Raw genomic sequence first — 144,179 nt, 5'->3', positions numbered from 1 at the left:
ACGCATCACTATGAACAAAGCTAGTGGAGGTGATGGAATTCCAGTTGAGCTGTTTCAAATCCTGAAAGATGATGCTGTGAAAGTGCTGCACTCAATATGCCAGCACATTTGGAAAACTCAGCAGTGGCCACAGGATTGGAAAAGGTCAGTTTTCATTCCGACCCCAAAGAAAGGCAATGCCAAAGAATGCTCAAACTACCGCACAATTGCACTCATCTCACACGCTAGTAAAGTAATGCTCAAAATTCTCCAAGCCAGGCTTCAGCAATATGTGAACCATGAACTTTCTGATGTTCAAGCTGGATTTAGAAAAGGCAGAGGAACCAGAGATCAAATTGCCAACATCCACTGGATCATGGAAAAAGCAAGAGAGTTCCAGAAAACATCTATTTCTGCTTTATTGACCATGCCAAAGCCTTTGACTGTGTGGATCATAATAAACTGTGGGAAATTCTGAAAGAGATGGGAATACCAGACCACCTGACCTGCCCCTTGAGAAATCTGTATGCAGGTCAGGAGGCAACAGTTAGAACTGGACATGGAACAATAGACTGGTTCCAAATAGGAAAAGGAGTACGTCAAGTCTTTATATTGTCACCCTGTTTATTTAACTTCTATGCAGAGTACATCATGAGAAACGCTGGCCTGGAAGAAACACAAGCTGGAATCAAGATTGCCGGGAGAAACATCAATAACCTCAGATATGCAGATGACACCACCCTTATGGCAGAAAGTGAAGAGGAACTAAAAAGTCTCTTTATGAAAGTGAAAGAGGAGAGTGAAAAAGTTGGCTTAAAGCTCAACATTCAGAAAATGAAGATCATGGCATCCAGTCCCATCACTTCATGGGAAATAGATGAGGAAACAGTGGAAACGGTGTCAGACTTTATTTTTTGGGGCTCCAAAATCACTGCAGATGGTGACTGCAGCCATGAAAAGACACTTACTCCTTGGAAGGAAAATTATGACCAACCTAAATAGCATATTCAAAAGCAGAGACATTACTTTGCTGACTTAGGTCCATCTAGTCAAGGCTATGGTTTTTCCTGTGGTCATGTATGGATGTGAGAGTGGGACTGTGAAGAAAGCTGAGCACCGAAGAATTGATGCTTTTGAGCTGTGGTGTTGGAAAAGACTCTTGAGAGTCCCTTGGACTGCAAGGAGATCCAACCAATCCATTCTGAAGGAGATCAGCCGTGGGATTTCTTTGGAAAGACTGATGCTAAAGCTGAAACTCCAGTACTTTGGCCACCTCATGCGAAGAGTTGACTCATTGGAAAAGACTCTGATGGTGGGAGGGATTGGGGGCAGGAGGAAAAGGGGACAACAGAGGATGAGATGGCTGGATGGCATCACTGACTTGATGGATGTGAGTCTGAGTGAACTCCGGGAGTTGGTGTTGAACAGGGAGGCCTGGCATGCTGCGATTCATGGGGTCACAAAGAGTCGGACATGACTGAGTGACTGAACTGAACTGTGGTCCATGTGGTGTTTGATTAGTTTTCTGTGATTGTGGTTTTCATTCTGTAGGCCCTCTGAGGGATAAGGATAAGAGGCTTATGGAAGTTTCCTGATGGGGGAGACTGACTGTGGGGAAAACTGGGTCTTGTTCTGATGGGCGGGTCCATGCTCAGTAAGTCTTTAATCCAATTTTCTGTTAATTGGTGGGGCTGTGATCCCCCTCTGTTGTTTGACCTGAGACCAAACTATGGTGGAGGTAATGAAGATAATGGAGACCTCCTTCAAAAGGTCCCATGCATGCACTGCCACACTCAGTGCCCCTGACCCTGCAGCAGGCCATCGCCAACCCATGCCTCCGCTGGAGACTCCTGGACGCTCACAGACAAGTCTGGGTCAGTGTCTTGTGGGGTCACTGCTCCTTTCTTCTGGGTCAAAAGGTTTCGTCTGTGCCCTCCAAGAGTGTGTTTTCCTAGTCCTGTGTAAATTCTGGAGGCTCTATGGTGGGGTTAATGGTGACCTCCTCGAAAAGGGCTTATGCCACACCTAGGTCTGCTACACCCAGAGCCCCTGCCCCTGCGCCAGGCCACTGCTGACCAGAACCTCTGCAGGAGACACTCACAAAGGCAGGCTGGTTCAGTCTCTGTGGGGGTCTCCTGGTGGTCTCCCTACCTCATGCCTGGATTTTTTTCCTCTGCCTCATGGAGAAGATATCCCTTCTTTCTGTATCCCAGCGAATTGCCCTAGCTTAGGGAATTCTCTTGCCTTCCAGTGGTTAGGACTCTTACCTACCAGAGCAGGGGTACTAGTAAAAGAGGCTTTCTAAACAGAAAGGTTCCACCGAGACTCGAACTCGGATCGCTGGATTCAAAGTCCAGAGTGCTCACCATTACACCATGGAACCAATTACTTGGCTCACTCTTCCACTGCTGAGCCAGGTGGCGCTCACCGCGTCGGGCCCAGGACTCGCCTCCCGCCTGGCGCTCTAGTCACCCCGTGTCCAGTCGCTTCCTCCGCGACGCCAGGGGGCGCCTGCCTCGCCGGCCCGCGGCCGTCTCAGGTTTGGATGATGTGGAAAGAGTTGAAATCCATTTGGGGTGGATTAGTAACTCTTTCCTGTTACTAAGAAAGTTATTAGGAAAAGGTTACTAGGCTTCCCCCAAATGCACCTGTTCTACCGGCATTTCTAGAGTTTTCTGCCCTGAGGTAAAATTCCCCCCAGGGAAAAAAGTTCCTTTCCTGTTTGCAATTGTCCTTTTCCCGCTGCCCTCGGAGCTCTGAACATCCTCAGAAGAGCCCTTAAGACTTCTTGGAATGTCCCTGGGACCTCAGGTCCAAGGGTTTAATCGTGCGGCTCTGCCGGCTTCATTGGAGGGGGTGGGGGGCGGGCAGAGCGTTCTCTGCGTTGGGAATGCGATCGGAACCAAAGCGACCGCGGCCTCCGCGCTGCTGACGCCCCGCGGGGCGTGGTTGGGTGTGAGCAGCTGACGGTGTTTCTTCTGGGCTGTTTCTTCCCTCACCTTCCTTCTCTCTTCTTCCTTTCAGGTTCATCCACTCCCCACCCATCCGCGTCCCCAAGACGGCGGCTGTCGCTCGGACCTGAGAGGGAAGCTCAGCGCGGCCCATGGGCTGCTCTCTAGATGTTTTCACTCTCCAGGCTTTTATATGGTTCAAGGGCCAGTTTTAAAGATTTGAAAATCGGCCACTTTGGAAAGCCTTTCACACCCTCTCATTCCAAAGAAGAGAATGCGCAAGAAAGCAGGGCACGTGTCCAACTCCAGCCCAAGAGGCTGTGTCGTCACCTGTCACCTAGGCGGGGGCTCCTGAGGCGGCGAGGAGCAGGCGGCCAGGGCCGTGCGCCCTACGTTGGGGTGTGGAGGGCCACTCGCTGGTGTCAGTGCCCAGACGTCCGCATGTTAAGACTCAGCGCTCTGTTTGTGTTTTCAGCACAGGAGGCAGCTACACTATTCTGTAGCTCTCATATCGTGTCCATACTCTCTTTTGCTCTGTGCGCACAGGTGGGGCAGCTGCAGAATCTCATTCCTCCTGGATCTTCACAGAGTTCTGTCCTGCGATGATTTCTCCCAGCCTTCACCACATGTTAGTCCTCTCTGCACCATCTGGAGCACTGGGGCCACCCTGATCTACATGATTTCACATCCAGATTCCAGAGGAACTGCTAGGCTGGCAAAAGTTGAAGGCCCAGGCATGGAAATCACCAACTGGTCAGACTCAGATTGGTGCCCCTCAACACTCAGTAATAATTAGCAGTTACAGAATGCCATCAAAACTATGATTTGAAGGTGTTACATCCTTTAAAAACATTAATACACGTCACTTCTTAGAACAGCTTTAGGTTTACGTATAAACTGAGCAGCTAGTACAGAGTTCTCTCACTTATGGTCTATTCTCCCTCACACAATTTCCCCTTTTATTAGTATTTTGTATTAGTAAATACAGGACAGCGGAAGTAGCATGAGCAGGCAGGTGGTATTCCCAGTGTGAGGCTTAGCCATTGCACTCTGTAGTGCTGACCTGATTTCTACAATGTGGGAAATATGACTGCATAATTTGTGGTAGTAGGGAACTGCATTCTCACTCTCCCCTGACAATTAATGGTTAATAACAGGACAATTCAGTATATTCAGGAGTTTCAGTAATTTCTTGGAGGGCATTTCTGGGGTGTGTTTCTCTGGAAGATAAAGCTTTCGGCTCCCCTTCTAAATCGTTTGGGAGAAAAGACTGCTGCATTCCTTTCAAATGGCAGGCTGCGAATTGAGGACCAGCAAGATTTAATAAGGATTAAGGCCCTAATCAACCAACTGGGTATATTTCCTTTTGGATCTCATTCCAAAGGACTAGAATGGATCAGGTTGCTCCTTCACTGCAGAAATGCTAGAGATTTTGAACTCGGGCAAGACCTGTGTGGCCAAGTGATTACCTCTCCCAGCTGAGGAAGAACAAATGTTTCTGATATATCACCTGGCTTTCCCTCTTTATTTTTTGTAATACACCACAAGAGGTTGAAATCTGGCTAAGAACCAGGGTTACTGAGCCAGGAAAGACCATACAGCTTTGGGGGGAAAAAAAAAAGGAAAACCAGGACCCTTCTTTAGTAATCCCTAGGCATCATTGTCACTTCTTCCAGTGAACCCATCACCACTACATTTTTCGTGACTTCCTGGTTACTGGACTGAAGTGAAATTTGCTCAGTTGTGTCCAACACTTTGCGACCCCATGGACTATACAGTCCATGGAATTCTCCAGGCCAGAATACTGGAGTGCGTAGCCTTTCCCTTCTCAAAGGGATCTTTTCAACCCAGGTCTCCTGCATTGTGGGCAGATTCCTTCCCAACTGAGCTATTAGGAAAGAAGTTGAGACAATACTTTACTCATCTCTGTTCATGATTCCTGGTGCTGAGTCAAGTACTGAGGAGGTTCTCAGCAATTATCAGTCACAGTTTGAATAAAAGTGTTTGCAAATTTCCAACCATCTCAACTACATTCCAATTGTACTGTCAGGGATGCTCTGCTTTCTCCCACTATGTAACAAAGCCCCTTCCTTAGAGAGGAGTCTGCCCTACACTATCCTTGCCATATAACACTCACCAGTGTAACTCTGAGGAAGATACAATTGTTCTCAGGATTCCTCAATGGTTCACACTGTCATTAGGAAGAGATGTCCTTGATCTACCCTCCCAACCTCTTGGCTGCTACAACACCCCACCTGAGGAGAGCAAGCACATTTTGTTGAAAATATCCACCTGTACTCTTTCTCTCATGGCTTTGATTTTCTCAGGGAAATACAGCATTAAAAAAAAGCACTCAACAAATATTTAAGAGATATTGTGTGTAAAGCCTTTCAAACTCTAAATGCAAAAGAATATTATTAATATCTCTGCTTCAGATATGAATCTTCCCTCCTTACCTTGGCCCCTTCTGGCAATAGGGCAGAACTATTTAAAGTAAAAATGGACATCTCCAATTCTTCTCTAAATATCATTTATCCATCTTGGCCCACACTTACTTGGAAGGCTTCCACTGCGAGGGCAGCTCCAAGGTCTAGACAGGGCAGGTCTAGGGCAGAGCCTCAAGGTCCCATCCTCCTCCTTCTGGAATTTGTGCTCCCAGCAGTATAAACCAACCCTGATCCAGCATGTGGATCACCTCGGCAGGTGCACAAGTTCCCTGTGGATTAAGTTACTCTCCCAGTTCTTCCTGCTCAACTCAGACTGCTTCATAAAGCGTTGGATGATGCTGTATGTAGTCCTCTGTTTCCCTTGATTTTTCTGAACTCAACTTGTCACTTCCTTTGGTTAGCACCTTTTCCTTAGCATTATTTGGGTTATTCTTATCTTCCAAACTTGCTGATTTTCTTTAATTTTAGTGTGTGGGCTCAGCTGAGGCTCCTGCAGGAAACACAGAAAGGACCAAGGCCAGATCTTGGCTGCAGTTCCCAGGGCACACTTAACATGCATCTCAGCCCCTCATGCAACTCTAAGAAAACTGAACAGGATGGAATTCAGAGAATTTGAATAACAAGTTTATTTAGTGATGAAACTGAGGCCCAGATAGATTAGGGGATTTTCCCAAGCTCCAACCATGCAAATCTCCAACCCCTTGGTGGCAAGAAAGCCACAACAAAGCCGTGGACATAAGCTTCTCTGTCCAAAGCACATGATACACCCTTTAGGAATGCACAGCTGAATTTCAACGGACATTGTATCAAATATCAGTATTTCCACTGTTAAAACAAAAATATCTGAAACACCTTTTCTGAGACAATTCTTTTACTACAGTCCCTTAGTCCTATTATTTATACTCAGTCATTTTTCAGTCCTGGCCAACAATGGGACAAAGGAACACATGAATACAAATAAAATTTATCAAAGCCATAATTAAATAATATTTATGTGTGTCTCTGTAAAATGTCTGGCTCTTGTGTTAAAAGATCATCTTCCTGAGAGCAGGCGCTCTGCCTGCCTTGTTCACCCAATCCCCCTCAAGAGCCTGCCCAAAAAAAAAAAAAAAATCCTGCCAGATGGAATATTCAGTAAATACCAAGTGGATAAGTAAGAGTTACCAGGAATAACTAATTTTTACTGGTGTTCTAGTTCCTATTATATTCCCAGTCAGATCCTGTCCCAGGTCTGTGCAGAAGCAATAAAAGCACAACCATAAGTAAAGCAGTACAAGATGCAAATACCAACACACCATGTACCAAGTCTGCTTTACATGGTGCTTTCATTACCCTCTTTGAGCAGATTGATCTTATATACAGCAGAGAAGAACACATATGTAATAGAGAAGACAGCATGAACTTTGCATGAGTAAATGTAATCATGCAGCAGACAGGCTCCAATTACTGAGCATTAGCTACACAGCTAAAAAATATCTATGTCATAGTCACTGTGGTGCTTCTTAAAATTCTCTGGAGTTAAGGTTCAAGAAACTGAATTTCAGACAAAATTTCCAAGGAGATTGTCATGTAAGGAAAAGGTTTGACCACTAAACAGTCTAGAATGGAAATCCCCAAAGCCCTAGTGGCAACAAGAATGACTCAGATTAAGCAAAGCAAGACCTTTGTCAAGGTGGCCTCTTAAGGGAAAATGTCTCCTTTTCCAGGAAGGGTACCTGCCTGAGGTGGGACACAAAGAGGACCCTGCTTCCCCAGTCTGAGCTTTTAGTGCCTCCATTGTCTTTTAGGTTTTCTACCCTGCTCTAATTGGTGGGGTATCTCAGCCCTCATATGGGTATTTCTTTATGAAGATCTCTGTGGCTCCCAAATATGGCTGCAGCTACTGTCTGTGTTCCTAGGGTGAGCTGCAGCACCTCTACCACTCCAAGAGACCCTCCAAGACCAGCAGGAAAGCAAATGGGAACAGGTGGGTTAAGTGGTCTGCAGTGCCTAGGGCTGCAAGCTGTGGAGAGAAGAACAGGAAAGAACAGGAAGGCCACTGCTCTGAAGAGACATAAGAGGACTTCCCTGGTGGTCTAGTGGTTAAGAATCCACCTGCCAATGCAGGGGGACACAGTTTGATCCCTGGTCCTAGAAGATTCCACATGCCTCTGAGCAACTAAGCCTATGTACCATGACTACTGAAGCTCCCGTGCCTAGAGCCCATGCCCCACATCAAGAGAAGTCAGCACAATGAGAAGCACATGCGCTGCAACTAGGGCGTAGCCCCCAATTACTACAGCTAGAGAGAGACCGGCACAGAACAAACCCAGTGCAGCCAAAAGTAAATAAAATCTTAAAATACAGAAACAAAATAAAGAAACACAAGGAAAAAGAGACCTCAGTTATTTTATTCTCCTCTTGGAGAAAGAGATGGCAGAGGTCAGTTCTGGGGCTCCACAATTCTAGGCTTTCTCTTCAGTGACCTTTCTTCAGATGACTTGAAAGAAATCGTGACTGACAGAATTCGGGTCAATAGAGCGTCCCAGAGGAGCATGAGACCATGAGGGCAGCCCCTCATTAGAGATGGTCAGAACCATGACATGGTCAATATCAGCCCTATTAAGGTAGGGAGGACATGCTGAACAACTGTGTAAGCAGAGAACCCCAAAATGATCAAAGAATCACAGTAAAAATCTTGTGCTCACCTTGATGTGACTGTTTTCAAGCCCTTGCAATGTTAAGGACACCAGGAAGGGTATGTTGGATGAATGTCTCTTTAATGTTATGAACCAAACCTCTAAAGAATACAGAGAATACAATACCTAATTCCACATAACATTATCCAAGAATTCATCATCTATTTCTATTTCCAATGGCAGACTTTTTTTTTTTTTTTAGCTTCTTGTTCTGAGCCCAACAAGCAAGGTTTTAATATCAAGAACCAGTTATTAGCACAGGGTGAACAAAGACAGCAAAGGAACAGCTACTGTTACTAAGTTCTCCCAAAGTACTCTGAATGCAATCTTTCCCTTATTTTAACTGAAATAAATAAAAGATCTATTTTTAGAATGAAAATTAAAATTAAATGCCTCTGTTCTCCAATTTTTATTCTGCTCAAGCCTGGTCATGGAGACCAGAGTAACTGAGTTCCCAATTTGGCACAGTCTGGGCTCTTTGTCAAAAGAAGTCAAGTCAATCCAACCTCAAATCTCTTCTGTGAATCAGCTCCTTACCCTCAAAATTCAGAACAAGGAGTGAACAAAACAGGCCGCAACACCCACCATGCAAGTGATATATCAGCAACTGCACCTGCTGAGATTACATGAGAAAACAGAGTAGTCAAAAAATAGAAGAGAACAGAGAAAAATATGATTTAAGCTTTTCCAGGACATCGCTTTAGTCAACGAGGGTGAACTCGAAGAAATCTCTCAGTAAGGGGTTGCTGCTGCTAAGTTGCTTCAGTCATGTCCAACTCTATGCGACCCCATAGATGGCAGCCCACCAGGCTCCACTGTCCCTGGGATTCTCCAGGTAACAATACTGGAGTGGGTTGCCATTTCCTTCTCCAATGCATGAAAGTGAAAAGTCAAAGTGAAGTCGCTCAGTCGTGTCCGACTCTTAGCGACCCAATGGTCTGCAACCTACCAGGCTCCTCCGTCCGTGGGATTTTGCAGGCAAGAGTATTGTAGTGAGGTGCCATTGCCTTCTCTGCAGTAAGGGGTTAGCTGTTGGCAAAGATAAATGATGGGTTCACAAGCTATTCAGTGTGGCAAGAGAGTGGAGAAAAAGAGTATTCTTATAAATGATTGGAAATATGAGCTGGTAAAGCATCTTTTCAAGGAAATAGGGCAGGCATTAGCAAAATTAAATAGGCATCTACAAATGTACTTCTAAACTGAGCAATTCCCTTTACAGGAATATATACTAGAGAAATACTTACACAGACAAAGAGGGAGAAATATTTGGCCCTCTGTATCTGTTAGGGGAACTATTGACTGGAACTACTCCCCCTCCCCAGGCACCATAGTAGCCACTTGCATGAGTTCTCTTAAACAGGAGGTCCTGGTAAGCAATGTGGAACTATTGATAGCAAGATACTGAAACGGAGCAGGACCATATGGTCCTTGCCCCCCAACCATGTCCTCTGCCTGCCTTTTGCCTGTGGACAACTTCAGTCAAAGAATAAGTTTAATTAGAGAAGTGAGAAATGCTGAAACAAAGGAAAACAGTCTAAGGAGGTTAAATAATAATGTAGTCATTAAACACAGGCAAGGACCTTTAGCTCTTTCTCAAGTGCTCAATAGATAATATTATCTCAATAGATGATATCCTGAGCCATATCCTGTGAGCTGTCTTATAGATACCAAGACACCAGGTGAAGTTAACTGCATGATGAGCAGACTATACCCAGGACTTAAGCTGCCACAATTTTGAGAAATGACTGCAAAGAAATGGGAACAAGTGTACCCTGGAACTAAAGATTAACTTACCTAAAAAACCAAGATGATGCTGGTCAGACCACTGATGACCAATTGAAGATGACTGTCAGAGATGACTGTGCTGTTTCTGCATGTTACCTCCCCCGCCACTGTCTATAAAGTCTCTCACCCGCTGCTTGTCGGCGGGGGCTGGGGCGGGGGGGGGGGCAGTTAGCCTTTGAACAGATGTCCTCCACCCGCACCCCACCCCCAGTTGCTGGCGTCTGAAGTAAAACAAACTTTCCTTTCCACCAACCTGGCCTGCTTATTAGCTCTCGAGTGGCGAGCAGCTGGACCCCCCATGCATACCTTTTTGGTGACAGATTTTGGCGCCCAATGCGGGGCTGGCTACAACTGGCTATGGCTGGCTGCTTACTGCTGGCAGCTGTGTGCTCATGACACCTGACTCTCCTGGGCCTTCCAGGAGACCCAGCGGCTATGACAGTGTATTAGCCTGCTGCTTGTAGCTAGCTAGCCCCAGGTAGGGGATTTGGGGGACATTCCTAGCAGCTGCCAAAACCATTTGTGTTGAGGATCCTCCATTTTTCCCCTGCTAGGCATTGGCTGCCAACTTACACTTTTCTTGGTGGAATGGAAACTTGCATTTGGGATGAGCTGACAAGCTCCAAGACCAGGTAAGTCCACCGATGTGCACACAGGCAACCTTCCCATTTGTGAGTACTACTGAAGGAAATGGCAACCCATTCCAGTATTCTTGCCTGGAGAATCCCATGGATGGAGGAGCCTCGTGGGCTACAGTCCACAGGGTCACAAAGAGTTGAACACGACTGAGTGACTTCACTTTCACTTTCACTGCTATTTGGGTATTCTTGCCAGTTGGTTCTGATGTGTGTCATGTTGAGAACTGTTTGGCACATGAGGTGCTATTTGGGCTTTTTGCCAATTGGTTCTGACATGAATGATGTTGAGTGCCGAGGTCCAGCCTCAGCAGAGTCCAGGGATATCCTCAGGATGCACGACGTCGGCGAATGAAGAAAGATAGATAAAGAGATAAAGAAAGAGACACGGGGTGACCAAGCTTCTTCGAGCGAGACCCCTTTACTTTATTCTTCTCTGGGCTTTTATACCCTGAGTTATACATACAGCAAGGTGAAAAATGCAGAGTCAACTCAACATTCCATCAGTAATAACTTTTATCGATATCAGGTTCCTTCCTGCAAAAGTCTCATTTTCTGTACATCATCTTCTATTCTGGAGGCCTGTTGATATTCCATGACCTCCTTTTGATAAAGGTTGGTCAGCCAGAACACCAGAACAATGATTTTCCCTTAAAGTGTTTCTTAAATTCTTAGCCTGTGTCACCCTTAAAGTACAGAGTTACATTTTTATGGAGCAAAGATTCAGCGGGTTACAGCAAAGAAAGAACATATTAACTCAAAGTCTAATGTTGCTAATGCTAAGGCTATTACTTGCTTCTTCTACATCCTGACTATATGCACTCCCAGGAACACAATGGATAAGGGATGTGAGAATTTGGCAGCAAGCATTGCATAGGCTCAACAATGTTGCAAGAGTCTAGATAAAGCCGCCAAGTAAGCTAGAATGCTAACAGGGGGTTTGAAACACTCCTTTCATGCCCAGGAGATTTATTAACTAGAGCCCTAAGTTAACTCTTTTGGTCAGAGACAGCTCCTTGCTAATGTCAGAAGAGCTGGTGAAAGACATAAAATAATAAGACAGACAGATTCTGGTTCGGGGGTAGATGCCTGAGCAAGTTCAGGGGGTCCCTTGAATCCTGATCTCGCCTTTGCCCATCAGGCCTCTTCCTCATGACCTTTGCCATGGGTGGGATTCTCCATGCTGGCTCCCAGCAGTTGAGGATCATTTATGAGCACTGATTGCTATTTGGGCATTTTTACCAACTGGTTCTGATGTCAGTCTGCTGTTGAAGACCATTTGTGAACTGAAGTGCTTTTTCGCATTCTTGCAAAATTGATTCTGACATCTGACCACTGTTGAGGACCATTTGCGAGCACCAGTGTCATTTGGCTATTTAGCCAATTGGTTCTGATCTTTGACTACCACTGCGGACCATTTGTGTTGGGATTCTGACATTTGACTACCACCACGGACCATTTGTACCCACTCCAGTGTTCTTGCCTGGAGAATCCCAGGGATGGGGGAGCCTGGTGGGCTGCTGTCTATGGGGTCACACAGAGTCAGACACAACTGAAGCGACTTAGCAGCAGCAGTGGACCATTTGTGTTGGGGAAGTGTTTGTTTGGGACTCCGTACTGGTCACCCTTGGAGAGGGTTTATGATAGATCTGTCGTGTGGTATGTGACCTTATGTTCCATTTGTATAACTGGTATTCTTGTTACCTTGTGTAAAATGGGAAATTCAGGTTCAGTTCATTAAGAAAAAATCTAGCTGTGAATTTAAGAATAAAAAAGAATTTTTTTGGACAATGTATGGCTACAGTATTCTTCAGACTCCGGAGAAGATTGGTTAAGATGAAAGTCTTGAAATTAAAAAAACTGGTTCTTTTTGCATATGCAGTAGGGAAAGCTAACTTGATAAAACATTTTTTTCAGACCCTGAGAAACAAAAAACATGCCTAGGAGAAAACTTGAAGTTAACACTTATCATGTCCTTGAAATAAACTGTCCACAGTGCCTGGAACTCCAGTCTTTGGTTAACTGTAAAACTTCAAGTTAAGGGGGGGAAAAAAAGGAAAACCTTTTTAAATTGAATGTGTAATTTGGCTATTCTGATTATTATCCATAAACTGATAAGTTTAATTGCAATGCTCAATTCATGAAATGTAAAAAGATGAAAGAATTAGGTCTCTGGATGTTTGTAGGTCTCAGTATGTCTTTTTGTCTTTGGATAATATCTCTGAGGTTAATTTGTAAAAGAACTCTAACTGGCCTTAAAAATATAAGTACTTACAAATCAAACAAATCTAAATTTACCTACTTTTGTCTCCTTGTAAGATCAAGAGGGAAACTAAAGATGTTTGGGTTTATTAAACATATATGTTGTACCACTTAAGAAAAATTATGCTATAAAAATTGTATGTTTTTTGAGGTTATAAAATATGTTTATATTTTATGTTTATAGTTTGCCAATCAGAAAATGCTGGTGTAACATTTCAATGACTTGTTTCTTGGTTTTGTAAAAACTTTCAATGGTTAAAAACTGTAAAATTTGTAAATATGATAAGTAAAAAATATGTAAATATGATAAGTAAAAAATATGTAAAAATGATAAGTGAAGCATTTTGGTATGTAAAGGAAGTAGGATATATGTTGTCGACAAAGAAAACATATACAGAATAGAGATACTTTTGTTGAGGAAAAATGATGGTAATAATTTTGCCCTACAGTTGTTTGTTTCTGGATGAAGAAATACAGGACAAATTTGTTAGAAAGTGACAAAAGGTCTGTGAAAAAGGAATTTTGAAAAAAATCATATGTTGTCAGGATTAAAATTAGACTCATTTTAATTAGGTAAATGAGTTTTGTTACTAACAGTAAACTGGTGCAAGCCTGAAGTTAGGTTTTCTCTCTGTTAAGAAAGCAAAGTTCCCCTGGAATATTGAACTGATTTTGGTAACAGAGACTTCTCAGTTCAGTTCAGTCGCTCAGTCATGTCCGACTCTATGCGACCCCATGAATCGCAGCACGCCAGGCCTCCCAGCCCATCATCAACTCCCGGAGTTCACTCAGACTCACGTCCATCGAGTCAGTGATGCCATCCAGCCATCTCATCCTCTGTCGTCCCCTTCTCCTCCTGCCCCCAATCCCTCCCAGCATCAGAGTCTTTTCCAATGAGTCAACTCTTCGCATGAGGTGGCCAAAGTACTGGAGTCTCAGCTTTAGCATCATTCCTTCCAAAGAAATCCCACGGCTGATCTCCTTCAGGATGGACTGGTTGGATCTCCTTGCAGTCCAAGGGACTCTCAAGAGTCTTCTCCAACACCACAGCTCAAAAGCATCAATTCTTTGGCGCTCAGCCTTCTTCACAGTCCAACTCTCACATTCATACATGACTACTGGAAAAACCATAGCCTTGACTAGACGGACCTTAGTTGGCAACGTAATGTCTCTGCTTTTGAATATGCTATCTAGGTTGGTCATAATTTTCCTTCCAAGGAGTAAGCGTCTTTTAATTTCATGGCTGCAATCACCATCTGCAGTGATTTTGGAGCCCCCCAAAATAAAGTCTGACAGTTTCCACTGTTTCCCCATCTATTTGCCATGAAGTGATGGGACCAGATGCCATGATCTTCATTTTCTGAATGCTGAGCTTTAAGCCAACTTTTTCACTCTCCTCTTTCACTTTCGTCAAGAGGCTTTTTAGTTCCTCTTCACTTTCTGCCATAAGGGTGGTGTCATCTGCATATCTGAGGTTATTGATGTTTCTCCCGGCAATCTTGATTCCAGCTTGTGTTTCTTCCAGTCCAGTGTTTCTCATGATGTACTCTGCATAGAAGTTAATAAGCAGGGTGACAATATACAGACTTGACGTACTCCTTTTCCTATTTGGAACCAGTCTGCTGTTCCATGTCCAGTTCTAACTGTTGCATCCTGACCTGCATACAGATTTCTCAAGAGGCAGGTCAGGTGGTCTGGTATTCCCATCTCTTTCAGAATTTTCCACAGTTTATTATGATCCACACAGTCAAAGGCTTTGGCATAGTCAATGAAGCAGAAATAGATGTTTTTCTGGAACTCTCTTGCTTTTCCATGATCCAGCAGATGTGAAGTTAAGTGGGCCTTAGAAAGCATCACTATGAACAAAGCTAGTGGAGGTGATGGAATTCCAGTTGAGTTATTTCAAATCCTGAAAGATGATGCTGTGAAAGTGCTGCACTCAATATGCCAGCACATTGGGAAAACTCAGCAGTGGCCACAGGACTGGAAAAGGTAGTTTTCATTCCAATCCCAAAGAAAGGCAATGCCAAAGAATGCTGAAACTACCACACAATTGCACTCATCTCACATGCTAGTAAAGTAATGCTCAAAATTCTCCAAGCCAGGCTTCAGCAATACGTGAACAGAGACTTCTAATGGAAAGTAATTGTTTGTTTTATAATCATACTTTTGACCCCAATGTTCAGGATGGAAAAATTGTTCAGTAAAGTTGTCACTGAGTATAGCTGCTCATGATGTGCAGCACTGCTGATTTTAAGGGTACTACTTAAAGCACATGTACCATGTTTGTGTGACAGTTGGGTATGAATGATAAAATGTATGGCCTGTAGAGCATTTCCCTATTAACCTCTGAGCCTGTTTATGATATCGGATTAGTTTTACCCCAGTGTGGACAACTAGGCAAATATATAAATATAAAGAGTTGCAACTTAAAAGTGAAAAATGATGGAAAAAATATTCACATATTGAGGTATGGGGAAGTCATTCTGGACTATACATGATTTAATTTGAACTTTAGGCTAACCAAAACAGCCTGTTTGTGGCCTATTAAACATATACTGTACATCTGCTTTAATCATTAAGATAAAAAATAGTACAAAGGTACATTTTTATTACTATCCTCATTGTAATATGTCTAGTAATTTTCAAGTGTTTGTCCAGGAACTAGGAGAGTTTATTGGCTTTCTTGCTCTGTGCCTGTCCCTCCTCAAGACTGAGGAGTATCAAAGAAAAGGGGGGTCTGAAACAGAGCAGGACCATATGATCCTTGCCCTCCAACCATGTCCTCTGCCTGCCTTTTGCCTGTGGAAAACTTCAGTCAAAGAATAAATTTAATCAGAGGCATGCTGAAACAAAGGAGAACACTCTAAGGAGACTAAATAATAGTAGGAGCTTTAGTTCTTTCTCATGTGCTCAATAGACAGTATTATCTCAATAGATGATAGAAATTCTGAGCCATATCCAGGGAGCTGTCTTATGGATACCAAAACACCAGGTGGAGAAGTTAACTGTATTGATGACCAGACTATACCCAGGACTTAAGCTGCCATAATTTCAAGAATTGACTGCAAAGAAATGAGAACAAGTGTACCATGGAACTGAAGATTTTTTAAATATAAATTTATTTATTTTAATTGGAGGTTAATTACTTTAAAATATTGTATTGATTTTGCCATACATCAACATGAATCCACCACGGGTGTACACATGTTCCACATCCTGAACCCCCCTTCCACCTCCCTCCCCGTACCATCCCTCTGGGTGATCCCAGTGCACCAGCCCCAAGCATCCTGTATCATGCATTGAACCTGGACTGGTGATTCGTTTCATATATGATATTATACATGTTTCAGTGCCATTCTCCCAAATCATCCCACCCTCTCCCTCTCCTACAGAGTCTGAAAGACTGTTCTATACATCTGTGTCTCTTTTGCTGTCTCGCATACAGGGTTATCGTTACCATCTTTCTAAATTCCATATATATGTGTTAGTATACTGTATTGGTGTTTTTCTTTCTGGCTTACTTCACTCTGTTTCATTCACCTCACTAGAACTGATTCAAATGTATTCTTTTTAATGGCTGAGTAATACTCCAGTACTTTGGCCACCTCATGCGAAGAGTTGACTCATTGGAAAAGACTCTGATGCTGGGAGGGACTAGGGGCAGGAGGAAAAGGGGACGACCGAGGATGAGATGGCTGGATGGCATCACTGACTCGATGGACGTGAGTCTGAGTGAACTCCGGGAGTTGGTGATGGACAGGGAGGCCTGGTGTGCTTCAATTCATGGGGTCACAAAAAGTCGGACACTACTGAGCGACTGAACTGAACTGAACTGAATACTCCATTGTGTATATGCACCACAGCTTTCTTATCCATTCATCTGCTGATGGACATCTAGGTTGCTTCCATGTCCTGGCTATTAGAAACAGTGCTGTGATGAACATTGGGGTACACATGTCTCTTTCAATTCTGGTTTCCTCAGTGTTTATGCCCAGCTGTGGGATTGCTGGGTCATAAAGCAGTTCTATTTCCAGTTTTTCAAGGAATCTCCACACTGTTCTCCATAGTGGCTGTACTAGTTTGCATTCCCACCAACAGTGTAAGAGGGGAACTGAAGATAAACTGTACCTAAAACAACCAAGATGATGCTGGTCACGCCACTGACGACCAACTGAAGTCGACTGTGAGATGACTGTGCTGTTTCTGCATGTTACCACCTCCAACCCCATCTATAAAAGCTCTCACCCACTACTTGTGTGTGGGGGATGACCTTTGGACAGATGTCTGCCACCCTTTCCCCCAGCTGCTGGCATCTGAAGAAAAACAAACTTTCCTTTCCACCAACCTGGCCTGCTTATTGGCTTTTGAGCAGTGAGTAGCTGGACCCCTCATGCATACATTTCAGTAACGATATCACCAGCCAGAGTTTGGGAAAGGTCAAAAGGAGAAAAGAGACTCCCGGCCGTATGCCCTACCAACCTCCAAGAATCCTTCTGGCTGGATCCATCTTGGTTGAGTGATGTGCATGCCACCAGTAAGGACCCTAAGAGTTATTGGCCAGAGACAACCTGGAAACTAACCCCATCACCATAGAATCCGAGACTGCGAGTCACATGGCACAGCAATTTTCCTGGCTTCCCAGACCCTGCTGCTCTCTGCCCAGGGGCCACTTCCTAGTAAAGTCTCTTGCTTTCTGTGTCTCCTCAGACAATTCATTTCTAAGTGTTAGACAAGAGCCCACTCCTGGGCCCTGGAAGAGGTCCCCCTTCCTGCAACATACCCATGGGTTAGGCATCCAAAAATTCAACTGCAGATTGAAATATTCAGAAAAAATGTCCCAGAAAGTTCCAAAAGCAAAACTTTAATCTGTTGGGCATATTTGCATAGAATTTACATTGTATTAGGTGTTTAAGTAACCTGAGATGATTTAAAGTGTACAGGAGGATAGGTTATATGCAAATGTTATACCACTTTATATAGTGAACTTGAGCATCTGCAGATTTTACTATTAGTGGGGGGTGCTCAAACCAATCCCAGGAGTATACTGAGATATGACTGGATTATATATAGATATCCTCTGAAGTATTAGCTATATAAATAAACACTAGAGCCAATTTCATGTCTATTAATTGGAGACCATTTATAATAATCCATTCATAGTCTGAAAGGGTCTGCAGTTGTTTAAAAGAACAAAACAGATGATAAAAATGCTGACAGTGAAGGACTGATACAAGCTACCAGGTATCAAGTGTTTACTACATGCTAGGCACTGGACTAAACGCTTTACCTGCACAACTTATTTAAAACCTTGGGCAACCCATGTAGGAAGAACTCCTATTTGTCCCATTTTTAAGTGAAAAATTGAGCCACAGAATATTCCAGAAACTTAGTCAAAGTCACAATGTAACTCAGTCAAGTTTGAACCTACAGCTTGAGATATCAGAGTGCTCTGATTTCTTGTTGTAGAGATCTCCAATGAGAAAGAAAAATACCAGCCTCTGATGTCCTGAGATGGCCTGACACTTACAGTCTGACTGATTTCTTCTCTTGTTGGAAATAAACAATCTCAGATACAGAATATCAACTTAAGACAAGGTTTTATTGAGACCTTGATAAAATCAGTAAAAGAAGGCACCCTCATAATTTTGCCCAGAGAAAAATAAGGTCACTGGGCAACCTACAAAATCTCAAACATCTTCCTCTTTTCATAAGGAAATAACTGCTACTTCTTACTCCAATCATAGAATTGCCCACACTAACAGTATTCAACATGGAGCAAACCGTGTTTTTTCCAATCTTTCCCCAAATCACAAATTACCCAACCAAGCCCAAATCCTATAATAGGATTACACCCAACCACACCTTGAAACCAAGTATCCTGAAGGCCAAGTTCCTCTGGGAGTTTATTTTAAAATTATCTATCAAAAAATATTATTCCTTTTCTTGTCCAACACCTGATCCTCTCAAGACTGAGTATCAAAGAAAAGCAGGCCACTGAAACGGAACAGGACCCTGTGGGGCTCTCCTATTTACAAAAGCCTTTCCATGTCCCTCATTTCATATTTGTTGGGTAAAAGTTTCAGCTTCCTAGACCTTCACTGGATTTCAAAGGCCAGATTCAAACTAATTAGAGTGAGGGAATGCAGAGACAAAGATGGTCAAGAAATAATAATACATGTTCTGAGTTAAAGTTACCCAAAAGGGGAATATGGCCAACATTTAGACATGGAGGTGGAGCAGCTGTTGTTCTCTGAAGGTCGTTCACAGTATCGAGCAGATACCAGATCACCACAGTCCCAAGCCCTACAAACACTTAGCAGCAGGTGCCAAGAGGTGACAGCTACACTGTGACACATGTTTCCCAAGACCTCCCTAAGCTTCACTTTGGTAGCTGGAAGTCCTTGCACTGTTGGATTGACAGGTTTGTTGACTCTTCAACTTCTCTCCTGAGTGGACAGGACTGAGCTACTCAACAACTTCCCTCCTGAGCTTTCACTTCCCCAATTCTTCCCACAACTGGAAAGAAAGAAACAATAATGCAGCCATGGGGCAGGGTCCACGTTCCAACTCAAGGAACCTACATAACTATCTGATACCTATCTCTTAATTTCTCCAGGAACTAGGGCCTCACCCACGTGGGAAGGATGGTGGGAGGATGGTAAATTCAGGCAGAGCACAGGAACCCCAGGTTAGTTAGAACCGAAGACTGACTCAGATTCCTGGAACAGGACCCTGTTACCTCACCACCAACCAGTCCAGGATCACATACCCTGCAGCTCTCCCCCTAAATACTGCCTATAAAAACTCTTCCCCAAAACTCATCAGGGAGTCTGAGCCTTTGAACAGGCAGGAGACCCCTTTCTCCTTGCCCGGCCCTGCAATAAGCCTTTCTCTGCTTCAGACTCCTCTATTTCCTTTTGTTCGGCCTTACTGTACCTCCAGCACACAAACTCCTGATACACAATCCAGCAGAGCCTGAAGGGCACGGGTGCACATAGTGTGGAGTGGGGCACGGTGGTCGCCTCGCTTTCCACCCCCCAACGAAGCCGGCAGCGCCTTCCCCCCATTCTACCCTGGGCTCCCAGGGAGAGGACATCCCACGAAGTCCCAAGGGCTCTTCTGGGGACGTTCAGAGTTCCCAGGGCAGCGGGAAGAGGACGATTGCAAAGAGGAAAAGGACTTTTTTTTTCCCTGGCGGGAATTTTACCTCAGGGCAGAGAACTCTCCAAATGCAGGGGGAGCGGGTGCATTTAGGGGAGGCCTAAAAGTCCCTCCCTGTCGCTCACCCCGAATGGATTTCAACTCTCTCCACGACGTCCAAACCTGAAGAGACGGCCGCGGGCCGGCGCCCCCTGGCGTCACGGAGGAAGCGGCTCGGATCCGGGTGACGAGAGGCGGGCGGGAGGCGAGTCCTGGACCCTCCCAGCTGAGTACGGCCTGGATCAGCGGTGGGATAACGTACTTAGTCGCGGTTCCATCGTGTAGTGGCGAGCGCTCTGGACTCTAAATCCAGCGATCCAGGTTCAGATCTCGGTGGAACATTTCTGTTTAACTAGAAGAAGGCTTTTTACTCCCCTAATAGAACCTGTTTTCCGGCTCCCGCATCCGCGAGCAGCACGTTGCGCATGGATTTGGCAGGCATGTGTGAGATCATCCCGGGCGTCCGGGTCTCCGCTGGCCCCGGGCGGCTCTGCCCGTCACTGGCCGTCCGAGGCCCGGGCCTGCCGCCAGGGGGCGCAGCGACCGAGCCATTGCCATCGCCCTGTCGGGTCCCGTGAGTCTCGCGGGTAAAAGGCAGAGACAGAGACCACAGAGTCCTGCCTCCCCAGGGGGCTTCGCACCGCACGTCGTGTAACTGCACGGCTGTCCTTGTGATTTTGAAATAATGTTTTGCACCAAGAGAAACCAGAAATTCTTAGAGAAATGACTGACTCCAAGTCAGAAAGTAGTCAAGATGAGACAGAAGCACCTTGTCATACTGATATCAAGAAAGGTCTCAAAGAGAATTAGAATCTTATCCAAAGGATGAAGAAGCCAACTTAAAGTCACTTTCACTACTGAAAGAGAAGGTAATTGGAGTATCAGTAAGGGCTATATTGCAATAAATTGAATTACTTTAATGTGCTTTAAACTTCAAATTCATATTAGCATGGGGAGGGGGAGATAAGCTTATTGGTGACCACAAAGGATGCTTGGGAAATTGCTCATTAAGTTGCAGTTTTCTTTACAGAGGGTACCACTAAGTAAGTAAACAGTATTTAGGGGAAGTTTCTTTTTATACAATTGTTCCAGTAAATAACACATAATGATGGAATATCACCATTTTACTCCACATAATCAATTAATGGGCATAGAGCTTGAACTCGAAGAACTGCTAATACTATTTGAAGAAACACCCAGGACTTGATGTGTCTCCTGATCAGAGAGCACATACCACTTCTGAGGCAGTCTTGCCAAGAGATTAAACATGAATCTCCTCAGTCTCTATGACAAATAGGGAGAAACATGGAAGCAGCAACAGATTTGGTTTTCTTGGGCTCCAAAATCACTGTGTAAGGTGACCGCAGCCATGAAATTAAAAGACACTTGCTCCTTAGAAGGAAAGCTATGATAAACTAGACAGTGTATTAAAAAGTAGAGACATTACTTTGTGAACAAAAGTCCATAAAGTCAAAGCTATGGTTTTTCCAGTACTCATGTATGGATATGAGAGTTAGTCATAAAGAAGGCTGATGTTTTCTAACTGGGGTGTTGGAGAAGACTCTTGAGAGCCCCTTGGACAGCAAGGAGATCAAATCAGTTAATCCTAAAGGAAATCAGCCCTGAATATTCATTGGAAGGACTGATGCTGAAGCTGAAGCACCAATACTTTGGCCACCTGATGCAAAGAACCGACTCGTTGGAAAAGACCCTGATGCTGGGAAAGATCGAAGGCAGGAGGAGAAGAGGGCAACAGAGAATGAGGTGGTTGGATAGGATCACTGATTCAATGGACATGAGTTTCAGCAAATGAAACTGATGTTAAAGGTCAGGGAAGCCTGGCGTGCTGCAGTCCATGGGGTCACAAAGAGGTGGACTAGACTTAGTGACTGAACAACAAGTAGGACTGAAGAACTGGATTTTAATTATATTTAATTTATAATTCATGTGAAAGTAAAGTTAAAAACTGAAGACTTGCACAATATTTTTCTATTAATATAGCTTTAAAACTCTGGTAAAATTACATTTCCTTTACTGTGGTGTAGTATTAATTAGCATGTAGAAGATTATGTTTGTATTATTGTGTGCTTATAAAGGGGCTTCCCCAGTGGCTCAGCAGTAAAGCATCCTCCTGGAGTGCCGGAGCTGCGGGTTTGATCCCTGGGTTGGGAAGATCCCCTGGAGGAGGACATGGCAACCTGCTCCAGTATTCTTGCCTGGAGAACCCCATGGACAGAGGCGCCTACAGTCCATAGTGTGGCAAAGAGTCAGTGTGGCTAAAGTGACTTAGCATACAGGCACTTGCTTATGCTGCTTATACTTTTTTAGTTTTCAGTGGGGCTACTAGAAAAATTTGCATTACGTATGTGGCTTGCATTTTCTTTTCTTTTCTTTTCTTTTTTTTTAATAGCATGGCTCTAGATTTTACCACCAAAAAGGAAACATAGAGGACAGAAGAATTTTTTAAATTACATTCAGGTATACAATTTAGATTGCTGTAATGCTACAGAACAGAAAACTCAGTTTCTTCAACAAATGATTAAAAACAAAAGGCATATAAGAGACCAGGAGAGAGCTAGAGCGAGAGAGTAAGAGCGAGAAAGAGAAAGGAAGGAAGGAAGGAAGAAACCAAGGGTAAACATATATGTAAAGACTTAAACACATATGCTACTGACTACAGGTTGTGGATTTTATTTGGATACCAAGAAAGGATACTAACTTAAAAACAATAATTGGAACAACTTTGAACAACATTTTATGATATTAAAGATGTTTAATTATTAATAAATGTAATGCTATGAGGATAATACTTTCAAAAATAGTTCTCATTTAGAGAAACTTATCCATGGGGTCACAAAGAGTCAGGCACAACTGAGCGACTTCACTTTCTTTCACGGATGTAATTGGGGCTTCCTAGGTGGCGCGGTGGTAAAGAATCTGCCTGTCAATGTAGGAGACCCAAGAGTTGCAGTTTGATTGCTGGGATGGGAAGATCCCCTGGAGAAGGAAATGGCAACCCACTCCAGTATTCTTGCCTGGAAAATTCCATGGACGGGGGAGCCTGGTGGGCTATAGTCCATGGCGTCGCAAGCAACTGGACATGACTGAGCACACACTGGCATAATCACAGATGAAATATGATGTCTGAGATTTGCTTTAAATGATATAGGAATAGGTAAGTGGGCGGACTATAGTAAAACAAGTTCAGCCATAAGTTGATCATTGTTCTGTTGTGTCTACTTTTATGTACTATTGAAATTCTGCATTTGAAAATGAATGATAGGAGAGCACAAGTCTACCTGAAATAATGGCAGCTGAATCTCTCAATATGAAATTCAGAGGGCTAGGGACTAACATAGAGAGTCAAGGACACCACTCAAAACCCTGCCCCAAACCACCAGGGCCCAGAGAACACTATAGATCCCAAGTGGTTTGTATTCAGCTCTGTGTGGGAGCCACACAGCAGTAGCAGGACCAGCAAAGACTCTGCACATAGAGGAGAGGACAGCAGGGAGGGAGTACTCAGGAGGGGACTCAGGTAAAATTACTCACAGAAAGAGCATGTGGATAAACTCATAAGATGTCTGAGACCTGGTTGGCTATAGCTCTGGCGATTAGGGAATTGACAGGAATGGGTTTCACAGTGCAGAGAATCAGAGGGTGGCAACCTTGAAGAGGCCCAATTACTGAGATCAAGTGTGAGACCTAGCAGAAGGGAGCATCCTTCGGATGCTTGTAGTGAAGAAAAAGAATGGTGCAACTGGCAGAAATGAAAGTTCCCACTGAAGGAAACAGAATCCCAGAATCAGGAGACATATGATACCTTTCCCAAAACCTTATCTCTGCTAAGGTAATTGCACAAGACAGACCAAGAACTAAGGAATCAACTATGCCAATCAAAGCACTAGTTTGTTCCTACCTAGAACTAATCATGTAGCAGACACTTATTCCAAGGTGACAAAAAAAAAACCATATACAAAGAGTCAAAATGTTAGTTCTTGAAAAGGTTCCCTTCAAAATCACCCACAAAACATAGGATAAATGTAAAATAGCATCTGTATCTGAATTGTTTCTGAACAAAACATTTGTAGAAGCACACAAACACACACATGGGGAAAAGCCCCAAAACTTCAAATAAGAAATGCACAAGAGAGAAGTAGACAAGAAAGAAGAAATGAGAATTGCCAGAAATTAGAAAAAAATTGGAGAAAATAAAATTCTCTGAAAAAGAGGCTAAATGACAAGGTACCTAAGGGATCATAGTTGTGTAAAATTATAAGGGACAATGAACTAAAAATAGTGAAAGATCAAACAGAATAGAAATGAATAAAAGATAATGAGAAAGGATCAGAGAGAAAGTCATAAAGACCTGGGAAAAACAGAACTGGAACAGTCAGCTTTAAGACCTGTCCCAGTAGAAGCTACTAGATTAAAAAAAAATTTTTTTCCTGTGAAACCCCAGGTCTCTCTTTGCCCTCAGTAGAAAGAAACTCAATTTACATTCTACATCTCAACACAACATACAAAGCAAGATGATTTAAAAAAAAACAATAAATTCATTGTGGAAAAGTCATTTATGTTCTCCTAAGCTGTTTATTCAGACTTAAATTGAAGAAAGTAGGGAAAACCACTAGACCATACAGGTATGACCTAAATCAAACCCCTTATGATTATACAGTGGAACTGACAAATAGATTCAAGGGATTAAATCTGATAGAGTGCCTGAAAAACTACAGGCAGAGGTGTGTGACATTGTACAGGAGGCAGTGATCAAGATCATCCAAAAAAAAAAAGAAATACAAAAAGGCAAAATGGTTGTCTGAGGATGACTTATAAATAGCTGAGAAGAGAAGCTGAAGGCAAAGGAGAAAAGGAAAGATATACCCATCTGAATGCAGAGAGATAAGAAAGCCTTCCTAAGGGATCAATGCAAAGAAATAGAGGAAAACAATAGAATGTGAAAGACTAGAGATCTCTTCAAGAAAATTAGAGATACCAAGGGAACATTTCATGCAAAGATGGGCAACAAAAAGGACAAAAACAGTATGGACCTAACAGATGTAGAAGAAGTTAAGAAGAGGTGGGAAGAATACACAGAAGAACTATACAAAAAAGAGCTTCATTACCCAAATAACAACAACGGTGTGATCCCTAGAGCCAGACATCCTGGAGCACAAAGTCAAGTGGGCCTTGGGAAGCATCAAAACGAAGAAAGCTAGTGGAGGTGATGGAATTCCAGCCGAGCTATTTCAAATCCTAAAAGAAAATGCTGTGAAAGATGCTGCACTCAAAATGCCAGCAAATTTGGAAAACTCAGCAGTGGCCACAGGACTGGAAAAGGTCAGTTTTCATTCCAATCCCAAAGAAAGGCAATGCCAAAGAATGTTCAAACTACCACACAATTGCACTCATCTCACACGCTAGCAAAGTAATGCTCAAAATTCTCCAAGCCAGCCTTCAACAGTATGTGAATTGAGAACTTCCAGATGTTTAAGCTGGTTTTAGAAAAGGCAGAGGAACCAGAGATCAAATTGCCAACATCCACTGGATCATAGAAAAATCAAGAGAGTGCCAGAAAAACATCTACTTCTGCTTTATTGACAATATCAAAGCCTTTGACTATGTGGATCACACAAACTGTGGAAAATTTTGAAAGAGATGGGAATACCAGACCACCTGGCCTGCCTCCTGAGCAATCTGTATACAGGTCAAGAAGCAACTGTTAGAACCGGACATGGAACAACTGACGGGTTCCAAACTGGGAAAGGAGTACTTCAAGGCTGTATATTGTCACTCTGCTTATTTAACTTACATGCAAAGTACATCATATGAAATGCCAGGCTGGAAGAAGCACAAGCTGGAATCAAGATTGCTGGGAGAAATATCAATAACCTCATATATGTAGATAACACCACCCTTATGGCAGAAAGTGAAGAGAAACTAAAGAACCTCTTGTTGAAAGAGGAAAGTGAAAAAGCTGACTTAAAACAGCATTCAAAAAACTAAGATCATGGCATCTGGTCCCATCACTTCATGACAAATAGATGGGGAAACAGTGGAAACAGTTACAGACTTTATTTTCTTGGGCTCCAAAATCACTACAGATGGTGACTGCAGCCATGAAATTAAAAGACACTTGCTCCTTGGAAGGAAAGCCATGAAAAACGTAGACAGCATATTGAAAAGCAGAGACATTACTCTGCCAATAATGGTCCATCTAGTCAAAGCTATGGTTTTTGTAGTAGTCAGGCATGGATGTGAGAGTTGGATCATAAAGAAAGCTGAGCACTGAAGAATTTATGCTTTTGAATTGTGGTGTTGGAGAAGACTCTTGAGTCCCTTGGGCTGCAAGGAGATCCAACCAGTCAATCCTAAAGGAGATCAGTCCTGAATATTCATTGGAAGGACTGATGCTGAAGCTCCAATACTTTGGCCACTTGATGTGAAGAACTGACTCCTTAGAAAAGACCTTGATTCTGGGAAAGATTGAAGGCAGAAGGAGAAGGGGACAACAGAAGATGAGATGGTTGGATGGCATCAGCAACTCAATGGACATGAGTTTGAGCAAGCTCCGGGTGTTGGTGATGGACAGGGAAGCCTGGCATGCTGCAGTCCATGGGGTTGCAGAGTTGGACACAACTAAGTGGCTGAAGTGAACTGACTGAAGCTGTCCATGCATCAAAGCAATAATATGCCAAACTTAGGTAGTCCTCATTCCATTATGAGGAATCTTTAAGGATGAACTCTAATATTTAGAGTTCCTCCAGAACTGACTGAGGAAACTTTGAATTCTGTACATCTGGTCATCATTGCCTATATGTAAGTGTAGATTTAAGATAGTGGGTATTGGGCCCTGCTATGCAGGCAGCCTGGGCATGCTCTTGACCTTCTGCAGGAAATCTGTTGGCACTCTCAGGGTGGAACAACCATCCTGTGCCAGCAGAGGGTCCAAAGGACCCAGTGGGTCTTTCCTCCGGCTCCTACATCTACCCTACCAGTAAATAGATGGGAAAAATGTAGTATATAAAGGCTATACATTTGATTGTGTTGAAATAATACTATAAGAAGTGATAAGTAAAGACAGAAGAAAAAAGTATAATAATGTCCTTGATCATCACAGTGATAAAAAGATGAAGTTGACAGATGTCACTTAAAAAATTATGCTTCAAATATTAGAAATGTACAACATACTAAGGGATTAAGAGGTAAAAAAATTTTAGTGTATTAGCTATCTAGTCCTTCCCAAACATCAGATACATACACACAAATATGGCATACACAAATAAAATAAAATAACACAGAGGATAAGCACAATAAATACAATCTACTACAAATGGTAAATATAGCTTAAAAGTTGTGGGAGAGTTTAAGATATAAAGATGAATAGGAAAAGCAAGAATATTTATATTAATTTATATCCATATCTACTACAATCAACCATGATAATAATGCATTATAACACTGAATTTTAAAAATGCATTAGTCCAGAGTGAAATTCAACATAAAACCTTTAATAATATAGAAGGGGTAGAAATTGTCCTTCCCACAGCATAAGGCCTGCAATACAAGTTTATAGAATGATAGAATTAGAAAATTTCCAGTGCACAAACACAAATATAATAATTGACACATATCAGGGATGGTAAAATTTTCAGAGAAAGAGTATCACACAATATGATGTTCATACACTCTCAAATTACCACTAATCAAATTATTGATTATAGACAGAAAAATATGTCATTCCAATGAATGGGCCTTATGAGCCCCTGCATAACAAAGTGTCCAATGCTAAAATGGCAATAGTGGTGACAGGAAAAGTGGACATTCTTAGACGCCAAAGGGGCTGCACTAGGAAGCACATAGTATACACTAGCTGGTGTTCTTGGCAAAAAGGGTTCACCTGAATTTAATTGTGAGGAAATAATCAGACAACTGCAAAATATAGACCACTGAGCAGACAACTGGCCTGTCCTCTGCAAATAGGTCAATGTCTGCCATCAAAGACATCTATGAAAAGGAGAGGAGATGTTTGTGGTTCCAAAGGACTAAAGAAATATAGTAGTAACACACTATAGTAACATATACTTCTTTAGTCCTTTGGAAACTGAAACATCTCTTCTCCTTTTCTTTTTGTCTTACTTGGGGAGATATTGACTTTTTAAAAATTTTTTTAAATTAACTGTTTGAAGAAAGACAGGCCAGTTGTCTTGTTCAATGATCTAAATTCTGCAGTTATCTGATAACTACCTCATGATTAAATTCAGGACAGACACTTTCAGCAAGAACACCATATAGTAAATGCTGTCTGCTCCTAGCACAGTCCATCTAGTGGCAAAGAATGACAGGGTTGATATGGTGCATTCTTCCAATTGCTCCCATGCTGGTGTCTAGAGGATGAATATTGAGGGGAACAAGAGTTAAGGTCTCTCCAAACTGTGTATCCATCAAAGCACTGGTCTCCTTCTCAATGGATGACACTTGGAGGCTGATGAGTGAGATTTCTCCCATCAATTCTGTTTCATGGAGAGTGGCTGTTGGTTGGGATGCTGATTTTCAGGTAAGGATCCCTCCAGTGTTCTGTTTGGGCTTTAACTTGCTGTGTAGGTCTTTTTCATCAAATGGAAAAGGGAAATTTTATGGTGTGGTTTCTTAGAAATTGGCAATATCTTTTCTTAGTTCTTAAGTAACTGGTATCTGCAAAAGACAGAAACAAAGAGAGGAGAGGAAGGGAGAGAGAGGAAATGTGAGTGTTTGTTAGGTTCTGGTGATAGCTGAGCCTGGAGGGATGGCCACATGGTAACTGAGGCCAGGGGCAGACAGAGCTCTTGTTGACAGTAAGAGCTGAATTGAAAAAGTGAGATCCATGAGTTATAAGGAATACCTCTCTAAACTTTCACCCAGCCTGTGGTACAGCATCTAGGGACCCCTGTCCTCACCCCACTTGTGCTTGGTGATAGCTCAGCTCAATGCTGCTTCCAAGCCTTAACTGGATCCCCCATCACTTAGTCCTCAACAGTCATTTCATTCTCAAATCCCCTTCAACTGGACCAAATGCTAGCTTTCCACACATACCAGGGATGAATGTGCTGCACACTCCTCATACAGAAACAGACTGCTATGGGAGCAGAGGATCCTCAGTAGAAAAAGACACCCTCTTCTACCTCTACATCCCTGCCTTCTGAGGAGAAGTAGGCTACGGGGAGAATCCTGGAATGTGAACACCAACAGGGACCTCAGAATGTATCCAAGTCCAATTCCAAAATTTAAAGATGAGGAGCTATGCTTTCCTGGGGCTAAGGACTATCCAAAACCACATGGCTTGTTACTGACAACCCAGGCCACAGGCCCTTCCTATACATTTGGGGGAAGGGAGAGGAAAGGCTCCAATCTGGAGAAGTCCATAGTTAATAGAGGGTGTTTGGTCACCCTCCTGGACAGGAAAAAGACTTTACAGAAAAATCCTGTTCCAAAAAGGCTGAGGACGAATGAAAAAACAGGAAACTTGAAATGAAATCAGCAAAGAGAGAGCAGGGTGTAACTGTGGCTCAACCTATTTGCATCCCATGGATACCAGAATACTATGAAGGTGATTGCGTGCTGGATCCACCTGAGTCATTTCTAGGAATAGTCTCAACATCTAGACAAAGAAAACTCTGAAGTGAAAAAGCATTCATTTTAGATATACTAGATTCTCATGACTTTTTAAATCAAACTTTCCCCAGAATTTCTCCTAGTATTTTATGCTAGCACATAGAAGACATGAAAAAGAAGAAACATTTAAGAATGAGGCCTAAGATTCATTATGGAGTTTTGCATACATAAAATATTTAAAGAAAAAACAATTTGTTGACTCTATAATTCTAAGCCAATTAGTAGGCTGGGAAACCCATTTAGTGAATAGTGAACCACAAGTTGCAGTTGCATTAACAGTAGAAATGAAAACACTGAATTTCATTCTTATGGTAAGAGGAGGAAGTATTTTTTTATTTTTTTGGAAGTGGAAGGTAATATTTTATACTCTGGGTAATGTTTCTATGTAATGTTTATTTTAAATTTACATTTATTTAAATTTCTGTTTACTATAGAAATTGTGAGAAACTTGGATTCAAACAGGGATTATATATCTAATTCATCTGTATTTTTTTTCTCTCATTTCTCTTCTCTAGGTTGTACAGTTGAGAGAAAAATGCTAATTCCTTAATGGCTGATATTCAGCTTTTTTATGAAGCAGCCACATACTGGCCACTGCCATAAATGCTACTGATATCCTATCAAATCCACAGACCTTCTAATCCCTGATGCTATTAGCAGAGTTTCGAAAGATATTGATACCCAAACCTCACCCCAGAACATTAAAATCAGAATTTCTATGGTTTGGGTTAAGGTAGTCATATTAGATCAAAACTCACCCAGTTTTTATTTTATAATAGCATGATTTAGAACTACTCACTAGACCTATATATTTCATACCACTCTTTTTTTCCTCTCTTGATAGAGTCTACCATGCACTTATTTCCCCCTGACGCTAAAGACTTTTTGGTCTTTCTCAGACCCTCTCATATAAATAACTTGTCTTTTCAACTAGATTTGACTGAAGCAATGACTATCTTGTATATCTCCCTGGGTCTTCATTAATGTGGCCCTAAGTTAATTCACTACAATGCTGTCCTACATTCCCTGCCCTCAGATTCCAAGTCAGTTCATTTTGGGGGATTTTTACTGAACGTGTAGAAGGAGTAATTTCAAGAAAAGAAGGGAAGAGGTCTGAATGCCTGTGCATCTCATGCTGTATGAATATCGAAAACCTGGCCTCTGTATCTCCATTTGGCCAATGTCCCTTTAAGGATCCATCTACTGTCCTCTACCTAATGCCAGTTCCAGTGAGTTCCTGGAAGGCCCCTGCACATTAGCAAAGTTCTGCCCACCAAGGCCTGAGAGGAAACAAGACTCAGGTCAGTCCAGCACTTCTACCTATGACCCAGGTTCTTATTTAGTTTTTGTAATCAGGACTCTTTTTCCTCAGTTTCAACACTTCTTATTCAGGTGGACAAGTTGAGGGTTAAGGATTTTCCTAGGTTAGATTCTCCAAAAGTCAACCCACATGCAAGTAATTCATTAAAACATGATCCTGGAAGAAAGAATTTGTTAGGGAGCAGGGGTGGGTGGGGTGCAAGTAAAGGAAGGAGAGGAAACCAAGAAAGTGTGTGATTTTTGTACCATGTGTTCAGCATGGTACATGCTAAATGACACTCTTACGAAAAAGACCACCATGGATCTGGGCTTCCCTTTGGCTAATAGGAAAGGTCAGAGCGAATAGAGGACAGCAGTAGCACAGCAGAGCTCAGAGTGCAAACAGGAGATTGAGATGGAAGGGCACTGCAGGTGGCAGCCCCCATGGAAAGCCGAGGAAAGACCACACAGAGATAGTGTCAGCTGTTAAGTGAACAAGTGAGGAAGAGAAAAATCAGTGGGAGATTGAGCTATAACCTTAGATAAGGAGCATAAGGAAGAAGTGCATGGGATTACCTTTGTACCCTAAGCTTGAAGACCAGGGAATCTGCACGCTAGTCTCCATTTGCTGAAGAGCAGTTTTCTTCTGATAATCTTCTGTTTCAGGACACTTAAGCCCTTAATCTTGCTACAGACTGAACACTGAAGCGTTCTTGCTGTGGAGCCCTTATCATCCAGATTGGGAGGGTTCTTCATTCCGATGGAAGCATCCAAACTCAGCTCTGAAGATAAAACCACAACCAATAGGATCCATTGTTATTTAGGATGTTTCTATGACTTACTCCTCCACCCAGGAAGGACATCAAGTACAGAAACTGTCCAAGAACAGGAAAGGCTATCTGAAAGTCCATGGTGATGTGAATCCAATGGAGAAACTTTATATATTTTCTTTTTTGTTGATCTTCCTTATACTAGCCAATATTGGTAAGACTGCCACGGGGCAAACATGTTCCCAAATGCCAAAACAGAGTAAAGAAATAAAATTGATGACAACTTCTTTCCTAGGTAGAAAAGACAAAGGCAAGAAATTCCTGCAGGACACAGATTGTACTGTTGGGAAGGAAGAGATCGTAGAGATGAAAAAGTCAAAGTTGAGGGAAAACCTCATAAGAGAAAAGAAGTGAGGAAGTCTAAATTGGAAAAATGTTAAATGTGCATCAACATAGACTTCACACATATATACACAGTATATATAATATTTATACACAATCTAAGTGAGGCATGGAAAATATAATAAAAATGCAACAATACTCTCAAGTGTGTCTGTGTTTGTGTAATGCAACAAATGAATGAAGGAGTCGAGATACGGAATGGATCATTCTAATGGCTTCTTGATGAGCTGAATTTGGAAAAGAAAAAAGAAAAATAAGGAGAGAAAAGCTCTGGTGGGTGACAGGAACTAGGAGTCATGGGGGATGGGAGTCACAGGGTGGAGAGGTATGAAAATAAAGGGTATTAAAATTACCCTTTGCTGCAAAATCTGCTGTGAAGCCTGGATTCCTGCTCATGTTTCCATGGAAGATGACCAGGAAATAGTTACTGAGGAAGTGGGGGTGGGTCTGGGCTGGGAATGTGGAAAGCCAAGGACAAGAAAAGGAGAGACAAGAGGGAAGAGAAGACAACAAACACCAGGAGACCCAGGGCTCTTGTCATGCTCTGCACCCCTGCCCGCCCTAAGCACTTTCCTTGAGACTCTCCCTGCTGCCACAAGGGGGCGACTTCTCATCTCAGCTCCACCTGAGGACCTGGGTCTCTCATTCCTCAGATGAGGCCACAGCCTGAGGCATGAGCGCCAGGTAGCGCCAGGCTCCAGTGGAGGGTAAGGATGAATACGTCCCAGATGAAATGGATGTGAGGGTCTGGACGCTCTTTTAAGGAAATGTGAACTGAGGTGGACCCAGAGAAGAGGAAAACTAGGAGACGGACATGGAGATGAGCGGAGAGAATGAATTAAATGGAGTGTCATAAAAGAGACTAATGGGTGCACTTTGAGAATGAGAGTAGCCCTTTATTTTAAAATGAGGGGAAAATGATGAAAACAAACTGGATCTATAAACAAACATGGACTGAGTTGCAGGGCCAGTGTTTACACCCCTGTTGAATGTTGCTAATATACTGTTACTGAGAGCACCCATCAGGAGTAAACTGCCTTGATGACAGATGTTGAAAGGAGAGGAAAATATTGGCCAAGATACCTTTCTGAGAAAGCAAGGGAAGATGGGGTCTAGAGAAAGTGGAGACTATAAAGCTTATGCTACCGCAGAGGAAAGAACCATTGTGCAGTCGTTTTGTAAGTGTTAAAGCACCAGAAAGACACAATGCTGAGATATTATATATTCATAGTGGTTATCAAGCAAAGTTTAGGGAATCAGATGCTCTGGACATTATATTGTTTAAGATTCCCAACCATATGTAAAGGAGATGGAATTTTTCAAGAGTTCAGATGAAGGACGAGAGAGGTAAATACCTAGGAAGATAAATAAGTTGGCTTAGTTAAACAAGCAGGAATTTGCAGAACCAGGGCCTGAGGCTGAGCTGGTCCTAAGTCCCAGGCTCTTGATCACCTCACTCTATTAGAGTGTCAGAGGTTTCATCTGGGCCGACAGCCAGCGTGGGAGAGGCCCTCTGCCTCCTCCACCCACAGCTTTGTGATGACCAGCACATGGGCCGGAGCTTCCTAATCCCCTCTTCTATCTTACCTAGAAAGAGTGGTCCTTGGTTTCCAGAATCAGAGTTGGAGGTAAAGTCCCAGATGGTGGAAGAAAGACCAAGCACGGCTTTGCTGTCACCACAGTCGAAACGCTGGTCCAGCTGCCGCTGCAGACAGTCAGTCACGTGGGTGCTTTTCTGAAGCTGTGCCTGTGAAATTGGCACCTCAGACCCTGGGAAACTCACAGGTCCCCGGTGACAGTCTTCCCAGGTGTCACCTGAAAGGAAAAGAGGGTTCAGTAGGACCAATGGAAGCTTTTTCTTGATAAGCCCTCCCAGAACACCCATGTCTGCTGTCCTAGCCCATAAGTGAAACCACACAAGAACCCAGACAGCAAAGGCAGACATCAGTGTGAAGAAGATGTCATATTTATGGCTGTGGCTGGGGTGCTGAGGAGGCAGGGGCTAGGCTGCAATTTCTTGAAATGAGAAATCACCCACTTGAGTCTAGAGGGTTTGGGTGACACAAGGGGTCAAGCCTCTTTTTCTGTTATTAGCCTTAGTCTTGTAGCCTAGAGAGAAGGTTCTAGATAAGCCTCTAGGCATGGGGGAGAAAGAGTTCTTGGTATCTACCCACAGGAATAAAAGAACAGGGAGAGACATTTGGCCTGAAGGCTTCAGGTACCACTAGAAGTTGAGCTGAGAAAATACAGTACATTCCAGACCCTTTTGAACTTCCTTGCTTGAAATTTTGTCTACCCTTCCACTCACCCGTCCATGTATATATAGAGTCAACTCTATTCCCACATGGGGCAGAGTGGGGATGGATGGTACTAGCAACTAGAACTAGTGGAGGAGAGGGCTGAGACCCTGCTGGAAACACCTTTGTGTCTCTTTAGAGAGAGAATACGCGTACACTCCTTCAATACACACCCCTCCACTGGTGCCTGGACAGTGCTGCGAATGAAATCTGCTTCTATTTCTACTGTGAAATGAGTACATATCCTCAGAACGTGGGCTAACCAAAGACATGAAATACCCTCACTGGTCCAGGTCAGGCTCATGTGAGGTCACAGCCGCCAGGGCCTGCTCTACACTGCTGTCTGGGCGGCTCTCCTCTCACCTCCTGCTTAGGCATCCGCACCCTCAACAAGGTCTGTTTCTGTAACTGTCTCTCATGTTCCTCTTCTCTCTCAGTCTTCCAGAGAGCATCTGCGCCTGACTCTCATCAGACATTCATCCAACCTCCTTCTAACCGCTTTCTCTGATTCAGTCCTCTCCACACTCTCAAAGGTCACCTGTCTCATCACCCCCCAGTCCTGGTTCATCACATGCTCCTCAGTTGATGGAAATTCATCCTCCCCTCCCTGCTACACAAATCTAACCTCCTCACCCGCCTTTCCAGTGCTCCTGTCTTCTAGTCCCTCTTTCTTCTGCAGCATCACTTCCCACAGCTCCCACTGCAAATCCTCCTAGGACTCAGGCTGGCCCCTTTCTGCCCCCAGGCCTGTACCAGGAGCCTCTGTGAGCTTCCAGGGCTTTTCCCAGAAGCTCTTCTCTCAGTCTGGTGTGCCCTTTATATTTCCACTAGGCAAAGTTCATTAGTCACTAATCATCATATGTTAGGACAATCAGATTTTATGATAATTCATTTGGGCTGAGGGGTAAATCCTTGTACAACATTTGGTGGTTGAAAGAACTGTCAAAACCACGTATCCTCTTATTCTCTAATGTTATTTTGAATCAATGTCTAGGATTGTTTTTAATTATCATTGTGCAATTTCATCATCTAATTGTATTTGTCTTTTCTTGAGAATGGATTTTATTGAAGCTATGCTTTGAATATTCTTTGCATTGACGGGATATAAAGTAACCAAACCTTTTATCAAACATCAACAATACTGCCCAATATTGTTAGTGTGGGGAAAAGCCTCCAATAGAAGATCAACTTGTACGTTAAAAATCAAGTGTTTGTGTTGTTTCTGCAGGGTTTCTCCCTGGACAGAGAGAATGGGGTAGAGCTGACTCCTTGTACCCACGTGGCTGCATAATAGCTATCCACACTGTCCTCGGGTTATCATGAGAATCAAGACACAGGATGGATCCCTGTACAGATTAGATACTCTATTCATTCATCTCAGTCCATCTGTGGGGACTGGGCCTTTCCTGGCCCATTGTGAACAATGGACTCCCAGGACTGGGCCGTATCACACACATCTCACACACATATCTGAGCCTCACTCATGCTCTTCATAGGAACCCACACCTGGCTGGCTGTCAGTGTTTCTGAGATAGAGCTGCACAGTTTTCTAATGGCTTCAGCACAGCCAAATTCACGGTCTACCTGGACCCGCCGTGACAGCAGGTGACCAGGGGGCAAGAGGTGGGAAGAGGCGTGGACTCTCACCCTGGCTGATTCTCCAGAGAGAGCCCTGTGGAGCTGTGGCTCCACCTGGAGGGGCTGCAGGAGCCACTGTCTCTGCTCTTGGGACAGAGTGCACAGAGGGTTTGGGAGCTGGCAGATCTGAGTGAGGGACCACAGGGTTCTCTGCAGCCCTCTGGCAACTTCTGTTGAAGATTAAGAGAGTTGCAAATCATTTGGTTCAGGGCAAAGAGGAAACAGTGAGCAACATCCTCTCTTAGTCACTGATGGTCCAACTGCTGAGAGGAGAGGATGCAGCCTGAGCCAAGAAATCAGGCCCAGGAGAGGTCAGTGTCCCACGTGCCAGTGGCCAGGAATCCGGGGCAAGTAAAGAGACCTCGCTGAGCCTCAGTGCTCTCGGCTCCACCATGAGACACCACAGCTACCTGAGAGGGTGCCTGGGAGGGCTGAAGGGGCTACAGTGCACTTGGAGCTCGCTTAGTAAGGAGCATGGCAGACAACAGGTGCACAATAACTGTGTTCCCTTTCTGGTTTGTGAACTACTGTGATTCTGAGAAAGGCTGTGCTTCTCTGCTCCTCAGGGAAGAATGGGAAAAAGAAAGAAACTGCTTCCAATGTGAAAAGGCACCAAATGACTGATGGACAACATTTGTATGCCCAATATCATTTTAAAAGAAGTCAGATATAGTCTGATACATAATGGAGTTTCTCCTTGTTTATCAAGATGATCTTATGAGTCAAAGTCCTAACAAAAATAATGCATCTCCTAAAGAAAAAGTAAAAAAAAAAAAAAAGCCCTAAAGGATTTCATACTAGGTTTTCATTTCTACACCCTGTGAACTGCTACCCTAGGAGACCTGGCTCATAAATTAGGTCAATACCCCTATCAGATACACAGCTTATGGAGAGTTTCCATGAGATTATACCACTGAGATTGTGTAAAACATTGAAACTATAACCCACACATGGAAGACTCCTTTTTGCTGCACAAAGGATGAAACACAAGGATGTTTCTAGAGGATGGAACAACAGAGACAGATACTTGGCTTCATGGAAATTACAGGGCATAGGCAGATTTGATGTTCCGGATCTAGTATCTAAATGCTTCAGAGGGAGGTAGGCAGCCCAGGGGCAAGATCCGGAGCTGGGGAACAATATAACGTGCATTACAAATATGGAGCAGATCGCAATCATGAATGCAAAGCCAGAGAGCTTGCCAGAAACTATTCAAGAAATAAAATTAGCAGCAAAATTTCATGACTATAAGGATTCTTATCTTGATAAAAAGAGCTCTGTTACATAAATTCCTGCAGGTGAGACAGTGGTAGCTGAGATTCTGCCCTTATCCCTCCACTTGCCCTCTCTGGTCTGACTTGATACCACAAGCCTGTGCTGATGAGTTCAGGTGACAGAGGGCAGCCTGGGGCAAGAAGAATGCAAAGGCTCGTGATGCCTTCTAAAAATGAAAACTGAGAACATAGTTCTAATCAACCTGAGCCTAAGAACCTGTCTGGGAGTACTCACCGTTTACATCTAGAGCCAAGCAAGCTTCTCTTCTCTCTGTTGGGAAGGAGGCACTTCTGTAAGGATGACAGGAGCCTGCCAGATGATGGCCAACAGAAGCAGCCAGATAACCTTCATCCAGTGAGTCTGGCTGGACTTCATTCTCTTCTACCACCAGCTGCTCCACACTGAGATTTGTGGGGTTGGGAGAGCAGAGGGTTAAACAAGAGGGATTAGTCAACCTGGAGCCATAGCTGGTTTTGATAGGAGGGTTAAGGGACAGGTTGCAAAACACAAATGGGGAGTCCCTTAGAGGGAGGTATAACAATCCCCCCACCCACAACTCCCATCAGGGGCCTGAAGGTGCTGGCAAAGGGAAAGGGAGAGAGAGTAAGGGAGAGTGAGCATGAGACGCTCTGAGCACAGAGAAGAAATGACTTTAGCAGGAAGGAGATGAGCCACCCCAGGACACAGAGTCATGTCACACACGTCCTCAGAACATCAAGGGGACTTCAAATACAACATAAGTTTTGTTGACATTTACATGCTGCATACAAATGAACACCAGCACTGGCAGCATCATAGACTCCCAGAAATCTTGCAATTGCAAGACCAATTTTTCAAATATGCAATGTGACATGACAGTTTTCCTAGTTACTTTCATGCCATGAAATACCTGCCAAGGTCGTAACCCAGAGAGACAGAGGCAGTTAAGCAATGCATGCTTGTTTTAATGAAAAGGAGAAAACAGAGGAGTACAAGAAATCCTGTGGCTGATCAGTAGCCCTGCTTCAACGGACTGCAAGTTACTATCATTGAGAGGGATTCATAAAGGGTGAAAACAGACAACCTTGAAACAGGGACAATTTGTGGTTGTCTGAATGGAAGAAATAGGCATATTCTGATAGCACTTTCTGACTCCCCTGCATGTGAGATGACCAGATGTCACCAGTGACGTTAGACCCAGATTTCTCCATAGTTACCTCGAAGATATGATGTCTTGATCTTCCTCGTCCTCAAGATCAGCGAGATTTTCTATGGATAAATTCAGAGAAGTGGATAAACACTTAGCAGATAACTGTGTAAATTAATAATCCAGTGTCCAATGCTGCCACGGGGACAGCAATATCAGCAGTGAGATGATAGGCTATTTAAGAAGGATATTCCAGATGCCTCAAGTGGGATCTCTCAGACTGTTCTTGGTTTGCTTTCCTGAGCCATCAGGCAAGACCTCCCTGCCCTCGTATATCCTGACCACAGTATTCTCTTCCAAGTCTGAGGAAAAAGTTAAAGATTCACCTTCCCCACAGAATCTGGGGAATAGCTCAACTGCGTTCTAGCAGAATACTGTAATACTCAGGCTTTTCGCATCATATGCTGACTGCTTTAGCAGAATGATGAGTGGAATGAAGAAACCTCGAATCACATGAATCCTAGTTGTTACACGGAACCTGCAGTCATTCATGGGGTGGGAAAATGCCAGGGCTCTGCCTTGCTTCATGGAAACATACACGCAAGGTCATGGGAGGGCTCTTTGCATCCTGGGGTCCAGATGATTGGCTTGCTAAGACAATCAATTCAGAGGAGACACACCCTGGGGATGACAGCAGTGACACCAGGGAAGCAACAAATAATTACGGCTGTGAGCACCTCTGGAAAGGCACAGAAATTCAAGGGACACTTTGAGTATGAAAATGGGAGCATTTGGGGCAAGAGGAGACACTGCATAGGAATCAGGGAAAAATACAGTCCTCTCTGGACACCTGCACACATACAAGTGAGTCAGTGTGTCACACCAGCCGTGGGTCCATGATCTAACTTGAGGCCTGACCCATAGGCTTCACCTGAATGAAGAAGACAGCACAGCTCCCAGACCCACCTGATGTCTGTACTTAAGCCTCTACCACAGAGTCTGATTCAAATCATGTCTACAGAGCTTCCAACAGGGATGACAAATCTCAGCACCCGAGAGGCGAGGAGTACAGAGCATACAGAGTCTACGTGGGCATCCAGGTGGAGGTCTATCACAAGAAAATACTCACTGGTTACATCCCGGGCGTACGAGACATCCACGTCCTCAAGGGAGAAGATGGCATTGCTCCTATAAGACCAGAAGGAGTCTGACAGGCCAGGAAGAACCGAGTAAGTCAGATCCTGTTCATCCGGAGAGTCCCGTGGGACACCATTCTCTCTCATCTGTGGCAGCTGTCTGCTGAACCTGGTGGGGGAGGGAGGGCAAAAGACTAAGCCAAGGCTGATGAGAAACTTTACAGTCCTATCTGGTTTAGATGGAATGTTTGAGTGGTGAAGCGCACCAAGGCTCTGGTCCATTAGAGAGAGAAAACTCTGTTTAGTGCGGGAGACACAGCGAGGTTTTACAGTGCAGAAGAGAGAAAGAGCAGCAGGTGCTCAGTGCTCTGGCCAAATAACAGGCTGAGGAACAGCCTGAATTCCCTCTGATGGTACAGACGCGCCTCACACACAGGGACACAGAACCCTGGCTTTCACACGTCCATTTGCATTGCACTGACATCACTATGACACGCATGCCAGCACCCTAACACCAAACAGAAGCAGATATGCATCTCACCCTGTAAACCCCACCTGATATAAGAATTGAGTGTAAAAACATCACTCTTAGTTCACCTGGTCAACTGACTTGGGACTTAAACTTGACAAGTAAATAAGAAATGGGAAACAATAGAAGTACCACAGTGAAAGCAGAGAACAGTATGAAATAGGATAATAGTGGTGGGCAAAACGGACGACACAATATATTCAGCCATTCAGTTTTTCCCTGGATCAGAGGTCTGCAGATGTCATCACTGCATAGGAGCCCACAAATACTCAAAATTACCTCGGGGCAAGCACCTCTGGTCCTTTCATGTCATCGTGATCATTCTGGTTTTCTGCAAATAAATTAACAGAAGAGTTATATCAGGCAAATGCCTTTCAAAAACGCCCAATCCTGTGCCTGTCTTCACCATGTGGTAACAGACCATTGAGACAGAAATAATACAGGAGGCCCTAGAAAGAGCCTCATAAGAAGGCACTGGGTTTCCTTCCTGAGCCATTGTACAAATTACCTTGATATGATATGTCATTGGCAGAGCATCCTGGTTCTGAGTGTGTGCAAACAGCTAAATACATCCTTTTCCCCTCAGTTCCTGGGGAACAACTTAGCTACAACCTCAGCGTGCTATAATACTCAGGCTTTTTTCATCTGAAATGTTGTTTATTAATGGGATAAGTGATTACACGCTGAGATATATGGGAGTGGAATCCACACACCATCAAGTCAAATGAATCTCAAAGCTGCAAACAGTGGCCATTTATCAGGTTGGGAAGTTCCAGGGCCCTGCCTTACCTCAGAGAAACATCCCAAAGGATGACAGTGTGGCTTACCTTCTGGTTTCAGAAGACTTCGAACAAGATGAGTCAAAGGAAAAGAGAGAGACTATGGGTTGGTAGAAGTGAACCAAAGTAGTGACATCTCCAAAGGTATAAACAAGATTGCCAACAGCCTTGGACAGGTGTAGGAACTCAGGGACATTACCCAGAAATGAAAATTAAAGCATTTCACGTGCGATAAGAGGTTCATTCAAAATTTTGAAGCCTGAGGGGTACATCCTGTGCCACAACTGCTAAGGTACACGTACTTCTGCATGACCACCTTGGGTAGCGTGGTTTACCGCAGGGACCACTATAACAGGAAACTTTGGAAAGTTCATTCATAGAATGTCTTATTTTAAACGCAGTTATAGAGTCTGGTTCAAGTCAGGCTTCAGTATGTAAGCCCAGGGTCTATCAAAGGGAATAATTCTCCCAGAGTAGACTAGCAGATACATTGAAGACTACCTGGGAGACCAGTTGGAATTTCATCCTCTTCAGCGTGAGAGCAGCCACAGGCTCCATCCACGGCAGATGCCACATTCTCATCATCAAATGCAAATTTTCCATCACGGTAAGGCTGGTTGCAGGCAGAACCTTCTTGGAGAGTTGAAGGTACTGAAACACATTCTTCCTGGGATTGCTGGAACACCACCTTCTTTTCATCATCCTGCAAGTTCACGCTGTGCCAGATGGAGAAGGGACGACAGAAGGTTAAGAGGATTCGACCCCACGCTATCTGGCTGGTTTTGATGACAGGCATTGGGAGTGGTCACAAAAGGCAAAAGGGCAGCCCCCTTAAGGAGGGAAGGAAGTCCTCCTCATGGGGAGTGGAGGGTGGCTGCCATGGGGTTGGAGAGAGACAGCACGTTCTCTGGGCAATGGGAATACAACCGGTGGTTGAAGGAGGAGACGGAATTCTCCCTGCATGCTAACGTCCTGACTCTCAGCACACACAGAGGACTGGGACAGTGGCTCAAACTTTCCTGCACACATTGTGTTGATCTGGATATCTGTGTGCAATGAACACAGCTTTTAACAAGTTAGAGATTTGATTTAGTTTGGACTCTATTCCATTCAATTAACATTTTTATTTGCACAAATACACCTTCAAAATCCGTTTTTCAGAGTTGGAGAAAAAGGAGTTATAGACTAGATATTCTGCCTTCAAGAACTATTTTTTCAATATTTTGGTTTAATATGAATATCAATCTATTTTCTTCCCTTGAAATCCGATATTTACAAACATGCTGATGCCAAACCAGTGTAACAGCCAAAGCATCTCACCCTACTTTAACCACTCAGCAGAAAACAGGTGAGTATGGGACCTCCCACGTTTAGTTATTTCACCTGGGTCAACTCACTGTACATTGCTAAACTTGAAGGATTAAAAAATTGAAATGCACAAACTTGAGAAATATAAGTAGACCACCCTGTGAAAGGGATGATTGCAGTTGAATGAACAGATGAGAGAGTCACACAGAGGAGTTTCTATTTGTCTCTGGATCTGAGGTCTCCTGCTGTCACCACTGGCATTCACAGCCCACAGATCTTCTAATTACCTGGGAAATGGGAGCTCTTGTCCACTCATTGGCTTGTGAAAATTTTCATTGTCTGGTAGGAAATTCAGAAAGAGCAGGTCATAGTAAGCAAGTCACACCTCAGACATATCTACTCAGTAAACACATATACAACAAGGACGTTAATATTCTCATTGTAAGAACATAATTCTTTAGCAGAGATATTCTAGGACACTTGAGTCTTATGAGATTAGACTGGACTGCGTCCAGACCCATCGAGGAAATTTGCTGCTTGATCTGGTATCTCTCTCAACATCCTTCGTTCTGAGTCTATATACCCACTTAAAAATGTATTTTCCACAGAGTTGCTAGAAAATGATCTATTTCCTAGATTATTTCTATAGTACTGCTTAGTCCCATCAGATTATGTGGTTGTTGATGGTTTAGAGGAATTTATACTTGAGACTAGAGTGATGGCGGCATTGTGACATGTTGAGCACCGAAGAATTGATGCGTTTGAACTGTGGTGTTGGAGAAGACTCTTGAGAGTCCCTTGGACTGCAAGGAGATCCAAACAGTCCATTCTGAAGGACATCAACCCTGGGATTTCTTTGGAAGGATTGATGCTAAAGCTGAAACTCATTGCTTAGGCCACCTCATGCGAAGAGTTGACTCATTAGAAAAGACTTTGATGCTGGGAGGGATTGGGGGAAGGAGAAGAAGGGGACGACCGAGGATGAGATGGCTAGATGGAATCACTGACTGGATGGACGTGAGTCTGAGTGAACTCCGGGAGTTGGTGATGCACAGGGAGGCCTGGCGTGCTGCGATTCATGGGGTTGCAAATAGTCGGACACGACTGAGCAACTGAACTGAACTGAACTGAATGAACTATGCACTGAATAGTGTCCGTCTCTTTGTGCCCGCATGGACTACAGCCCACCAGGCTCCTCTGTCCATGGAATTCTCTACACAAGAATACTAGAGTGGGTGCCATTCTCTTCTCCAGAGGATCTTCATGAGGCAGGGATTGAACCTGGGTCTCCTGCATTGCAGGCAGATTCTTTCCCATGTGAGCCAGCAGGGAAGCCCAGTGAATTGTATTAACCCTCAAATCAAAAAGAATCTTTGGTGCTACACAGAAACCATGGCATGTGAAGCTAGCGGAACCGCCAGAGCCCAGCCTTGCTTCATGGAAACATACAAGCAAAGTCATGGGAGGGCTCTTTACATCCTGGGGTCCAGATGATTGGCTTGCTAAGACAAGCAATTCGGAGGGAACAAACCCTGGGGATGACAGCAGTGTCACAAGAGAAGCAACATATAATTACTGCTGTGAGCACCTCTGGAAAGGCACAGAAACTCAAGGGACATTTTGGGTATGAAAATGGGAGCATTGTGGGCAAGAGGAGACATTGCATAGGAATCAGGAAAAATACAGTTATCTCTGGATACCTGCACACATACAAGTGAGTCAGTGTGTTATTATTTTTCTTCAAATAAATCTGGCTATTTTATTCATAAAAAAAAAACAAAAATACCTACCAACAAACAAACAAACAAAAAACTCTACCACAGAGTCTGATTCAAATCACTGTCTACAGAGCTCCCAACAGGGATGACAAATCACAGCAATCCAGAGGCGAGGAGTACAGAGCATACAGAGTCTCTGTGGGCATCCAGATGGAGGTCTATCACAAGAAAATACTCACTGGTTACATCCCGGGCATAAGAGACATCCACGTCCTCAAGGGAGAAGATGGCATTGCTCCTATAAGGCCAGAAGGAGTCTGACAGGCCAGGAAGAACCGAGTAAGTCAGATCCTGTTCATCCGGAGAGTCCCGTGGGACACCATTCTCTCTCATCTGTGGCAGCTGTCTGCTGAACCTGGTGGGGGAGGGAGGGCAAAGGACTAAGGCAAGGCTGATGAGAAACTTTACAGTCCTATCTGGTTTAGATGGAATGTTTGAGCAGTGAAGCGCGCCAAGGGTCTGATCCATTAGAGAGAGAAAACTGTTTTGTGCGGGGGACACAGCAGTTTGACAGGGCAGAAGAGAGAAAGAGCAGCAGGTGCTCAGTGCTCTGGCCAAATAACAGGCTGATGAACAGCCTGAATTCCCTCTGATGGTACAGCCGCGCCTCACACACAGGGACACAGAACCCTGGCTTTCACACGTCCATTTGCATTGCACTGACATCACTATGACACGCATGCCAGCACCCTAACACCAAACAGAAGCAGATATGCATCTCACCCTGTAAACCCCACCTGATATAAGAATTGAGTGCAAAAAAACCACTCATAGTTCACCTGGTCAGCTGACTTGGGATTTAAACTTGACAAGTAAATAAGAAATGGGAAACAATAGAAGTACCACAGTGAAAGCAGAGAACAGTATGAAATAGGATAATAGTGGTGGGCAAAACGGACGACACAATATATTCAGCCCGTTGAGTTTTTCCCTGGATCAGAGGTCTGCAGATGTCATCACTGCATAGGAGCCCACAGATATTCAAAATTACCTCGGGGCAACCACCTCTGGTCGTTTCATGTCATCGTGATCATTCTGGTTTTCTGCAAATAAATTAACAGAAGAGTTATATCAGGCAAATGCCTTTCAAAAACGCCCAATCCTGTGCCTGTCTTCACCATGTGGTAACAGACCATTGAGACAGAAATAATACAGGAGGCCCTAGAAAGAGCCTCATAAGAAGGCACTGGGTTTCCTTCTTCAGCCATTGTACAAATTACCTTCATATCATATGTCATTGGCAGAGTATCGTGGTCCAAAGTCTGTACAAACGGCGAAATACATCCTTTTCCCCTTAGTTCCTGGGGAACAACTTAGCTACAACCTCAGCCTGCTATAATACTCAGGCTTTTTTCATCTGCAATGTTATTTATTAATGGGATAAGTGATTACACGCTGAGATATATGGGAGTGGAATCCACACACCATCATGTCAAATGAATCTCAAAGCTGCAAACAGTGGCCATTTATCAGGTTGGGAAGTTCCAGGGCCCTGCCTTACCTCAGAGAAACATCCCAAAGAATGACAGTGTGGCTTACCTTCTGGTTTCAGAAGACCTCAAACAAGATGAGTCAAAGGAAAAGAGAGAGACTATGGGTTGGTAGAAGTGAACCAAAGTAGTGACATCTCCAAAGGTATAAACAAGACTGCCAACAGCCTTGGACAGGTGTAGGAACTCAGGGACATTACCCAGAAATGAAAATTAAAGCATTTCACCTGAGATAAGAGGTTCATTAAAAATTAGGAAGCCTGAGAGGTACCTCCTGTGCCACAACTGCTGAGGTACACGTACTTCCGCATGACTGCCTTGGGTAGCGTGGTTTACCACAGGGACCACTATAACAGGAAACTTTGGAAAGTTCGTTCATAGAATGTCTTATTTTAAATGCAGTTATAGAGTCTGGTTCAAATCAGGCTTCAGTATGTAAGCCCAGGGTCTATCAAAGGGAATAATTCTCCCAGAGTAGACTAGCAGATACATTGAAGACTACCTGGGAGACCAGTTGGAATTTCATCCTCTTCAGCGTGAGAGCAGCCACAGGCTCCATCCACGGCAGATGCCACATTCTCATCATCAAATGCAAATTTTCCATCACGGTAAGGCTGGTTGCAGGCAGAACCTTCCTGGAGAGTTGAAGGTACTGAAACACATTCTTCCTGGGATTGCTGGAACTCCACCTTCTTTTCATCATCCTGCAAGTTCACGCTGTGCCAGATGGAGAAGGGACGACAGAAGGTTAAGAGGATTCGACCAGGCTATCTGGCTGGTTTTGATGACAGGCATTGGGAGTGGTCACAAAGGCAAAACGGCAGCCCCCTTAAGGAGGGAAGGAACTCCTCCTGATGTGGCGTGGAGGGTGGCTGCCATGGGGTTGGAGAGAGACAGCACGTTCTCTGGGCAATGGGCATACAACCGGTGGTTGAAGGAGCAGATGCCATTTTCCCTGCATGCTAACGTCCTGACCCTCAGCACACACAGAGGACTGGGACAGTGGCTCAAACTTTCCTGCACACATTGTGTTGATCTGGATATCTGTGTCCAAGTGAACACAGCTTTTAACAAGTTAGAGATTTGTTTTAGTTTGGACTCTAATCCATTCAATTAAAATATTTATTAACACAAATACACCTTCAAAATCCTTTTTTCAGAGTTGGAGAAAAAGGAGTTATAGACTAGATATTCTGCCTTCAAGAACTATTTTTTCAATATTTTGGTTTAATATGAATATCATTCTATTTTCTTCCCTCATAATCCAATATTTACGAACATGCTGATGCCAAACCAGTGTAACAGCCAAAGCATCTCACCCTACTTTAACCACTCAGGAGAAAACACGTGAATACGGGAACGCCCACCTTTAGTGATTTCACCTGGGTCAACTCACTGTACATTCCTAAACTGAAGCATTAAGAAATTGAAATACACAAACTAGAGAAACCTAAGTAGACCACCCCGTGAAAGAGATGATTGCAGTTGAATGAACAGATGAGGGAGTCACACAGAGGACTTTCCATTTGTCTCTGGATCTGAGGTCTCCTGCTGTCACCACTGGCATTCACAGCCCACAGATCTTCTAATTACCTGGGAAATGGGAGCTCTTGTCCACTCATTGGCTTGTGATAATTTTCATTGTCTGGTAGGAAATTCAGAGAGAGCAGGTCATAGTAAGCAAGTCACACCTCAGACATATCTACTCAGTAAACACTTTTACAAGGACGTTAATATTCTCATTGTAAGAACATAATTCTTTAGCCCAGATATTCTAGGATACTTAAGTCTTATGAGAATTAGACTGGGCTGCGTCCAGACCCATCGAGGAAATTTGCTGCTTGATCTGGTATCTCTCCCAACATCCTTTGTTCTGAGTCTGTATAAGCACTTAAAAATGTATTTTCAGCAGAGATGCTAGAAAATGAACTGAGTTATTTTCTAGATTATTTCTATAGTACTGCTTAGTCCCATCAGATTATGTGGTTGTTGATGGTTTAGAGGAATTTATACTTGAGACTAGAGTGATGGGGAAATTGTGAAAGCGTTAGCTGCTCAGTAGTGTCCTTCTCTTTGTGACCGCATGGACTCAGCCCACCCGGCTCCTCTGTCCATGGAATTCTCCACACAAGAATACTAGAGTGGGTGCCATTCTCTTCTCCAGAGGATCTTCATGAGGCAGGGATTGAACCTGGGTCTCCTGCATTGCAGGCAGATGCTTTCCCATCTGAGCCAGCAGGGAAGCCCAGTGAATTGTATTAACCCTCATATCAAAAAGAATCTTTGGTACTACACAGAAATCATGGCATGTGAAGCTGGAGGAACTGCCAGAGCCCAGCCTTGCTTCATGGAAACATCCAAGCAAGGCAATGGTTCAGTTGTCTCTGTCTTGGTGTCAGATAACATCTTAGCTAAGACCTGCCAACATCGAGAAAAGGGAGACTGGGGCTGAGAGCAGTAAAACAAAACATGGAAACCACCTCTCCTTAGAAAGAAGAAAGTCTGTCATCATTTCTGGAGAGGCCAGGAGCATTTACAAAAATTAGATCATTGCAGGGAACAACACACTGGCTCCAAGCTAGTTCTGACAGACACCTCCTGGGGATTTCCAGCTGAGGTAGCTGAGAGTTGTCGCAAGTGATGTGGGTCAAATGCCTGACACTGGGTTCAGGATGACAGAGACTAGCCCGGAGCAAAAAAAAGAATGCAAGCTCCCTGACCCACCTGATGTCTGAGTTCCATAATAGAACTTTTTCCTGCTTTCAACTGAGATGTGTCTATGGAACCTGTCCTCAGAGATGACCTTCTTTGGTCTACAGAGCTTGTGAGGAGAAATGATATGGGGGCTACCTGAGACATTGGTTGGAATTTCCTCTTCTTTAGCATGAGAGCAACCACAGGCTCCATCCTGACCAAGGTCTACTTCCAGATCATTAAATTTAAATTTGTCATTACTGTAAGGCTGGTGGCTGTCAGAACTTCCTTGGAGAATTGAAGGCATCAGACCACATTCATCCTTGGATTCTTCAGGCACTTCCCTCTTTTCAACCTCCTGCAGCTCCATGCTGTGTCAGATGGGAAAGGAATGACAGAAAATTAAATGAAGAAGATCTGACCCCAGCCATTCTGGCTGGTTTTGACAGGAGGCATGGGGAGTGGTCACAGAGAGCAAAAGAGCAGGCCCCTTAAAGAGAGAAGGAACTGTCCTCTAATCTATGAAGTGGAGTGTGTCTGTCTGGAGATGGGAGAGGGGGACAAGCAGGTACCCTACATACCAGCCACAAACCTCTGATGAGGAAGGACACTCCACCATCCCAGGATGGTCCTTTCAGGAGCAGGAAGCACAAATGAACTTCCACACCAGGTGCTTCTCCTGGGTCCTAAGCCATGTTGAATTTAAGATGAAGTAGCCAAGTGAATCAGGGCTTCCCTGGTGGCTCAGTGGTAAAGAATCTGCCTGCCAATGCAGAGATGTGACATCGAACCCTGGGCCAGGAAGATCCCTTGAGAAAGAAATGGCAACCCCCATCCAGTATTCTCGATGGGAAAATGCAATGGACAGAGGAGCCTGGCATGCTCCAGTCCATGGGGTCACAAAGATTCAGAAGCAACTGAGCACTGAGCATGCACAGTGAAGTGAATACAGATATTAAAGCTTTATAGACTCTCTGAGATGTTCTACCTTCTCTTTAGGAATTGAAAGGCCTCCAAGGCCTCTTTCACTTACTATTGTCACAGACTATAAATTTTTTATTTGACAGTTGCCCTGGGTTTAATTTTTCTAGTTGCTTCTTTACTAATTCCATTGCTAGTTACCTTCCTTCCAAAGATCTAAAACAACTGTGTACAAATAGATATTTATCTCACTTGGACTTCCTTTAGAAGAGAACAGATGCTCTCTGTGTGTATATGAAATCCTAAGGGTGCTGCATTCGCCTTGGGTCATACATACAAGTAACACAGAGACAACAGACAACCAAACACAGGGACATTTCCATGTGGGTTGAGTGTATAGATTATGCCATCTGCAGTTGTGCTTATATTTTCTTCTGGCATGTGACTCTTGAGTTACTTATTGTACTTTTGTGACCCTGTACATACTTTCCCTACACATTACCAGCTCCTGATAGACTGAAAACCACAATCACAGAAAACTACCCAATCTAATCACATGGTCCACAGCCTTGTCTCACTCAATGAAACTATGAGCCATGCCATGCAGGGTCATGGTGGAGAGTTCTGACAAAATGTGGGCCACTGGGGAAGGGAATGGTAAACCACTTCAGTATTCTTGCCTTGAGAAACCCATGAACAGTATGAAAGGCAAAAAGATAAGACACTGAAAGATGAACTATCTGAAAAATATCTACTTATGCTTTATTGACTATGCCAAACTCTTTGACTGTGTGCATCACCACAAACATTTGAAAGAGATGGGAATAGCAGACCACCTGACCTGCTTCTTGTGAAATCTGTGTGCAGGTCAGGAAGTAATAGTTAGAACTGGACATGGAATGGACTGTTTCCAAATAAGAAAAGGAGTATGTCAAGGCTGTATATAGTCACCCTGCTTCTTTAACTTACATGCATAGTACATCATGAGAAACGCTAGGCTGGATGAAGCACAAGCTGGAATCAAGATTGCCAGGAGACATATCAATAACCTCACATTTGCATATGACACCACCCTAATGGCAGAAAGTGAAGAAGAACTGAAGTGCCTCTTGATGAAAGTGAAAGAGAAGAGTGAAGAAGGTGGCTAAAGATTAACATTCAGAAAACCAACACCATGGCATCTGGTCCCATCACTTCATGGCAAATAGATCGGGAGACAGTGGAACCAGTCGCAGACTTATTTTGAGGGGCTCTAAAATCACTGCAGATGGTGACTGCAGCCATGAAATTAAAAGACACTTACTCCTTGGAAGAAAAGTTATGACCAAACTAGACAGCATATTGAAAAGCGGAGACATTGCTTTGCCAACAAAGTTCCTTGTAGTCAAGGCTATGGTTTTTCCAGTCTGGATGTGAGAGTTGGACTATAAAGAGAGCTGAGCACTGAAGAATTGATGGTTTTGAACTGTGGTGTTGGAGAAGACTCTTGAGAGTCCCTTGGTGTGCAAGAGATCCAATCAATCCATCCCAAAGGAAATCTGTCCTGAATAGTCATTGGAAGGACTGATGTTGAAGCTGAAACTCCAATACTTTCCCACCTGACGCGAAGAGCTGACTCATTTGAAAAGACCCTGACGGTGTGAAAGACTGAAGGAGGGAGGAGAAAGAGACGACGGAGGATGAGATGGTTGGATGGCATCACGGACTCAATGGACATGTGTTTGAGTAAACTCTGGGAGTTGGTGATGGACAGGGAGGCCTGGCGTGCTGCAGTCCATGGGGTCACAAAGAGTCGGACATGACTGAGTGACTGAACTGAACTGATAGTTAATTGTTACCTGGGGGTTAGTTTTTCTTGTGCTTGTTCATCGTCTTCATCTTCATAAATTTCTGCAAACAAAGTCAGAAATGTCCAGTCAGCTTCTAGTCACTTCACCCACTACAAACACAGGGACTCATATGGTCACAGAGTCATAAATATCTATGTATGAGTTAGTACCGTATGGAAGTTTTAATGCATTGTCTTTAAACAACTGCCCAAGCATGGATTTCTGATCCAACAGGCAGTCTGTTTCTAAACTGGTAGATCATACTCAGGACACCTTCTGCTTGACATTGGGCAAACATTTAAATGTTGTCTTTTCTTCTTTATATCACCTCACATTGTCCACCTTCCATCTCCACTTCTTCAAATGTATCATCCATCCTGCCAGAAACTCTGCCAAGACACAGGCTCTATAAGCCTTCGCAGGTGTCACAAGATGCCCTCCTTTCTTTAAGGAGAACAACCACGTCCCACATGCCTCCATCTGGGAACATCCTGGCTCTTCAAGGTGGCTTTTGCATGTTATCTGGGAAAGTCTCTCTATGGAGAGTGAGTGCTCCAGTTTAAACCATTTTCCCAATGCCAAGTTCAACTCTGTCAAGTACCTTACCCAACACCACAAAGTGAAGGGCTTTCTTTTTTCTGCAGTGTATTTGTAAATTTTCCAAAATTTCATCACTCTAGCTACCATCAACAGATTATTTCGTCCATTTTACAGATGAGAACAGTTACTAACATAAGGAGAAGCAACCATTCTCACATAGTGTCATCACAGCACTCAGCCTGGAACCTGGGAACTTCCAAGCTTCGTGTAGGGCTCTATTCACTCTAACAAGCTGCCTCCTGTCCCCTCCTCCTTTCTGTGCCTTAATGCTGGCTGGATGTTGCCTCCTGCCCCAGTGGCCATGGTCCATCAGGGAGGAAGCCAACCGTTGGGATCCGATGACCTCCACCCTGTGCATTTCTCCTTTGTCCTCTTAGACAATCCTGCTCCTACATAGCCCCAAATAGGACAGGAAACAGGAAAGTTGATAAATATTCTTAGTAGAGGTGTTCATCTTATCAACTGGGGACCTAGGAGACGATCAGGGCTATAGGGTCTGTGGCCCCCTCACCTGGGCTGAGCTTGCAGGCAATGCGCTCTGCCAGTCGGTATCCCTCAGACAGTCTCTCTCGGAAGCCCTGCCCCTGGTGGCTGCCCTGGTCATTGTGGGTGAGGAGGTCCTTGAGGTGCTGCTTGAGCAGGACAGAGTCATCTTTCCCATCCTGCAGTGTCTGCCGTAACTGGGTCAGCTCTCTTGCCTGACTTCGAATTAGGGTGTCACACGTCCTAGGTGGAACAGAAGATGCAGTTGTAATAGGCAGAGTTAAATGAAAGACGGTTAGGGATTTCTGTGAGAACATCCCCAAGGAGACCTCAAAACAGAATTCTGGCACATACCTGATGACTGGCTCAGTCACTCAGTTGTGTCTGACTCTTGCGACCCCATGGACTATAGTGCACCAGTCTCCTCTGCCCATCGGGTTATCCTGGCAAGAATACTGGAGTGGGGTGCCATTTCCTACTCTGTATCTGATGACTTGCTTATGTCAAAGAGAAAGAAGGCAAACAAAGGTTTCCTCTGTATCAGAAAGTACTCCTGTAAGATTTCGTGACACTTCATTCATCTTATGCTTCTGTAAAGATAACCTAATGTCGACCCTGGTGGCTCAGTTGGTAAAGAATCTGACTGACAGTTCAGGAAACACAAGAGATGCAGGTTTGATCCCTGAGTCCGGAACATTCCCTGGAGAAGGAAATGGCAACCCATTCCAGTATTCTTGCCTGGAAACTTCATGGACAGAGGAGCCTGGAGGGCTAAGTCCATGGGGTCATGAAGAGTCAGACACGACTGAGTGCACATGCACGCGTCAATGTCTCCCTGAATCTGCACCATGAGGATGTCTCTTCGGTTCCGCACTCGGCCATGCCCATTTTCATTAAAAAACACACAAAGCATTTTCTGTATTTTTAATGTGGCCACACAAAGCACTGTCCAGTGAATGACACACAGCCAGATATAGACTGTGGACAAGCACAGCGGGTGTGAATTGGAAAGAACGTAAGAATGACAGGGTCAAGAAGGATTCCAGGATGTCGTCAGTCAGGAGGGGGTTGTGGGTTAAAGGCAAATAAGGTATTGATGGCACAACATTGTGAATGAACCAAGTGCCACTGGTTCACTTGAATGCAGTGAATTTCATGATGAGATTCAAGCCAGTAGTTTATTTAAAAGCAAAGTAAATTACTTCCTGAATAACACCTGGAATCCATATTTCACCAACTGGTGTTCTCCACCTATTTGATAATATTGTGCCCTGTGCTCGCCATGATCATCCCTGCCCTCCTTACCTCAGCCTTTCATCAAGCGTTTGCTTCTCTGCCGGCTTCTCTGCTGGCCTCCGCACCTCAAACAGTAGCTTCTCCCCCAGCACAGATTCAACGATGTCCTTACATGCTTCACACTCTGAGGAAAGAGAGACAGGCCTCAGGGAAAGCTGGCCTTGCTGCTGTGGTCACTGCCTTCAAGAAGGAGGACGGGCCACCTCAGTGGTGGATGTAACTCCTTCTTCAGTCTCAATGGAGTGGTTTCCACATCAGATTTTCAGCATCTGGACCGAGGTTACTCCCCATTGTAGAGGTGAGGAAAGAGAAGCTCCTAGGCACAGACCATGAATAGGATGAACTGCCATTGGACAAAGTCAGAATTCACATCCCCTGAGACTGACCCTGAATCCTGGGCCACTGAACTAGGACCTGCAGCCTCTTAGGTGAGACACTGAGCACGGCCTGGGGTGGCGATTCCTGTGTGGTCGGGAAGGCCCCCAGGACTGCAGGACGGCTGGTTCCCTTCTGCCGGGATTTCAGTAATGAACAAGTGTCTCAAGGTATAAAACTTGCCGGGACACACTTGTGTGAAATAGAATACATGAAACCATACGGACCTAAAGGAGATATGCCAAACACTGAGAAAGTCTGTATTATGAGGCACAGTAGAACTAGGAACTAAGTGTATTTACACCAAGCCGGGCACTATGGTCAGGGCTTTGTCAGATTTACTCAGCATTCACCACAACTCAAACAATAGTTACTATTACAGCACCACACAGACACAGGAGGAAACAGAGACACAGGAAGGTTCCCAACAGCAATGTGAGCCCAGGAAGCCTGGCCCAGAGTCCACGTCTTTGCACTGTGCTGAGGTGACCTCCACACCAGGGTCCTGGTGAGACATTTCTTCTTCACCAGCCTCACAATTTCATTCCTAGAATTTTGTTACTATCATAAGGAGCAGTGTAACTAATACTTAGCTTGCCCTTCCCCCAAAGCTCATCATTTCACTTTCTTAAATAGGAGGCTTGACCTCTTACTTGTTCGTCATTTTTCCTTGACTCCCTCATTGCTTCGCTGAAAATGACTGTAGGAAAGTGAAACAGACACAAGTTGTCAAGATTCCTCTTGTCCCCTTGTTGTGCATGTACCCTGGTCTTGACTTCTTTCCTTACTCCAGGCCCCTCTTACTGAACAGGCAAAAATGATTCCAATCGCCAGGCTGACTGTGGGTGCAAAGGGCTCCTCACACTCTGCCTGGGTTTTTACTGGGGTTGGTGATCTCCCCCCACTTACCATCAATCTCATGTTGGTCACCCATCTTGTAGCACAGACTCAGGTTTCCCCAGACTCCTGGTCAACCTGTATCACCAAAGTTTCACCAGGTCAAGTGGGGAGAGGGCGGAAAGTGCAGATTGTCTGATTTCACCAGAAACACCTTCAGTCTTGCCACAGAGTCACATAGATTTCTTGGACTCAGGAAGGAGAACCTGCACACTCAGAAAACACAGCTTCCTTCTCACCAGGAGGCCTCTGTCTTGATGGCATCACAGAATCCATGGTTTCAATGAGAAGCAGACTCATCCTTAACCTCCTTTAAATCATATCCCCTCCTACTTACAGTGTCTAACCACATGTTACCCCAGTGTAACTAGCACAGGGCTTTGCCAATGGAACCTCAGAGAGCCTTGAACTGAAGTAGTTCATTAGTCCCAGATGTTCAGCCAGGAGTCATGCAGGATCAGATATAGAACAGAAAAGATTCCAGTCAACACAGCTTAGTTTGCTCCTGAGAGATACAGGCACTCCTGTGCCTGCACCAGGAATCACTGTCTGGAATTTTAACTCTAATGTCACCCTGCACATCACTGCAAACTTGGAAAAGGCCACACTCCTTGTGCCTCAGTTTTTCCAGCCCCAGGACACTGAAGGCAAAAGAGCCACTACTACCTTTCCTGGACTGTGGTCAGGATGGAATTCAAAATGTCCAAGGGAAAAGGAGACCAATCCTGGAGACTTGCAGTTTCTTAGAGGAAAGACAGTGATGGTTCATTGCTTTGGTGACCATGACCTCGAAGACTTACTGTATTTCTGTAGCTGGTTGGCCAGGGAGTAAGCAGTAGCTTGGGATATGAGGAATTTCTCTGTGAGGTCTCTGAAGTCCTGCTTGTACTTTGCCAGCTGCAACTGAAGCTCCTGGTTGATTTCCGTGAGGGTACGTTCTGCCCTCAGATCCGATAAAGACGGAAGACATACTGCCATGGTGACATGTGGTAGAAGGGGTAGAAGCCAGAGGTGGGGAGGAGATACCCAATATATGGGGGATTAAAGACAACCAAAATCACATTGGTTTAATGGGCACTGAGGGATGACAAAAACTGGAATTCCTGACTTACTGTTGGGAACAACTAGAGGGTTCTCAACCGCAAAAAGAAGTTGAAGTTGCCAGAGCTCAGAACCAAAGGTGCTGTGTGAGGCTCAGACTCAGAGAGAAGTGAAGGAGGGGGACCCAGCGTGCTAGGTAACCATCTGCAGTTGCCACAACAGAACTGGTAGGGGGAGGGGTTCATGGAATCTTGGGGGCCCCTACCATCCAGGTGCCTACGCCATGATCGTTTGTGAACATTACCACTGATAGCACCCAAGCGCTCAGCAGCCACTCTGATGTTGACTACACATGTCCCGATACCACTGATCTATCTCCTTCCAAACACTATCTAAGCTGAGTTCTCATTGTTCATTCTTCTGTGTATAACAATATTTATGGGAGAAATACTTTGCCAGCAGGTCTTAATTCATGTCAGGCTATCATAATGTCACCTCAGTTCACTTCAGTTCATTTCAGTCGCTCAGTCATGTCCGACTCTTTGCAACTCCATGGACTGCAGCACACCAGGCCTCCCTGTCCATCACCAACACCTGGAGTTCACGGAAATTCACATCCAGTAAGTTGATGATGCCATTCACCATCTCATCCTCTGAGGTCCCCTTCTCCTCCCACCTTCAATCTTCCCCAGCATCAGGGTCTTTTTCAATGAGTCAGTTCTTTGCATCAGGTGGCCAAAGTATTGGAGTTTCAGCCTCAGCATCAGTCCTCCCAATGAATATTCAGGATTGATTTCCTTCAGGGTGGACTGGTTGGATCTCCTTGTAGTCCAAGGGACTCTCAAGAGTCTTCTCAACACCTCAGTTCAAAAGTACTAATTCTTTGACACTTGCTTTCTTTATAGTCCAACTCTCACATGCATACATGACTACTGGAAAAACCATATCACCTCATATTTTCTTTAATAGATCTTCAGGCTTTTCTACAAGTGAAGGATGTCACACTCGTAGACTGTCATGAACTTCTTCTCTGGGTCTTCTCCAGTTTAGTCTGTGTCCTAAAAACTGTAGGATAAAAATCAGAGTACAATACTAAGTCAATAAATAATTTAAAAAATATTTTCTGTCCCATCTCAGTATTCTTTTGCTGCATCCTGTTGTTATCTCAATTTCTTCTCTTTACTGGGCAGCATGTTGGCTTCAGAAGAAAGTTAAATTTGACATCCTTACTTTCTAAATTCTTCCTCTGGGTCTAGGTTGTTCTATTTGATCTTTTTAAAATGTTGCTAAACACCACATTTCATATTTCATTTATGTATTTCATTATAGCCTCACAAGAGCTCTTTCCAAGCCATCAAAGTGACTAAAAGTGTTCATGTGTACATCCTTGAAAACACGGTGTGCTTGTGCTCAGTCACCTCATTCTTGTCTGCCTCTTTGCGATCCCAGGACTGCAGCCCATCAGGCTGCTCTGTCTATGGGGATTCTCCAGGCAAGAATACTGGAGTGGGTTGCTATGTCTTCTTCCAGGGGATCTTCCTGACCCAGGGATGCAACTTGCACCTCCTGTGTCTCCGGCATTGCAGGCTGCTTCTTTACCACTGAGCCACTGGGCCCATGGGGTGCCTATCTGTTTAGGAAAGGTGTGACAGCCTCGTGCTATTGTTCTGTGTTCATGCAGGTCACCCACCTATTGAACAGACCAGGGTTCCAGAGCAGTGTTTGTGGCACACAGTTGGATCCATCTCTTTGAGTTTTCCTCATGCCATTGACCTGTGGTTGTATTCCAAAAGCAGAGCACGGTTAAGTTCAAGCTCATAAGTCAGGCATCATGATGATCCAAAGTGAACATAAGCATTGTGTTCAGTGATATAGAAGCTGAGTTTGAGGGAAGAGAGACAGGCAGGCCCTCAGATAGTGATGGTCTGAACCAACTCCTCACTTCCTCAGCATCTCTTCCTACCCGGGTCTTGTGAGTCTGAGACTTAGGGAAGCCCTATAGCATCCGTCTCTTCAGTTGAGCTGTGGGTCTAACCTGGATGGAGGGTGAAATGGGTGTGACAACAGGCCACTGAGATTTGTTCATGTGAAGGTAAAAGATACAAATCTGGAACAACTACTTAGAAAGCTTGTCTTCCCCACATCCCCACACAGTTCTCCAACTACAATGCTTAATGATAGTTGGTGTGTGAGATTCAGCAAAGAATTTAAGGAAATCTATTTTCTGGTTGCTGTGAGGCCTGACATTCTGTGGGGGAAAGAAAAATGAGTCAAATGTCTTCATTTTAAATATGATGAAACCAGAAAAGCTCACAAAAGTTATCTGACTTGAAGTCCAACAGGGATGAATTTTGCCATGCTAACAGAAGTATATAACAGGTATAGTTCACTGACTGATACCGTGCCAGGCATTTCACACATATTATGATACATTCTTTCTTCATAATCATTCAAGGTAACATCATTGTAGAAGAGGTACATTAAAAAATTTATTTGACCGAAGTTAAAACAAAAAAACACTTAAGACAAATAAGCTATTGCTTTGCATTTTGTAGGTAAGAGAAACCTATTGTTTTTATCCTGCCTTTGTCCCATTTCATACTTCTCTGTGACCTGACTTTGTTCCTTGAGCCCGACCTTTTCTCAACTAAACCATTTCTATGCACTGAGCAATTGCAGAAGTGATGGCTGGGCCCTTCTAAAGGGTTCCTGAGTGCTTATGTGTTTCAGGACACCAGACGCCAACTGGAGGCAAGAGCAGCCCGTCTATTAGAATCCGTGCTGTGCTAAGTTGCTTCAGTCGTGTCTCACTCTTTGTGATCCTATGGACTGTAGCCCTCCAGCCTCCTCTGTTCATGGAATTTCCCAGGCAAGAAGACTGGAGTGGATTGCCATTTCTTCCTCCAGGGAATCTTCCTGGCCCAGGGATCAAAACCGGGTCTATTGTATAGCAGGTGGGTTCTTTACCACTAGCGCCCCCTGAGAATCCCATCTGTTAGAATGGGCAGCTGCTTTCCTAGTCCACTGAAGTCAGCAGGACGTCCCAGGACAGACAGGATCACTTCCCTTCAACTCAAGGAATCTTTTCTCTCAGTGACTGTGCTCTATTGGGCCGAACTCCCTGAAATTGAATGCTCTTGCTAACTTTCTGGTTTCTTGTTAGGTGGTGGCTTGAGTGTTTATAACATTTTCTAATAAACATCTTTGCTGAAGTTTGCATTTATAGCAATATGATTTATTTTTTAGAAAGTGGCAGCTTGGAGAAGATTGGTCCCATCAATGAGCCAAGAAGGGTGAATTTAGCTTTCACTCAAACCAGACTGAATTTAAAATTAGGGCTCTCACTTTCCTTGAGGCTGATAGTTAGGTGCCACAGGCATGTGTCCCCAAGGACTTGTGTCTCTGCTGTACACTGGACAAGAGTAAAATGGGGTCAGATGGGCCTAGGCCTTCAATGCTAGTCTTCCAATAGTTCTCTGCTTTAGTCACTGGATTGGAAACACCCTTGTTCTTCTGCTCTGACCTCCTTCTGTGTTTGGGGTAAAAGGTATGCAGCTCAGTTGTTCTGTCCCCAGGCTGATCACTGTAAGATTCACCTGGGAGAGTTAGTACCCAAACAAGTGCACAGTCCTCACTGAAGCAGCTGTGATTCAGCAAGTTCAGGTGGGACCTGGAATCTATTTGTTAAAGGTACTCAGGTGTGTGCTTAGTCTTACCCACTAATTTCTTTGACCTCCTTCATGATTCGAGGGGATGATTATTTCATTTATGGTACTTCTAGTGTTCAAAATTGACTGATGCCAAAAACATAACTTTCTGCTGCTTTGCAGATGACGAAACTGAGGCACAGAGAGGGTCTCTAACGGGCCAAGACCCGCCCCCCCCATGCTGTAAGGGCTGGAGCCACACCCGGGTCACGTCCCTTCTACTCCGAAACCCCATCCCATATTTTCCAGTTCACTCTTGTGTCAGATTCTTCCAAGTAGCTGTGTCCTTCACCTATACTGCATTTCTACCAAAAACTTCCCAAATGTATTAATAATTTCTCACTTGATCCTGTTTTTCACAACAGATAATTTGCAGAAAAGTCTATCATTACCCCGTGATGCATACTGGTGACCTTATTAAAAAACTGAATATGGATGTGGATAACTTTCCACACACAAAACTCTTTGCTTGGAGTTTACTCTTTCCTCTTCATTCATCAATTTGTGTTCTGTTTACTGAAACCAGTATATTGTCTTAATCACTGTGTTTTAACCTGAGTTTTGAAACCTAGTAGAGTAAATCCTCCAACTTAATTCTCCTTCAGCGTGTCTTGGCTAATTGAGATACTTTGATTTCCATTGACATGTTATAATTAGCCTGCAAAATATACCTCCCCCGAAATGCCAGGTGCAATACTATTGAGAATAACAAGGATTTGACATTCTAAAATATTGTCTTCCAATCTATGAATATAACATACATTTCTATTTATTTAGGTCTTCTTTAATTCTCTCAGCAGTAGTTTTCAGCAGTCATTAGTCTGTATTCTTAAGCATTAAATGATCATGGATGTTTATCTCTATTACGTTTTATTGAATTTCATTTCCTAATACTGCTGGTATGGAGAAATGTGGTAGATTTTTATATGAATCCTCTTGATTGCACCATTTAAAAATATACAACTAAATGCATTTTGATAGATGTATACAATATGGAAACCACAACTACAATCAAGATGCAGGGTGTTTCCATCGGTCACAACTTTCCTTGTTCCCCTTTGCAGTGCATCACTCCCTCAACGCTTAGCCCCAAGCAACCAGTTTAGATGAATTTTCCTTTTTAACACATTTATATAATGGAACAGTATACATATTCTTCCTTGTGTGCAAATTAAGCACTCAGCACATTGTTAAGAGAGGATGTATGTAAAGCTTCAAAATTGTAAATGCAGAAGAATATTATTACCATCTCTGCTTCAGAAATGAGTCCCATTATCCTGTCCCCTGATAAGAATGAAGATCTCTAATTTTTCTCCAAACACCATTTATCCACCTTATTGCACCCTTATTTGGAGGACATCCACGCGTAGGCACTTCCAAGTTTCAGGCTGGGGGTCTAGTGCAGAGGCTCAAGGTCCCATCGTCTACCTCCTGGAATTTGTGCTCCCAGCAGTATAAACCTCATCCTCCTCCTGGGACTGGTGCTCCCAGCACTATAAACCAACTGGATCCATCGTGTGGATCTCCTTGGCAGGTGCACAAGTTCGCTGTGGATTAAGTTACTCTCCTGGTCCTTCCTGCTCAGCTCAGGTTGCTCCTTGAGAACTTAGAAGATGCTGTGCATTCCTCAATTCCTATTGAACTTTCCAAGCTCAACTTGTCCTTGTCCTCGCCTCCCTTGGCAAACAGCACCTCGACCATTACCTTGCTTTTCTTTGGGTTTTCTCATTCTCCGAACCTGTTGATTTCCTTTCTTCCATTCCCTCTCTCCTTTCTGTGTTTCCAGTGTGTGGGCCCAGTTGAGGCTCCTATAGGAGACACACAGAGAAGGAACCAAGGTTAGGTCTTGGCTGCAGATCCCAGTGCACATTTAACATGCATCTCAGTCTCTCATGCACTCAGAGAAAAACTCAGCAGGAAAGGAATTTGGAGGGTTTGAATAACCTTATCTTACAGATGAGGAAACTGAGGCCAGGAGAGATATGGAGATTTCGCCGAAATTCCCACACCCTTATGCAGCAGAGCTGCCACACAAACCTTGACTACAAGCGTTTGTATCCTAAAGCACCAGGAACCCATGGCTAAATTTCAGGGGACATTTGATCAAACTTATTTCTTATTTCCCTTCCTAAAATAAAAATACCTGACGGACATTTCCCTCCAAAAATTTCATCTCTGTCAGTAGTCCTATATTTAGACTCGGCATTCCTTTCTCCAGGGTATCTTCCTGACCCAGGGACTGAACTCAGGTCTTCTGCATTGCAGGTGGATTCTTTACCATCTGAGTCACCAGGGAAGCCCAATCTCTTTCCAATAGTCCTATATTTATACTCTGTTTTCCCCCTTGGTGGACACAATGGGACCAAGAAATGCATGAATATTAACTACATCACAGTCTTTATTTAAAAATTAGATGTGATTCTCTATAAAACATCTGGCTCCTGTGCTAGAGGCCATATTCCTGAGAGCCAGGCACCCTCTGTGCCTCAGTCAACCCTCCTCCCCAGAGCCTCTTCAAAGCCTGCCACATAGAACGTTCACTAAATACTTGTCAAGTAGATCGATACTAGTCACCAGGAATCACTAACTCTTACTGATGTCTTCTACTCCCTACCCTATTTCCATCGATCCTTCCCTGTGTCTATGTGAAAACAATGAAAGCACAGCCCTGGTGACAGAAGTTCAGGATGCAAATTCCAACTCCACCAAAATACCAGGTCTGCTTTACATGGTGATTTCATTGCCCTCTCTGAGCACATGGATCTCATGTATAGTGGAGAAGAATGTAGCATGTATAATAGAGAAAGTAGTATTAACCTTGGATGATTGTGTTATCATACAGGAGAGAGGCCCCAATCCCTGGGTGCTGGCTGCACAGTATAGAAAACCTACACCAGAGACAATACAGGGCCTGTTATAAACTTGGGGATAAGGCTCAAGAAATGCATTTTAGACAAAAATTCCAGGGAGATGCTCATGAAGGAAAAATCTCCAACATTAAACAAATGGCCTAGAATGAAGACCTTGAAATCCTAGCAGCAACAAGCATGACTCAGCTTAAAGAAAGCAAGTCCCTTGTCAAGGTGGCTTCTCAAGGGGAATTGTCTCCTTTGCAGGATGGTGCCCAACCCTGCCCAGCCCCACTCTCTTCCAGGACAGAACTGGGCAGCAGTGGCCAGGGGTACGTGATGAGACCTCAGGAAGTGAGCATAACTGGACACCTATCCTCAGGCTCCCCCATGTGCCAGCTTCACTCCAAACCCACAGGTAAACACAAAGCTGGGTAGGTCAGCCTGTGAAATGAAGTCTCATTTAGGACCCACCTCTTTTCTACCAGGGCATCCTCTTCCCTTTCTCCTCTAGTCCCTGCTCACAGAGTGAGGTAAAGCAAAAGCCCTAGCAGTGCCAAGTCCTTCCAAGTGCACCCGTCATCCTCCCCACCCTGGGCCTCAGGGCGGAGCAGGGGTGTGAGAGAGCCACTGACTACCTCTGTGCTCTCACAGTCACATCCTTCTCAGTCCCTGTACCCTGGTCCCCTTGCAGTCCACTCTCAGACCCTTCCAGAATGCCAGGTGCCAACATTTGCAGAACATCCTTCCATCATCAAGAGTAATTACCGAAAGTGGGATTGTTGCTACACAGATCCTCACCCCGTAAATGTGCCCTGTGTACAAACCCAATGCACACTCTCCTTATAACTCCTACCTCCCTGGTCTCCACCTGGTGGAGAGCTGCAGCCACACAGGTGAATGCTGGGCTGCAGCCCAGTTCGAGCAGGAGAGAATTGGGATTCTCAGAAAAAGGCTGTGTCCAGGCAAAATGAGGCATTTGATGGAGTCGGTCATCAGCACCCCACCCACTGCTCTTTCCTGCATCTTATTTTCTTTTCTTTGCGGTGCTTTTTCCAACTCTCTAATCAGCTGTCGGATTCCTACTTCAGTGCCATACAGACAAAGATAATGTCATACTAGAGATGTTTCTATGCAAACCCAGGTGCAGCCATTTATGGAGTAGTAGATAATTGTGACTGAGACTGAACTGGCATTTCCAAATCAGGGTTAGTTACTATGTTGGAGGAAGAAGAGCTAAGAAAAGGCATTTTAAGGTCCGTTTGCAAATAACAGGACATAGAATAGGCCAATCTCCTTTGGGAAAAGCAAATTCACCTGGATTACCTGCTGGAAGGACTGGAGATGGCAAATATTCAAACCTTTAGCAACCAAAGGCAATGGCCTTGATGAGGCAAGGGCTGGTTAGTTGAAACATTAAACAGCAGACATCAGTACAATCATTTTTGCTCCTCTCAAACAAAGACCACATCACAGATCTCTTTGGAAAAGTTGAGTGAGCTTTCTTCCTTCCATTATAAAAGTGATTTGAGGGAATTGTTGACTACCAATCATTAACCACACAGGATGAGTTGACATGAGGCACTAACTTTTTAAACGTCATTTATGTCTGTATTATTTTTGGCTGTGCTGGGCCTTCATTGCTCTGCAGGACCTTCCTCTAGTTGCAGCAAGTGGAGGTTACTCTCTAGTTGCCGTGCACAGGCTTCTCATTGTGGTGCCCTCTTTTGTTAGGGAGCCAGGACCCTAGAGCATGTGAGCTTCGCTAGCTGTGCTGAACGCACGGGCTTTGTTGCCCTGCAGCATGTGGAATCTTCCTGGTACAGGTATCAAACTCATGTCCCCTGCATTGGCAGGCATATTCTTAATCCTGGGCCACCAGGGAAGTCCATGAGATACCCACTTTTACTTTAGGCCTTCTCTCTAAGGGTGGAGGAAGGGCATTGTTCCTTGCTAAGGAATGTTCAGTCAAGGGTCAGTGCAAGGAGAGGTATTAAGGTTAATTGAGCTCCTCCCTAGTACCCTCAAGTCAACTCAGGCAAAGGTCACACCTGTCTAGGGTCTATACCGAGTTCCAGAAGCTTCAGTTATTTTTCTAAGCAGGGGGAAACCCCTTACACCTACCAGCTGCCCAGGTAACTGTACATATATTACAACTCCCTTACATATACCCCTGTATGGGAGGAGGCCACTGGGGCTTGCTTAGCATCACCTGTCCTGTGTTTGAAGCCAGTATGCTCTTCAAGCAAGCTCACGTAAATTTCTGGATATCTGTGTGAGAGAGGATGGTGATAGTTAGGGATTTTGCTGGCCGAGCCCCACCCCCAATGTGGGCCCCACTAGTGACCAGGGTGCTCCATCTCCACCTCCTCCTGTCCTGCTAGGTGGCTGCAGGGGCTGACCTGCTAGAGGAGCATCTTGGTGAAATCTGGAACCTGCGCCAGCGCCTGGAGGAGTCCATCTGCATTAACGACCACCTGCGGGAGCAGCTGGAACACAGGCTCAGCTCCACTGAAGCAGGAGGAAAGGCCCAGAGCCTATTTCTGGCCTATTTAGGGAGAATCTGAAGGTTGCCCTTCGAAGAACTTTGCAGATTTCAAAACACTGTGGTAGGCTTTCCGCTACGAGCTTTTTACAGTCAGCAAGTCAGGGGGCAAGGACCATTCCCCTCCCTTTGTGGCGGTATCTGAGCTCAGAGAGTAACTCTCCTCACTGCAGATCTAATCAGGTCTGGTCCCCTGAATCCTGACTTCTCATCCATCCTAAATCTGCTCATTTTCTGCCTGCTGACTTCTGTGTCCTAGTCCTGTGATTGGCAAGTGGTGGAGCCAGGTCTGTAGGGCCACTCCCAGCCACTCACTATGGTGGCCTTTCTGCCCACACTCTCCCCCCAGGCTGCTGACACTGGGGGGGTCAGCCTTCCCCACGCCCTTGTCCTACCCATGCCACAGCAACAGGAGCTATTTAGGGAATAGAGCCTCCTGAACACCTCACCCAGGGCATGCGAAATGCACACAAAGAACCCACACGGAGAAGATACAGGGCCCACAGGGTTTTACATTCAGGAGTTGAGGGCCTCACGGTCTTCTGCTGGGTTAGGCAAGATGTTTGGAGATACAGAATGAGCCGAGAGCCTCTGTTACTCAAATGTGTGACTTGCCTGCCTGCATTTCCCAGGACAGGCTCCACCCTTTACTTCCACAGTCCAGGCCTGGAGTCCACACCTCAGCTCTGCCATGAGAACCCAGTTCTTAGAGAAGAACACCAGAGGCTTCAGGCTCAGTTCAGTCACATTTCCATGGGTAGGAGGGCACTCCCAGGCCCCTTTCCTCCCTGACCACACCATTCTCCAATTAGAGAAGCAAAGAGAAGGTGGAGAGAACAGAGTTAATCAGACCCACCAACCCAAGCTTCTATAGCTATTCTCAGTCTAGAAAACATTCTCTACTTCCTACGGAAGATCATGTCTGTATGCACACGTTTCCCCTAGGGAATGACAAAAGCCATCCTCTTTCTTTCAAGTGAACTGGAGAGTGAGCTGGCTGTGAGCAGAGATCTGACCAGGTGCTGTGGGAAGGTTTCCCTCTAACCTGCTGGCACCAGCTGCTCCTCCAGACCTCAGGGCCTCCCTTCAGCTCATCCTGACAGGCTCTCACCACGATCCTGGCTTCTGTCACCACTCAGCCCCCTCCAGCCTCAGTTAGCCACCAGCAGGACCTGATAATGGACTCTGTGCCACTTTGGTCTCCAGATGAAATCCCTAAGGGCCCTGCCATGCACTCCAGTCCTGTGCCCCTTGCCTTCCAGGAGATGGAATGGCAAGAGGAAGCAGAAGCGAAGCCACCATTAAAACAGCAGGAAGGACGGGCCTGCGCCCCTTCTTCACAGCACCCTCTCTGCTGAGGAGGATCTGGGCTCTCTTCCACACCTACTGGAGGGTCTGGAAGGAGTCAGAGATATGGCCTCGTGGGCAGGGTGAAAGGCAGAGGGCCTTTCCTGCACTTGAGGAATAACAAGGCAGGGTGCCCGTGGCTCAGCTCTAAGGAAAACATGCCTAGTTACTAGAGGACCTTGTGACACTGCTTCTGAACACGCTGGGGGCATGGGAGCCTGCAACAGACATTTCTTGCCTCATCACCTGTCCTCAGAGGGTCAGTCAGGGGAAGCAGGACCTGCTTCCCAAAATGCAGCATGTGGTCCCCACATTGGAGCTCCTCAGCAGATCTGAAAGCACAAGACTGCACAGCGGTGCCCTGCAGGACAGTGTGGGCAGGGGTGCCTGACTGCCTGACTTGGGGTCGGCAGAGCTGGGTTACCGTCAGGCTGGACATCAGTCTACACTGCAGCACCTGAGTTCTCTGAATCCATGTGGTGGGAGTGGTGACTCCCGTATGCCATCTCATGCTTAGCCTAGACCTCCTGTTTCTATTGTTGTTCAGTCGCTCAGTTGTGTCCAACTCCTTGTGACCCTGTGGTCTTCAGCACGCCAGGCTTCCCTGTCCTTCACCATCTCCTGGAGCTTGCTCAAACTCATGTCCATTGAGTCGGTGATGCTATCTAACCATTTCATCCTCTGTCGTCCCCTTCTCCTCCTATTTCTATTAAGATCTCCAAAAAGTGTACTGACATCACTCTTAAATATGCTTTCCTATTTGGTCATCCTAACTTCACTCTGAGATCTGGGAACTAAAGGCCACAGCAAGCTACTGAAAGTCTTGTGTAAAGCAAACCAGTGATCATTTTAAAGTGATACGTAAGCAGCCCCCAGCTGTGTTAAAGCCTTGTCTGTGTCTTCACAGTGCTTTAGAAAGTATATATATATGAACAAATGTAGAATATTTACTCATACACATTGCTCTAAGGATATGTTGAAGACTAACATAACTGGTGGACAGGGTTGGTGAGAGGAAATGAAATAGTCTTTTGATGGCCATTAAAGCAAAAAAAAAATATACATATATATGTAAAGAAATAAGCTTTTCTTCCCCTACTTCATTTCTAATTTCAGCACCAGTGTCAGGGCTGAGTGGGGAAGAACAGGGAAAACAAACTGTCACCAAGAGCTCACCTCACTAACACTTAAAGTCTAAGTTTAAAAGAATGATTTACTGTCTTGCCTTTTTATCTCCTATTTAAAAATATTAAGAAGTGGTTCTTAAATTTAGAGAATCTTAGAATGAGCTGTTGTGATTTAAAAAGCTACTTCCTGGCTTCCATTTCCCAGAGATTTAGTTGGTGTGGAGTCCTCGAGTCTGAATTTTTCACGTAGGCACAACCATATGTTTCTGATGTGGGTGTGCTGTAGACCACAGTTTAAGACCTATTGTTCTATAACACTGATTCAAACCTCTCTCTCTCTCTCTATATATATATATATATATATTTATTTATTTATAGGTTTGTTCTCTTTTAATTAAAAATCTTTAATTAAAAAGTAGATTAGTTGAACCACAAATTAACATGAAGATCTTCAACCATTCCTTGGAAAATGTCCTTAGTTACATTCTTTTGCCTTCGAGAATTAAAATATTACAAGCACTCATTCCACAATTATTTCCTAGTAACAGTTGAAAAATAAAACAAGTAACAACATGAACCAAAAAACTCACCACCACTACCACCAATTACAAAACAATCCTTCAGAAGACTCAGCCCTGAGGTAGAGAGACATGCCCCCTTTTTGAAGTAGATGGAATGACCTCAACTTCTGCTTTTTACACTTGGCTAATTACATATTTTCCATCAGCACCTCTGGCTGTCTCTATAGAGGAACTCACTGGCAGAATCAGCAGAATGGGTGAAAAGTCAGCCAAGCTATGAACTATTACTTTAAGATACAGTAGTAATATTTGAGTATCTTTTGCTGTGTGGTGATTCAAGCATCCCAGAAAGTTTTCCTTCATCCCAGTGTTGCTGTGGCTTCTAGGAACTGATCATATAATCAGTAATTAATGGAGGACTCAAGTAACGCTTTTACAAAACTTCATTTTGTGGACAAAGCTTTTACGAAAACAACAGCATATGAACCACGTAAATTTCAGACCTGGTCAGGATCAAATCACAAATTACTTTTGGGGAAAATTCCTAAAAGCTATTTTGTGTTTCACCCTTTGAAAGGTAGTTCTTCACCCTAAGGAAAAAAAAAAAGTTGCAAAAAAGTGTATCTTGAAGATGGAGTATTCTACAATATTTAACTTTTCACAAATTATATTATTTCCCTCCACATGTTAGAACCCATTCTAAAACAAATGAAATCAACCTGTGTCATCAACAATGTCTTCCAATTTGCTGTAAATGAGAACCATGTTGGGTACAACTGTTTAGGAAATAGGGTGAGAGTCCTTGAGGGGAAAAAAATGGAAAGGAAAAAAGACACCTAATGAAACGCTTCAAACATGTACTAGTATTGCTTGACCTGTCAGCAGACAACGTGCAGATCCATACAGGGTTCATTATGTTCCCCATCTTATAGCTTCTAAAGTGAATGTAACAGACGCATTGAATTGATGTTCTATGTCTGTTGTAATAAGTGACCATGAGTTTAGCCTCTTAAAATAACACACTTTTATTATCTTAAAAGAACACACTTTCATTATCTCCCACTTTGTTGGAGGCCAACAAAGTTCTCATTAGACTAAAATCAAAATGTCAACAGGACTGCCTTACCTTCTGAAGGCTCTAAGGGATAATATGTTTCCTTGTCAATTCTAAAGTAGGAGGAGGGGAAAACAGAGGCAGAGGAAGGAGGAGGATGACCAGAGCCTGAATGGCAAAGAAGGTTCTAGTCTCTGGTCCCAGAATGGCAGCTGCTCTCTCTTGAACTTCTCCTGACCTCATGGTGGACAGTTATACATGCCCAACCACCTCTTTCATCCTCCAACCCCCTTGATTCCCATAAGAGCAGCCTCTTATCACATCCCCCTCCAACCCCCTTACATGCTCTGATTCTAGGGATTTTTTTTCTTTTTTGCCTAGGTCTCTCTAGAGCTAGCCACGGATGCCTCACTAGCACCCAAACCCTGGTCTGTGGCTCTGGAGAGTCCAAACCACAGAAATCTCCCAGAAGAAGAGGAAATGCAGGCCACATGGGTTCATGGGGTCACTCTGCAAAAATCTCAATCTGTCTGCTCGAGACATGCCAGGTTGATATTTGGGAAGATGTAAAAACTGTTTACCAAAACAACAACAAGAAAAAACCAACTCCTTTGTGCAGGTTATTGTTACATGGAATAACTTACACTATAAAATCCTAAACGAGGTGATCAATTCTCATTCTAAAGTCACAAATAAGCCTGAACAAGGGAAAGCAGGCTGTGAGTACTAATTACAGGAAATGAACAAAACTGGGGCAGACCCCACAAAGGCCCAGGTAAGAAAAGATGCTTAGGCCAATGGCTAAGTAACCTCCTATATTAGTCAGCTCAGGCAAGCCATACAAAATTACCATAGATTGGGTGGCTTAACCATCAGTCTGTTTTCACACATTCTGGAGGCTGGTTGTCCAAGATAAAGATTCATGTCATGTTCATGTCATGTCATGTCAATTCAATTTATGATGCGAACACTCTTCCTGGCTTGCAAATGTTATAGAAGATTTCTCATTGGGTCCTCTCCAGCATTCTTCTTTGTGGTTGAGCTGGGATAGGATAGGAGCCCACGCTCTCTTGTTTCTTTTCTCACAAGGACACTAATCCTATCAGATCAGGACCCCAAGGCTATGGCCTCATTTAATCTTAATTACTTCCTTAAAGATAGAAGGCAGGAGGAGAAGGGGACAACAGAGGACAAGATGGTTGGATGGCATCACCGACTCAGTGAATATGAGTTTGAGCAAACTCCAGATGTGAAGGACGTGGAAGCCTGGCGTGCTGAAGACCACGGGGGTCGCAAAGAGTTGGACATGACTGAACAACATCTTCCTTAAAATGCTTTCTCCAAATACAGCCCCACAGGGATTAGGGTTCAACATATGAATTAGGTGGGGGTGGGTGGTGGTGGTGGTGACATACATTCAGTTCCTAACACCCTCCCCAGCCTTCTCCTCCCATGAAGGCATTTGCAGCTCTCAGCTCTAGTTCCTAGGAACTTCCCAGGCACTGGCTGCTCAGATTCCTCTCCCCACAGACTTTCTCCTTCTCTCTCTCTGACTCTAGTGCCTGAGCTCAGGGCACAGCTATTGACTGGCTGACACTAGGAAGCAGTGCACTGACTTGTTTTCACCCGGATGACTTTCAGAAGGGAGCAGAAATGTGGTCACTGTGGAAGCTGGCTGTGGTGGCAGGCTAATGCTTCCCCAAAGATGTCACATCTGGGTCTCTGGAATCTGTGATTATGTTACTTGACATGGCAAAAGAGACTTTGCGCTGTGATTAAATTAAAGATCTTGAGATGGGCACCCCATGGAATCACAAAGGTCCATACAGGGGGAGGAAAGAGAGTTGGTGTCAGAATAACGTGTTGTGAGAATAACTTGATCAGTTGTAACTAGCTTTGAAGATGAAAGTTGCCTATGAGAGTAGAATGTGGGCATCTTCTAGAGGCTGGACAAGGCAAACAGATTTCTCCCCTAGCATCTCCAAAAAGAACCACAACCCAACTGTCACATTGATTTTAGCCCAGGAAGATGCATCTTGAACTTCTGATCTCCAGAATCATAAGATAAGAAATGTGTGTTGTTTTAAGCCACTACTTATGTAGTAACATGTAACAGTAGCAATAGGAAACTCCTACAGTGGACCTCGGTGAATAAAGAATATTTTTAAAACCAGTTATGGTGGGAATTTGTTACCATAGCTTTAGACCAATTACTCTATCCCCAGAAATGCAAACTTTCAAACTGTTTAATTCTCAGTGTAGAAAATGTAAATAATACCGGATGAGGTACCAACCATCCCCATGTAAGAGGCTGAAACCTCGCTTGCACTCAGGCATAAACGTCTAGTATGTTCCAAGACAGGATTGTGCATGCCTGGTCTATTTGACACAGGGTTGCAGGGGCTGGGGCACTGAATTTATAATGTTCTTCACTGGGCTAGCTACAGGGCGGTTCTTCGTTATATCTTGATCAACTACTATCTGAAGCCCCGTTTCCCTTGATGAGGAATTTCCCATATTCTGCAACTTCTGAGGATCACACACTGACTTAGTTTTCTGAGGGGCTAAGATGTGGATCTATTACCAGGAACTGGCCACTCCCTATAAGTAACAACTACTCCAGCATTTAATAGGTGAGAGACACAAGGAACAGGCCCTGGGAAAATTCTTTCTGGCCACGGCCACAGAATTCCCCCACAAGATCTTCAGTTTAACACCAACCAGGTACAGCAGAAGGCACAGAGCCATGGCTGGTGTCCAGTGCCCAGACCCAGTAGGGTCTGCGCTGCGAAGCTATAGAGTTTGTCACTCAGCAGAAGACACCAGTGTCCTTTCCATTTGGTTTGTAGGCTCGCTTTCATCAGCCTTTTTTATTCCTCCCAGTTTGTATAAATTCATTCTCCAGTTTTCTGGAGATTCTCTAAGGTATTACTAGCCCTGGATTAAAGTTTATGTCAGATGAAAAGAGCCAGAGTCTATTTCTGATGGTCGCAGAGAGAGAAATGGGTGGTGGGGGCTGTGGGTGGGGAAGGGAGGAAGAAAGCAAGATTCTTCCTGGAAGTTAACTACTTGCTGAGTTCCTTTGCTGTTCTTCCCAAGATTTTCCAGAAGTCACCTTCCCCCTTAAGCCAAAGGCACCTCAAGGATCAAGTTACTCCATTTCCCCTTGCTCTCTGGTCGTAAAACACAAGTTCGCTGTTTTCTCCAGCCTCCCACTTCTCCGCCCTCATGTCTAACCCAGTCTTATGCAATAAGAGAAAACAAATAAACAAACCTCACTCTTCAAGCAAACCCGTTATCTTTCTTGCCCTTATTTTAGTCATCAGTTTCTATTTCAGAATCCTCATTTCTTGTATTCTGTATGGTAAGCAAAGGGAAAGAATGTTCTTTGTGATATCGTCAGAATGAAACAGGAAGAATCTGCCCAGAAAATAAGTCTACCGAGTGGCACTTTGAGATATAACCCTAAATCCGTCTGTTTATACACATGAAATATACATATGCTTTTATTTTGTCTCTATACTATTTCTATTCACTGTTTTACAACTTATTTATTACTTAAAAGCTTTTGCATCAGCGTAACACACCATCCCTAAATTTCTCTTCTCGGTGTGCAATCTAGCACGAAAAGTCAGACTCCAGGAGGCTGGCAAAATCCGTCTGTATCTCCATGTATATGTATGGCTGAATCCCTTCGCTATTCACCTGAAACTACCACAACATTGTTAATTGGCTATACCCAAAGAAAAAATAAAAATTTTAAAGTGAAAAGAAATAAAACCCGTCTAAGTCTCACTTAAAGGGTGAAAGTTACACCGCTCAGTCGTGCCTGACTCTTTGCAACCCCTTGGACTGTAGCCTACCAGGATCCTCCGTCTATAGGACTTTCCAAACAGGCGTACTGGAGGGGGTAACTATTTCCTTCTCCACAGGATCCTCCCAACCTAGGAATCGAACCCTGGTTTCCGGTACTGTGGGCAGAAGTTTTACCGTCTGAGGCACCAAGGAAGTCCGAGGTCTCTTCTATCGTTGTAAGCAGGTCGATTGCTAAGGTTGATGAAATCATGACGTCACTTCGTTGTCACAGGGGACTCGCCATTGGTCATCTCGACAGGGGTGGGGCGGGGCTTGAGTTGAAGGAGAGGAGCCGCCTTAGAGGTCCTGAATGGGGTTGGCTCATGTAAATTTTGCAGCGAATGGTACTGTTCCCGGCGAGGCACTTCCCCGGTTACGGAAAATTTCCTGAGATTTGTTGGATTTTTTTTAGAAGAGTTATTTGGAGGGCCTGAGAGGCGTGGAAAAGGAGAGGGTGTGGAGGATAGTGGAAGAGTTGCGGGGAAACGGCAAAGTCAGCGTGTGCGTACGGTGAACGTGTCTAAAGCTGTACGGGGGCAGGGGCAAGACTAACTCATACTTACCTGGCAGAGGAGATACCATGATCAAGAAGGTGGTTCTCCCAGAGCGAGATTCACCCATTGCACTCCGGGTGTGTTGACCTCTGCGATTTCCTCAAATAGGGGAAACTCGACTGCGTAATTTGTGGTAGTGGGGGACTGCGTGCGCGCTTTCCCCTGATAACTAAGTAATAACTGCAGACTTAACTATGTTTTCTTAGGAGTGGTTTAGTCACAAAGTCGTTATCTGACTCTCTTTGGTTCTTCTATTTCTGAGGTTTTAAAGACCAAAGTTCTGGAATGGATGGCTGTTTTTTTTCCTCTGGAGAATATTCTTGACCCAGAAATGAACTTGAGTCCTCAATATGTGTTGAAGTTCAAATTTGTTTCTCAGAGTGGTGGGTGGAGTTGGAGAAGGCAATGGCACCCCATTCTTTATTGCCTGAAGTAATCCCATGGACGGAGGAACCTGGATTCATGCATTGGAGAAAGAAATGGCAACCCACTCCAGTGTGGGGGGCAGTCGCGGGGGGTAGTCGCGGGGGGTTGTCGCGGGGGGTTGTCGCGGGGGGTTGTCGCGGGGGGTTGTCGCGGGGGGTTGTCGCGGGGGTCGGACACGACTGAAGTGACTTAGCAGCAGCAGAGTTGGAAAACACGGGTAGGCTGGGGTGGGGGTAAAGTAAAACTCCAAGAATGTATATATATATATATTTAATAGGTTCTCTGTTGTAGTAGGTATGGGTTTGCAACTATTTTTCTCCCCATTTGCTTGGTGCCAAAAGTTGTAAGTTAACTTTAAGAAATTGAATGAAGGGGTGTGATTACTTTTGAGACACCTCAGGCAAAACTTCTATTGAGATACTTGCAGTTGTTCACTCACTCAATGATGTCTGATTTCTTTGCAAGATGTTTGCTAGTCGTGATACTTTGTGTGAAGTCTTTTGTTGTTTAACAAATACAGACCTCAAAAGATTTTAGTGGGAACCTGTGTTCTGTACTATATATAACTCTTTTTAGAATCTTAATGGTTTTCTCACATCTTGAGTTCATAGGGTCCCCACACCCATATACAATTAATAGAAACCAAGTTTACTTAACTGCTGAAACAACAAAGTCAGACTGGGGACATTAAACAAAGATTTTCAGGAGACTTGGCATCAGGTGAAGGACAGGGAGTGATCCCTGAGAGATGGGAAACAATGGCTCCAACTTATTGCATGGAAAGTTCCCAAGAGGCACCAGGAGCAAACTGAAAACCAGCCCAGTGGACCTTGCTGAGCTGAGGACACAAGTTCCTGGATGCCAAAGGAGCTAGAGTCCATAGGACAAACCCCCAGGGAAGAGAGAGATGCTGAAGGTAATCAGGGGAAGCTCTGCAAAGGAGACTCCTGCAGTGGGCAGCAAAGTACTGATCAGTGCAGTCCTGGGAGAAAACTCCCCAAAGTCAGGGGGAAATCTTTGATAGGTTCAGAGAAAACAGAAAGCCTGGCACTCACAGTCATGCTTGCCCTCAACAGGTAGACTAGAAAATAATAATAATAACTTTGTAATTAAGGAGATCATGGAGTGGAGTACTCAAGTCTTACCTCAGTAGCAGGAACTTGTAGCCCTAGACTGAGTGTTCAGCTGCTCCAGACCATTTAGCAAATCATAAAAGCAAGACCTGAAACCATCAAACTGTTTGCAAATAACTTAAGGGCAACCCTGAACAAGACTCAACATTTATAGGAACACAAAACTATCCAGCACCCAACAAAATAACATTTACAATGTCTGGCATTCCATCAGATTTTTAGATATCCAAAGAGGAAGGGGAAATGACTCACAATGCAGGGATGCATTGATCATTTATGAGTGACCGAGAGCTGACACAGATGTCAGAATAACCAGGGAAGGACGTTTAAACTTTTATTCCAACTATATTCCAGTCAAAGTTATGTTTTTTCCAGTGTCGTGTGCTTAGTTGTGTCTGACTCTACAGACGCCATGGACTGTATGTAGCCCTCCAGGCTCTTCTGTCCATGGTAGTTCTCCAGGCAAGAAAACTGGAGTGGGTTGCCATGCCCTCCTTCAGGGAATCTTCCCAACCCAGGGATCAAACCCATGTCTCCCACTTTGCAGGTGGATATTTTTTTTTACCATCTGAGCCACCAGGGAAGCTTGTTTTTTCCAGTAGTCATATACAGATGTGAGGGTTGGACCATAAAAAAGATTGAGAGCTGAAGATACTTCTGAGCTGTAGTGCTGGAGAAGACTCTTGAGAATCCCTTTGACTGTAAGGAGATCAAACCAGTCAGTCCTAAAGGAAATCAACCCTGAACATTCATTGGAAGGACTGATGCTGAAGCTGAAGTTGTAATATTTTGGCCACCTGATGTGAAGAGCAGACTCATTAGAAAAGACCCTGATACTGGGAAGGACTGAGGGAAGGAGGAGAAGGGGGCGACAGAGGATGAGATGGTATTACTGACTCAATGGACATGAGTTTGAGCAAACTCCAGGAGTTAATGAAGGGTAGGGAAGCCTGATGAGCTGAAGTCCATGGGGTCACCAAGAGCTGGACATGACTGAGGGACTGAACAACAACATTACATAAGTTCAAACAGTTAAGGAGACACATGCAAACATAAACAAAGACCCAGTCAAACTTTAAGAGATGAAATCGACAATGTCTGAAATGAACTGTATTGCAGGGGATTCAGTTCAGTTCAGTCACTCAGTCGTGTCCGACTCTGCAACCCCATGAACTGCAGCACGCCAGGCCTCCCTGTCCATCACCAACTCCTAGAGTTCACTCATAATCATGTCCATCGGGTCAGTGATGCCATCCAGCCATCTCATCCTCTGTCGTCCCCTTCTCCTCCTGCCCCCAATCCCTCCCAGCATCAAAGTCTTTTCCAATGAGTCAACTCTGCATGAAGTGGCCAAAGTATTGGAGTTTCAGCTTTAGCATCATTCCTTCCAAAGAACACCCAGGACTGATCTCCTTTCGAATGGACTGGTTGGATCTCCTTGCAGTCCAAGGGACTCTCAAGAGTCTTCTCCAACACCACAGTTCAAAAGCATCAATTCTTCGGTGCTCAGCCTTCTTCATAGTCCAACTCTCACATCCATACATGACTACTGGAAAAACCATAGCCTTGACTAGACGGACCTTAGTTGGCAAAGCAATGTCTCTGCTTTTGAATATGCTGTCTAGGTTGGTCATAACTTTCCTTCCAAGGAGTAAGCGTCTTTTAATTTCATGGCTACAATCACCATCTGCAGTGATTTTGGAGCCCCCCCAAATAAAGTCTGACACTGTTTCCACTGTTTCCCCATCTATTTCCCATGAAGTGATGGGACTAAATGCCATGATCTTCGTTTTCTAAATGATGAGCTTTAAGCCAACTTTTTCACTCTCCTCTTTCACTTTCATCAAGAGGCTTTTTAGTTCCTCTTCACTTTCTGCCATAAGGGTGGTGTCATCTGCATATCTGAGGTTATTGATATTTCTCTGGGCAATCTTAATTCCACCCTGTGCTTCTTCCAGCCCAGCGTTTCTCATGATGTACTCTGCACAGAAGTTAAATAAGCAGGGTGACAACATACAGCCTTGACGTACTCCTTTTCCTATTTGGAACCAGTCTGTTGTTCCATGTCCAGCTCTAACTGTTGCTTCCTGACCTGCATATAGGTTTCTCAAGAGGCAGGTCAGGTGGTCTGGTATTCCCATCTCTTTCAGAATTTTCCACAGTTTATTGTGATCCACACAGTCAAAGGCTTTGGCATAGTCAATAAAGCAGAAATAGATGTTTTCTGGAACTCTCTTGCTTTTTCCATGATCCAGCGGATGTTGGCAATTTGATCTCTGATTCCTCTGCCTTTTCTAAAACTAGCTTGAACCTCTGGAAGTTCACGGTTCACGTATTGCTGCAGTCTGGCTTGGAGAATTTTGAGCATTACTTTACTAGCGTGTGAGATGAGTGCAATTGTGCGGTAGTTTGAACATTCTTTGGCATTGCCTTTCTTTGGGATTGGAATGAAAACTGACCTTTTCCAGTCCTGTGGCCTCTGCTGAGTTTTCCCAATGTGCTGGCATATTGAGTGCAGCACTTTCACAGCATCATCTTTCAGGATTTGAAACAGCTCCACTGGAATTCCATCACCTCCACTAGCTTTGTTTGTAGTGATGCTTTCTAAGGCCTTGAAAGCATTGACTTCACATTCCAGGATGTCTGGCTCTAGGTGAGTGATCACCCCATCATGATTATCTGGGTTGTGAAGATCTTTTTTGTACAGTTCTTCTGTGTATTCTTGCCACCTCTTCTTAATATCTTCTGCTTCTGTTAGGTCCATACCATTTCTGTCCTTTATTGAGCCCATCTTTGCATGAAATATTCCCTTGGTATCTCTAATTTTCTTGAAGAGATCTCTAGTCTTTCCCATTCCATTGTTTTCCTCTATTTCTTTGTATTGATCGCTGAAGAAGGCTTTCTTATCTCTTCTTGCAGTTCTTTGGAACTCTGGATTCAAATGGGAATATCTTTCCTTTTCTCCTTTGCTTTTCACTTCTCTTCTTTGCACAGCTATTTGTAAGGCCTCCCCAGACAGCTATTTTGCTTTTTTTGCATTTCTTTTCCACGGGGATAGTCTTGATCCCTGTCTCCTGTACAATGTCACGAACCTCAGTCCATAGTTCATCAGGCACTCTATCTATCAGATCTAGTCCCTTAAATCTATTAACAAGGACCATTTAGAAAATGCAGAGGATAATTTTTTATAGGAATTGCACTGACTCTGCGGATCACTTCGAGTAGTACTGGCATCTCAACTATACTGAATCTTCCAATCCATGGAGGCTGTCTTTCCATTTCCTTAGGGGTTCTTTAATCTCTTGCAGCTATGTTTCACAGTTTTCAGTGTTCAAGTCTTTCACCTCCCTTAATAATTAATTAAGTGATCTTGTAAGTGGAATTGTTTTATTAACTTCCTTTCCAGATTGTTCATTCCTATTGCATAGAAACAACTGATTTTTGCCTGTAGTGTACCCATTATGGGGAATTCAGTTTTTGACTCTGGTAGTTTCCTTGTGTGCAGGGTTATTGGGGACTTTTATATGTATAGGAGCACCTGTCTGCAAAGAGAAAGACAGACAGGAGGTTACCTGTTTGGGGTTACTAGTAACCCCTGAGTCTTGGACCAGCATGCACAGCCTAGGCCAGAGAAATGGAGATAGGCGGGGAGCCTCTCTCTTTGCAAGCAAATTCAATCGGCAGGATTAGGGGGACCCCTCGAGGACCCCTAAGGCCAGAAAAGGGCGGATTCCTATCACCTCAGCCAAATGCCCCCGATTAGACAGCGGAGGTTATTTACGGTGTGGCAGGCATCCTCCTCCGGGGGGCACCTGGAGCCCTTCGAGGCCGAAGCTGAAGGCCAAGCTGACTCCAGGCCTTGGGGGCTTCGGGCGGGGTCTGGGATGCTTCAGAGCTTGAGTTCTCTGGCGCGGTGTCCGCTTCGCCATCCCACCCACCTGCTCGGTGGGCAGGAAGGGACAAGCCACCAAGTCCAAAAGGTAGAACCACACGATGTTGCTGGCGGTGATCAGGCACGAGAAACCCGTTCTTTGTTAGGATACGAATTCAGACCCAAGCAACTAGGCGCAGAACCGTCTTGGGTGGGGAGCTCAGAGCCGGTCCAGGTGGTGCCATCTTGGCCTTTCTAGAACTTTTATCTGTTCCTTAAACCACCTGCTAGAAAAAAAGTTTTGAAAACGACTGACCTGAAAAATCTAGGTTTCTCTAGGACTGAAAACTTGCAGGAGTCGTAAGAATTCTCGGTCTACCGACCACTCCCAGCCGCTGAGACGGAATGCATCCACCGCCCAGCATTTCTTGGGCGACTGCTGGGTGCCAGGCCCCGTTCCGGGCATGGTGAGCCAACTCCAGGTCGTGCCCCGTGGAGTTGTTCTCTGGAGGCGCTGAGAAGGGGCAGTGCAGTGGGGACACAGCCAGTTGCTGTTCTTGCCCCGTGTGACCCCCAGGGCCCCGGGGCAAGTGCCGTGAGCGCGACCGGTGAGGCCGATCACGAGTGGGAAGTGGAGGACTTGAGCCCGAGAGAAGCTGCTGTTGCCTCGGGTAGCGGGGCAGCTTTGGAGGCGGCCAGGAGGAGGCGAGGACAGTTGTGGGCTCCGCGTTGTTTCGTCCGAGCCCCAGCTCACTCGGGTTCCAGGTCCGCCGCCTGGCGTGCTCGGGGCCCAGACTCAGTGTCTCCGGTGCCGGCGAGGTTGGGCCAAATTAGAGACATTTGAATCTTTTTTTCGCGGCGGTTAGAAGGGACCGGGGAAATCCATTCTCATTGCAGGATGTTACAGGAGCCGCTTGTAGCAGTTGGTCTCTGTGGCGCAATCGGTTAGCGCGTTCGGCTGTTAACCGAAAGGTTGGTGGTTCGAGCCCACCCAGGGACGAACTCGGCTTTGAATCTTGCGATGTCTCAGCCGTTAGTTTTATGCATCTGCCCTTTCACTTCCTCCCCAGCACCCGCAATCCCCAGGCTGTTGATTTCCGCATGCTCCTTCCTCCTAGCTTTTACCTGGTGCCGTTGATCTCTCTGCACCACCCTGAGGCCTGCCCTCACTAAGTCATCCGCCTTGAACCTGCCAGAACAGTTGCCAGTGGATGAAGACACACGCACCAGGGGTTGGCGGGTGGGGAGGGGGTACACCTTACTCGAGCTATGATGTCGCAGATTAGGCCCTATGTCACCACCTGCAGGGGCACGGCAATGCCAGGTCTCACGATGCCTCCACCCTTTCTTGTGGAACTATCACTTTCTTCCTTCCTTCTCTTTCTTTTCTTGCCCCATCGCAGGTACAATAATCCAGTTTCAGAACACTACTGTCATCTTCCATTCCCTCCAGCCCGGCTGCAGACAATTCCTGCTCTTTCCTCTGGCCCCAAGGAATGTATTTGTATGTATTGAATGTATTTGTATGTATTTATGAATTCACAGATTCGTAAACATACAATTTCAATTCGGAACTACAGGGTTTTATTGAATATCTATCTTCTAAGTGAATCTCTTTCTCTAACACCAAGCATTTTTGTTTTTAAGGGTACTACTGGGAGTAATAGAAATAGGATATTCCAGAAAGTCCTTCAGTTTTTTTCACATTGCATAGACAAAACAATACATAATAGCAAAAATACCGCTATCAACGGTATTCAGTCGCTGAATACCGCTCAGTCTTGTCGGTCAGTCACTCAGTCCTATCTGACTCTGCGACCCCATGGACTGCAGCACGCCAGGCTTCCCTGTCCATCACCAACTCCCGGAGCTTGCTCAAACTCATGTCCACCGAGTCGGTGATGCCATCCAACCATCTCATTCTCTGTCGTCCTCAACGATATTGGGGAAAGCAATTTTGGGGTTTGTTGTCCTGAGGCATACATAAATTGTTGCTTTATTTTAATTTTATAATTGGACGTAGCTTCCAACTTAAATCTAACTAAATAAGGTATATTCACTATAATCTAGCCTTGACTATAAATCCACAGGTGTCTCAAAGGCCAGGATGAAGTTGGATAAGGGACCCTTGGTCTCCAGAGACGCTGGATCCTCGGCCCTGGCTCTTCTTTCTGCCTGAACTTGGGAGGAAAGGACTAGATTTCCTGGAGTCAAGTTCAAATCTTAGCCTGGCAGCAGCTTTTCGTGTCCAGCGGAGACTTAGGGGCGAGAAATTCTGAAAAAAAAAAAAAAATCGAAGTAAATTGAAATAGGATCAATTAAAACGCGAAATAGAATTGGGCACAAGAATTAAAATACAGTTGTTCTCACCGGAAAGCTGTCAACCTGGCCGATCAAAGATATTACATCCCCCGCGACCATTTATTCACAGGGACAAGACATGCGGTGAGAAGCCCCCTCAGTGGGCTCAGCTTCTGCCTTTCGCCCCGGAGACCCAGGGTGACCCGATGGGGTGGAGGTGGCAATGGCTCGGTCGTTGCGCCCCTTGGCGGGGCCGGGCCTCCGATGGCCAGCGATGAGCAGAGCATTTAGGTCCAGCGGGGACGCCCCGGGCTCGACCCCCACCTGCCCGCCACCTCCCCGTGGATCACGGACCTACACAGCTCGGATAAGTTTCGGGGACCTCGGCTGCTGAGGGGGAGGCTGCAGAGTATGGGGGAAACGTGGCCTCTTTCGCGGGACCCAGAAGTTCTTGTCCCGCGAGCAGGAGGGAGGGGGACGCTGGGGCGAGAAAGCAGGTCCACTCGGCGCGCATCCGCTTTCAGGAGGAGACTAAATTCGGGCTAAGCGCGTAAAAGACACTTAGCGCAGCCTAAAGAGAAAGGTCCCACCGAGACTCGAACTCGGATCGCTGGATTCAGAGTCCAGAGTGCTCACCATTACACCATGGAACCGCCACCGGCCTGATCCTCCCACCGCTGAGCCAGGCCTGGCGCAGCCGCGCCGGCCCAGGACCCGCCTCCGGCCCGGCGCTCTCTTCACCCCGCCCCGCGCAGCCTCCTCCACAACGCCAGCGGGCGCCTGACTCGCCGGCCCGCAGCCGTCTCTTCGGGTTTGGACTTCTTGGAATGAGACGAAACGCATTCGGGGTGAACAAGGAAGGGCTTTTTGGGCCTCCTCCAAATGCACCTGCTCTGCCAGCATTTCTAGAGTTTTCTACCCAGAATTAAAATTCTCGCCAGAAAAAAAAAGTTCCTTTTCTTTCTGCAGTTGTCCTCTTCCCGCTGCCCTGGGAGCGCTGAACATCCCCAGAAGAGCTCTTCGGACTTCGTGGGATGTCCCCTTCCTGGGACCCCAGGTCCAAGGGTAGAATCGCGGGGCACTGCCAGCTTCTTTGGGGGACAGAACGTCCTCTGTGTTGGGAACCCGATCGAAGCTAAAGCGACAGCGGCCCCGCACATCGCGCCGCGAGCACCCACGCCGCTGGCGCCCCGTGGGGTGCGGTCGGATGTGAGCAGCTGACAGTGTTTCTTCTGGGCTGTTTCCTTCCTAACCTTCCTTCTCCTCAGCTTTCTGGGTTCACCCCCTCCCCACCCACCCACGTCCCCAAGACGGCGCCACCCTCTCGGTTTTGAGAGGGGAGCTCAGCGCCCACAGGCGTTTCCATTCTCCCCATATTTATATGATTCAGCGTCCAGTTTTAAAGTTTTGAACATCGGCCACGCTTGAAAGCCTTTCACACCCTCCCATTCTGCAGAGGGGAATGCACGAGCAAGAGGGGCACGTAGCTGACTGCAGCCGGAGAGGCTGTGTTGTCGCCTGTCACCTGGGCGGGGCCTCCCGAGATGGCGAGGAGCAGGCAGCCAGGCCGTGCGGCCGGCTTCGGGGCGTCGAGGGCCTCTCCCTGGTGTCAAGCGCCCAGACGTCCGCTTGTTAAGACTCAGCCCTGTTGTTGTTTTCAGCACAGGAGAGAGGGCTTGGGGAGCTCGTTCTCACCTCATGTTAACAGCATAAGATTTTATAATCCTGCTCTGTGAATACCGTACACGAGCATGACTGTTAATTGGGAAACTGGTGGTTGAAGCCACCACGGAACGTTCTAGTCTTACTTCAACTTATTTTCCTGCTTCCAAGTCTCAAACTTGACCAAAGCCTCCTCTGCCGCCTGTATCCTCCGGGCAGCAACCTCAAGCGGTAGCTCTCAGTTCCCGTTCTCACTGTCCTTTGCTCTGTAGACACAGGCGGGGCAGCGGCCGAAACTCAGCAGTTCCTGGATCTTCACTGTTTGGCCCCAGGATGGTTTCTCCCCGCCCTCATTAGGTGCAACTGGTCTCTGCACTATCTGCAGCCCTGCAACTACCCTACCCTGCATAATTCCACAGCGATTCCAGGAGAACTACCAGGCTGCAGAGGCTGAAGGCACAGGCATGGGAGTCACCATGATCAGTCTCCAGGTTGGTGCACATCAACAGCTAGTATTAAGCATGCCCTTACAGGATGCCACCAACACTTTGATTTGAGGTGTTGCATCCTTACATTTTTAAAAATTAATGACATTACTTTTTAGGACAGCTTTAGGTTTACAGGTAAATTGAGCACACAGTAGAGTTTTCACACATACTCTGTTGTCCCTCACCCAATTTCTTCTATTATTGCTGTCTTGCGTTAGTGTCATGGAGGGTAGGGGAGTAGCTGGGGGGTGGTTGGGGGCCGTCGAAGATCTCATAATCAGGAAAATGGTTTTCAAAAAAATGAAGTTTTATCTATTGCACTCCAGATGTGCCGAATGCTTTGATTTCCCCAAATTTGGGAAACTCCAACGCACAATTTGTGGTAATGGGGGACTGAGTTTGTACTCTCCCCTGACAGTTAATGGTTAATTGTGGTAGTTTAGTTTTGCTAAGTTGTGTCCGTCTCTTGCAGCCCCATGGACTATAGCCTGTCAGCCTCCTCTGTCCGTGGGATTTCCCAGCCAAGAATACTGGAGTGCGTTGCCTTTTCTTTCTCCAGGTGATTTTCCGGATCCAGGGATTGAACCTGGGTCTCCTGCACTGCAGGCAGATTCTTTATGGACTAAGCCACCTGGGAAGCCCTAATGGTTAATAACAGACCATTTAAATATATATTCAGTAGTTTGTGTGTACTTTTGGGGGCATTTCCTAGATTCATTTTCCTGGAAGATAAATGTTCCTGCTCCCCTTCTAAGTTGCTCTGGGGAATAAAAATGCTGTATTCCTTTCCAGTGCCAGACTGTGAATTGACAGCCATCATTTCCCACTTTTGCATCATTTTCCCCATCATTGCATTTCCCATTTTCCCCTGGAAAGGGAGTGGACCAGGTTATTCCTTTACTGCAGAAACACCAGAGATCTTGAACTCAGGGAGACCCGTGTGACCTGTGCCTCTTCCAGACTGGGGAGGACAGATATTTCTAATATCTCACCTGACTTTCCCTACTTTCTTTTCTCTTCTATAACTGGCATGGCCATACTCCCAACTAACAAACGGTGGTATCTAGTGCTGTGTCCCCTGCTTAGTAACTAAGGCACAGGATCATTTTAGACTACCGAGAGGAGGAATTTCTGGGATCTCTTTTGGAGCAACAGATGAGGTTCCTGAGAGAGGGTTTGGGAATCTCTATTCCTCCTTCAGTGCCTTGTTTGTAACCTAAGGATTTGAAATGTCTGGCTTCTCTCCCTGGCTCTCCAGGGAACATAAGTCAGCCTGGGGGAAGTGTTTCCTGAGAGACTCTCCACAAAAGCTTCAAAGCTGGAACTTTCCACTGGGCTCCTTTGTAGTCATGTTCACCCTTTCCTTTGAAGGACCTTTTGGAGATTAGAAATAATCAAGGGTGACATGCTTTTAAAGAGGCATGTCCTATATAACTACTACGTATAAAATAACTGATAATTAATGAGAATTCATAACTAGTGATAACTAAGAGAACCTACTATGTAGCACAGAGAACTCTACTCAGTGCTCTATGGCAACCTGAACAGGAAGGAAATGCAAAAAAGAGGGCATATATGTATACATATAACTGATTGACTTTCCTGTACAGCAGAAACCACAACCTTAACGCAGCTATACACCAATAAAAATTAATTTAAAAAATAAAGAGGCATGTTGATTCACAAAGGAATAGTTTTCACAACAAACCTCAGAGGAGCCTCCCCTCAGCCTTTGGGCAAGGGGCTGTGAGGACTGCATTCCCCAACATATAGCTAAGCAAACATTGTCCTTAGGACTGGTATGGTACTTTTAAAATAAAAGTATTTTTTAAAGTATAGTTGACATAAATTATTATGTAATTTATACATGTACAATATAGTGATTCAGAATTTAAAGGGTATATTCCACTTATACTTATTATAAAATATTGAGTATATTTCAGTGCTGTTTTATATATCCTTGTAGCTTATTTTATACATAGTAGTTTGTACTTCTTAATCTCTACCCCTATTTTGTCCCTCCCCCTTCCCTCTCCTCACTGGAAAGCATTAGTTTGTCCTCCATATCTGTGAGTCTGTTTCTTTTTAGTTTTATTCACTAATTTGTTATATTTTTGTAGATTCCACATATAAGTGATGTCTGACTTACTTCACTTAGCATAATACTCTCCAAGTCCATGCATGTTGTTGGAAACGTCAAAACTTCATTGCTTTTATGGCTGAGAATGATTCCATTTATTATATATTTCTAATCTTCTTTATCCATTCCTCTGTTGATGGACACACAGATTGCCTCCATATCTTGACAACTGTAAATAATGTTGCTATGAACATTGGGTTGCATGTATCTTTTCAAATTAGTGTTTCTGTTTGGTTTTTTATTTTATTTTTTCCAAATACATACCCAGCAGTGGGATTGTTGGGTTATATGGTAGTTCCCACTATCAGTGACCATGGTTCCCTTTTCTCCACATCCTCACCAGCATTTGTTATTTGTGTTCTTTTTGATGATAGCCATTCTATAGCATGAGGTGATATCTCATTGTGGTTTTGATTAGCATTTCCCTGATGATAGATGATGTTGAGCTTCTTTTCCATTGGCCATCTGCATGTTCTCTTTGGGAAAATGTCTGCTCAGTTCTTTTGCCCATTTTTTAATTGGGTTGCTTGGGGTTTTTTGATGTTGAGTTGTATGAACTGCTTATATATTTGTATATTAACACCTTATTGGTCAAGTGTTAAGGGTTTTCCTTAGTTCACAGTTTCACCATGTTTGTGACTGTGTTCTTTATTTTGTAAAAGTGTCTTTTCAGGATCTTGATAGATATTTTCCAACTGATTTTATAAAAAGGGATGCCACACAAACACAAACTAACAGAAACTGGATTTACTCTCCCACCTGAAACAGCAAAACAAACAAAAAACAACAACAACAAACTGAACAAAACATATGAGACAAAGATTTTCAAGAGACTGGGCATCAGGCAGTAAAGGTCAGTGAGTGAGACCTGAGAAATGAAAAATAAACAGATAAGCCCTACAGTTGCTCCAGTTCACCACTTGGAGTGAGTTTCTAAGAGTGGCTGGGGAGAGGCAACTGAAAAGAAGCCCAGCGGGCCTCACTGAGTTGAGGACCCTGAGCTGAGTTATTGTTCCCCATCCTCATCTTCCCTTTCAGCAGGTTGAACCTATTGGTGTCTGCTGTTGTTATTCTATCTACAGACAGATATCTAGGCTGAACTGGGAACAGTCCTCTTTGAACTGCCTCCAGTAAGGAATGTGTATCCTCATTCTGTACCCCCCGATGGAAACAGCACAACACTTTACCCACAGGGCTCTGTAAATGCATTCATGGAACTCAGCAACTTTCGGATCCATATTATCTAGAGGAGCAGAGATATTATATTTTATAGAACATGATGGGATAGAGGAGTGAATCAAGGAGCATTAGGCTATTCTGTTTCTAACAACACTAAAGACACATCAACCAGGTGAAAGCCAGGATTTTAGTGCCGGACCCCCATACATTCTTACTGCAAAACATGAAGTTGCTTTACTCTTTTTAAACTTACTTATTTGATCTAAAATTTAAGGATAAAATACCAAGTCCTACAATTCTAGGACTATGACTGATATTTACATTGTCTTTGAAACGGGGTGAGAATTTGAAATCCAAAAGGCATTACTGTTGGTTACTACGAGTGAAATGACACAGAACATACAAGACACACAAGAGACAGACAGGACACCACTCTGGCCAGAGGAACAGAACTGGGCAAACTAATTGCCGTTTATTATTATAAAGCCCTCCTTAGGCAGAGTTCCAGACTGTAAGAATAAGCCTTTTCAGTACAGTGCAGGTGCATACATGTTATCGTACAGCAAAGGGGAGTGAAATCTCTGTCTACTGCAGAGTCTGCACAAAGCCCTCATCTCCCTCTTATCTCAAGAAGGGAATGCTCCCTCGTTTGCAAGGGACTATTAAACTCAAGGCTGTATCCAGACTCTTTGGCAGAACGCCTCGTATGCAAGGACGCTCAGCATGAGCAGAGAGACCCATTTGCAGGCACATCTCTGCTACCCTATTAACCCTTCATCTCCCCCTTTTTTATTGTATTCAAGCCCTCGAGACATTTGTATTGATGTTTTGTAGAGCAAGGCATAAAGCTGTAGGCGGCCAACCTCCAGCCTCGCCAGCCCCTCTTGCGGCTGTGCCTGTCTTAGATTGCCCTCCTCTGAGGGTCTTACCCGTCATTGGCTATCCAGCCACCTCTTAGGGGCTAGGCGGAATCTCTCTAGATGATGGGCATCTAGAACTCTTTTTATTTATATGTCTCGGTTAATCTCTTGAAGGGCTCATGTTAAATGGTACAGGTGTTATACAAAACAGAAGAATTCCAATCACATTTCAACACACTTCATGTAGATAAAACAGCCAATTGATCTCCAAGCCAGGAAACGGTGTGTTTGAAGATTAAGCACGTCGGTAGCAAGTTGTGCATCCAAATCTTGCTGTTGTTGCCATAACAAATGAGAGTCCTTTTGCCAGTCCCGAACAAAATCAGCTGTTTGAATTCCTTAGTGTAACGCAAGGCCTGCTACAGCTGCTGTTTCAGTTACTGATGCGACTGCGAGAATCGAAGCAATGACCACAGCAAGCATACGTCGAGATCGGTGTAGCAAAGTCTGTACAGCGGTTACTAGATGAGAAGCAGCAAAAGGATCTGACCACGGCTGAGTCAGATTTATAGACAACCATAATTCTGTCTGAGCTTTAACAATTACTAGCGAGAAATTGGAGTTAAAGGCTTGTCTTTCAAATTCTTCCCACCAAGACATTTATACATTGAGTTAAATTACAATAGTTACTTGACACAGACTCCAGAGTATCATTCCAGGTCCAATTCCTATATAACAATGCAAAAGGATATTTTACACATGCCATTGTGGAATAAGATTTATTAACATGTAAATTAACATGGAATGAACCCGAAGAGTCACCACTGTCCAAAGTATAATTTCCTGACCAGATAGTGAGATTACCAGAAACCGCCCATAGTTTCCAAATATCTCCTTGAATGTGAGGATATCCTTGCAATTGTAATTGAGGAGGGACAAGTGCAAATTGCTGCCATTTAACTGTTTCGTTACCATTGCCCATCAAAGTGGTATTTGCGCGATGCCACCTAAAAGGTTTATTTGACCATTTTTCTAAGAATTGTCCATGATCTGGACTCCAATCTACAATGATGGCCCCAGAATAATTCATGACCTTAAAGGGTGGATGGCCTCGGCAACGTTCCCACTCCAAAGATTCTAGAGAAGGAACGAAAAGGTTAACAGGACATAGTGACATGTGTTTTCCATTATGAATGTCTATCGGTTCTGTCGAGGTACTAAATCCCCTGGTGGAAACAAGCACAGTAAAAGTAGCAAAATGGTAATTATTATACTTTACCCCCCATGTATTATAAGAATGATGAGAATGTTCCTTGGTGGACAGACAAAAGGGGTGTCCCCCTATACATAAAGGAATACCTTCCACCGCAGTGGTCAAATTACTAATATTATATTGTTGTTTATGATGATATAGTTGTTCTATTCCCCTGCAAGCTGGCAGGGGAAAGAAGGCAGTCTCATTAGTACATACCTGCACTTCTGGTTCCCCCCAGGAAACTGCTCTTACTAATGGGGGATTAGGTATATATGCCCAATATGTATAATTACTTGCTGATACGCCGATTACCTGACATGTCACCACCACCATCGTGGCAAGCAAAAGATTGGTAGGATTCAGAGGTTGCCCCACCTTCATTAATGTCTTCTCTGCTTCCTGGGTCAACCTCTTCATTTGACCCCACGTAGGAGGTGTTGCTTCCCTTGTATGGGAGGTAAGGCTTCTCTGCATAGTAAGCTCTTCAAATTTCTGAACAAGAGGATTAACCATTGCTGATTTTGATCAATCTTGCTGGGGTCCAAAACCTGTAATTATCAACAGAAATGAAAGCATACCCTTGCCCCAAATATATTAATGATGCTGGGATCCAGCCGTTCTCTTTATCTTTATACCAAATAGGTGTATTCAAGATCTTCTTATCCTCTTCTTTCCCTTGAAAGTGCAACTCTGCTGCTGATAGATTTCCCCTGCTCCAAACATTCAAAAAATTTAGGGTAAGTAAGGTTTTATTCAGAATGTCTTTAGGTTTCATAAATCTCTCTTGTTCCCCCTTTTTTATTTTTTCAAGATAATCATGCAAGGTATGATTAGCTCTTTCAATAATAGCTTGCCCTTGACTATTATAAGGATTACCAAAAGTATGAGTTATATGGTATTGAGATAAAAAGTGAGCTAATTTTGCGGATTGGTAAGCAGGTGCATTATCAGTTTTCAATTCAATTGGTAATCCCATAACTGCAAAACAAGATAACAAATGAGTAATAACAGCTCAGCGTCAGCCTTTTTAGAATGTAATGCAGTTGCCCACACATTTTTGTTGTCCGAAGGAAGAAATGTAAATTACATTCATTTGCCATATCTGATTTTCTTGTTGTCCTCTCATGTTGACACCTGGTGAGGTAAATGGCAAAGCAAAGGGTGCACATATGGAACAAGAACGAACAATATTTTGAGCTTGTTTTTGAGTAATAGTGTGAGATTTTTCTAACCCTTTGGAGTTGGTATGTTGTAAGAGATGTTTTTGCTTTGCTGCTTCTATAGGATTAAGTAAGGCATCAATTGTAGCATTTCCAAATGATAAGGGTCCAGGAAGGGCAGAATGTGCATGGATGTGAGTAAAGAAAATTAACTCTGAAAGTTGCAAGAGTAATTGTTGTACTTGGTAAAACAATTTATCAATAGCTGTTTTAAGAGTCAGTGGAAGGGAGACATGAGGAAGCTGTAGGCAAGAGAGAACAGCATATCGAGAATCTGAAACAATGTTAATAGGAAGTTGGGGAAAATCTTGTAAAACTAGATAGCCCACAATTCAGCAGGCTGTACAGAAGAAAATGAGTGGGGGAGAACCTTGGAATTTTCTGGGGTCCAATATCTAGCAGTATTTTTATTTGCATCTGTAAAAATAGTAGGTCCTTTAACTGGAACATCTGAAATTGGGGAATGAGATATCATAGTGTTAGTCTGGAGAAAATCAATCAATTTAGATGATGGATAATGATTAGAAAACGAACCAGGATATGAAGCAAGAGAAATTTGCCAGTTTTCATTAAATTGTAAACATCGAGATATTTGAGCAGTTGTTAACTGAGTAACAATCTGGTGTGGTTCACATCCTGATAATTGTAAAATATGATGGTGACTTCTCTGTATAAGGAAGGCTAATTTATCCATATATATAGTCAATTTTTTGGAAAAACTGTTAGGTAAGAAAATGCATTCTATTAATCCTTCTTCTTGAGCAATTACACCAGATGGGGAATAAGGGGTATGAAATATGATAAAAGAAATAGGTTGAGATGCATGTAAGTCAGTCAAAAAGCTGTCATTCAGTCGTTGTTCAACAAGTTGAAGTTCCTGTAAAGCCAATGGGATTAAGGTCCGGGGGCTATCGAAAGCTGTATCTCCTTCTAAAGTAGAAAACAAATGTCATAACTGATAAGTAGGAATCCCAAGTACCGGGCGTAGCCAATTAATATCTCCCAATAATTTTTGAAAATCATTTAAGGTTCTGAGATGGTCTCTTCTAATTTGTGACTTTTGGGGCTTAATTCTATGTTGTTCCAATATTGTCCCTAAATATGAAATAGGAAAGTCCTTTTGAATTTTTTCTGGGGCTATTTGCAAATTGTGTAGTCTTAAAGCCTCTTGTACTTTTAAAAAGAATTCGTCACGTTCAGCAATACTAGGAGCTGCCAATAGGAGATCATCCATATAATGATATAGAATATAATTAGGGTATTCTTGGCGGAGAGATTGCAAAGAGTGAGCTACAAATTCTTGACATAAGGTAGGACTATTTATCATTCCTTGCGGTAGGACTGTCCATTGATAACGCTTAACAGGTTGAGCATGATTAAGAACAGGAACTGTAAAAGCAAATTTATTTCTATCTTGAAATTGTAGGGGAATGGTAAAAAAACACAGTCTTTAAGATCTAGCACCATTAAGGACCAATTTTGAGGAATAAGAGCTGGAGAGGGGAGTCCCAACTGCAATGCTCCCATAGGTTCAATACATTTATTAACTTCTTGTGAATCAGTGAACATTTTTTATTTTTTAGATTTTTTTAAATAACAAAAACAGGAGAATTTTAGGGTGAGGTAGAGGGCTCTATATGACCAAGTTGGAGTTGTTCTTGTACTACTTGTTCTAATGCCTCGAGCTTCATTTGTGGTAATGGCCACTGCTCAACCCATTTAGGAGTATTAGTTAACCATTTTAATGGGAGTGCTCAAGGAATTTGAGCAGTGGCCACTAGTTTTCCAATGGAATGGTTACAGAAGCCCCCAAAGGAGAGAGGAGATCTCTCTCCCATATATTAATAGGTATATTTACAATATAAAAGGTAACAAACACTGATCTTCCATTATGGAATTGACATTGCAAGGGATGGGTACTCTTCCAAATATCTGCAATGGAGCCCAATCCCGTCAGCATTAAAGGGCTTTTTTCCTTTTCCCAACCTTGGGGCCATTGCTGAGAAGAAATGATTGAAACATCTGCCCCTGTATCTACTAGTCCCTCAAAGTTGTTTCCTTGTATAATCAAGGGGAGAACAGGGTGAGAATCTCTGATAAGCATTTCCCCAAATATATTTCGCCCAGTACTTCCAAATCCCCCTGTTTGTTTATTAGGAAGAGCCAAAAAGGGGTGATAAGGTAGGAGAAGTATTTGGGCAATACATTCTCTAGCTAACAATGAAAGTGTGGTAGAAGTAGAGACCATAATTAAAATTTCCCCAACATAATCAGAGTCTATTACCCCAGGAATTATGGTTAAACCTCTCAAAGCCGCGCTGCTACGGCCTAATATTAAGCCAAAAGTGCCTTTAGGCAGTGGTACAAATACATTTGTTTTTAATTTATAAATGCCTCCCCTCGGTGACAAAAGAACATTATCAGCTAGTGACAAATCAGCAGCAGCACTCCCTGAAGTAGCAGACCGTAAGTCCGAAATCATCATCTGAGGTCTTTTTAACGGGGCAGATGGAATGGGAGGAGGGCAAGGAGGAGAAGTCCCCGGTATTGTTCCTGGGCCCCAAGGACTCAGGCCCGAAGGATAGTTTCCCGGTATCGGGTTGCCCATTTTGTCTGTTTTAGATTTGCATTTATTAGTCCAATGAAATCCCCTCCTTCACCGACGGCAAAGTCCAGGAGGAGCCTTATTCTTCCTAGCAAGAGATCTGTCTTTATCAGCTTTTAATTTCTGACACTCTTTTTTCATATGACCAGGTTTTCCACAATGAAAGCAGTTACCTCCCTTTGGTGGTCTTATAACCTTGGCCAAGGCCGTAGCAAAGACATTAGCCTGGTGCTCAGTTCTTCCTACTCCAGAGCAGGCTCTGATATATTCAGCTATAGAGGCACCCTGTCCCTTTAAAATCCCAGTATACGCTTGCATTCAGGATTTGTATTTTCAAATGCCAAAGTTTGTAATAATATCCCTGAGATTTCATCCCTCCCTACAGCCCGTTCCACAGTTACCCTCAATCTTGCTAGAAAATCAGTATATGGCTCATTAGGGCCTTGCATTGTTTTAACAAAGGAGGGCTGGGCTTGGCCAGTAGGCACCACACGGCACCATGCTCGTAAAAAGACCTGGTGAACTTGTTGTAAGTCCTGGTCAGAGTATTGAGCCTGTTCTCTTAAAGCCTGATATTGGCCCTCTCCCATTAATTTGTCCTCGAGAGGACCAGGGGGATTTTGTCCCTCATTAATCCAAGCTTGCTTCCTAGCTTCTTCCTCCCACCAGCTACGAAGTTGCAACCATTGAGAACCCTCCAAGACAGCTTGGGCAATGGATTCCCAATCTAATGGAATGATTAGTTTGCCTTTTCCCAATGATTCCAGCATAGCCAAAACAAAGGGAGATTGAGGACCATATTGCGCTATTGCAGCTTTAAGATCTTTAAAAAATTTATATTCCAAAGGAGCATATTGAACATTCATCACATTGCCATCCTGCTGTCTCTGGATGGGAAACAATTGTGGAAGATCAATAAACCCACCAGGGGGAGCAGACAAGTCATCATCGTGAAGCATAGACAAAGGAAAGGAGAACGGACAATGTCCCCTGCCCACATCGGGCCGATCAACTGCAGTGGGGAGAAGAGAAGCACAAGCAGGAGCAGAAGGTGTAGATTTTTTCTCCTCCTTACGGGATTTCCACTATTCCCGGAATAGATGGGTCATTTCTTTAATCTCTTTGCCCTCCTCTGACGAAACCGAAGAAGCCTCCGAATCTGATTCTGAACTATCAGATGTTTCACCATTTCCAGAAGGAGGCTTATTTGTATCCTTACTTTCAGGCAAGGCAGAAATTCCACCAACATTTGGCATATCCTCATAAATTGCCTCTCCCTTCATTAAAGCATTAGATTTAGTCTCATTATCAGTAGATAGCAAAGTCAAAGCCTGTGTTATAGCATTACATAAATTCTATAACATGATTCAATATATAAATTCACATATTGTGCCCGTAATGAACATTTATTTCTTCCTAGCAGGATTTCCCCATGGTTTTTTGAACCATGAACTTTTGAAAGTTCCCATCTGCTAGGGTGAAGAATTCCCCATGATTATGCACAAGAATTGACCTAGCAATTTTTTCCGCTAGGGTGAGGAATTCCCATGTTTCCGAAAGCTCCCGTGCTATGGATCTAAAACCCCCCCGGGGTTTCTTACCTCTTTCGGTTTCACTTGAGCCCCACGTTGGGCGCCAGATGTTGGTTACTACGAGTGAAATGACACAGAACATACAAGACACACAAGAGACAGACAGGACACCACTCTGGCCAGAGGAACAGAACTGGGCAAACTAATTGCCGTTTATTATTATAAAGCCCTCCTTAGGCAGAATTCCAGACTGTAAGAATAAGCCTTTTCAGCACAGTGCAGGTGCATACATGTTATCGTACAGCAAAGGGGAGTGAAATCTCTGTCTACTGCAGAGTCTGCACAAAGCCCTCATCTCCCTCTTATCTCAAGAAGGGAATGCTCCCTCGTTTGCAAGGGACTATTAAACTCAAGGCTGTATCCAGACTCTTTGGCAGAAAGCCTCGTATGCAAGGACGCTCAGCATGAGCAGAGAGACCCGTTTGCAGGCACATCTCTGCTACCCTATTAACCCTTCACATTACCTTTTCAGAGAGAAGACAAATTGTTCCTGATTGTTATGACGATGATAAATCTATAAGACTTATTAAACTTGCCTCTTTATTTCTCCTGCTGACCAAGACATAGACAGTAGAGACAGATATCAACATTTACTCTGGAGACCTAGAAGAGCTATCTATCTAGCTATCTATCTACCTATCTAGAAGAGCTTTTCTGTGACAATTCTTTTATCAGAGTTCCAGAGTATGATTATTTATATACACTCAGTTTTCAATCCCTGCTGACAAAATGGGAGCAAGGAACATAGATGTATTAAATACATCACAGTCATCATTAAAAAATATGTGTGATTCTCTGTAAGACACTCGGCTCTTGTGCTAGAGGTCGTCTTCCTGAGAGCAGGTGCTCTGTGTGCCTTGTTCACCCAGTGCCTCTTCAAGAGCCTGACAGATACAACATTCAGCAAATACTTGTCAAATTGATCAATACTAGTTACCAGGAATCACTAACTCTTGGCGATGTCCTCTATTCCCTACATTGTTTCCGTCAAATCTTACCCTAGGTCTGTGCTAAAGCAATGAAAGCACAGCCCTAGGAACAGCCGTCAAAGATGCAAATACCTATTCCACTATGTACCAAGTTTGCTTTACATGGTGATTTCATTACCGTCTTTGAGCATATGGATCTTATGCATAATAGAGAAGAATGTACCATGTAAAACAGATATGGCAGCATTAAACTTGGATGAGTAAGTGTGATAGATACTATGCAGCAGATAGGGTTCCATTCCCTGGGCACTAGCTGCACAGCTAAAGAATGCCTACATCACAGTCATTGTGCTGCTTGTTAAAAACATCTGGAGAGAAGGCCCAGGAAACTGCATTTCATACAAAAATTCCAAGGAGATTCTCATGCAAGGAAAAAGCCCTACCTTTAAACAAACACCCTAGAATGGAGACCCCAAAAGCCTAGCAGCAACAAGAAAAACTCAGTGGGTTTAGATCAAGTTTGTTGTCCAAGGTGCTGTGGCAGGGGAAATGCCTCTTTTCCAGAGGAGTACCCACCTGAGGTGGGACACAAAGAGGACCTTGCTTCCCCAGTTTGGGCTTATAGTGCCTCCATTGTCTTTTGAGTTTTCTCCTCTTCTCCAATCACTGGAGCATCTCAGCCCTTATGTGGGTCATATCTTTATGAAGACCTCTGCTATTTTATTCTCCTCTTGGAGAAAGATATGGCAGAGATGAATTCAAGGGCTCCACAGTTCTAGACTTTATCCTAAGCTACTTTCTTTCAGGTGGGCTGAAAGAAATCAGGAGTTATGGAATTCAGGTCAATAAATGTGACCCCAGAGGAGCATGAGACCATGAGGGCAGTCCCTCACCAGAGATGGTCAGAACCATGACGTGGTCAATATCACCCTGTTCAGGCAGGAAGGACATGCTGATCGCTTTTGTGAGCAGAGAAGCCAGTCACATCCTTCCAAACTTCTGATCAGCAGAACTCTGATAATGAGTATATTGGGCTTCCCTGGTAGCTCAGATGGTAAAGGATCTGCCCGCAATGCAGGAGACCAGGGTTTGATCCCTGGGTCGGGAAGTTCCCCAAGAGAAAGGAATGGCTATCCACTCCAGTATCCTTGCCTGGAGAATTTCATGGACAGAGGAGCCTGGTGGTTTTAAAATATTGTTTTTGTAACCTGTTAATAGGAAGTAATAGGGAACTAATTTAGATGTTTACTTCCACTCACCTGATTTTCTGACTTTTCAGAAAAAATATACACTAATGTTGTGTGCAAAAAAATAAAATAAAAGAATCACAGTAACAATTTTGGGCTCATCTTCAATGTTACTGTTTCTAAGCTCTTATAACATGAAGGACACTATGAAGAGCATTCTCGTGTGGAGGTGTGTCTGTGTTACCAAACAACCTCTAAAAGAATAAAAAGGGAACAATACTTAACTGCACATAATTTTATCTATGAATTTATCATATATCTGTTTCCTGTGGCAGATCTATTTTTAAATCCTTGTTCTCCTGGGCTCTCCAGACAAGGTTTATGCAAAGTACCAGTTGAGGACTTCCCTGGTAGCTTAGTCTGTAAAGAATCTGCCTGCAATGTGGGAGACCCAGCTTCGATTCCTGGATAAGGAAGATCCTCTGGAGAAGGGAATGGCAACCTTCTCCAGTATTCTTGCCTGGAGAATCCCATGGACAGAAGAGCCTGGTAGGTTACAGTCCATGGAATTGCAAAGATTCAGACATGATTGAGCCACTAACACACACAACATGAAGGATACTATGAAGGGCATTTCTGTGTGGAGGAATGTGTCTTTAATATTACCAAACAACCTCTACCAGCATAGGTGAAGCAATTTAAGGAGACCAATAGATCAGCTAGTGTTACTAAGTTCCTCAAACTAAGTCACTAAGTCCTTTGGATACAGCCTCTCCTTTTATTTTGACTACAAATGAAGAAAAAAATCTAATATTTAAAGTCCTATTCTAAGAATACACAAAAGGACTATACAAAAAAAGATCTTAATGACCTAGATAACCATGATAGTGTGATCACTCACCTAGAGCCAGACATCCTGGAGTGCAAAGTCAAGTGGGCCTTGAGAAGCATCATTACAAACAAAGCTAGTGGAAGTGATGGAATTCCAGCTGAGCTATTTCAAATCCAAAAAGTTGATGCTGTGAAAGTGCTGCACTCAATATGTCAGCAAATTTGGAAAACTCAGCAGTGGCCACAGGACTGGAAAAGGTCAGTTTTCATTCCAATCCCAAAGAAAGGCAATGCCAAAGAATGCTCAAACTACTGCACAATTGCACTCATCTCACATACTAGCAAAGTAATGCTCAAAATTCTCCCAGCTAGGTTTCAACAGTACATGAACTGAGAACTTCCATTTGTTCCATTTAGAAAAAGCAGAGGAACCAGAGATCAATTAGCCAACATCCACTGGATCATAGAAAAAGCAAAAGATTCCAGAAAATTATCTACTTCTGCTTCATGGACTATGCTAAAGCCTTTGTGTGGATCACAACAAACTGGAAAATTCTTCAAGAGGTGGGAATACCAGACCACCTGACCTGCCTCTCAAGAAATCTGTATGCAGGTCAACAAGCAACAGTTAGAACTGGACATGGAACAAAGGACTGGTTCCAAATCGGGAAAGGAGTATGTCAAAGCTGTATATTGTCACCCTGCTTATTTAACTTACATGCAGAGTACATCATGCTAAATGATGGGCTGAATGAAGCACAAGCTGGAATCAAGATTGCTAGGAAAAATATTAATAACCTCAGATATGCAGATGACACCACCCTTATGGAAGAAAGTGAAGAGGAACTAAAGAGCTTCATGATGAAAGTGAAAGAGGAGAGTGAAAAAGCTGGCTTAAAACTCAACATTCAATAAACAAAGATCATGGCATCCAGTCCCATCACTCCATGGTAAATAGATGGGGAAACAATGGAAACAGTGACAGACTTTATTTTGGGGGTTCCAAAATCACTGCAGATGGTAACTGCAGCCATGAAATTAAAAGACACTTGCTCCTTAGAGAAAAAGCTATGACAAAACTAGACAGCATATTAAAAAGCAGAGATATTACTTTGCCAACAAAGGTCTGTCTAGTCAAAGCTATGGCTTTTCCAGTAGTCATGTATGGATGTGAGTGTTGGACCATAGAGAAAGCTGAGGGCCGAAGACTTGATGCTTTTGAACTGTGGTGTTGGAGAAAACTCTTGAAATCCCTTGGACAGCAAGGAGATCCAACCAGTCAATCCTAAAGGAAATCACCCCTGAATATTCATTGGAAGGACTGATGCTGAAGCTGAAGCTCCAATATTTTGGCCACTTGATGTGAAGAACTGGCTCACAGGAAAAGACCCTGATGCTGGGAAAGATTGAAGGCAGGAGGAGAAGGGATGACAGAGAATTAGATGGTTGGGTAGCATCACTGACTCAATGAACATGAGTTTGAGCAAACTCTGGGAGTTGTTGATAGACATGGAAGAATGGCGTGCTGCAGTCCATAGGGTTGCAAAGAGTCGGACATGACTGAGTGACTGAACTGAACTGAATGAACATTTAAACTTAAGTGTCAGTTTTCCAATTTTCATTTTCTTCAAGCTCAATCATGGAGACTCACTCTTCAGGATGAGTGAGTTCCCAGTTGGCAGCAGCCTGGCTGTCTTGCCAAGGGAAGTCAAATTAACCCAACATCAAATCTCTTCTGTGAATCAATCCCTCACTCTCAAAACCCTGAACAACGTATGAACCCAGCAGGGAACAGCATCCATCAAGCAACTGTGATATGTTTGCACTACAAAATCCCAAACATCCTCTTCATAACGAAATGATGTTACTTCTTTACTTCAATCATAGAGTTGCTGGAGCTAAGAGTCCTCAATATGGAACACACCCCGCTTCCTCCCATCCTCCCCCTATCACCCAGCCAAAGCCCAAATCTTATAATAGAGCCTTGTTACCACTGTCTTACTTAGATCATGAAGTGTGTTCTTCTGGCTTCAAGGAATTTAAAAAAAAAAACAAAAAACCTAAGCTGTTCAATGAGAGATGTGTTCCTGGTATTTGGCTTCAGGGAATTGACACCAGCTTTCCAGGAATGAGCAGCTGCAGAAACTCAGCCTCAGGCATAAATGTTATATTGTCAGTGAGCTTGAAACTCCAGAACTTATTTTTATCCTTCTAAAAAATAATTCTTTCCACCAAACCCTTCAGTAATTAATGTGAGCCTTTAGGAATATAAGCAAGATTTTTCCATATCTGATTGAAAGAGAGAGGTTGAGGTTAAGGATCAGAGAAGTAGTTAACAGAGACTGGGCATCACAAACATAACATGAAAATACCTGAGATCTGTCAAAAAAAAAAAAAAAAAAACAACAAACCCACAAGGATAGTATCCTTTTGGGGCTGGGACCACCAACCATTCAAGTAACAGGTGAATGAGCTTATGGATTACCCTGGGAAGGAGAGTCTTCTTCTAACCTACATCCTATCCTATCAGTTTGTAAGTCCAAACCATAGGAAATTCTCCTGATATGTGTGTCACTATAACTCTGCTGGGCTTGGCTAGGCTGGTGGTTTCACAAGGTTGAAAATGGCTACAATGACCAAGTGCTCCACTAAGCATTCATTACTAAGTGAAGGAAGGAGTGGGCAGGTTGCTTTTCAACACTGGGGCTCCCCCTCCATCACAACCCCCCGTACGAACTGAGGGATGACACTGCTATGTGAGGAAACTCGAGAGTACACCAGAAAAGCAATTGTCGTCCAACTTCTTCCTAAACTTCGAACATTGAAACCTAATAAAAGTTAGGTTTGTGTGGCTTAAAGTCACATTGCAATAATTTATCTGAAGTGTTGTGAAAAAATAGCCTTAATCCCATATACCATACAGTAAGCAACTAAGCACCAAGCTTATTAAAAACTTCTGGAGTCCTAGGGAGAACTTGCTCAGTGCGGTAAAGCTAGTTTTCAGAGTGATGTTTTAGCTTCTAGTTTCTTGTGTCATGGAAACCATTTTCTTAATAGGACTCAGAGTAGTATATAGTCCCAGGTGACACAGTGGTAAAGAAACCGCCTGCCAATTCAGGAGACATGGGTTCAATCCCTGGGTCAGGAAGATCCCCTGGAGAAGGGTATGGCAACCCATTCCAGTATTCTTGACTGGACAATCCTATGGACAGAGGAGCCTGGTGGGCTACAATCCATAGCATCACAAAGAGTTGGACGTGACTGAAGCAACTTATCATGCACACAAAGTAGTTTATAGTCTGCATAAAGATGTCACCACAATGGAATAATCAGCAATTCTTGAGAAAAAAAAAATCTGATAGGGCTTATTGGGAACATAGAGTGCTCTTCAGCTCCATTGGTTCACAGAGAAACAGGGTCTCTTCCTGCACTGAAACCAATTGGACATACACCTCTGCTTCTAAGATCATGTAATAACACAGAGACCTTCAATTTACAGGATAAAGTGACTGAAGGTGATGACAGTGACCACAAGGTATCAGGGAAATATGGCTTTGGGCTTTTGGAGTTGATAATGATACCTGCAACAGTGACTTTGGAAGACACGTTAGCATATATGTGGTTATAAAGGCTGCTGCTGCTGCTGCTGCTAAGTCGCTTCAGTCGTGTCCGACTCTGTGCGACCCCATAGACAGCAGCCCACCAGGCTCCCCCTGTCCCTGGGATTTTCCAGGCAAGAGCACTGGAGTGGGTTGCCATTTCCTTTTCCAATGTACGAAAGTGAAAAGTGAAAGTGAATTTGCTCAGTCATGTCTGACTCTTAGCAACCCCATGGACTGCAGCCTACCAGGGTCCTCTGTCCATGGGATTTTCCAGGCAAGAGTAGTGGAGTGGGTTCCGCTATTGAATATTTAATCCGTGTTCTGCCGATCAATCTGTACACTGATTAGCCTGGTTTGACTTTAACCAACAGTTACTTTTGAAGAAGTTAAAACTTATATTTAAAAAGGTCAGTGAGTGGCATAAGAGCATGACCACTTGAAACGGAGATAAACATTTTTAAAAGTTAATCTTCCCCCTTACCCCACATAGTCTTCCTCCTCCCCTTCTTAATGATATTGGTATGTGAGATCCAACAAAGATATTTAAGAAATTTGATTTTTGGTGTCTGTGTGCCCTGACATTTTGTGGGGGAAAGAAATACGTATCACATCCCTTCATTTAAAATGTCATAATAACAGTTACACTTCATTGACTGATACTGGGCCTGGAGATTCATGCAATATTATGATTAAGTGAACAATGCAAAGAAATAGAGGAAAACGATAGAATCAGAAAGACTAGAGATCTCTTCAAGAAAATTAGAGCTACCAAGAGAATATTTCATGCAAAAATGGGTACAATAAAGGACAGAGACAGCATGAACCTAACAGAAGCAGAAGAGATTAAGAAAAGGTGACAAGAATTCACAGAAGAACTATATGAAAATGTCTTAATGACCCAGATAACCACAATAGTGTGGTCACTCACCTACAGCCAGACATCCTGGAGTGTGAAGTCAAGTTGGCCTTAGGAAGTATTACTACAAACAAGCTTACTATAAACTCAGCAATTTCACTTCTATAAATCTATTCAAGAGAAATGAAAAAAAAAATGAAATAGGTGCAGATAAAATTATTCAAATATTTGTAGCAGCATTATTCATAATAGCAAAAAAAAAAAAGTGGAAACAGCTCAAATGCCCATCAGCTGGTACATGAAATGTGGTATATTTACACAATGAAATTCTCAGTAATAAGAAGCAAACTTAAGCCAGAGCCTGGATAAACCTCAAAAACATTGCACTAAGTGAAAGAAACCTGTCAGAAAGCACTACATATTGATTTATTCTATTTATCTGAAGTATCGAAAAGACATTCATGGAGGCAGAAGGCAGAGTAACATTAATTGGGGCTAGAGGAAAGAAAAGGGATTATCTACAGCTGAACTGAAGGGAAATGAAGATGAAAGGAGTGTTCTGAAACTGGATGATGGTACTTGTGGTGGGGAAGAAAAGAAAACAAAAAAAGAAAGTGACAGTCCCAAATGAAAGGGTGGGGGTGTCGGTGAGATCCTGTGGCAGTGGGGTGCCAGCTCAGGTGGTGACATAGAGCCTAATTTGCGATGTCCCATCTTAAGTAAGGGATTCCCCCCAATTCCCACCTGTGTGCGTGTGCCTTCATCCTCTGGCAGCTGCCCTGGAATGTACAAGGCGTCAGAGAGACCAGGGGCACCAGTTAACAACCGGAAGGGAGGAAAGAACATGCTGAGGTGAAGTAGGTGGAGATTTCAGGCGCTGCAGATGCGTAAAAACAATAGTTAAAATATCGCCACAGTTGAAACCAATCGGTCCCTGGATGGGCTTGAACCACCAACCTTTTGGTTAACAGCCGAACACGCTAACCAGATACACCACAGAGACCAGCTGCTGCAAATCTTTCCCTGTCCCTTCCAACTACTGTGGAAAATTGATTAAAATGTCTCTATCTTGGTCCAGCCTCGCCGGCACCAGAGGCATTGAGTCTCGGTGTCGAGCACGCCAGGCTGTGGACACCCAGCCCTAGTGAGCGGGCCTCCGATGAAACAACGCTGAGCTCACGACCCTTCAAGCCTGCTCCTGACCTACATGAGACAACTCCAGCTTCTCTTGGGCTCAAGTTCTCCACTTCCCACTCTCTTTGTGCTCCTATACATAGACAAATTTCCAATAACTAGCAGAGTCAACAACCGAATTCTGTATAATGGCAGAGTACAATCAATTCGAGTCCAGCTCTTTTCGACCCCATGGACTGTAGCATGGAAGGCTTCCCTGTCCATCACCAACTCCTGGAGATTGCACAAACTCAAATCCATAGAGTTGGTGATGCCATCCAACCATCTCATCCTGTCATCCCCTTCTCCCACCTTCAATCTTTCCCAGCATCAGGGCCTTTTCAAATGAGTCAGTTCTTCGCATCAGGTGGCCAAAGTATTGGAGCATCAACTTCAACATCAGTCCTTCCAATAAATATTCAGGACTAATTTCCTTTAGAATTGACTAGTTTGATCTCTGCAGTCCAGGGGACTCTCAAGAGTCTTCTCCAACTTCTCAATTCTTCTCCAAAGAATTCAAAAGCATCAATTCTTTGGCACTCAGCTTTCTTTATGGTCCAACACTCACATCCATACATGACTACTGGAAAAGCCATAGCTTTGACTAGACAGACGTTTGCTGGCAAAGTAATATCTTTGTTTTTAATATGCTGTCTAGGTTGGTCTGTTGCACAATTGCCCTTATTTCACATGATAGCAAAGTAATGCTCAAAATTCTCCAAGCCAGGCTTCAACAGAATGTGAACTGTGAGATTCCAGATGTTCAAGCTGGATTTAGAAAAGTGGAGGAACCAGAGATCAAATTGCCAACATCCATTGGATCATCAAAAAAGCAATAGAGTTCCAGAAAAACATCTACTTCTGCTTTATTGACTAAACCAAAGTCTTTGTGTGGATCACGACAAACTGTGGAAAATTCTTCAGGAGATGAGAATACCAGACAACCTGACCTTCCTCCTGATAAATCTGTATGCAGGTCAGGAAGCAACAGTTAGAACTGTACCTGAAACAACAGACTTGTTCCAAAGTGTGAAAGGAGTATATTAAGGCTGATTGTCACCCTGCTTATTGAACTTATATGCAGAGTACATCATGCTAAATGATGGGCTGGATGAAGCACAAGCTGGAATCAAGATTGCTGGGAGAAATATCAATAACTTCATATAGGCAGATGACACCACCCTTATGGCAGATAGCAAAGAGGAACTAAAGAGCTGCTTGATGAAAGTGAAAAATTTGGCTTAAAACTCAACATTCAGAAAACTAAGCTCATGGCACTTGGTCCCATCACTTCATGGCAAATAGATGGGAAAACAATGGAAACAGTGACGGACTTTGTTTTTCAGTATCCAAAATCACTTCAGATGGTGACTGCAGCCATGAAATTCAAAGATGCATGCTCCTTGGAAGAAAAACTATGACAAATCTAGACAGCATATAAAAGGCAGAGACATTACTTTGCCAGCAAAGGTCCGTCTAGTCAAAAGTCCCTCTATGGTTTTTCCAGTAGTCAGTTATAGATGTGATATTTGAACTCTAAAGAGAGCTGAGCGCCAAAGAATTGATGCTTTTGAACTCTGGTGTTGGAGAAGACTTTTGAGAGTCCCTTGAACTGCATGGGGGTATAGCTCAGTGGTAGAGCATTTGACTGCAGATCAAGAGGTCCCTGGTTCAAGTCCGGGTGCCCCCTTTAAGGCCTAGATTTTGGATCTCCCCTGGTGGCTCAGAAGGTAAAACGTCTGCCTACAATGCCTATCATGCGGGAGACTCAGGTTCAATCCCTGGGTCAGGAAGATCTTCTGGAGAAGGAAATGGCAACCCACTCCAGTATTCTTGCCTGAAAAATCCCATGGATGGTAGAACCTGGTAGGCTACAGTCCATGGGGATTGGACACAACTGAGCGACTTCACTGGGACTGCAAGGAGATCATACCAGTCCATCCTAAAGAAAATCAGTCCTGAATATTCATTGGAAGGACCGATGTTGAAGCTGATGCTCCAATGCTTTGGCCACCTGATGCAAAGAACTGACTCAATGGAAAAGACCCTGATGCTGGGAAAGATTGAAAGCAGGAGGAGAATGGGAGGACAGAGGATGAGATTGTCGGATGGCATCACCAACTTGATGGACGAGTTTGAGCAAGCTCCAGAAGTTGATGATAGGACAGGAAAGCCTGCTGCAGTCCACCAGGTCGCAAATATTCAGACACAACTGAGCAACTTAACTGAACTGATAGAAGGGTATGTAAAAGGATAAATAGAGCAGGATAAGGCCTAATATTCAAAGACTCCGGTACAGCTGAGCGAATGATCTGAACTGACAGAGGCCTGGCACTGTCAAAGAATGTCAAGAAAAGAAAAAAAAAAACAAAACCAGTTAATAATTGGGAAAATAAAGAGGCCAAGTAAGTTTTTACCATCATGTCACTAACTGCATTTTTATCACTAGTTACGGAAGCAGAACGCACATGCTGCCCCCCAACTACCACAAGTTACTACAATGTGGTTTCCCACACTTGAGGAAATCACAGAGATCAACAAATCCAAAATGCAAAGGACAACCCTTGCTCTGGGAGACCCACTTTCAGGATCATGGTGTCTCTGCCAGATAAGTATGAGTTGATCTTTAGCTTGCCTCCCCACCCCCGCCCCCGCACAGCCTTAGACACGTTCACTGTCTAGACACGCTCATTTTGCCATTTCCCCACATCCCTTCCGCTACCCTCCTCACCCCTCTCTTCCATGTCTCTGAGGCCCTCCAAACAACTCTTCTAAAAAATCCAACAAAATCACAGGAAAACTTCCATAACTGGGGAAGTGCCTCGCCGGGCACTGTACCATTTCGCTGCAAGATTTACATAGTGAAAGTGAAAGTAAAGCCGCTCAGTCGTGTCCGATTCTTTGAGACCCCATGGACTTTAGCCTACCAGGCTCCTCCTTCCATGGGATTTTCCAGGAGTGTGTTGCCATTTCCTTCTCCAGGGGATCTTCCCAACCCAGGGATCGAACCTGGTTCTCCCTCGTTCCAGACAGACGTTTTAACCTCTGAGCCACCAGGGAAGCCCAAGATTTACATAAGCCAACCCCATTCACGACCTCTAAGGCCGCTCCTCTCCTCCAGCCCACGCCCGGCCCTCATCTCCCCTCCCACCACTGCCAAGATGACCAATGGCGGGTCGGCTACTGAAGGGGACGTGACGTCGTGATTCCCCCGCCTTGTGGACCGTACCAATCCTGTGCTAAGAAACATCTTGTCACTTAGGTGAGATACGGCGAATTTTGCCAGTCTCTTCAAATTCTTACTTTTTGTCCTGGTTCACACGCGGAGAACAGGAATTCTGAGATTGTGTGTTACGCTGATGCAAAAAGACTTTAAGTAATAAAGAAGCTGTAAAACAGTGTATGCACACACACACACACACACACACACACACTTATTTATTTATTTATTTATACAAGTATTAAAAAAAAAAAAGCTTCCCTCGTACCTCAGTCGGTAAAAAATCTGCCTTCAATGCAGGAGACCTGGGTTTCATTCCTGGGTCAGGAAGATCCCCTGGAGCAGGAAATGGCAACCCACTCCAGTATTCTTGCCTGGAGAATTCCATGGTCAGAGGAGCCAGGCAGGCTTCAGTCCATGGACTCGCAAGAGTCAGAGACGACTTAGCGACCAAATCACCACAATGTATAAAATAAAAGCATATGTATGGGTCATGTGTATTTGTTATTCAGTTGCTCAGTCGTGTCCAAGGCTTTGCAACCTCATGGAGTGCAACAGGCCAGACTTCCCTGTCCTTCACTATCTTCCAGAGTTTTCCCAAACTCATGTCCATTGATGCCATCCAACCATGGCAACCTCTGCAGTCTCCTCCTCCTGCCCCCAGTCTTTCCCAGCATCATGGCCTTTTCCAGTGAATCAGCTCTTCACATCAGGTGGCCAAAGTGTTGGAGTTTCAGCATCAGTCCTTCCAATGAATAGTCAGGGTTGATTTCCTCTAGGATTGACTGATTTGACTTCCTTGCTGTCCAAGGGACTCTCAAGAGTCTTCTCCAGCCAAATAGATTCAGAATTACATCTCAAAGTGATACTCAGTGTGCATATTCACTGCTCACATCCTTCCTACTCCATTCTCATGATATCCCAGGGACCAAGCTTTTCCTTCACTCACCATTTAGAATACAAGAAATGAAGATTCTGAAAAAGAAGTTGATGACTAAAATAAGGGCTAGAAAGATGATGTGCTTGCTTGAAGAGTATGGTTAATTTGTTGGTTGGTTTGTTTTCTCACTGGATATGATTGGGTTAGACTCCAGGGCCCAGAGAGGGGAGGAGGGAGAAGACAGCCAACTTGTGGTTTCAGAATAGAGAGCAAGGAATGCAGTAACTTGATCCTTGAGGGTGACATTGGCTTAAGGGGGAAGGTGACTAGCTTGGAGGAAGAGAATCCTGGAGTTAAACACAAAGAAACTCAGCACCTAGCTAACTTCTAGAAAGAACTTTCCTTCCTTCCTCCCTTCTTTCCCCTTTTGCTTTATTTCCTCTGCAGCCATCAGAAATAGATTGTGGCTAATTTTATCTGAAATATACTTTATTCAAGAGCTACTAGGTTGGCCAAATGGTTCATTTGGTTTTTACCATAAGGTGGCTCTAGTAGCACTTAGTGTCTTTTACATCATTCAAAACTAGTTTGTTTGATTATTATGTGACAGCTGTCACACACTGTCATATCAGCATGCAGTTAAAAATGTGATCAAAGTTGATAATTTTTGTGTAGCCATTTTAATATTGAAAATGGAAGGGGAAAAAGCAACATCTTCAGCATATTATGCTTTATTATGTTAAGAAAGGTCAAAATGCAACTGAAACACACACACACACATAAAGATTTGTGCATTGTATGGAGAAGGTGCTATGACTCATAGAACATGTCCAAAGTGGTTTGCATAATTTTGTGCCAGAGATTTCTCACTGGAGTATGCTCCCCAGTCAGGCAGACCACTTAAAAGGAATGGAAAGTATTAGTCGCTTAGGCGTGTCTGACTCTTTGTGACCCCCTGGACTGTAGCCCAACAGGCTACTCTGTCCATGGGATTTTCCAGACAAGAATACTGGAATGTGTTGCCATTTCCTTCTTCAGGGGATCTTTCTGACTCAGGGATCGAACCTGGGTCTCCTGCACTGTGGGCAGATTCTTTACTGTCTGAGCCACCAGGGAAGCCCCTCCACATAAGTGGAAAAAACTTTCCTGACCATATTTCCGCACATGATTCTCTACTTAAATGTAACAGAAACTTTCCGTTTTAAAAACAAATGATCATGGGCGATGAAAAGTGTATACTGGACAATAATGTGGAATCGAAGGGATGGTGGGGCAAGCAAAATGAACCACTACCAACCACACCAAAGGCCTGTCTTAATCCACAAAGGTGCTGTTGTGTATATGGGGTGGGATTAGAATGGAGTCCTCTATTATGAGCCCCTCTGGAAAATCAAATGATTAATTCCCAAAGGTACTGCTTCCCATTGGGCTTCCCTTGTGGCTCAGCTGGTAAAGAATCTGTCTGCAATGTGGAAGACCTGGGTTCGATCGGTGGGTTGGGAAGATCCCCTGGAGAAGGGAAAGTCTACCCACTCCAGTATTGTGGCCTAGAGAATTCCATGGACTGTATAGTCCATAGGATCTCAAAGAGTTGGACACGACTGAGTGACTTTCACTTCACTTCAGTGCTTCGAATTAGACCAACTGAAAGTCAGTCTCAACAAAAAGTGTCCAGAATTAGTCAACAGAAAGTGCATACTGTTCCATCAGGATAACACAAGAGTACATGTTTCTTTGATGACCAGGCAAAAACTGTTACAGCTTGGCTGGGAGTTCTGATTCATCTGCCTTATTCACCAGACTTTGGATTTTTATTTATTTTGGTCTTTACAAAATTCTCTTAATGGAAAAAATTTAAATTTCTTGGGAGACTATAAAAGGCACCTGAAACAGTTCTTTGCCAAAAAGATAAAAATATTTGGGGAGGATGGAATTGTGAGGTTGCCTGAAGAATGACAAGGTTGTGAAACGATATGGTGACTGTGTTGTTTAATAAAGTTCTCTGTGAAAATGCAAAATCTATCTTTTATTTTTTACTTAAAAAATTGAAGGAAATTTTAGGCCAACCCCAAACTAATAGCTCAGAGAATCTCCTGCAAACTGGAGAACCAGGCTTTACAAACTGGGAGGAATAAGAAAGGCCAATGGAAATGAGCACACAGGCCAAATGGGAAGGGCACTGGTGCCCCTTGATGAGTGACAAACCCTGTAGCTCTCCAGAAGTGACACTACTGGCCCTGCACACTGGACACCACCCATGGCTCCATGACTTCTGCGGCACCTGGCCTGTATTAAACTAGGGATCTTGAGATGAGGGGTTCTTCCACTGCAGGGACGAAAAGAAATTCCCCAGAGCCTACTCCGGTGTCTCTTGCATGTGTGCTCAGCCACTCAGTTGAGTCCAGCTCTTTGCAGCCCCATGGACTGTACCCACCAGACTCCTCTGTCCATGGTTTTTCCAGGCAAGAGTAGGGAAATCCATGGAGTAGGTTACCATTTCCTCCTCCAGGGGATCTTCCCGACCCAGGGGTTGAAACTGATTCTCTAACTCGTGTCTCCTGCATTGCAGGCAGATTCTTTATTACTGAGTCACCATGGAAGCATTCTTGTGTCTCTCAACTCCTGTCAGATTCTGGAGTAGTTGTTACTGATAAAGATTGGACAGTTGTTGATAACAGACCCACAACTTAGCCCCTAGGAAACTAAGAAAGCAGGTATGTGATCCTTAAAAGTTGCAGATGTGGGAAGTTCATCATTGAAGGGAAGGGCATTCAGATACTAGACTACCTGGATATGACAGAAGAATCCCCTGCAGCCCAGGCCCCTGCAGCTAGCCCAGTGGAGAACATTATAAATCCAGTGCCCCAGTCCCTGCAACCCTATCTCAAATAGACCAGGCATGCACAACCCTGTCTTGGAGCATATTAGATGTTTATCCCTGAGTGCCAGTGAGGGTTTCAACCTTTTATATGGGGATGGCTGGTACTTCATCCAGTATTATTTACATTATCTACACTGAGAACTGAACAGTTTGAAAGTTTGCATTTCTGGGGATACAGTAATTGGTCTAAAGCCATGGTAACAAATTCCCACCAGAACTGGTTTTAAATATTCTTTATCCACCAATTTCTACTATAGGAGTTTCCTATTGCTACTGTAACACATTACCACACACTTAGTGTCTTATCACACGTTTATTATTTTATGGTTCTGGAGATCAGCAGTCCAAGATGCATCTCCCTGGGCTACAATCAATGTGCCAATTGGGTTGAGTTTCTTCCTGGAAGCTCTAGGGGAGAATCTATTTCTTTGCATTGTCCAGCCTCTAGAAGATCCCCACATTTCACTCTCATAGCTCTTTTCCATCTTCAAACCAGTCACAACTGATCAAATTATTCTCACAACACATTATTCTGATACCAACTCTCCATCCTCCCTCTATATGGATCTCTGTGATTTCATGAGCCCCCCATCTCAAGGTCCTTAATTTAATCACACCAGCAAAGTTTCTTCTGCTATGTCAAGTAACATAATCACAAATTCCAGGGATCAGGATGTGAAAATCTTTGGGGAAGCATTATTCTGCCACCACAGCCAGTCTCCTCAGTGAACACATTTCTGCAAGTATAAGCTCTCTTCTGAAAGTGATCAGGTGAAAGCAAGTCAGTCCACTGCTTCTGAGTGTCAGCCAGTCAACAGCTGAGCCCCGTGTTGAGGCACTGGAGTCACAGAGAGGGGAGAAAGTCTGTGGGGAGAGGAATCTGAGGACCCAGTGCTTGGGCAGTTCCCAGGGACCAGAGCTGAGAGCTGCAAATGCCTTCATGTGGGGAGGAGGCTGGGGAGGATGTTAGGAACTGAATGCATGTGCCCCCCCACCCCACACCTAATTCATATCTTGAACTCTAATCCCTGTGGGGCTGTATTTGGAGAAGGCATTTTAAGGAAGTAATTAAGATTAAATGAGACCATAGTCTTGGGGTCCTGATTGGATAGGATTAGTGTTCTTATGAGAAAAGATACTGGAGAGCTTAGGCTCCTGCCCTTGTTGTTGTTGTTCAGTCACTCAGTCGCGTCTGACTCTTTGCGACCCCATGGATTGCAGCAGCACGCCAGGCTTCCCTGTCCGTCACCATCTCCCAGAGTCTACTCAAACTCATCTCCATAGAGTCGGTGATCCATCCAACCATCTCATCCTCTGTCATCCCTTTCTCCTTCCGCCTTCAATCTTTCCCAGCATCAGGATCTTTTCCAGTGAGTCAGCTCTTCACATCAGGTGGCCAAAGTATTGGAGCTTCAGCATCAGTCCTTCCAATGAATACTCAGTCCTGATTTCCTTTAAGAATGATTGGTTTGATCTCCTTGCAATCCAAGAGACTCTCAAGAGTCTCTCCAGTACCACAGTTTGAAGGCATCAGTCCTTCGACACTCAGCCTTTTTTATTGTCCAGCTCTCATATCCATACATGACTACTTGAAAAACCATAGCTTTGACTAGACAGACCTTCATCAGCAAAGTAATGTCTCTGCTTTTCAATACACTGTCTAGGTTTATCCATTGCTTTTCTTCCAAGGAGCAAGCATCTTTGAATTTCATGGCTGCAGTCACCATCTGCAGTGATTTTGGAGACTAAGAAAATAAAGTCTGTCACAGTTTCCAGTTTCCTCATCTATTTACCATGAAGTGATGGGACCATGATCTTAGTTTTCTGAATGTTGAGTTTTAAGCCAGCTTTTACACTCTTCTCTTTCACCTTTATTAAGAGGTGCCCTACCCCAGCTCAACCAATAAGAAAAGGCCTGTGAGGAGCCATCGAGGCATCTGCTATCTGCAAGCCAGGAAGAGTGCTTGCATCAGAAACTGAATTGGCACAACCATCAATCTTGATTTGGACATCTAGCCTCCAGAATGTGTGAAAACAGGTTGATGGTTAAGCCAGCCAGTCGACAGTAATTTTGTATGGCAGCCCAAGCTGACTAATACAGGAGGTTACTTAGCCATTGGCCTAAGCATATTCTCCTACCTGGGCCTTGGTGGGATCTGTCTCAGTTTTGTTCCTGTACATAGTACTTACAGCCCGCTTTCTCTTGCTAAGGATGATCTGTGACTTTAGAATGACGTTTGGTCACCTGGTTTAGGATTTCATAGTGTAAGTTATTCCATGTAACAGTGACTTGCACCAAAGGTCTTCTTAGAGTTTGCTTTCTTTTTTTAAAACAAGTTTGTGGGTGTGTGCTCTGTCATGTCCAACTCTTTGTGACCCTTTGGACTGCAATTTGCCAGGCTCCTCTGTCCATAGGATTTTTCAGGCAAGAATACTGGAAAGAGTTGCCATTTCCTCCTCTAGGGGATCATCCTAATCCAGGGATCGACCAGAGTCTCCTGTGTTCATGCAAGGCTAAGTCTGAGAAAATCGTCCCATCTGTTCCATGGAGATCAACTGAAATTTCATAGTCAAAGGAGAGTAGGGTTCTAGGTTTAGCGACTCCATCACCACCTTCACTTTCTCCATCACAGGCTTTTAGGCTCAGATGAAATTTATATCCTCAAACTCAATCTGGGAGGCAGGGTAATCACCATCTGAGAAAAGGAACCTAAAATGACTAGCCCTTGTGTAATATAATGGTCATCAATGGAGCACTTCTAGGGTTCTGATTTGACTTTGTCTTTACTGTTCTGCATTGCACCTTCACAAAGCATCTTAATTTTACTAAACTTTGTTGAAAGTAAACAATTTTTGTTCTTAGTTTCAATATTAATTAGCACCTTAGTTAACACCATTGTCAGTGGCAGAATACTGCCCCTCTAGATTGTCCCTGCTGTAATTCTCAAAACCTGTGAATATATTAGAAAAAGAAACTTTGCAGTTGTGGTTAGGACACAGACTTTGAGACGAGGAGATGACCCTGGACTATTCAGATGGATACCCTGTAATTACACAGGGCCTTCAGGTCAGAATGAGGCAAAGTGAGGACTCTACCTCACTTTGAGTTTCTAGTTTAGAAGATGGATGAAGAGGGCAGAAGCCAAGGAATGTGGGAGGGCTCTAAAATCTTTTTAGACAATGCAAGTTAACAGGTTATCTCTTAGAGCCTCCAGAAGATAAGGCAGTCCTGTCAACATTTTGATTTTAGTCCAATGAGATCTTTGTTGGACCCCTAATCTACAGAACTCTAAGATGATAAAAGTGTGTTCTTTTAAGATGCTAAACTCATGGTCACTCGTTACAACAGACATAGAACCCCAATTCAATGTGTCTAGCATATTCACTTTAGCAGTAATAAGATGGGGGATATAATGAACCCTGTATGAATCTTTAAGTTATCTGTCTGTTTTAGGTTGAAGGTCAAGAGATATTGTTACATGTTTGAAGCATTACATTAGGTGTCTTTTTTACTTTTCTTTCTTTTTTTTTTTCCCTCAAGGACTCTCACCCTATTTCCTATGCAGGTAAACTCAGCATGTTTGTCATTTGAATTACAGCAAACTGGAAGACAGTGGTGGTGACACAGATTGATCTCATTTGCCTTTAAGAATGGATTCCAACATATAGAAGGAAAGAATACACTTCATGAAAAGTTAAATTTTGCAGAATTCTCCATTTCAAAGATAGTTGTTTGTTTGTTTTGCATTTTTTACAGCCAAAAACTACTTTTCAAAGTGTGAAACACAAGAAAGGCTTTTAGAAATTTTCCCCCAAAGTAATTTGTGGCTGGATTTTGACCAGTCTGAGATTTACTTTATTCATATGCTGTTGTTTTCATAAATGTTATGTCCATAAAATGAAGTTCTTAAAAGCGTTGCTTGAGTTCGCCATTGATTACTGATTATATTATCAATTCCTAGCAGCCACGGCAGCACAGGGATGAAGGAAGAGTTGCTGGGATGCTTGACTCACCACAGGGATAGAGGTCCTCGAATTTTCCTACTTTGTCTTTAACTAATTACTTCATAGTTTAGCTGACTTCTCACCCATTTTGCTGCTTCTGCCAATGAGTTCCTCAGTGGTGATGGCCAAAAGCACTTATGGAAAATACTTAAACAAGTGTAACAGAAGTTGATATCACTTCATCTACTATAAAACTGGGGCATGGTCTACCTCACACATGAGTCTTTTTTTTTTTTTTTTAATATTTAGCTGTGCTGGATCTTAGTTGTGACATGTGGGATCTAGTTTCCTGACCAGGGATCAAACCCAGGCCCCCTGCATTGGGAGCGCAGAGTCTGAGCCACTGGACCACGAGGGAAGTCTCAGGCATGAGTCTTTTGATGGAACTTTTTGTTATTGATGGTGGTGGTAGAATGTTTGTTTGTTGTTTGTTTTACTTTTTCAGCTGTTATTAGGAAGTAATTGTGGATTGAGCACTTGATTTTAATTCTGGAAGGTGAAAGAATGTAACTAGGAACTTTTTCTAGGGAATGATTTAAGATCTTTATGTTAATTTGTGGTGTGACTTATCCACTTTTCAATTAAAAATTCTCAAAGGAAAACAAACTTATTTATAGGGCTGAATTAGTGTTACAGAACAACAGGTTTTAAACTGTGATATGCAGCTCACCTGCATCAGAAACTTATGGTTATGCTTATGTGAAAAATTCAGACTCTAGGACTCCATACCAACTAAATCTCAGAATTGAAACCCAGGAAATAGCTTCTATAATCTCCACAGCTGATTCTAAGGCACTCTAAATTTAAGAACCACAGTTTTTAGCCACTGCACACCAGGTAGCCAGACCTACCACTTCCTCTTCAAGGGTCAGTTCACTCTCCAATTCACTTGGGAGCAAAAGGATGGCTTTTGTGATTTTCTAGGGAAAGAAGTGCTTGGTATGAAGCATGTGCATACAGACATGGTCTTCTGCAGGAAGGAGAGGATGTTTTCTAGACTGAGAATAGCTATAAAAATTTGGGTCTGTGGGTCTGTATAGATCTGTTCTCTCCACCTTCTCTCTTTGCTTCTAAAATTGGAGATTGGTGTGGCTAGGGAGAAAAGGGGCCTGAGAGTGACCTATTCCCTAAGGACTCTGTTCTCATTGCAGAGCTGAGGTGTGGACTCCGGGCCTGGACTATAGAAGTTAGAGGTAGAGCCTGTCCTGGGAAGTGCAAGCAGGTAAGTTACACCTTTGAGTGACAGAGGCTTTCTGTGTTACTGTTTCTCTGTCTCCAAAGACACTGTCCCAACCCAGCAGAAAACCCTGAGGACTCATGTCCTGGGCGTAAGGCCTGGTAGGTAGAATGCCTGGCTTTCCTGCAGCTCCTTTGTGTGGGTTCTTTGTGTGCATTTCATATGCCCTGGGTGAGCTATTCAGGAGGCTCTTTCTCCTAAATAGCTGCTGCTGCTACTGTGTGGGTAGGACAAGGACATGGGGAAGGGCCGGCTCCTCAGTGTCAGAGCCTGGAGGAGAGGGTGGTAAACCTTCGTGAGGGCTGGGGGAGGCCCTGCAGACCTGGCTCCACCACTTGCCAATCACAGGACCAGGGCACAGAAGTCAGCAGGCAGCAAATGAACAGATTAAGATGGATGAGAAATCAGGATTCTGGGGACCAGACTTGGTTATATCTGCAGTGAGGAGAGTTACTCTCTGAGCTCAGATACAGCAACAAAGAGCAGGGAATGGGACTTGCCCACGCTCCCCCCACCTCCACGCCCTGCAGCCTTGCTGACTGTAAGGAGCAAGTGGAGGAAAGCAGACCACAGTGCTTTGAAATCTGTGAAGCTCTTCTCAAGGGCAACCTTCAGATTCTCCCTAAATGGACCAGAAATAGGAAGCCCTGGGCCTCTCCTACTGCTTCCTCGGGCAGTGGAGCTGAGCCTGTGTTCCAGCTGCTCCCGTAGGCAGTTGTTAAGGCAGATGGACTCCTCTAGGCGATGGCGCAGGTTCTAGATTTCACCAAAATGCTCCTCTAGCAGGTCAGCCCCTGCAGCCGCCAAGCAGGAGAGGAGGAGGTGGAGATGGAACATCTTGGTCACTAGTGGGGCCCACGTGGGTTGCGGATGTGGCTTGGCCAGCAAGATCCCTAAATATCACTGTCATCTCTCATATAGACATCAGGAGTTTAGGTGAACTTGTTTAAAGAGTGAATTGGTTTCAAAAACAGGACAGGTGATGCTAAGCAAGCCCCAGTGGCCATACTGGGGTGTGTATAAGAGAGTTGTAAATATATATATAGTTGTATATATATATAGCTGTGTGTATATACACAGTTATATATACATATATATATATATATACACACACAGTTACCATGGTAACTAGTAAGTGTAAAAGATTTCACATGGCTTAGAAAAATAACTGCAGTCTGTGGTCTATGGCTTAACATCTAGACAGGTGTGGCTATTTCCTGCATTGACTTTGAGTGTCACAGGGAAGATCTCACTCTGACCTAATACTTTTCCTTTTACTAAGGCTTGACTGAACTTTCCTTAGCAAGGAGCAAAGCCCTTCCTCCACACATGGTGCGAAGGCCTGAGGTAAAATTGCGTCAGTTCAGTTCAGTCGCTCAGTCGTGTCCAACTCTTTGCGACCCCATGAATCACAGCACGCCAAGCCTCCCTGTCCATCACCACTCCCGGAGTTCACTCAGACTCCCGTTCATTGAGTCAGTGATGCCATCCAGCCATCTCATCCTCGGTCATCCCCTTCTCCTCCTGCCTCCAATCCCTCCCAGCATCAGAGTCTTTTCCAATAAGTCAACTTTTCGCATGAGGTGGCCAAAGTACTGGAGTTTCAGCCTCAGCATCATTCCTTCCAAAGAAATCCCAGGGTTGATCTCCTTCAGAATGGACTGGTTGGACCTCCTTGCAGTCCAAGGGACTCTCAAGAGTCTTCTCTAACCCCACAGTTCAAAAGCATCAATTCTTTGGCGCTCAGCCTTCTTCACAGTCCAACTCTCATATCCATACATGACCACAGGAAAAACCATAGCCTTGACTAGACGGACCTTAGTTGGCAAAGTAATGTTTCTGCTTTTGAATATACTATCTAGGTTGGTCATAACTTTTCTTCCAAGGAGTAAGCATCTTTTAATTTCATGGCTGCAGTCACCATCTGCAGTGATTTTGGAGCCCCCCAAAATAAAGTCTGACACTCTTTTTACTGTTTCTCCATCTATTTCCCATGGAGTGATGGGACCAGATGCCATGATCTTCATTTTCTGAATGTTGATCTTTGAGCCAACTTTTTCACTCTCCTCTTTTACTTTTATCAAGAGGCTTTTTAGCTCCTCTTCACTTTCTGCCATAAGGGTGGTGTCATCTGCATATCTGAGGTTATTGATATTTCTCCCGGCAATCTCGATTCCAGCTTGTGCTTCTTCCAGTCCAGCGTTTCTCATGATGTACTCTGCATAGAAGTTAAATGAGCAGGGTGACAATATACAGCCTTGACGTACTCCTTTTCCTATTTGGAACCAGTCTGTTGTTCCATGTCCAGCTCTAACTGTTGCTTCCTGGCCTGCATACAGATTTCTCAAAAGGCAGGTTAGGTGGTCTGGTATTCCCATCTCTTTCAGAATTTTCCACAGTTTATTGTGATCCACACAGTCAAAGGCTTTGGCATAGTCAATAAAGTAGAAATAGATGTTTTTCTGGCACTCTCTTGCTTTTTCCATGATCCAGCGGATGTTGGCAATTTGATCTCTGGTTCCTCTGCCTTTTCTAAAACCAGCTTGAACATATGGAAGTTCACGGTTCACGTATTGCTGAAGCCTGGCTTGGAGAATTTTGAGCATTACTTTACTAGCGTGTGAGATGAGTGCAATTGTACAGTAGTTTGAGCATTCTTTGGCATTGCCTTTCTTTGGGATTGGAATGAAAACTGACCTTTTCCAGTCCTGTGGCCTCTGCTGAGTTTTCCAAATGTGCTGGCATATTGAGTGCAGCACTTTCACAGCATCATCTTTCAGGATTTGAAATAGCTCTACTGGAATTCCATCACCTCCACAGCTTTGTTCATAGTGATGCTTTCTAAGGCACACTTGACTTCACATTCCAAGATGTCTGGCTCTAGATGAGTGATCACACCATCGTGATTATCCGGGTTGTGAAGATCCTTTTGGTACAGTTCTTCTGTGTATTCTTTCCATCTCTTCTTAATATCTTCTGTTTCTGTTAGGTCCATACCATTTCTGTCCTTTATCGAGCCCATCTTTGCATGAAATGTTCCCTTGGTATCTCTAATTTTCTTGAAGAGATCTCTAGTCTTTCCCATTCCGTTGTTTTCCTCTATTTCTTTGCATTGATTGCTGAAGAAGGCATCAGGTCAATTCATCCTAAGTGGTTAATGGCTGGTATTCAGTGCTTCCCTTGGATCACTTTTAATAGGAAAGGAAGAAAGCTCCCCTGTTTTCAGAGGGATCTGGGATATGGTCTTCTTTCAGAGGAGAAGTGATGGTGTTACTGTCTGCTTGTTAAAGGTTCAACTACCCATTCCATTATCTCATAAGGGCCATTGCCTCTGGTTCCTAAAGTTTTGAATACTTGCCGGTTTTGACCCTTCAAGCTGGTAACTCAAGTGGACATCCCATCTCAGAGGGTGTCATGGGTTGTTCTGTTTCGTGCTAATTTGCGAGCAGCATTAACGCGTTTTCTCCAGCTCTTCTTCCTCCAGCATGGCAGCTAACCCTGATTTGGAAATGCCACTTAAATCTCAGCACTATTATCTACTACATGAATGGCTGCATCTGTGTTTGCATAATATCTCCTGTGTGACTTCATCCTTGTCAGTATGGCACTAAGTAGGGTCTGACAGCTGATTAGAGAGTTGGAAAAAATACCTCCAAGAAAAGAAAAAAGATGTACAAAAGAGCAGTGGGATGGGTGCTAATGACCAACCCCATCAAAAGCCTCATTTTGCCTGGATACAGCCTTTTTCTGAGAATCCCAGTTCTCTTCTGTTGGAACTGGGCTGCATCCCAGCATTCCCCTGTGTGGCTGCACCTCTCCACCAGGTGGAGACCAGGGAGCTAGAAGTCAGAGGAGAGTTTGAATTGGGTTTGTACACAGGATATGTTTATGGGGTGAGGATCTGTGTAGAAACAACCCCTCTTTCTGTAATAACTCTTGTTAATGGAAGATGTTCTGTGAATGTTGGCGCCGGGCATTCTGGAAGGGTCTGAGAGTGGGCTGGGACGGGACCAGGGAGCAGGCACTGAGAAGGACACGAGTGTGAGAGCACAGAGGTCACTGACTCTCTCACACCCCTGCTCCACCCTGAGGCCCAGGGTGGGGAAAATGATGTGCCTGGAAGGACTCAGCACTGCCAGGGCCGCTTCCCTTATTCCTACTCTGTGAGCAGGGACTAGAGGAGACATGGAAAATGCTGCCCTGGTAGGAAAGGGGTGGATCCTAAATGAGACTTCATTTCACAGGCTGACCTACTTGGGTTTGTGTTTACCTGAGGGTTTGGGGTGAAGCTGGTACATGGAGGAGCCTGAGGATAGGTCCCCAATTATGCTCCCTTCCTGAGGTCTCATCACGTACCCCTGGCCACTGCTGCTCAGTTCTGTCCTAGAGGAGAGTGGGGCTAGGCAGGGTTATGCACCCATCCTGGACAAGGAGACATTTCCCCTTGAGAGTCCCTCTTGATAAGGGACTTGCTGTACTTAAGCTGAGTCATTCTTGTTGCCACTAGGTTTTGAGGGTGTCTCAATTCTAGGCCATTTGTTTAATGTTGGGGCTTTTTCCTTGCATGAGAATCTCCCTGGAATTTTTGTCTGAAATACAGCTTCTTGAGCCTCACCCCCAAGTTTATAACAGGCCCTGTAGTGTCTGTGGTGTAGATTTTCTATACTGTACAGCCAGTGTCTGAGGATTAGGGCCTGTCTCCTTTATGATATCATAGTTAATCATCCAAGGTTAGTACCACTTTCTTTAGTTTACATGCTACATTCTTTTCTATCATATACGAGATCCATATGCTCAAAGAGGGTAATGAAATCACCATGTAAAGCAAACTTGGTACATGATGGAATTGGTATTTGCATCTGATGGAAATAGGGTAGGGAAGAGAAGACATCAGTAAGAGTTAATGATTCCTGATGATTTGTATTGATCTGCTTGACAAGTATTTGCTGAATCTTGTATCAGGCAGGCTCTTGGGGAGGCCCTGGGTGAACAAGGTACACAGAGCACCTGCTCTCAGGAAGATGACCGTGAGCACAAGAGTCAGTTGTTTCACAGTGAATCACATATATATCATTATTATTTTAGTTTTGTTTTATTTTTGGCTGTGCTGGGTCGCTGTTGCTCTGTGCGCTTTTCTCTAGTTGTGGAGACCTGGGGCTCCTCTCCAGTTGTGGTGTGGGGGCTTCTTATTGCCGTGGCTTCTCTTGTTGTGGGTCCCGGGCTCAGCACGTGGGCTCAGCAGTCGTGGCTCCCAGGCCCTAGGGCACAGGCTCAGTAGTTGTGGCCCACAGGCCTAGCTGGTCTGTGGCATGTGGGATCTTCCCGGATCAGGGGTGGAACCCATGTCTCCTGCATTGGCAGGCGAATTCTTCACCGCTCAGCCACCAGGGAATCTCCACATATGTATTTTTAATAATGACTGTGATGTATTTCATAATCATATATTATTAAATATATGATCCCAGTCCAGGAATCAAAACCAGGTCTCCCCCATGGCAGGCGGGTTCTTTACCATCTGAGCCACCAGGGAAGCCCATGAATACTGGAGTGGGTAGTCTATCCCTTCTCCAAGGGATCTTGCCGACCCAGGAATCGAACTGAGGTCTCCTGCATTGCAGGCAGATTCTTTACCAGCTGAGCTCCCAGGGAAGCCCAAATGACAGTGATGTATTTAATAATCATATATTCCTTGGTCCTAGTGTGTCAGCCAAGATGGAAGACAGTATAAATATAGGACTATTGAACAGAGATCAACGTTTTTTTTTGGGGAAATATCCTTCAGCTATTTTCAAGAGTGGAAGTACGTATGCTTTATCTAATGCCCCCTGAAATTCAACCTTGGATTCCTAGTGCTTTTGGACAGAAAAACTTGTGCCCAGAGTTTTTGTGGTGGCTCTACAGTGGCAAGTGGTGGTGGAATTTAGGGGAAATCTCCAATCTCTGGGCCTCAGTTTCTTCATCAGTAAGATGAGGTCATTCAAATTCTCCAAATTCCCTTCCTTCTGAGATTTTTTTCTGAGTGCATGAGAGACTGAGATGCATGTTAAGTATGTGTTGGAACCTGCAGCCAAGACCTGACCTTGGTTCCTTCTCTGTGTGTCTCCTGCAGGAGCCTCAACTGAGCCCACACACTGGAAACACAGAACTCAGGAGATGGAAGAAAGGAAATCAACGGTATTGGAGGATGAGAAACCCCAAAGAAAAGCAAAGTAATGGTCGAGGAGCTGTTTGCCAAGGGAGGTGAGGATAAAGACAAGTTGAGCTTTGAAAATTCAAGAGGAAGTGAGGAATGCACAGTATCATCCAAGTCCTCAAGGAGCAGCCTGAGCTGAGCAGGAAGGACCCAGAGAGTAACTTAGTCCACTGTGAGCCTGTGCACCTGCCAAGGAGATCCACACGCTGGATCAGTGTTGGTTTATACTGCTGGGAGCACCAGTTCCAGGAGGAGGACAATGGCACCTTGAGGCTCTGCCCTAGACCCCCAGCCTCAAACTTGGAAGTGGCTACACAGTGGATGTCCTCCAAGGAAGTGTGCAATAAGGTGGATAAATGATGTTTGGAGAAGAATTAGAGATATGTATTCATACCAGGGGCCAGATTAATGGGACCCTGTTTCTGAAGCAGAAATGGTAATAATATTCTTCTGGATTTATAGTTTGGGGGCTTTACACACAGCATCTGTTCACTATATGTTGAATGTTTAATTTGCCTTATGCTGTGTTAACAACTTAGAGTTCAGATATCAGTTATATCCATGAGGAGTTTAAACAATGAGAGGATGAATACAAGTACATAGTGTCAACCAAATGTGGTGGCTCTCCTCAGGTGGGATATCATGGCCACCAGAGGATGGGAGGATATGCTAAGGACATCTGTTCCTAATGACAGTGTGAACCGTTGAGAAGAATCCCTGAGGACAGTCATATTTTCAGAGTCAGCTCAGGTGAGTGTCCTAGGGCAAGGATAGTATAGTCAGGCTTTTCTCTAAGGAAGGGGATTGCTACATCCTGGGAGAAAGTAGAGCATCCCTGATTGCACAGTTGTACAGGAACGTAACTGAGATGAGTGAAGACTTGTAACCATGTTTATCCAGTCAGTGAACAAATGTTTCTGAGAGCCTCGTCAGTGTGTGAATCAGTGCCAGGAGTCATGCACACAGTGATGGATGAAATATTATCCCCAATTTCATGGAGTTCTCCATCTAATAACAACAAAATCATGAGAGGTGTAGTGGATGGTGGGTTCACTGGAAGAGATGATCAGTGCTGGCTACCATGACCACGTGGGTGGTCTGGTCCCCTTTCTCATTTTCCCAACAATTGTATGTCTCTCCTGGCCCCCAAATCCTGGTTCTCAGCCAGATTTGAGCCTTTCAGGATACAGCTAGCACCTGGGCTCCATGTTGGCTCAAAGCAGTCAGCTCTGCCAGTCTCTAGAGAAAACTGCTAGTATCGGTAGCTACTGATGATGTCTTGGCCAGCTGGAGAGATAAGGAGGCAAGTTGCATTTGTCTTATAGGTTCATGCTTGTCATAATGATTCATGATTAATGGTTTCCTCTCTTATAAGCTACTTTCCAGACTTTCTCCATATAAAAAATTATTTCTATATCAATCTTATTCCCAGAATTATAGAACTTGGTGTTTTATTCCTAATTTTGGAGCAAGTAACTAAAGTAAAAAAGGGGGAAAGCAAATTCCTAGTTTACATTGAGACAATAGGATGCTCTTTTCATACTGTCAGTGGGGCTCTCCAGGCAAGAATACTGGAGTGGGTTGCTGTTTCCTTCACAGTGGACTCTGGTGACTGTATCCATGAATTAAAAGACACTTACTCCTTGGAAGAAAAGCTTTGACAAACCGTACAGTGTATTAAAAAGTGGAGACACCACTTCTCTGACAAAGGTCTGTATAGTCAAAGCTATGTTTTTTCCAGCATTTATGTACAGATGTGAGAGTTGGTCCATAAAGAAGGTTGAGTGCCAAAGAACTGATGCTTTTGAATTGTGGTGCTGGAGAAGACTCTTGAGAGTCTCTTGGACTGCAAGGAGATCAAACCAGTCAATCCTAAAGGAAATCAACCTTGAATATTTATTGGAAGGATTGATGCAAAAGCGAAACTCCAATACTTTGCTGATACTGATTCAAAGAGCTGACTCACTGGAAAAGATCCTGATTCTGGGAAAGATTGAGGGCAGGAGGAGGAGGGGGCAACAGAGGATGAGATGGTTGGATGATATCACCAACTCAATGGACATGAGCAAACTCCAGAAGATAGTGAGGGACAGGGAAGCCTGGCACATTGTAGTACATGAGGTTGCAAAGAGTCTGACAACTTAGTGACTGAACAACAATTAAAATGCTATAATACTAGTGTAAATAAACACAAATATATGAATGTGAAAGAGTACAGAGTAAAAAGTTTACACATCTCCAATTATTTGATTTTTTAAAATAAAGTCACCAATATGTGTAGGGGGATAATAAATTATTTTTCTGCAAAATATGCTACGACAAATGACTGTTCATTTATAAATAATTTAATATTAAATGCACTTCTCTCCATAAAGTTAATTAGAAACATTGTTTTTAAATTACAGTGCTTTTAAAAGGATAATAGAAATGTTTTCTTGACTAAAGTGAAAGTGAAAGTTGCTCAGTCATGTCCAACTCTTTGTGACCCCATGGACTACACAGAATCCTGAAGTGAGTAGCCTGTCCCTTCTCCAGTGGATCTTCCTGACCTGGGGATTGAACCAGGGTCTCCCGCATTGCAGGCGGATTCTTTACCAGCTGAGCTATCAGAGAATCCCTTTCTTAACTAAGGCAAAAACAAAAATTACTTATACATAATGCCGAGGCACTTGCCATAGATTGAAAAAATTAAACTGAATTTCATGAAATATTAAGTCTTTAAACTTAACATAATTTGCTACTTATATACACTACCATGTATGAAATAGAGATCAAGTGGGAAGCTGCTGTATAGCACAAGTGGCTTAGTTCTGTGCTCTGTGAGGACCTAGATGGGTAGGATGGGAGTGGGGGTTGAAGGGAAGTCCAAGAGGTAGAGGACGTATATATATGCATTTAGCCAATCCTCTTCATTGTACAGCAGAATCTAATGCAACTTTGTAAAGCAATTATATTCTTAAAAAGTGAAAAGGCGAGTCATAGACCATATGTATTACTTGCAGTATGTATATCTGACAAGAGACTTCTCAAAATATATAAAAAATTAAACAAATCACAAAGAAAATTACAAATAATATAGTTTATTAATGAGCTGAATATTTGAAGTGGCACTTTATAGTAGCAGATATCCAAATGACAAATTAACTTTTGGAAACCAAAATTAGAAACTGCTACAGACACCAGAATGGCTAAAATTTAAAAGATTGACAATACTAAGTTTGTGGGAATGTACAGAAACTGGATCAAGCTTATATTTGAGAGGAAATGTAAAATGACACAACTGCTTTGCAAGGTCTGGGTCAGTTTCTACTCAATGATCAAGCAATTCTCAACTTAGGTATATGTACCCAAATGGATATCTAGACAAAATAACTGGTGTACAGTTATTCATACTTACTTTGTGCCTAATAAACAAAAAGAGATCTGTTCATCATGAGAAAAATGGAAAATCCAGTTGTGCTGTAATCATAAAACAGGGTATTTCTTAGCATAAAAATAAAGCCAAATTATTGACATGACCAGTTAAGACTGAACCTCAAAACTGAATGAAAGAACAGAGGAAAAAAAAAGACAACATACAGCATCATTCATCCATATGAAGTGCAAGAATAAGGAAGATTAATCTATGATGAGAGGATTCAGAACATATTTATCTCCAGCTGATGGGGATTGACTAGCAAGTAACATGGCAGAACTTTGGGGAGTGGAGGACGATGTTCTATATCTTGATTTGCATGGTGATTATACAATGCATACGTATGTCGAATTCATTGATTTGTGCTCTTCAATTTTGCGCATTTTGTTTTAGGCAGTGGGTAAAATTAAGTGCACATCGAGTACTTTTATCAAATAGATTTTAGTTCCCACTTCAACTTGCTGAGTCAGAATTGCTGCACATGAGGACTGTGACTTGTATGGTACCAACTCTCCCAGGTGATTCTTAAAACGATCAGCTTGAGGGGTAGAACACACAGAGCTGTATAACTTTGACCCCAAATACAGAAGTAGGAAAGAGCAGAAGAACATGCATGTTTCCGCTCCAGTGACTAATGCAGAGGAGCACAATTGGAGGACTCTAGAATTGAAGACCAGGCCCATCTGACCCCATTTTACCCTTGTCCCATTTATAGCAGAGATCCAAGCCCTTGGGGACAAATGCCTGAGGCATCTGACCGTTCACCTTGAGGAAAGTGAGATCCATAGTTTCATATTCAAGCTGACTTTGAGATAAAATTGCATTTACCCTTGTTTGCTCATTGAAGGGACCAGTCTTTTCCAAGTTGCCACTTTATAAAAATAAATTATATTGCCAAAAAAATCGTATTGCTATAAATGTAAACTTCAACAAAAATGGTTGTTAGAAAATTTTATAAATACTCAGGCCACCTAACAAGAAATCAGAAAGTTAAAAAGAGCATTCAATTTCAGGATGTGCAAGCATGCGTGCCAAGTCACTTCAGTGTTCGACTCTTGTCGACCCTATGGACTGTAGCCTTCTAGGCTTCTCTGTCCATGGGATTATCCAGGCTTTCTGTTTTCTCTGACCCTATCAAAGATTTCCCCCTGGCTTTGGGGAGTTTTCTTCCAGGGCTGCACTGATCAGTACTTTGCTGCCCACTGCAGGAGTCTCCTTTGCAGGGCTCCCCTGATTACCTTCAGCATCTCTCTCCTCCCTGGGAGTTTGTCCTATGGACTCTAGCTCCCTTGGCATCCAGGAATTTGTGTTCTCAGCTCAGCAAGGTCCACTGGGCTGGTTTTCAGTTTGCTCCTGGTGCCTCGCTTGGGAACTCTCTATGCAATAAGTTGGAGCCATTGTTTCCCATCTCTCAGGGATCACTCCCTGTCCTTCACCTGATGCCAAGTCTCCTGAAAATCTTTGTTTAATGTCCCCAGTCTGACTTTGTTGTTTCAGCAGTTAAGCAAATTTCAAAAACTCAGCAGTGGCCACAGGACTGGAAAAGGTCAGTTTTCATTCCAATCCCAAAGAAAGGCAATGCCAAAGAATGCTCAAACTACTGCACAATTGCACTCATCTCACACGCTAGTAAAGTAATGCTCAAAATTCTCCAAGCCAGGATTCAAGCAATAGGTGAACCGTGAACTTCCTGATGTTCAAGCTGGTTTCAGAAAAAGCAGAGGAACCAGAGATCAAATTGCCAACATCCTCTGAATCATGGTAAAAGCAAGAGGCATACACGGAAGAGATCCGAGTGTGATTTTTGGGTCAAAACATATTCCCTGAAGAAGAAATCCAGTATTCTTGCCTTGGAAGGTATCATAGACACAGAAACCTACTAACGAACTACAGTCCATGAAGTCAGAGTCGGATATGATTTAATGACTAAACCACCAGCGAGGAAACATAGATTGAGTCTACAGTTATTACTTAATAATCAGGGGAAAGCGTGCATGCAGTCCCCCACTACCACAAATTATGCAAACGAGTTTCCTCTGTTTGAAGAAATCGCAGAGGTCAACACACCCAGAGTACAATAAGTGAGTCTCGCTCTGGAAGAACCACCTTCTTGAGCACGGTGTCTTCTCTGCCAGGTAAGTATGAGTTGACGTTCCCCCGCCCCCTCGCACAGCCTTAGACATGTTCACTGTACACAGACGCTGACTTTGCCGTTTCCCCGCAACTCTTCCACTATCCTCCACACCCTCTCCTTTTCCACCCCTCTCAGGCCCTCCAAATAACTCTTCTAAAAAAAAAATCCAACAAAATCTCAGGAAATTTTCCGTAACCGGGAAAGTGGCTCGCCGGGAACAGTACCAATTTGCTGCAAGATTTACATAAGCCAACCCCATTCAGGACCTCTAGGGCGGCGCCTCTCTTTCAGTCCCAGCTCGGCCCCACCCCAGTCGAGATGACCAAAGGCGAGTCCCCTGTGACAACGAAGTGACGTCATGATTTCGTCAACCTTAGCAATCGACCTGCTTACAACGATAGAAGGGACCTCGGACTTCATTGGTGGCTCAGACGGTAAAACGTCTGCCTACAATATGGGACCCGGGTTCCATTCCTAGGTTGGGAGGATCCCCTGGAGGAGGAATTAGTGACCCACTCCAGTACACTTGGCTGGAAAATCCCATATACGGATCCTGGTAGGCTACAGTCCATGGGGTTGCAGAGTCGGGCACGACTGAGTGATATAACTTTCACTCTTTAAGTGAGACATAGACGGGTTTTATTTCTTCTCACTTTAAAATTTTTATTTTTCATTTGGGTATAGCCAGTTAACAATGTTGTAGTTTCAGGTGAACAGCGAAGGGACTCAGCCATACATATATGGAGATACAGACGGATTTTGCCAGCCTCCACGGAGTCTGACCTTTCATGCTGGATAGCACGCCAAGGAGAGAAATTTAGGGATGGTGTGTTACGCTGATGCAAAAGCTTTTAAGTAATAAATAAGTTGTAAAACAGTGAATAGAAATAGTATAGAGACAAACTAAGAGCATATGTATATTTCATGTGAATAAACATACGGATTTAGGGTTACATCTCAAAGTGCTACTAGGTAGACTTATTTTCTGGGCAGATTCTCTTCCTGTTTCATTCTCACGATATCCCAAGGACCATGCTTTTCCTTTGCTTACCATGCAGAATACAAGAAATGAGGATTCTGAAATAGAAACTGATGACTAAAATAAGGGCGAGAAAGATGACGTGTTTGCTTGAAGAGTGAGGTTTGTTTGTTTTCTCTTACTGCATAAGACTGGAGAAGGGAATGGCAAGCCTCTTCAGTATTCTTGCCTTGAGAATCCCATGAACAGTATGAAAAGGCAAAATGATAGGATACTGAAAGAGGAACTCCCCAGGTCAGTAGGTGCCCAACACGCTACTGGAGATCAGTGGAGAAATAACTCCAGAAAGAATGAAGGGATGGAGCCAAAGCAAAAACAATACCCAGCTGTGGATGTGACTGCTGATAGAAGCAAGGTCTGATGCTGTAAAGAGCAATATTGCATAGGAACCTGGAATGTCAGGTCCATGAATTAAGGCAAATTGGAAGTGGTCAAACAGGAGATGGCAAGGGTGAACGTCTATATTCTAGGAATCAGCGAACTAAAATGGACTGGAATGAGTGAGTTTAACTCAGATGACCATTATATCTACTACTGCAGGCAGGAATCCCTGAGAAGAAATTGAGTAGCCATCATGGTCAACAAAAGAGTCCAAAATGCAGTACTTGGATGCAATCTAAAAAACGACAGAATGATCTCTGTTCGTTTCCAAGGCAAACCATTCAATATCCCAGAACCCAAGTCTATGCCCCAACCAGTAACGCTGAAGAAGCTGAAGTTGAACTGTTCTATGAAGACCTACCGGAGAAGGCAATGGCACCCCACTCCAGTACTCTTGCCTGGAAAATCCCATGGATGGAGGAGCCTGGTAGGCTGCAGTCCATGGGATCGTGAAGAGTTGGATATGACTGAGCGACTTCACTTTCACTTTTCGCTTTCCTGCATTGGAGAAGGAAATGGCAACCCACTCCAGTGTTCTTGCCTGGAGAATCCCAGGGACGGGGGAGCCTGGTGGGCTGCCATTTATGGGGTCGCACGGAGTCAGACACGACTGAAGAGACTTAGCAGCAGCAGTAGCATGAAGACCTATGAGACCTTTTAGAACTAACACCCGAAAAGATGTCCTTTTCATTATAGGGGACTGGAATGCAAAAGTAGGAAGTCAAGAAACACCTGGCGTAATAGGCAAATTTAGCCTTGGAGTACAGAATGAAGCAGGGCAAAGTCTGATAGAGTTTTGCCAAGAGAACACACTGGTCATAGCAACACCCTCTTCCAACAACACAAGAGAAGACTGTACACATGGACATCACCAGATGGTCAACACCGAAATTAGATTGATTACATTCTTTGCAGCCAAAGATGGAGAAGCTCTATAGAGTCACCAAAAACAAGACCGGGAGCTGACTGTAGCTCAGATCATGAGCTCCTTATTGCAAAATTCAGACTTAAATGGAAGAAAGTAGGGAAAACCAATAGACCATTCAGGTATGACCTAAATCAAATCCTTTATGATTATACAGTGGAACTGAGAAATAGATTTAAGGGACTAGATCTGATAGATAAAGTGCATGTAAAACTATGGACAAAGGTTCGTTACATTGTACATGAGACAGGGATCAAGACCATCCCCATGGAAAAGAAATGCAGAAAAGCAAAATGGCTGTCTGGGAGTCCTTACAAATAGCTGTGAAAAGAAGAGAAGCGAAAAGCAAAGGAGAAAAGGAAAGATATTCCCATTTGAATGCAGAGTTCCAAATAGCAAGAAGAGATAAGAAAGCCTTCCTCAGTGATCAATGCCAAGAAATAGAGGAAAACAACGGAATGGGAAAGACTAGAGATCTCTTCAAGAAAATTAGAGATACCAAGGGAACATTTCATGCAAAATGGGCTCGATAAAGGACAGAAATGGTATGGACCTAACAGAAAAGAAGATATTAAGAAGAGGTGGCAAGAATACATAGAACTGTACAAAAAAGATCTTCACAACCTAGATAATCACAATGGTGTGATCACTCACCTAGAGCCAGACATCCTGGAATGTGAAGTCAAGTGTGCCTTAGAAAGCATCACTATGAACAAAGCTAGTGGAGGTGATGGAATTCCAGTTGAGCTATTTCAAATCCTGAAAGATGATGCTGTGAAAGTGCTGCACTCAATATGCCAGCACATTTGGAAAACTCAGCAGTGGCCGCAGGACTGGAAAAGGTTAGTTTTCATTCCAATCCCAAAGAAAGGCAATGCCAAAGAATGCTGAGACTACTGCACAATTGCACTCATCTCCCACGCTAGTAAAGTAATGCTCAAAATTCTCCAAGCCAGGCTTCAGCAATACGTGAACCGTGAACTTCCAGATGTTCAAGCTCATTTCAGAAAAGGCAGAGGAACCAGAGATCAAATTGCCAACATCCCCTGGATCATGGAAAAAGCAAGAGAGTGCTAGAAAAACATCTATTTCTGCTTTATTGACTATGCCAAAGCCTTTGACTGTGTGGATCACAATAAACTGTGGAAAATTCTGAAAGAGATGGGAATACCAGACCACCTGACCTGCCTCTTGAGAAAGCTATATGCAGGTCAGGAAGCAACAGTTAGAACTGGACATGGAACAACAGACTGGTTCCAAATAGGAAAAGGAGTACGTCAAGGCTGTATATTGTCACCCTGCTTATTTAACTTACATGCAAAGTACATCATGAGAAACGCTGGGCTGGAAGAAGCACAAGCTGGAATTAAGATTGCCGGGAAAAATATCAATAACCTCAGACATGCAGATGACACCACCCTTATGGCAGAAATTGAAGAGGAACTAAAAAGCCTCTTGATGAAAGTGAAAGTGGAGAGTGAAAAAGTTGGCTTAAAGCTCAACATTTAGAAAACGAAGATCATGGCATCTGGTCCCATCACTTCATGGGAAATAGATGAGGAAACAGTGGAAACAGTGTCAGACTTTATTTTTCTGGGCTCCAAAGTCACTGCAGATGGTGATTGCAGCCATGAAATTAAAAGATGCTTACTCCTTGGAAGAAAAGTTATGAGCAACCTAGATAGCATATGAAAAGCAGAGACACTACTTTGCCAACAACGGTCCATCTAGTCAAGACTATGGTTTTTCTTGTGGTCATGTATGGATGTGAGAGTTGGAATGTGAAGAAAGCTGAGCACAGAAGAATTGATGCTTTTGAACTGTGGTGTTAGAGAAGACTCTTGAGAGTCCCTTGGAGTGCAAGGAGATCCAACCAGTCAATTCTGAAGGAGATCAGCCATGCGATTTCTTTGGAAGGAATGATGCTGAGGCTGAAACTCCAGTACTTTGGCCACCTCATGCGAAGAGTTGACTCATTGGAAAAGACTCTGATGCTGGGAGGGATTGAGGGCAGGAGGAGAAGGGGACGACAGAGAATGAGATGGCTGGATGGCATCACCAACTCGATGGGTGTGAGTTTGAGTGAACTCTGGGAGTTGGTGATGGACAGGGAGGCTTGGCTTGCTGCGATTCATGGGCTGGCAAAGAGTTGGACATGACTGAGCGACTGAACTGAACTGAACTGCATAAGACTGGGTTAGACCTGAGGGCAGAGAAGTGGGAGGCTGGAGAAGACAGCCAATTTGTGTTTTCTGATGAGAGAGCAAGGGGAAATGGAGTAACTTGATCCTTGAGGTGCCTTTGGCTTGAAGGGGAAGGTGACTTCTGGAAAATCTTGGGGAGAACAGCAAAGGAACTCAGCACGCAGTTAACTTCCAGGAAGAATCTTGCTTTCTTCCTCCCTTCCCCACCCACAGCCCCCACCCCCATTTCTCTCTCTGCAACCATCAGAAATAGACTCTGGCTCTTTTCATCTGACATAAACTTTAATCCAGGGCTAGTAATACCTTAGAGAATCTCCAGAAAACTGGAGAATGAATTTATACAAACTGGGAGGAATTAAAAAAGGCTGATGGAAGCGAGCCTACAAACCAAATGGAAAGGACACTGGTGTCTTCTGCTGAGTGACAAACTCTATAGCTTCGCAGCACAGACCCTATTGGGTCTGGGCACTGGACATCAGCCCTGGCTCTGTGCCTTCTGCTGTACCTGGTTGGTGTTAAACTGAAGATCTTGTGGGGGAATTCTGTGGCCGTGGCCAGAAAGAATTTTCCCAGGGCCTGCTCCTTGTGTCTCTCACCTATTAAATGCTGGAGTAGTTGTTACTCATAGGGAGTGGCCAGTTCCTGGTAATAGATCCACATCTTAGCCCCTCAGAAAACTAAGTCAGTGTGTGATCCTCAGAAGTTGCAGAATATGGGAAATTCCTCATCAAAGGAAACGGGGCTTCAGATAGTAGTTGATCAAGATATAACGAAGAACCGCCCTGTAGCTAGCCCAGTGAAGAACATTATAAATTCAGTGCCCCAGCCCCTGCAACCCTATGTCAAATAGACCAGGCATGCACAATCCTGTCTTGGAACATACTAGACGTTTATGCCTGAGTGCAAGCGAGGTTTCAGCCTCTTATATGGGGATGGTTGCTGCCTCATCCGGTATTATTTACATTTTCTACACTGAGAATTAAACAGTTTGAAAGTTTGCATTTCTGGGGATAGAGTAATTGGTCTAAAGCTACGGTAACAAATTCCCACCATAACTGGTTTTAAATATTCCTTATTCACCGAGGTCCACTGTAGGAGTTTCCTATTGCTACTGTTACATGTTACTACATACGTAGTGGCTTAAAACAACACACATTTCTTATCTTATGATTCTGGAGATCAGAAGTTCAAGATGCATCTCCCTGGGCTAAAATCAATGTGACAGTTGGGTTGTGGTTCTTCTTGGAGATGCTAGGGGAGAAATCTGTTTGCCTTGTCCAGCCTCTAGAAGATGCCCACATTCTGCTCTCATAGGCAACTTTCATCTTCAAAGCTAGTTACAACTGATCAAGTTATTCTCACAACACGTTATTCTGACACCAACTCTCTTTCCTCCCCCTGTATGGACCTTTGTGATTCCATGGGGTGCCCATCTCAAGATCTTTAATTTAATCACAGCGCAAAGTCTCTTTTGCCATGTCAAGTAACATAATCACAGATTCCAGAGACCCAGATGTGACATCTTTGGGGAGGCATTAGCCTGCCACCACAGCCAGCCTCCTCAGTGACCACATTTCTGCTCCCTTCTGAAAGTCATCCGGGTGAAAGCAAGTCAGTGCACTGCTTCCTAGTGTCAGCCAGTCAATAGCTGTGCCCTGAGCTCAGGCACTAGAGTCAGAGAGAGAGAAGGAGAAAGTCTGTGGGGAGAGGAATCTGAGCAGCCAGTGCCTGGGAAGTTCCTAGGAACTAGAGCTGAGAGCTGCAAATGCCTTCATGGGAGGAGAAGGCTGGGGAGGGTGTTAGGAACTGAATGTATGTCACCACCACCACCACCCACCCCCACCTAATTCATATGTTGAACCCTAATCCCTGTGGGGCTGTATTTGGAGAAAGCATTTTAAGGAAGATGTTGTTCAGTCATGTCCAACTCTTTGCGACCCCCGTGGTCTTCAGCACGCCAGGCTTCCATGTCCTTCACATCTGGAGTTTGCTCAAACTCATATTCACTGAGTCGGTGATGCCATCCAACCATCTTGTCCTCTGTTGTCCCCTTCTCCTCCTGCCTTCTATCTTTAAGGAAGTAATTAAGATTAAATGAGGCCATAGCCTTGGGGTCCTGATCTGATAGGATTAGTGTCCTTGTGAGAAAAGAAACAAGAGAGTTTGGGCTCCTATCCTACCCCAGCTCAACCACAAAGAAGAATGCTGGAGAGGACCCAGTAAGAAATCTTCTATAACATTTGCAAGCCAGGAAGAGTGTTCGCATCATAAATTGAATTGACATGACATGACATGAACATGACATGAATCTTTATTTTGGACAACCAGCCTCCAGAATGTGTGAAAACAGACTGATGGTTAAGCCACCCAATCTATGGTAATTTTGTATGGCTTGCCTGAGCTGACTAATATAGGAGGTTACATAGCCATTGGCCTAAGCATCTTTTCTTACCTGGGCCTTTGTGGGGTCTGCCCCAGTTTTGTTCATTTCCTGTAATTAGTACTCACAGCCTGCTTTCCCTTGTTCAGGCTTATTTGTGACTTTAGAATGAGAATTGATCACCTCGTTTAGGATTTTATAGTGTAAGTTATTCCATGTAACAATAACCTGCACAAAGGAGTTGGTTTTTTCTTGTTGTTGTTTTGGTAAACAGTTTTTACATCTTCCCAAATATCAACCTGGCATGTCTCGAGCAGACAGATTGAGATTTTTGCAGAGTGACCCCATGAGCCCATGTGGCCTGCATTTCCTCTTCTTCTGGGAGATTTCTGTGGTTTGGACTCTCCAGAGCCACAGACCAGGGTTTGGGTGCTAGTGAGGAATCCGTGGCTAGCTCTAGAGAGACCTAGGCAAAAAAGAAAAAAAATCCCTAGAATCAGAGCATGTAAGGGGGTTGGAGGGGGATGTGATAAGAGGCTGCTCTTATGGGAATCAAGGGGGTTGGAGGATGAAAGAGGTGGTTGGGCATGTATAACTGTCCACCATGAGGTCAGGAGAAGCTCAAGAGAGAGCAGCTGCCATTCTGGGACCAGAGACTAGAACCTTCTTAGCCATTCAGGCTCTGGTCATCCTCCTCCTTCCTCTGCCTCTGTTTTCCCTTCCTCCTACTTTAGAATTGACAAGGAAACATATTATCCCTTAGAGCCTTCAGAAGGTAAGGCAGTCCTGTTGACATTTTGATTTTAGTCTACTGAGAACTTTGTTGGCCTCCAACAAAGTGGGAGATAATGAAAGTGTGTTCTTTTAAGATAGTAAAAGTGTGTTATTTTAAGAGGCTAAACTCATGGTCACTTATTACAACAGACATAGAACATCAATTCAATGCGTCTGTTACATTCACTTTAGAAGCTGTAAGATGGGGAACATAATGAACCCTGTATGGATCTGCACGTTGTCTGCTGACAGGTCAAGCAATACTAGTACCTGTTTGAAGCGTTTCATTAGGTGTCTTTTTTCCTTTCCATTTTTTTCCCCTCAAGGACTCTCACCCTATTTCCTAAACAGTTGTACCCAACATGGTTCTCATTTACAGCAAATTGGAAGACATTGTTGATGACACAGGTTGATTTCATTTGTTTTAGAATGGGTTCTAACATGTGGAGGGAAATAATATAATTTGTGAAAAGTTAAATATTGTAGAATACTCCATCTTCAAGATACACTTTTTTGCAACTTTTTTTTTTCCTTAGGGTGAAGAACTACCTTTCAAAGGGTGAAACACAAAATAGCTTTCAGGAATTTTCCCCAAAAGTAATTTGTGATTTGATCCTGACTAGGTCTGAAATTTTCATGATTCATATGCTGTTGTTTTCGTAAAAGCTTTGTCCACAAAATGAAGTTTTGTAAAAGCATTACTTGAGTCCTCCATTAATTACTGATTATATGATCAATTCCTAGAAGCCACAGCAACACTGGGATGAAGGAAAAATTTCTGGGATGCTCGAATCACCACACAGCAAAAGATACTCAAATATTACTACTGTATCTTAAAGTAATAGTTCATAGCTTGGCTGACTTTTCACCCATTCTGCTGATTCTGCCAGTGAGTTCCTCTATAGAGACAGCCAGAGGTGCTGATGGAAAATATGTAATTAGCCAAGTGTAAAAAGCAGAATTTGAGGTCATTCCATCTACTTCAAAAAGGGGGCATGTCTCTCTACCTCAGGGCTGAGTCTTCTGAAGGATTGTTTTGTAGTTGGTGGTAGTGGTGGTGAGTTTTTTGGTTCATGTTGTTACTTGTTTTATTTTTCAACTGTTACTAGGAAATAATTGTGGAATGAGTGCTTGTAGTATTTTAATTCTCGAAGGCAAAAGAATGTAACTAAGGACATTTTCCAAGGAATGGTTGAAGATCTTCATGTTAATTTGTGGTTCAACTAATCTACTTTTTAATTAAAGATTTTTAATTAAAAGAGAACAAAAGGTTTGAATCAGTGTTATAGAACAATAGGTCTTAAACTGTGATCTACAGCACACCCACATCAGAAACATATGGTTGTGCCTATGTGAAAAATTCAGACTCGAGGACTCCACACCAACTAAATCTCTGGGAAATGGAAGCCAGGAAGTAGCTTTTTAAATCACAACAGCTCATTCTAAGATTCTCTAAATTTAAGAACCACTTCTTAATATTTTTAAATAGGAGATAAAAAGGCAAGACAGTAAAGCATGCTTTTAAACTTAGACTTTAAGTGTTAGTGAGGTGAGCTCTTGGTGACAGTTTGTTTTCCCTGTTCTTCCCCACTCAGCCCTGACACTGGTGCTGAAATTAGAAATGAAGTAGGGGAAGAAAAGCTTATTTCTTTACATATATACATATTCTTTACATATATATATATTTTGCTTTAATGGCCAACAAAAAGACTATTTCATTTCCTCTCACCAACCCTGTCTACCAGTTATGTTAGTCTTCAACATATCCTTAGAGCAATGTGTATGAGTAAATATTCTACATTTGTTCATATATATATACTTTCTAAAGCACTGTGAAGACACAGACAAGGCTTTAACACAGCTGGGGGCTGCTTACGTATCACTTTAAAATGATCACTGGTTTGCTTTACACAAGACTTTCAGTAGGGTTGCTGTGGCCTTTAGTTCCCAAATCTCAGAGTGAAGTTAGGATGACCAAATAGGAAAGCATATTTAAAAGTGATGTCAGTACGCTTTTTGGAGATCTTAATAGAAATAGGAGGAGAAGGGGACGACAGAGGATGAAATGGTTAGATAGCGTCACCGACTCAATGGACATGAGTTTGAGCAAGCTCCAGGAGATGGTGAAGGACAGGGAAGCCTGGCGTGCTGAAGACCACAGGGTCACAAGGAGTTGGACACAACTGAGCGACTGAACAACAATAGGAACAGGAGGTCTAGGCTAAGCATGAGATGGCATATGGGAGTCACCACTCCCACCACATGGATTCAGAGGACTCAGGTGCTGCAGTGTAGACTGATATCCAGCCTGATGGTGACCCAGCTCTGCCGACCCCAAGTCAGGCAGTCAGGCACCCCTGCCCACACTGTCCTGCAGGGCACCGCTGTGCAGTCTTGTGCTTTCAGATCTGCTGAGGAGCTCCAATGTGGGGACCACATGCTGCATTTTGGGAAGCAGGTCCTGTTTCCCCTGAGCTGACCCTCTGAGGACAGGTGATGAGGCAAGAAATGTCTGTTGCTGGCTCCCATGCCCCTAGCGTGTTCAGAAGCAGTGTCACAAGGTCCTCTAGTAACTAGGCATGTTTTCCTTAGAGCTGAGCCACGGACACCCTGCCTTGTTATTCCTCAAGTTCAGGAAAGGCCCTCTGCCTTTCACCCTGCCCATGAGGCCATATCTCTGACTCCTTCCAGACCCTCCAGTAGGTGTGGAAGAGGGCCCAGATCCTCCTCAGCAGAGAGGGTGCTGTGAAGAAGGGGCACAGGCCCATCCTTCCTGCTGTTTTAAGGACCCATGGTGGCTTCGCTTCTGCTTCCTCTTGCCATTCCGTCTCCTGGAAGGCAAGGGGCACAGGACTGGAGTGCATGGCAGGGCCCTTAGGGACTTCACCTGGAGACCAAAGTGACGCAGAGTCCATTATCAGGTCCTGCTGGTGGCTAACTGAGGCTGGAGGGGGCTGAGTGGTGACAGAAGCCAGGATCGTGGTGAGAGCCTGTCAGGATGAGCTGAAGGGAGGCGCTGAGGTCTGGAGGAGCAGCTGGTGCCAGCAGGTTAGAGGGAAACCTTCCCACAGCACCTGGTCAGATCTCTGCTCACAGCCAGCTCACTCTCCAGTTCACTTGAGAGAAAGAGGATGGCTTTTGTCATTCCCTAGGGGAAACGTGTGCATACAGACATGATCTTCCGTAGGAAGTAGAGAATGTTTTCTAGACTGAGAATAGCTATAGAAGTTTGGGTTGGTGGGTATGATTAACTCTGTTCTCTCCACCTTCTCTCTTTGCTTCTCTAATTGGAGAATGGTGTGGTCAGGGAGGAAAGGGGCCTGGGAGTGCCCTCCTACCCATGGAAATGTGACTGAACTGAGCCTGAAGCCTCTGGTGTTCTTCTCTAAGAACTCGGTTCTCATGGCAGAGCTGAGGTGTGGACTCCAGGCCTGGACTGTAGAAGTAAAGGGTGGAGCCTGTCCTGGGAAATGCAGGCAGGCAAGTCACACATTTGAGTAACAGAGGCTCTCGGCTCATTCTGTATCTCCAAACATCTTGCCCAACCCAGCAGAAGACCGTGAGGCCCTCAACTCCTGAATGTAAAACCCTGTGGGCCCTGTATCTTCTCCGTGTGGGTTCTTTGTGTGCATTTCGCATGCCCTGGGTGAGGTGTTCAGGAGGTTCTATTCCCTAAATAGCTCCTGTTGCTGTGGCATGGGTAGGACAAGGGTGTGGGGAAGGCTGACCCCCCCCAGTGTCAGCAGCCTGGGGGGAGAGTGTGGGCAGAAAGGCCACCATAGTGAGTGGCTGGGAGTGGCCCTACAGACCTGGCGCCACCACTTGCCAATCACAGGACTAGGACACAGAAGTCAGCAGGCAGAAAATGAGCAGATTTAGGATGGATGAGAAATCAGGATTCAGGGGACCAGACCTGATTAGATCTGCAGTGAGGAGAGTTACTCTCTGAGCTCAGATACCGCCACAAAGGGAGGGGAATGGTCCTTGCCCCCTGCCTTGCTGACTGTAAAAAGCTAGTAGCGGAAAGCCTACCACAGTGTTTTGAAATCTGCAAAGTTCTTCGAAGGGCAACCTTCAGATTCTCCCTAAATAGGCCAGAAATAGGAGGCTCTGGGCCTTTCCTCCTGCTTCAGTGGAGCTGAGCCTGTGCTCCAGCTGCTCCCGCAGGTGGTCGTTAATGCAGATGGACTCCTCCAGGTGCTGGCGCAGGTTCCAGATTTCACCAAGATGCTCCTCTAGCAGGTCAGCCCCTGCAGCCACCTAGCAGGACAGGAGGAGGTGGAGATGGAGCACCCTGGTCACTAGTGGGGCCCACATTGGGGGTGGGGCTCGGCCAGCAAAATCCCTAACTATCACCATCCTCTCTCACACAGATATCCAGAAATTTACGTGAGCTTGCTTGAAGAGCATACTGGCTTCAAACACAGGACAGGTGATGCTAAGCAAGCCCCAGTGGCCTCCTCCCATACAGGGGTATGTGTAAGGGAGTTGTAATATATGTACAGTTACCTGGGCAGCTGGTAGGTGTAAGGGGTTTCCCCTGTCTAGAAAAATAACTGAAGCTTCTGGAACTCGGTATAGACCCTAGACAGGTGTGACCTTTGCCTGAGTTGACTTGAGGGTACTAGGGAGGAGCTCAATTAACCTTAATACCTCTCCTTGCACTGACCCTTGACTGAACATTCCTTAGCAAGGAACAATGCCCTTCCTCCACCCTTAGAGAGAGGGCCTAAAGTAAAAGTGGGTATCTCATGGACTTCCCTGGTGGCCCAGGATTAAGAATATGCCTGCCAATGCAGGGGACATGAGTTTGATACCTGTACCAGGAAGATTCCACATGCTGCAGGGCAACAAAGCCCGTGCGTTCAGCACAGCTAGCGAAGCTCACATGCTCTAGGGTCCTGGCTCCCTAACAAAAGAGGGCACCACAATGAGAAGCCTGTGCACGGCAACTAGAGAGTAACCTCCACTTGCTGCAACTAGAGGAAGTTCCTGCAGAGCAATGAAGACCCAGCACAGCCAAAAATAATACAGACATAAATGACGTTTAAAAAGTTAGTGCCTCATGCCAACTCATCCTGTGTGGTTAATGACTGGTATTCAACAATTCCCTCAAATCACTTTTATAATGGAAGGAAGAAAGCTCACTCAACTTTTCCAAAGAGATCTGTGATGTGGTCTTTGTTTGAGAGGAGCAAAAATGATTGTACTGATGTCTGCTGTTTAATGTTTCAACTAACCAGCCCTTGCCTCATCAAGGCCATTGCCTTTGGTTGCTAAAGGTTTGAATATTTGCCATCTCCAGTCCTTCCAGCAGGTAATCCAGGTGAATTTGCTTTTCCCAAAGGAGATTGGCCTATTCTATGTCCTGTTATTTGCAAACGGACCTTAAAATGCCTTTTCTTAGCTCTTCTTCCTCCAACATAGTAACTAACCCTGATTTGGAAATGCCAGTTCAGTCTCAGTCACAATTATCTACTACTCCATAAATGGCTGCACCTGGGTTTGCATAGAAACATCTCTAGTATGACATTATCTTTGTCTGTATGGCACTGAAGTAGGAATCCGACAGCTGATTATAGAGTTGGAAAAAGCACCGCAAAGAAAAGAAAATAAGATGCAGGAAAGAGCAGTGGGTGGGGTGCTGATGACCGACTCCATCAAATGCCTCATTTTGCCTGGACACAGCCTTTTTCTGAGAATCCCAATTCTCTCCTGCTCGAACTGGGCTGCAGCCCAGCATTCACCTGTGTGGCTGCAGCTCTCCACCAGGTGGAGACCAGGGAGGTAGGAGTTATAAGGAGAGTGTGCATTGGGTTTGTACACAGGGCACATTTACGGGGTGAGGATGTGTGTAGCAACAATCCCACTTTCGGTAATTACTCTTGATGATGGAAGGATGTTCTGCAAATGTTGGCACCTGGCATTCTGGAAGGGTCTGAGAGTGGGCTGCAAGGGGACCAGGGTACAGGGACGGAGAAGGATGTGACTGTGAGAGCACAGAGGTAGTCAGTGGCTCTCTCACACCCCTGCTCCGCCCCGAGGCCCAGGGTGGGGAGGATGACGGGTGCCCTTGGAAGGACTTGGCACTGCTAGGGCCTTTGCTTTACCTCACTCTGTGAGCAGGGACTAGAGGAGAAAGGGAAGAGGATGCCCTGGTAGAAAAGAGGTGGGTCCTAAATGAGACTTCATTTCACAGGCTGACCTACCCAGCTTTGTGTTTACCTGTGGGTTTGGAGTGAAGCTGGCACATGGGGGAGCCTGAGGATAGGTGTCCAGTTATGCTCACTTCCTGAGGTCTCATCACGTACCCCTGGCCACTGCTGCCCAGTTCTGTCCTGGAAGAGAGTGGGGCTGGGCAGGGTTGGGCACCATCCTGCAAAGGAGACAATTCCCCTTGAGAAGCCACCTTGACAAGGGACTTGCTTTCTTTAAGCTGAGTCATGCTTGTTGCTGCTAGGATTTCAAGGTCTTCATTCTAGGCCATTTGTTTAATGTTGGAGATTTTTCCTTCATGAGCATCTCCCTGGAATTTTTGTCTAAAATGCATTTCTTGAGCCTTATCCCCAAGTTTATAACAGGCCCTGTATTGTCTCTGGTGTAGGTTTTCTATACTGTGCAGCCAGCACCCAGGGATTGGGGCCTCTCTCCTGTATGATAACACAATCATCCAAGGTTAATACTGCTTTCTCTATTATACATGCTACATTCTTCTCCACTATACATGAGATCCGTGTGCTCAGAGAGGGCAATGAAATCACCATGTAAAGCAGATCTGGTATTTTGGTGGAGTTGGAATTTGCATCTTGAACTTCTGTCACCAGGGCTGTGCTTTCATTGTTTTCACATAGACACAGGGTAGGATCGATGGAAATAGGGTAGGGAGTAGAAGACATCAGTAAGAGTTAGTGATTCCTGGTGACTAGTATCGATCTACTTGACAAGTATTTAGTGAATGTTCTATGTGGCAGGCTTTGAAGAGGCTCTGGGGAGGAGGGTTGACTGAGGCACAGAGGGTGCCTGGCTCTCAGGAATATGGCCTCTAGCACAGGAGCCAGATGTTTTATAGAGAATCACATCTAATTTTTAAATAAAGACTGTGATGTAGTTAATATTCATGCATTTCTTGGTCCCATTGTGTCCACCAAGGGGAAAACAGAGTATAAATATAGGACTATTGGAAAGAGATTGGGCTTCCTGGTGACTCAGATGGTAAAGAATCCACCTGCAATGCAGGAGACCTGAGTTCAGTCCCTGGGTCAGGAAGATACCCTGGAGAAAGGAATGCCGAGTCTAAATATAGGACTACTGACAGAGATGAAATTTTTGGAGGGAAATGTCCGTCAGGTATTTTTATTTTAGGAAGGGAAATAAGAAATAAGTTTGATCAAATGTCCCCTGAAATTTAGCCATGGGTTCCTGGTGCTTTAGGATACAAACACTTGTAGTCAAGGTTTGTGTGGCAGCTCTGCTGCATAAGGGTGTGGGAATTTCAGCGAAATCTCCATATCTCCCCTGGCCTCAGTTTCCTCATCTGTAAGATAAGGTTACTCAAATCCTCCAAATTCCTTTCCTGCTGAGTTTTTCTCTGAGTGCATGAGAGACTGAGGTGCATGTTAAATGTGCACTGGGATGTGCAGCCAAGACCTGACCTTGGTTCCTTCTCTGTGTGTCTCCAATAGGAGCCTCAACTGGGCCCACACACTGGAAGCACAGAAAGGAGTGAGGGGATGGAAGAGGGGAAATCAACAGGTTCGGAGAATGAGAAAACCCAAAGAAAAGCAAGGTAATGGTCAAGGAGCTGTTTGCCAAGGGAGGCAAGGACAAGGACAAGTTGAGCTTGGAAAGTTCAATAGGAATTGAGGAATGCACAGCATCATCTAAGTTCTCAAGGAGCAACCTGAGCTGAGCAGGAAGGACCAGGAGAGTAACTTAATCCACAGCGAACTTGTGCACCTGCCAAGGAGATCCACACGATGGATCCAGTTGGTTTATACTGCTGGGAGCACCAGTCCCAGGAGGAGGATGAGGTTTACACTGCTGGGAGCACAAATTCCAGGAGGTAGACGATGGGACCTTGAGCCTCTGCACTAGACCCCCAGCCTGAAACTTGGAAGTGCCCACACGTGGATGTCCTCCAAGTAAGGGTGCAATAAGGTGGATAAATGGTGTTTGGAGAAAAATTGGAGATCTTCATTCTTATCAGGGAACAGGATAATGGGACTCATTTCTGAAGCAGAGATGGTAATAATATTCTTCTGCATTTACAATTTTGAAGCTTTACATACATCCTCTCTTAACAATGTGCTGAGTGCTTAATTTGCACACAAGGAAGAATATGTATACTGTTCCATTATATAAATGTGTTAAAAAGGGAAATTCATCTAAACTGGTTGCTTGGGGCTAAGCGTTGAGGGAGTGATGCACTGCAAAGGGGAACAAGGAAAGTTGTGACCGATGGAAACACCCTGCATCTTGATTGTAGTTCTGGTTTCCATATTGTATACATCTATCAAAATGCATTTAGTTGTATATTTTTAAATGGTGCAGTCAAGAGGATTCATATAAAAATCTACCACATTTCTCCATACCAGCAGTATTAGGAAATGAAATTCAATAAAACGTAATAGAGATAAACATCCATGATCATTTAATGCTTAAGAATACAGACTAATGACTGCTGAAAACTACTGCTGAGAGAATTAAAGAAGACCTAAATAAATAGAAATGTATGTTATATTCATAGATTGGAAGACAATATTTTAGAATGTCAAATCCTTGTTATTCTCAATAGTATTGCACCTGGCATTTCGGGGGAGGTATACTTTGCAGGCTAATTATAACATGTCAATGGAAATCAAAGTATCTCAATTAGCCAAGACACACTGAAGGAGAATTAAGTTGGAGGATTTACTCTACTAGGTTTCAAAACTCAGGTTAAAACACAGTGATTAAGACAATATACTGGTTTCAGTAAACAGAACACAAATCGATGAATGAAGAGGAAAGAGTAAACTCCAACCAAAGAGTTTTGTGTGTGGAAAGTTATCCACATCCATATTCAGTTTTTTAATAAGGTCACCAGTATGCATCACGGGGTAATGATAGACTTTTCTGCAAATTATCTGTTGTGAAAAACAGGATCAAGTGAGAAATTATTAATACATGTGGGAAGTTTTTGGTAGAAATGCAGTATAGGTGAAGGACACAGCTACTTGGAAGAATCTGACACAAGAGTGAACTGGAAAATATGGGATGGGGTTTCGGAGTAGAAGGGACGTGACCCGGGTGTGGCTCCAGCCCTTACAGCATGGGGGGTCTTGGCCCGTTAGAGACCCTCTCTGTGCCTCAGTTTCGTCATCTGCAAAGCAGCAGAAAGTTATGTTTTTGGCATCAGTCAATTTTGAACACTAGAAGTACCATAAATGAAATAATCATCCCCTCGAATCATGAAGGAGGTCAAAGAAATTAGTGGGTAAGCCTAAGCACACACCTGAGTACCTTTAACAAATAGATTCCAGGTCCCACCTGAACTCGCTGAATCACAGTTGCTACAGTGAGGACTGTGCACTTTTTTGGGTACTAACTCTCCCAGGTGAATCTTACAGTGATCAGCTTGGGGACAGAGCAACTGAGCTGCATAGCTTTTACCCCAAACACAGAAGGAGGTCAGAGCAAAAGTACAAGGGTGTTTCCAATCCAGTGACTAAAGCAGAGAACTATTGGAAGACTCTAGCATTGAAGGACTAGGTCCATCTGACCCCGTTTGCCTCTTGTCCAGTGTACAGCAGAGACACAAGTCCTTGGGGACACATGCCTGTGGCACCTGACTATCAGCCTCAAGGAAAGTGAGAGCCCTAATTTTAAATTCAGTCTGGTTTGAGTGAAAGCTAAATTCACCCTTCTTGGCTCGTTGATGGGACCAATCTTCTCCAAGCTGCCACTTTCTAAAAAATAAATCATATTGCTATAAATGCAAACTTCAGCAAAGATGTTTGTTAGAAAATGTTATAAACACTCAAGCCACCTAACAAGAAACCAGAAAGTTAGCAAGAGCATTCAATTTCAGGGAGTTCAGCCCAATGGAG

General features: G+C 44.1%; 2 protein-coding genes, 1 long non-coding RNA gene and 7 other non-coding genes across 10 annotated transcripts; 3 read left to right on the top strand and 7 right to left on the bottom strand.

The window, feature by feature from the left end:
* Window positions 1–2,290: 2,290 nt before the first annotated feature.
* Window positions 2,291–2,362, bottom strand: TRNAQ-UUG (transfer RNA glutamine (anticodon UUG)). Its single transcript has one exon. It is a non-coding gene; the product is annotated as a tRNA-Gln (tRNA).
* Window positions 2,363–27,138: 24,776 nt separating this feature from the next.
* LOC101112943 (neuroblastoma breakpoint family member 6-like) lies at window positions 27,139–72,753 on the bottom strand. Its single transcript, XM_042253300.1, has 19 exons — window positions 72,695–72,753; window positions 60,966–61,069; window positions 53,251–53,365; window positions 51,974–52,188; window positions 50,872–50,923; window positions 48,269–48,483; window positions 47,012–47,063; window positions 45,921–46,135; window positions 44,920–44,971; window positions 44,108–44,283; window positions 42,438–42,489; window positions 41,344–41,558; window positions 40,343–40,394; window positions 39,528–39,703; window positions 38,469–38,520; window positions 37,507–37,673; window positions 33,650–33,877; window positions 31,467–31,672; window positions 27,139–28,634 (listed from the first exon to the last, which is right to left on the bottom strand). Exons 2-18 carry the CDS (start codon window positions 60,988–60,990, stop codon window positions 31,476–31,478), a joined length of 2,256 nt encoding a protein of 751 aa, XP_042109234.1. The 5' UTR covers window positions 60,991–61,069; window positions 72,695–72,753; the 3' UTR covers window positions 27,139–28,634; window positions 31,467–31,475.
* A 361-nt stretch (window positions 72,754–73,114) lies between these two features.
* On the top strand, window positions 73,115–73,278 carry LOC114111406 (U1 spliceosomal RNA). The gene has a single exon (XR_003587463.1). It is a non-coding gene; the product is annotated as a U1 spliceosomal RNA (small nuclear RNA).
* A 6,191-nt stretch (window positions 73,279–79,469) lies between these two features.
* TRNAN-GUU (transfer RNA asparagine (anticodon GUU)) lies at window positions 79,470–79,543 on the top strand. The gene has a single exon. It is a non-coding gene; the product is annotated as a tRNA-Asn (tRNA).
* Window positions 79,544–80,104: 561 nt separating this feature from the next.
* Window positions 80,105–81,523, bottom strand: LOC121817689 (uncharacterized). The gene is made up of 2 exons (XR_006057726.2): window positions 80,914–81,523; window positions 80,105–80,818 (listed from the first exon to the last, which is right to left on the bottom strand). It is a non-coding gene; the product is annotated as an uncharacterized LOC121817689 (long non-coding RNA).
* Window positions 81,426–81,497, bottom strand: TRNAQ-CUG (transfer RNA glutamine (anticodon CUG)). Its single transcript has one exon. It is a non-coding gene; the product is annotated as a tRNA-Gln (tRNA).
* Window positions 81,524–86,748: 5,225 nt separating the features above from the next.
* LOC121820159 (endogenous retrovirus group K member 25 Env polyprotein-like) lies at window positions 86,749–94,344 on the bottom strand. The gene is made up of 2 exons (XM_042253294.2): window positions 93,855–94,344; window positions 86,749–88,976 (listed from the first exon to the last, which is right to left on the bottom strand). Exon 2 carries the CDS (start codon window positions 88,939–88,941, stop codon window positions 87,811–87,813), a length of 1,131 nt encoding a protein of 376 aa, XP_042109228.1. The 5' UTR covers window positions 88,942–88,976; window positions 93,855–94,344; the 3' UTR covers window positions 86,749–87,810.
* A 9,697-nt stretch (window positions 94,345–104,041) lies between these two features.
* TRNAC-GCA (transfer RNA cysteine (anticodon GCA)) lies at window positions 104,042–104,113 on the top strand. The gene has a single exon. It is a non-coding gene; the product is annotated as a tRNA-Cys (tRNA).
* Window positions 104,114–104,874: 761 nt separating this feature from the next.
* On the bottom strand, window positions 104,875–105,039 carry LOC114110880 (U1 spliceosomal RNA). The gene has a single exon (XR_003587055.1). It is a non-coding gene; the product is annotated as a U1 spliceosomal RNA (small nuclear RNA).
* Window positions 105,040–126,233: 21,194 nt separating this feature from the next.
* On the bottom strand, window positions 126,234–126,397 carry LOC114111415 (U1 spliceosomal RNA). Its single transcript, XR_003587467.1, has one exon. It is a non-coding gene; the product is annotated as a U1 spliceosomal RNA (small nuclear RNA).
* Window positions 126,398–144,179: the final 17,782 nt, after the last annotated feature.

Source organism: Ovis aries, chromosome 1 (assembly GCF_016772045.2).
Source record: "Ovis aries strain OAR_USU_Benz2616 breed Rambouillet chromosome 1, ARS-UI_Ramb_v3.0, whole genome shotgun sequence".
NCBI lineage: Eukaryota > Metazoa > Chordata > Mammalia > Artiodactyla > Bovidae > Ovis > Ovis aries.
Note: the sequence above shows the minus strand (reverse complement) of the source record. Positions and strands in the feature narration are given on the sequence as shown.

Bases quoted from the DNA above. Each gene is read 5' to 3' on its own strand.
- LOC101112943 (XM_042253300.1), bottom strand. From the start codon at position 60,990: ATGAGAAAACCCAAAGAAAAGCAAG. The intron at 48,484-50,871 runs GTAACAATTAAC...CATCTGACACAG, and splicing joins CAAGAAAAACTAACCCCCAG to CATGGAGCTGCAGGAGGTTG. The intron at 46,136-47,011 runs GTAATTAGAAGA...CATCTGGCACAG, and splicing joins CAAGAGCTCCCATTTCCCAG to CGTGAACTTGCAGGATGATG.
- LOC121820159 (XM_042253294.2), bottom strand. From the start codon at position 88,941: ATGGTTAATCCTCTTGTTCAGAAATTTGAAGAGCTTACTATGCAGAGA.